Source organism: Rhipicephalus microplus, chromosome 9 (genome assembly GCF_043290135.1).
Source record: "Rhipicephalus microplus isolate Deutch F79 chromosome 9, USDA_Rmic, whole genome shotgun sequence".
In the NCBI taxonomy this organism is placed as follows: domain Eukaryota; kingdom Metazoa; phylum Arthropoda; class Arachnida; order Ixodida; family Ixodidae; genus Rhipicephalus; species Rhipicephalus microplus.
The window spans coordinates 108,769,615-108,913,793 of NC_134708.1; the positions used below are offsets into that span (position 1 = coordinate 108,769,615).

General features: G+C 45.6%; 4 protein-coding genes and 1 pseudogene across 5 annotated transcripts; 3 read left to right on the plus strand and 2 right to left on the minus strand.

The window, feature by feature from the left end:
- Positions 1 to 10,361: 10,361 nt before the first annotated feature.
- On the minus strand, positions 10,362 to 17,815 carry LOC119163090 (uncharacterized). Its single transcript, XM_037415027.2, has 3 exons — positions 17,648 to 17,815; positions 15,655 to 15,897; positions 10,362 to 11,444 (listed from the first exon to the last, which is right to left on the minus strand). The coding sequence occupies exons 1-3, from the start codon at positions 17,690 to 17,692 to the stop codon at positions 10,812 to 10,814; spliced, it is 921 nt and encodes a 306-aa protein (XP_037270924.2). The 5' UTR covers positions 17,693 to 17,815; the 3' UTR covers positions 10,362 to 10,811.
- A 757-nt stretch (positions 17,816 to 18,572) lies between these two features.
- Positions 18,573 to 37,725, plus strand: RpS7 (ribosomal protein S7). Its single transcript, XM_037415025.2, has 5 exons — positions 18,573 to 18,866; positions 19,266 to 19,340; positions 19,412 to 19,507; positions 20,685 to 21,011; positions 37,609 to 37,725. The coding sequence occupies exons 2-5, from the start codon at positions 19,266 to 19,268 to the stop codon at positions 37,684 to 37,686; spliced, it is 576 nt and encodes a 191-aa protein (XP_037270922.1). The 5' UTR covers positions 18,573 to 18,866; the 3' UTR covers positions 37,687 to 37,725.
- A 2,570-nt stretch (positions 37,726 to 40,295) lies between these two features.
- On the plus strand, positions 40,296 to 88,392 carry Pop1 (POP1 ribonuclease P/MRP subunit). 2 transcript variants are annotated; one of them, XM_037415024.2, is made up of 10 exons: positions 40,296 to 40,585; positions 41,490 to 41,580; positions 42,100 to 42,281; positions 44,467 to 44,697; positions 47,844 to 47,931; positions 49,690 to 50,622; positions 53,671 to 53,817; positions 65,211 to 65,291; positions 82,447 to 82,666; positions 87,170 to 88,392. In XM_037415024.2, exons 1-10 carry the CDS (start codon positions 40,445 to 40,447, stop codon positions 87,933 to 87,935), a joined length of 2,880 nt encoding a protein of 959 aa, XP_037270921.2. In that variant the 5' UTR covers positions 40,296 to 40,444; the 3' UTR covers positions 87,936 to 88,392. The 2 variants fall into 2 exon arrangements, with proteins under 2 accessions (XP_037270921.2, XP_075730354.1); XM_075874239.1 differs by lacking the exon at positions 53,671 to 53,817.
- On the plus strand, positions 68,466 to 70,439 carry LOC142772102 (uncharacterized; annotated as a pseudogene).
- A 9,388-nt stretch (positions 88,393 to 97,780) lies between the features above and the next one.
- On the minus strand, positions 97,781 to 123,105 carry Apt1 (Acyl-protein thioesterase 1). Its single transcript, XM_037415023.2, has 7 exons — positions 122,883 to 123,105; positions 121,313 to 121,344; positions 119,530 to 119,595; positions 118,657 to 118,775; positions 112,187 to 112,362; positions 107,025 to 107,189; positions 97,781 to 98,109 (listed from the first exon to the last, which is right to left on the minus strand). The coding sequence occupies exons 1-7, from the start codon at positions 122,952 to 122,954 to the stop codon at positions 98,053 to 98,055; spliced, it is 687 nt and encodes a 228-aa protein (XP_037270920.1). The 5' UTR covers positions 122,955 to 123,105; the 3' UTR covers positions 97,781 to 98,052.
- Between the last annotated feature and the right edge of the window lie 21,074 nt (positions 123,106 to 144,179).

Consider the following 144,179-nt stretch of genomic DNA (forward strand, 5'->3'; position numbering starts at 1 on the left):
ATGGCTCTGGCCGACTGGGCTCGCCCTACGTCATCTCCTGGCGCCAACCTCCGACGACAGTGTAGCTCTGACCGACTGGACTTGCTCTATGCCCTCCTCCTGACGCCGACAAGATCTCTCGCAAGTGGTGCCCCGTCCTCGGACCCCTGTGACCGTGTTTACATTTTTCCTATCTCTCCTATCCCCTCGATATGTTGTCGCGCTCTCTTGCTTACCACCTCATGCCTCTTTCTCTCTCTTAGAGTCTCTACCCCTTTATTCATATCCTTTTAATCCCTCCTCACCCCCATTCCTTGTGAGCTAGTGTTGAGGTGTCGCTCGCTGAAGCAGCCAGTTACGAAGCTCACTTTTCCTTTCTCTCTTAGAACCACTTTGTGTGTGTGTGTGTGTGTGTGTGTGTGTGTGTGTGTGTGTGTGCGCTCGCGCGTGTGTGTGTGCGTGTGTGTGGTTTTTACTAGCAGCAGGATGTCACATACGTCAAGCAGTACCAACCAGGCCTAAAAGAAATTGTCAAGGGTATATCATATACAAAATCTGAATAGCGAATACAACTTGGAAGATGATTTACGTGAATTTTGAAGTTTTCGCATCCGATTTAGCGCTATACACGCCTTACCTCGCCTCACTGACATCACACAAAGTGAACTGAAGCGCACCCCAATATTTTCGCGACGTCACCACTGCGACCAAGCTCCGATGTGCCCAGGTTAATCATGACGTCATAGTCGCGTCATTGCGCTATTGGCGCGCTACTATTCAGCACAGAGTTTTCTAAAATTAACTAGAGGAGACTCTGTCGCTGCAATCGTTCAACGAGCATTGGAATGGTGGTACAGTTTACTCATCATCATCAGCCTGACTACGTCCACTGCAGGACAAAGGCCTCTCCCATGTTCCACCAGTTAACCCGGTCCTGTGCTTGCTGCTGCCACTTTATACCCGCAAACTTCTTAATCTCATCCTTTCACCTATAACTTTTTGTCTCCCCCTAACCCACTTGCCTTCTCTGGGAATCCAGTTGGTTACCCTCTAGCGGTTACCCCGCGTATACCCACTCCGTGCCCGGCCCATGTCCATTTCTGTTTCTCGGTTCCAACTCGGCGGCAAGTCGCTGCTTCAAACTAAACTCTGGTCTTGGCAGGCCGATTCGGTTCACCACAGAATAGGATCGCGGCACTATCTGCTGCGAAACATTGGCGTCTGGATCAATCCATCGTGCGTGCGCCATTCTGGACGGTTGTCGGATCACTTGCAAGCAACCACCAGTGAGCAAGGGTCATCACGTGGTTCCTCCGACGGGTATACATAAAGCCCGGTTTCCTCCAAAATACGTTGAGTCAGCGGCAAGTTGCTGCTTCAAACTAAACTCTGGTTTTTAATCTTGGCAGGTCAGTGTTCTTCCATTATCCATTCACATTTATAACGATCTGTGCCGCTGACTGCAACAATGGCCTCTACATGTTCTGCATGCATGCACGGTTATTTTGGAGGGAAAGTAAAAAGTATTTACCAGCGCGAACTACACGGGGGAACTATCATATTGGAAAGAATTGCTCATTAGTTACAGAGAATGCGTACACAAATATGTCAGTTGCGAAGCGCGAGACTTGGATTTGCCCACCTTGTGAAAATAGCGACACAAGCCCGTCACAGTCGAGTATGAACCGCGGTGAACTTTCCTTTGCAAATAATTTTACTGCAGCAAAGAATAACCTGGATCAGTTGACGACAAGCGCTGCGGCACTTACTTCGAAGGTGGAAGAATTGCTGACTTTCAAGGCTACTGGAGAAAAAGTGGCTGAGAAGGTCAATAAAATTGTCTTCGATTGAATTTCTGTCTAGCAAGTGCGATGGCGTGATTTACAAAATGGAAGCTAACGAAGCGGAGCTAACACGTCCGCACACTGATGCATCATATCTTTCTTAAACTGTTGTCGAGCAAGTTGAGTTGCTAGATGAAATGAGGTTGGAGGTAAATGATTTGGAACAGTGCACTAGGAAGTGTAATATTGAAATCCATAGTCTGCCATCAATGAGTTGGCCCAGCATTTAGAAATATCTGGCTTTCGGGCGACTGCAATAACTGCAATACATCATCTTCCTAGTTGGAAAGATTCTATACCGCCTATACTCGTCCAGACTAGCGATGCTGGTTCTAAAGATATATGCCTTGGTGCAAAGAAGGGTCTCTCAAGCCTGACCCAAACTGGGTCCTTTCCGCGGTTATACTTCAATGAGAAGCTGACACGCCACAACAAGGACCTACTCAGGCTAACTCGTTTTAAAGGAAAAGAAAATGGCTTCAAGTTTGTGTGGTCAAAGAATGGGAAGATTTACGCCAAGAAATGTGAAGGTTCATCCCTCATTCGTGTAGAAAGGGAGTGCGATTTAGAAAAGATTTGCTGAAATGGATACTAGTTCACTAACTAGTAACAGTTTTTCAGAAGTTTCGAAGTTTTTCTATAAATATAAAGGTGATTATCTTCGTGCCACACATGTTAACATACGAAGCCTTCGAAAAAACTGGGACAAATTTTGTGTGATCGCGTAATCTACTCACCCTGCTACTGATGTGTTTGTACTGATAGAAATTAATGTTAATCCGAGGCGCTTTTCACTACCAGGCTACAACTTATACACGCGTAAAGGGTTGCAGCAGTTTTCGTTAAAGATAACTTGGTCGTAACAGAGATAAATGTCAACTTTTTCCAGGCTGAAGGTGTTGCCCTCCGATTATACGCCCACCTTGTCGTTGCTTTTGTTTGCCGCTTATCGGCCACGTCATCACAATGAACGCTTGTTCTTAGCCGAACTAGATCAAGCGCTCTTAGCTCAGTCACATGAAGATTGCGTTTGCTTGATAGGCGACTATCGACATACTTCGTCCTGCAGTTGCTCCAGGTGACATATTGAAAGAATTATTGAAGTATTACAGGAGCTTAAGAAGGCGGCCACACGAATTATCCTCGTCAAACAGCGTAACAAAGAATGTAAGTGTATGACATCAGAAATTTTCGCTGCTTTAGAAGAGAAAGACCTTCCTTGGACTCTAACTAAACGTTATCCAGGTTCTTGAGCGATGTGGTGTGAATTCACACCGCAAACAGAACCAATGCGATGATTCGCTCCGCAAAGCGTAAACACTTATGGGATGAATTTAAAAATGTTCGGACAGATTCCGGGAAAACGTGGTCTTCAATCAACAATATTAAAAGGAGTAAAAAACGGGGTAATCATGCATGTGATTACAGTTCTTTTGGGGTTGAGGATACCCTCATAACGACTTTAATACCCTCACTAACGACTTTAATACTGTATTCTCCCGAGTGTCAGGTAATTTGTCGCCACTCCAACCGACGTGCACTTTGCAGAATAGTACATTAAAGTCTGCTCATTTACCTTTTCTTAGTGAACTGAACTCGGATCGCTTATTTTCAGCTTAAAGCGTAATAGATCACTTGGTATAGATGGCATTCGTGTAAACGACCTGCGGGCCATTTTTCATGTTATCGATACGTTCTACTGTCGCTACACAACAATATCATTTCCACTGGCACAATCCGTGTGAATATGAAAACTGCTGTATTAACTTCCTCTTTTTAAGGGAGGGGTGCATAACAGTACTGACAACTACCCCCTTATATCTGTGCTGCTTATCTCAGGTGTTAGAAAAGCATTTACTTGTGACTATGACAAGCTTTTTTAATGAGGTAGCAGCTATATGGACCCACTCGGTTAGATTTTGCCGCTGGCGTCACCGTCACTCATGCTATATGTATACGTATCTGTATATATAAAAACGCAAGAGAGGAAAAAATCCACAAAAAGACTCCGGCACGCAGAATCGAACGTGGGACCTCCGCGTCGTGAGTGCGAGGCGTTAACTACTGCGCCCCCGAGGGGCACCCTTTTAAACGTGCAAACGGCAAGCTATTTATATCTCCCACTTACCGCTGTTGGCGGGCATCTCGGGGTAGGGAGGTGGGACTATCGTGTTTTCGGCATTGTCAGCAAGATGGCGCAATGGGCGTGCGGCGGTCTCATTTCTCATGCGTACTTTGGCCCGTGGAGAGGAGGGGAGTGGACGATCTCTCGCGCGCCCTTATCTCTCGGTGGGGAGGATCATATGTCTTGACTGGCGTTGGGCTTGCACTGGAACGATTTTAAGTGCGAATGGACTTTATAAGCGACCCTGATTCCGCCATCCGCGGTGCACCTCCTCCTCTCCCCAAGCAACGGCGAGAGGAGCGGAGGGAGCGTATGTAACAACGCAGCGACGTCACACACCACGTGATTGCGCGCGCTCCACCCTCCGCTCGGTGGCTGCGCGCGCAGCCATGACTTGCTCGAGATCGGCAAGCCGTCATAGGTATGGATCCATGGCAGGCATAAACCTCGACTGCGATACCTCCAACAACGAGTACAACGCAATCGAATGCGAGCATTGCACGCGTCGTTGCAGATGTCGCGCCGGTTGAAGACAAGGCAGCGCGTTGAAGGGCCCGTGATGCCGAGCGCAAGCGGGAGAAGCAGGCCGCGGACATAAACATCATTATAGTGCGAATTTACTGTCACATATACGCGTAAACTCACCAAGATCTCCCGAGAGGGTCTAATGGTTCCTGGGAATCGCAATGTGATCACACGGGGAAGTTTACGTTAGCTCACTGGCGAATGCCAACGGATTTCAACTTAACTCCCCCTCATAGCATCACCACGTGCATTCGCACTTAACCACGTTCACCCTCGGGAAAAAGCTTGGTAGTTTTTTTTTTTGTTGTACTTACGGGGCACACAAAGGTCACTGCAATCGTTGCACAGCCTCCGTTTGCGAAGAGGGCGCACTTTTCAGAGACAGCGAAGTAACAACTGAGACGCTTATTCGCGTTCATGTGTACCTGTGAGTCCGTTTCGTGCGTCATGTGTGCGTGAGAAACGCGAGGCACGTTTCGATCTGCTTGCCATTCTGCACGTGACCTTCCAGTTTGTTGCTATCGCGTTCATTGCTTCACCTTTGCGGCAAAGCTGCGACTTTTTTTTTTTTGACAAGTATGGCATACTATCTCCTCCCCAGTAAAGGTTTATTCCCGGAAAAGGTACACAAGCGGTTCTCGAAGATTTATCTGACGTGTTGAACTTATCGTTCTAACGAAAATCAGTGTGTATGCGCGATCTTTCTCAACGTGAGCAAAGCATTCGATAGCGTGAGCCACGGCATTTTGTTAACCATGCAAGCTCTTTTCGTGGCGCATTTTTGCAGCTCCTGTAAAATTCAGTGCATGACCGACGTCAGTCAGTTTCACTTAGGCAGGCCAAGAGCGATTTCTTATTAATAAAATCCGGCGTCCCGCAAGGCTTCATCCTTAGCCCATGGTTATATAACATTTTTGTGAATGACCTGGTTAATGTGGTCCCAGTTGGTTTATATCAATACGCTGATGACACTGTCTATATAGCTCAGTGTAGTACGGTACGGCATAACAATACATGGCCATTGTGCGGAACGCTGGTAAATAAGGGTTAACTCTATTATTCGTCATGCATTAAAAAAAAAACATGACCTCAACCTCAATGCCAAAAATGATGTTTTGAAAACTGTACGGTTGCCGGACTTTACTCGCTTACTAATAGAAGGTGTAGTAATTATGTACTTTTGGAACAACAGTTTCAAAACAAAGTATGTTCCTCCACGTTGTTCACGACGCAAGGACCCATTTGTAGCACCGAGGCGTAACACAAGCTACGGAAAACAGAATTCGAGACTGCTATGTTCCTCTGCGCTTCAATAGGTTGCTTCCTGGTGTACTGTGCATCCGGACTAAACATACAGTAAAACAGGTTCTCAGGCTAAGGATGTAATTATCGTCGTAAGTGAAGTGGTTGTTCTCTTTCTCTCGTGCCGTTTATATTTTATTTCATTTTCTCATATAAGCAAATGTTTAACTTCAATGATTGCTGGTTTCCGCTGCTGCCAGGCACTGCCACTCAAGCCCTATGTGGATTTGGCAGGCCTGATATGCGTACTACTTTTTCATGAAATGAGCGATAATTAAAGATTATTGTTATTATTATGATCAACTTTATGATGTCCTCAACTTCAGTTTGTTCCCTGATCCACTCTGTTCTCTTCTTGTCTCTTAAGGTTGCACCCATATCGCTCGCTGCGTCGTCCTCAATTTAAGCTGAACCCTCTTTGTAAGCTTCCAGGTTTCTGCTCCGTAGGTAAGTACTGACAAGGTGCAGCTGTTATGTACCTAATATCCGTGCCACACGGGCAGAGAAAATGGCATTTACCCCCGAATGCCTTCAGATTTATTGCCATTCACGCGGTGCCACACGGGCGAACGAAATGGCATTCGTCCGAATGCCATTCGCCACCAAATGCCTTCGCGAGAACTCAGTTGACTGAGAAATGCCTACTCTCGACGACACAGCTCGCGAAGTGCGATTTACCTTGAAGTAAATAAAACAAATCATATTCAGCTAAAAATAAAACTTCCCGTCTTTTATTTGCACTAAACTTTTAAAAACAGTGCTTTGACCGTTATACGAAGGTCAGTTTGAAATGGTTTAAAATTAATTCAAGTTCAATGTACTGAAGCTGACGCATACTAACTCGTCTTTGCTCCAGAATTATTCGCTCTTGAGTGCGATGCTTTACACGGAAACACACAAGTGCTGTCGTGAAAAAATGAACTCTGCGAACATCTTCTGAGAGATGCGACAGGCGCCATTTTCTAATTACGCTGTGGATCTGACTAGTGTTGGCTTACGTTGCTACGGTCGGCGGCAACGTCGTAAAACAAAGCAAAAAACTACAACTTAGGGCAGCGTAATATGCTTATTTCTATTTTTAATGATTATATGATGTGTATGAAGCTTGTAAACGCTTGTTTATTTTTTTATTGCTATTCCCCCAATGCTCACTTGGAAGGTGCTGCGATCGACATCATCAAGTCAAATGTCATTCGCTTTGGACGTGTAGCAGCGCCGGCGAAACAAATGTCATTCGGGAACTGAAGGCCTTCGCCACCAAATGTCATTTTCTATGCCTGTGTGGCACGGGTATTAGTTATATGTGGGGCAAGCGAAAAATGGCCAGTCGACATATGGTGCCCCACGAAGAGGAGGGATAATGAAAAGCGGCTGCGCAGACTTGTCACTAAGCAGTTCGCCCTTGCACGCGCCTTTGTTGGCAAACCCCGTAAGCTTTTGTTCTCCGCACCTTGCGCTCGCTGGTGAGTCACCCGCACGGCGGCAGCGTACTCGCGGCGAAAAAATGGTCTAGGAAAAATGGTCCTTGTCGCGCACTCCTCCGTGTTGTCGCAACAACCCTCTCGACAGGATAATGTGGCGGAGCGCTGTCACAGTAAGTGTGGACATGCGGCAGTATCTTGTATACTAATTCCAGACAGCCAACCGTCTGTCTAGCTAGGCTTGTTGTTGCGCGAAAGTGATTTCAAACTGTACGTTGACGAAATGACGGTGTTCTTTAGCTCATTTCTTGAAGAGTGAGGACAGCAAAGTTTGGGAACGCAAAGGTGGAAACACGTCTCTGAAGAAAGGACAGTTGTTTGGTGCATTGGTGGAGTATCAAGAAAGGGTTCGTCCCACGAGGCGGTCTCAGATGAGACGGGGGGTATTTAATGAAGAGGGGAGCTTGGTGCTCGAGGACGAGATAGAGAAGCGTGGACAGAGGTCGCGCTTGGCGCCGACTCTGATCCAGGGTACGTTTGATACTACATCGAGAAGTTTGTGTCGGTGTGTATTGTGTGCAGTATACTAAGGGCTCGGCAAGTATCGCCGACACTAATACAGCCCAGTGCTTACTGTGCGTTCGGTTTAGTGGGCGTCACTGCCTTTCATTGTGATTAAGTGTCAGTGTGTAAATAAAGTGAAATTTGCCGGGAACTGAGCAACCGGTCCTGTCCAGTCCTTCAACGTGTCGTCGAGGTAATCTGAACCATCAGGATTACCTCCATCATCTTAATCTTTACTACTTTCCTATCGAGGGACAGTGGCAATCTACCAGTCATGATTTGAGAGTGCTTGCCGAATGTGCTCCACCACAGTTTTATTCTTCTAGTTTCTTCAATCTCGTGGTTTGCCTTCGCGGTTATTACCTGTCCTAAGTAGACGTAGTCTTTTACGCTCAAAAGAGCGGATAGATGTATTGATATGCAGGGTTTAACGTCCCAAAACCACCATATTATTAGTCTCTAAAGAACAGAGGAAGCGTCAAAGCAGTGAAGAGAATACTAGGGATAAGCAAAAACCAGATGTATCAACTAATGGACAAGCAAGGCAAAGTAACTATCAATATAAATGGGATAGTTAAAATAGCAAAGAAGTTTTTACAGAGATCTGCACAGTAGCCGGGACAACCTAGACGATAATGTAAGAACCAGCAGTAACCCAGATTACATCCTACCAGTAATGACAGAAGTTAGAAAAGCCTTGGAGGGAATGCAAAGAGGCAAAGCTGCTGGTGAGAATTGGGTAATATAAGATCTGCTGAAAGACGGAGGACAGATTGTGTTAGAAAAACTAGCCACCCTGTTTACGGAGTGTCTCCTGACAAGGACGGTGTACTACTCATAATTGCCACGCTCGCTGAAGCGGCGTGCATTGCAGCTGTCCTAGACGCAAGCGCCAGAGTTCCCTCTATTGTATACTCTATGCTATTCAGCAGCTGCTTCTCGCCAGTCCGTGCTCGCTGCGAACGGGTGGAAGCCCCGCGAAAGTCTTTGGCACCAGGTCACAATGACGCAACGACCATGCCGCGTACGAGAGACCACGTATAGGCAGCGCGGAAGTGCATTACTTTTGTGTGCCGTTTCACGAAGCGTTAGTTGCACAAGGCGGCTTGTCGTTCTAGTAGCTCTCCAAAATGAGACAGCTCGGTAACACACACATTATCATTAGTTAGCTGTTGCACGATGCAGCGATTGATCGACATGCCGTGCTTCCAGCATATATTTCAGCCAAGAAAAAAAAATGTCTCAGCACCCCTTTGAATGGCCTTACCTGCAAAAATTAAGCGGATTAGTTTCTGCTGGCTATACATATATATACCAGATTTCGCACATGTAGTAATTTGTACTACAACACACCGCTGTAGAAGATATCGCGGAAGAAATATAAAACACATAGGAAAACATGACACGCAGCAAGTCCAACGTGAAATATCAGTGACGAACAAATGGACTCAATAAAATTTTGAAAACTAACAGAGAGTGTAGCGGAAAGACAGGATGGGAGGCTTTGAAGTAATACAGAATTCAAGGGCGCCTTGTGTTTGCGGCCGATATAACAGCCAGTACGCCGTGACCTATATTTTCTTTGGTGAAGCACTTTGTGCTGGTAGCAGCCGAAGTATAACCATTGGCGACGTGGCATGAGGAAGTGATTCGGACTTGGGAGTGGGGGCATTCGTTGTACAGTATCACGGCAGAATCTCGCTTTCTGGTAGTAACTTGCGGCCAGGATTCTCAGGATGAGTAACAACGCGCCTCGCGATAAGCTTTTGCAGACAGCTTTTTTACCATAAACGTTGGACAGACGAAACTGGCACACTGGCCTGTTACATGGTTGCGGTGCCCTAGTTCCCCCATTCGAAAAGTTCATTTCTCCTCCTTTTAATGAACCCTTCTTCTATGACAGTTGATTAGCTGTTGCAAAATTATGCTCTGATATATATCTAATTTAGCTCTTAATTTGAACCACTTATTTACATTTGATGTCGTTTTTATTCATGTGCTATAAACCGTACTATCAAATTTTCTTGGAAGACAAAGTGTATAGTTTACAGAGAAAATATTGGTGAGAACAATGATACCAAGGAAAGTATAGATGTTACAACAGAGAGGGAGTTACTGTAATGTAAAGGAAGAAAGAAAAGTGCACGAAGATCTAGATAAGCTGCCGACGCAAGGGACCGAACGTGCATGCGACCTTCAAATAACGCGTCCGATGCTCTACTAGCCGAGCTGCAACGACGGTAATCTCCCCGTCTACTTTATGAGGCTATAAAGGTGGGGTTAAACCTGGGAGTGTTGTCACTGCTTTTTTTTTTACTTTCTAGCCTGTGCGAAATGACCATGCTCTCACATACACAATATACAGTCGAAGCCTAAAACATTCGCAGATCTCGTTGCAAAAGCAAATTCTAAATGACTTTTCTTTAGAAGATAGCTAAAAAGAAGTTCACTTAGAATAGTGGAAACAGATCACAAGTACTAACTTGTTCATCCATCTGTGTGAACAAATCGAGTCGGTGCTCGACGAAGAACAATGTTTGTTGTGCTGCTTTGTGCTCATGCGCCTTACCTTCCGACCGTTTTGAAGGAATAGTGTTGTGCTATCAATGGAACACAAAGGGAGACCAGCACCCTTTGGCTTTTATTCATAAATTATATATATATCTCTTGTCAAAAATGTCTTTGTACAAGCATATATACACAATGAACAGTGCTGCCTCAGCCACCTGGGCTACTTGCAGCGGGAGCATATCGACATTTCCTTGAGCAGGAAGGGAACACTTCATCGCCTTCGCCGTGCCTCGCGTCGAGGCTCGATTATGTACGTGCCAGAATTTCGCGGGCTAGTTTGGCACGCTTGTGTGTATTCAACTCCAGGTTTTGTGGTCTGGAGAAGGCCCTGAGGGTCTGCCGTCTCTCGTGCAATCGCCTTCATTGGCACCTTGCGTGCTCGTCACAAGCTGGGCAGCCCGTCTCTTTCGAAAACCTAACACGACAAGTCAATGTTCTGCGATGAATCCCACACCGCAACGGGAGTTAAACAACACGGGCTCAAACGGACCGCACCGGTGGCCACAGTGCCACGCGCCTGCTGCTTCCGTGTCGCTTGACGTGCTTGGCCAAGTGATCGCTGCGCATGAAGCGCCGATCGCACAGCTGGCAGCAGAAGCGCTTCTCGCCCGTGTGAGTGCGCCGATGGCGCGACAGCTCGTCGGAGCGCGAGAATCGCCGGCCGCACCCCGCCCACTGGCAGCCGAACGGCCGCTCGCCCGTGTGCGTGCGCACGTGGGCCTTCAGGTGGGAGCTCTTGAAGTACGTCTTGCCGCAGCCCGCGTAATTGCACACGTACGAGCGCCTGCGCTCTTCGGGCACCGGGGCGGCGTTGACGAGCAACGCGGCTTGAACGGGCCGGGCAACGAGGAGCTGCACGGCCCCCACCGGAACGAGCGCCGTCTGGACGAGGGCTTCGTCGGCGCGCATCATGGGGAGAATCGCCGGGGCGGGAGGCTTTGGCGCGATGGCCACCACGGGCCTTGCCGGCTCTTGACGTATCACAGCGGGCGTTGCCATCACCGGCGGCGGGCTGGTGCGCGGAGGAGCTCGGACGATCACTGAAACGGGAGTGCAGGTACGATGGCTGGCCGCTGTTGGCGTTGGAGCGACTGGGTTGTCTGAGAGAAGCAGCTGTTGGTAGGGGAAAAGAAAAAGGGACACACTGAACTCTCACAGCACAGATACGGCAGACAGGCACACGCACAAAAACGATGACATGAAATGAATGACGCTAGGGTACACCAGGTGTGTGAGGTCGGGGGTAAAGGTAATAAAGCCTTGGCGTGGCCCGGGGGTGGCACAGTGGGCCAGCGCCCCCTCGATATATTTTCGCCATGACAGACAGCGTACAAAATGACGGTCGACCACTCCAGACTAATAACTTGCCCAAACGTGCAGCCGGGAGGGGCCTAGACTTCCCTGACATTCCGGTAGAGGGGGTTTGACCGAGGACGAATAAAGGTAGGCGTTTTTCAAAGCCTTCAACAAGTGCCCCCCCCCCCCCCCCCCCCCGAAAAACGTTTCGCCTACGCTCCTCCACACACCATGAGCATGATTTCATATATGAGGAAGTGGGTGAGGGTCAAGTTGCACACCCCCCCCCCCCCCCCCCCCGCGGACGCCCATGGAGAACACTGCTGCAGCCTGTCTTACATTTTAGATAATGCGCGTTTTATTCACGTCTGTATTATTTGTTTGTGCTCTTAAGAGTTTGCAATCATCTGCTTGAAAGTTTTAAAACTAGAGATTATCCGCGAGTGCTCGCTTTTTCTGTTTGACCCTTTTCCCCAATTTTGAATAGGGGGAAAGACGGGAAACCGGCAGCGTATCACTGCTTGGCTCCAACACTGACCTCCACCTCTTAAGACGGGCATAATTTGGACCTAACGCACAAATAAATTTATAAAAACGCAATTCGTTTAGCGGCTGCAACTATGTTTGCAATGCTACACTGTGGTATTCCTTCTCCCCAGTTCAGGACCATTAAGGAAATGACATACAATGTGCTGAAGATTTTACTAATAGGATGCCTCAATTTTGGAGAAAGAGGGGTTTACACAGTCAGAGTGAACTACCTTTTTATCTTTGCTTTTTAACTAAGGTTTCCTTTAATACACTTCACGCTTTTCCAAAGCCAAGAAGCACATTTTTCTTGACATTAGCTCTCACAGACGCAACAAGTGCCGAAACGAGGCTGTGCTCAGCATTTAAACACTTCACGGCACACCGCCAGAATCTTTGCATTTAGGAAGATATTTGTGTACCACAATGCAAGCGATCCTCAGTGGTAGCACTTCTGGATTACTGTGCTTTCCACACAATGTACTTGAGACATACTTCAAACTAATGTGTGCAGGCCTATTGGGTATTGAGCATTTCCGTCAGTAGTTTTTGAGTGAATGCACCTTGGTGGCACCAAAGCATGTACCAAGTTCTAATGCTGATGCAGGCACTGAATACTGCAGACGAAGTTTCGAGCTGTTGCCAGCGTGTCGCTTATGCGAGTTTTGTCTAAATTTTTTGTTTTCACCACGAACAACACCTACATATTTCTAGAATGAAAATTACTTTCAGTTCCCTCACGGTACTGTTTTCAAAGCATTAGAAATCGAAAAACAGAAAAGTCAAGAATAGTATTCATCCCTCAAAAATATAGGTCATTACTCAAATGTCACAGTGACAGATACATATGCAGGTAGTTAGGTTCAAAGAAATGACTACTACTCTAAAAGCAAACAACTGCTGATGAAATTGTAGGCCCATGTGCTCAGATTTGAATGCACGTTAAAGAACCCCAGGTGGTCAAAATTTCCGGAGCCCTCCACTACGGCGTCTCTCATAATCATATGGTGGTTTTGGGACGTTAAACACCACATATAAATCAATCATCAATGATGAAATTGTAATGTGCTATGAAGTTATGCCCATTTAAGACAAATGTAATCCACATCTGTTACCAGGTGCCTGTCAGCTCACCGCATCTGTCTTTAGCACACTGGTGAACTGAACTCAATTACACCAATAGTTGCATGGGGTAGTCAGATATTCTGAAGTAATATGTTGCATAAAATATTTCACACCACTTTTCTTTCCTGCCACTTTCTAATAGTTCCTAACCATGACACCTCATGAGTGAACTGTGCATTTTTAATGTGATTCAGTGAACAGACGGAAAACCCTGCTTGCGTCGGAATGAGGTTCAACACTTCTGCTAATGTAGATACAGCAGCTGAATGTGCATTCCATCAGGTACACACATGCACTGCTATAAACTGAATAAGTTGCTGAAAACCGATGCTCCAAGGCTTTCCACCATCAAAAGTGCAATGGAACATAATTTGCTGTTGGACTGTAGCAGCCTCAACCTTTAGACCACTTCAAAGGTGCATGAGGTGCCGTAGATACAGGTGGCAAGTGTCGCATATGCTTTCTCACATTGTGTTATTTTGGCAGCTGGCTCATCAAAGCAAGAAACAAACTGCACTTGGGTCCAATTTTTTACCTTTGGCACCAAAATACAGTCACCCTACTCATTTTTAAGAACCGTAGCTCCCACTTCACAGCATGTCATTTCTCTATGAGGGGTGGGGACTGAATGATACCTACGAGTGTGGGTTTATTGTAAACAGCTTTATGTACTCTTAATGCTAAGAGGGCAGGTTTTTTTTTTCACATCAATTTAATAAAATAAGTCGCTTGTAAATTTCAGTGAGCAATAGGTTATCTGCGTTCAGATATGAAAGAGTTAGCAGCCAGAGTTTATAATTGATTTTGTGTAAAACCCCACATTCACTATTTCTTCTGTTTTTCTTTTAGGCTTTGCTGATGCCACGAGTGTGTCAGGAATTGCATTTTCATGTAAAAGGAAATGAATAAGTGGGATTTCTTCAGTTAAAAAGTGCACAGTTATATATACTAGCCCAGTTTTACACTACAGGTCACAGATGACAATATTATATGCTGTATTAAAAGAGGTATAACGCCTAACCACTAATGATGTTTATGAAGTCGTATGTTATTTATAAACAAGCAACAGTGTTCCACATGTGTTCACGCATAACTCGACTACTAGGCTAATTATAGTACATTTTGCACTTAATCAGGACACACCTGGATTGTTGTAAGATCATCCAGTTGCGAGGGCTGAGAGATAAGCAAGGGATGTAATACAGTAAAAGCCTCAGATTATATCAGTTCTGCACACTTACAGAGCAAAAAAATTACACATATATATCTTAGGACTTGCTGGAAGACCATTTTATGTCTTTAAGCTAAGCCTGCTTGGAGACAGGCATTTAGCAGTGCAGCGCATTTTTTATCAGCCCGCCTAACCCAATTTAGCTACAATGCCCACTGCAGTGTAAAAAGAGGCTACTGTGTATGAGCAACATGTGCACTCAGTGCCAGCTTATCACAGTGCCCCCCCAAAAAACTAAAATGACAGTGAGAATTACTCGTATACTAACTAAAGCTAATTTTACTATTACACTATTACCTCCGAAATCTTTTATGTGTAATAAATTTATCTCGAAGAGACTATGTGCCCAACCTAGTTTGCCACGTCAGTTCTGTGCTACACACAAGCATGCTCATAAAAGTTTGCATCAAAAAGAGCAAATGACACGTTACCGTACATTTAACTTATATGTATGACTCAAAAACTCTCATGTCTGAATAGCAGCCCATTGTGCGAAAACAATTCAGTACTGAGACGCTGTAGCTGCCTCGAGTGCTTCAGAAGACAATCAGGATTGTGTGGTAATGGAAAAATAACACTATTGTTTGCCGCAGTTGGCGTTTCTTCAGGCTATACAGCTGCTATGCGACAATGAACTACAGTGAATGTCATGAAATAAGAGAAAGAGCTAATGTGGGATTTCCCCGCAGCCCAGACTCATTTTTCGAAAGTTACAGAGCATACAGTATTGTTAAAAGTAGTGGTGTGTCAATGTTGTTTTCAGCTCTTTCTATTAACCTCAGCTGCTACCCCGTCTTAAAGCGTGTTGCCTACACTTGGCAAGTCGTGCCAAAAATGGACGCTAAAGGACAAGACCCCACAAATTCAGACGTTCAGTTGAGTGTCGAAATTTTCAGTTTTGCCTCTTGCGTCCACGTTTGGACTCCTTAGCTTTTACGATGAATCTTTACTTACTAGCTTGTATTTGTCGCTTGCTACTAATAGCTATCTTTGTGTGGCTATACATGGAACTGGCGGGCCAAAGTACTCAAGTAGGTGTTTTGTGACGGATGAGTGCGTCTGCAAACACAGTGTGGTACGGGGTAATGCTGCCGCAGCCAAATGGTGCATCTGATGAAGAGGATGATGTGGTGTGTGGCGTACCCTGGCCAGCTCCGATGAGCCGGGCATGGTTTGCTGGCGATGAACAGGTGTCGTCTCTTCCTGCTCATCTTCGGAGTTTGGCGGAGTGAGGTCGCTAGCTGGTGGTGGAGGAGGCATGATCCCGGAAGCCTCCTTGCTTCGACCGCTCATGGAGAGCAGTGTCTCCACTGCAAAATAGTCTGCGCGTGCCAGGTGCGCGACGACGTTGACGCCGCCGCAGCTGCTGTAGGCTGTGCTGTCCATCTGAAAGACACCCATGGTCGCTCACTGTCTGAGCACCATGTCGTACCTGGAATGCCCACGCGCGGATGCACACACAACAGGACACACTCCAAGTCATTTGGATCATTTTTTCAGTTTTTTTGTGGCATTGTCTTTAATAAAGAGGCCTGCCCAATGCCAGAGCAAAGGTGTGACATCACTCGTGCTTCAAGAGATGAAACCACAAGGCTTAATAACTATTAACAATAGTAATGTGAAAGAAAAAACAAATACTAGTGTTGTTTCATGCATCGCAGTCAAGCACTTTCATCCAAAAGTCAGCACTGGCTTCACCTAAATACACCTTATCCACAGTGAGCTAGGAGCTATTTCTTTTCTTTCTTAGAAGACATGCCACATAGCAGATATTTTAATTGCATGTTTACTTGATCACAACAATGCAGTAAAAACACCGTAGAAAACATTTAGGAACTATGCAGAAGTATAGTAATCAAACAGAGGTTCTAAACATTTCAAACCTAGCGAAGGAAATCTCGAAAGGGTCTATGACGCAATATTAGGCTTGCTGCAAAAGAAAGGAATGCTTGCAAGGCCCTCACGAAGAAACTCTAATTACAATCTTTCCTTTATTCACACACTGGGAAAATGTGCAAGTTCGTGATAATAACTACAATTTAGTTTACTTAGCCTTATGGGATTCCTACAGAGTAAACTGTATCAACTTTATTAAAACTGCAGTCTAACCGCAACCAGCATTCACAAATGCAACCTTCCCGTGTATACTTTTTTGAGATATAAATGAACACTGCACTTCAGCAGGCAGAAAATAATGGTTCGTTTGCTTTCCACAGCGAACAGCTATGCTGACTATTCACACGTGATGGCGTTTTTTTTTTTTTGTACCAAACAGATTTTCTTAATACTTCACAACGTTATAGCTTGCTTAGATGTATATACACTAAAACTACGACCTTCTGAACACTTTTTCTTTGAGCAAGGTACGTGCGTTGACCACTAGGCGGATATAACATCGCTTTGTGGCGGCCAGCTTATCTCGGCCCTTATCTGAACTTTGGGCGCGTAGTGCGCCTGCTATCACACCGACGTTGTCTGCGAAAAAGAAAAAAAAAAGTGTCGTCTGCTTCGACGCAGCATGGCAGCTCCCGCTGAAAGGCAAACACGAGAGCGCTCTTATCGCAAAAGGGAGGATGCTCTTGGCTTCAGTTATCACCCCGGCGGCCCAAACGAGGCAGTCGGCTAACAAAAACACTTCGGCAATGAAATGGCACACACACACACAATGCGCACACCAGCGGTATCTAATATGAGGGCGGCAGGCAACGCGGAAGTGGTTTCCTGGCAGTGGCATTTCCGGGACTCTGATCGTCAGCTGACTGGCTCGGTCGGTGGCGATGATGGCCTCTTACCTTTGGGGCGCTCCGAATAACACTGGGGACAAGACGGACACGGAACAAGCAAGAAGACGTATATAAAACGCCAGAGGGGATGGAAGACACGCCGACAGCCAGTGTTTCACGAGATTTGCGCGCCCCAACGTAACGGGGCGGCTTTTTATTTGCACCAGTCAGCGCGCGCGCAAGTATTCCGCTCGTTTTCCAAAGATCCCGCAAGAGTGAGGTAAAAAAAAAAGAAGCTTATGCCACCGAAGAAACAGAAAGAGCACAAGTTCGGGTGTGCGCAGGACAGATAACAGCCCCAAAAAAAATAACGGGACGGCTGGCAGTCGCCGTGGGTTGCAGTCTGTACTTACAGAGTCTTCTTCGTGCGGCGGAGGCGTTTGCAAGAAACGTGTCATGGAAAGCGGCTTCTTCCCAGTCACCACAACAGTACGAAAATGTTCCAACACAGCAACGCACTAGAGCCAGTTTTGGAACGTCTCGCACGTAGGGGGTTCTGTGAAGTGAAAAAGCGGCCGGCGCGTCGAGAAGCCCTTTTCTAAGGTCGAGCTTGGGGGGCCGCGCCCTAGGCCGTCCAATCGGCGTCTGAGGGCTCGACGGAACCGTCCAATGGCGCGCCGCTTTGCACGTGATTGCGGCGTGCTCGGGGAGTATTTGAGCACGTGCGCAGCGGCTGCTGAACTGCGTGCTCCCCGGCTGACCGTGCTGAGGGGAGGCTCCTTGGAATAAACAACGGCCCTTGTGGTCTCTCGCTGTTGCTGGGGGCGCGTTTTTGGGCAGCCCGCCGCAGAATGCGCGTGGAAATCTCCCAGTTTTCGCGCCTCGTTGGCGTGTTACAAACGCTACGCAAAGTACTAGGCATTTACGCTGCAATATTTGCCTGTAGTGCGTCACTTGACATTTTTGTTACACCTTTTGTGTGAAACAATCGCAAATATGGAGGCATCGTCGAGCATATTTTCGTCCTCCAATATTATATGCGTTCTAGCATAACGTGGGACACTTCGAATGAAATTGAAATTTTGCTGCGAGCTTTCGCCGTTGAATAAAATCATTTTATTTCAACTAATTCATGCAGGTTCACTGAGCGGCGTTGTATGTGCATGCGAAATTCGATGTTCGGTGGGCCACAGCCGCCGAAAAAAACGCACTTGTGTTTTCGTGGTTGCGTGTCCTTCCATTTTATTTGTTATGGTCACCATCGCTGTGCGCAGCTAGCGCAGCCAAACAAGAATCGAAGGAAACTTTCCGTGAAACGCCCCCGATTGCGTGCCAGACAAAGAGCGTGTTTACTCACTCATACGCCGCCACAAATTTACGGCAACCATGACGTCATGCAATCACGTGAACGGCGCACCCCTTGATGTCGTCACTCGTCAGAAAGTCTGTTGAAGTGTAGTAATCGTTCAAAACCTTACGCTTGAATTGGTGTGTCAGCTAGCGGCGTGCTGCGTCCAGTCTAAAATAAGTAGTCAATTACCAGCGCTATCTGTTTTGCGCTCTTTTAGCTACGTTGGTGTTCAGCCTAGGAGTCGTATCTCTCAACTTCCTTTTCCGGCGTAAGCGCCCAAGGTAGAGTGTGAATTGATGTTTCTAATGTTTTAAACTCTTTAAAATTTGGGTAGTTAGTGGTAAGATCGCGTAAATTTTGATTTCTTTAGGCAGTGTAGGAGTGGTTTTGTTGTAGCTACAACGGAAAGGTTGTGCGGGCGCTGTACTTTCTTTGATGACTGTAGATTAAACGTCGAGGTGCGTGCATTGGCATAGCGCGCCGTGTCGACGGGTCGGGTCAAACAATGTATTTGTGATTGTTTAAACGCCGCCGGTTGCAATTTTCTGAACTGTGTCAGTGAACAGCCTGCCGGTGTCATTGGCAGTCTGATTTATCTGCGACATTTAGTTGACCTGACACGGCTTTCGAGTCACGCTGGTTCCGCGATCGCTGAAACCATTCGTTTGCTTTGCCTGCAGATGTATTCGCAAAACGTCAAGATCATAAAGCCTCAGGGCGAAAAAGTTGACCCGTTCGAGGCGGGCATCTCGCAGGTAAGATACTGGCCGTCTCCCTGAACTGGTGCCGTTTGATTATAGTGGTCCCGTCAAACTGTTCTGCGCAGACCCTCCTCGAGCTGGAAATGAACAGCGACCTGAAGGCTCAACTCCGAGAACTGCACATTGTTGAGGCCAAGCTTGTCGAAGTCAACGGGAAGAAGGTAAACCTATAACCGACACGATTCATGAACGTTGTGCTCTATTTTACTCGCTGTGATCGGTAGACGGGGCTCGGCCATGTTCACGCCGAATCGGGACACCCTGCTATGTCGGCTGCAGCCTAGTGATGAAACACGTGTCCAGTGATGCAGCGCTGATCGTGAAACACGTTAATGCACTCTAATTTTTTTCTGAAGGCTGCGACGGATATACGGTGTGTCGCTTCGCTTGAATACTCGCTTTGCGTGGCATGGAGGAGACTTGATGTCGGGTCGCACCACTTAGCATCGCCGATATTTGTATGCCGAAGTGACGTAGAGATTACTTGGCATGAATTGCTAGGAAATTTGCTGCATGTGTCTAGATGCGGACTTGAATGCAGACAACCCGCCCAAGATTGTTCGCTTGAGTAGTTCGTGCGTCTGTCATTGTTAGAGCTGCTATAGGCCCGCTATCTTGTAACCACACTTTGATTGTCAATTAGCCAGAGCCCGCTGACCTGAAAATATACATGTAAAACGTGTTAGTGAAACACTAATATTTGTAAGCATTGATAGCCACCTCCCACACAGCATTTGATTTCATTACTACCAGGCCACTACTGTGCAGCTGAAAGGTACAAACGAATTAGCTGTCTTGGAAGTTCCATATTTCAGTACACTTCGTGCTACTCCTGGTGGTTCATTTATGGTGCATCCCACTGTTGCTTCTTGGCGCATGGACGGAATCAAGAGACAATGGCAGCCATGTTCATCAGAAAGAATATGAACCCCCAGTGTTGCTTTGCAGTGTTAGACTGAACAGGTGCTTGAGCAGGATTCCAGTTTCTTGTCTCGTCTTGCACACAGCAATTTATATTGTACATTTTCTCATTTTTTACATTAACGTAAAATTAAGAACAAGTAACATGAAAAATCTGTTACAGTAAAAAATGCAAAGAGTGTTGTTTTTGAGGTAATTGCAAAGATGTCACGTGTGACTGAACAGATTTCATTTTTTTAAAGCATATTCAGTCTCGTTCCTACTAGCTTCGTGAATATACAATGTCATTTTTATGCTAAACATGAGTCGGCTTTTCTCACATCTTTTCTGACAACCGGAGTGCATTTGCATGCTTGCACTGAAATTGCGAAGTCTCTCGGTCGATGATGATGGCCCCTCCCTCGTGTGACAATGCAGGCCATCCTCATCTACGTGCCCGTGCCCCAGCTGAAGGCCTACCAGCGCATTCAGGCGCGACTCGTTCGCGAGCTGGAGAAGAAGTACAGCGGCCAGTACGTGGTCTTCCTGGCCAAGCGCAACATCCTGCCTAAGCCGACGCGTAAGACGCGCCAGCGCCAGAAGCGGCCACGCTCGCGCACCCTCACGGCCGTGCACGACGCTCTGCTCGAGGACCTGGTCTTCCCCGCGGAGATCGTCGGCAAGCGGGTGCGGGTGCGCCTCGACGGCAGCCGGCTCATCAAAGTGCACCTCGAACGCAGCCAGCAGACAAACATTGAACACAAGGTGTGTATCTACTGTGTGCTCGACTCAAAGTTCGTCAATCGCACCATTTGCAAAACTGTTTCAAAACCTGGACCTGCCGGTGGATGAAACTGCAGAGCGGTCGCAAACGGCCACGTAGGTTGGGACGGAGGGGGAGGGGGAGCCACTTAGCCACATTTGCAGCAGTCCTTGCAGTTACTTTCATAAGTTGCTGCTTCAAAGGGCCAGTAAACAACCCCAAGGTTAAAAAATTCTTCTAAAGAGAAATATGTGCAGTTTTATTTCGTGAACACGCTGCCGCAAGTAGCTTGCGAATACAGGCTATATTAGGGAAGTTACAGGCGCTAGAACATAGCGTTCAGCCGGTTTAAAATTTTTGCATGGTCTCGCCACCCTTCTTCAGAGAGAGCGGAAGGCTTGGCCCGTCGTCGTGACTCCGCCCACTTCGGCAATGTGACAAGACGTCAGCGAATGACCTCATCGGCGAACTCGGTCGCAACGCACTTCCGCTTGCTGCGATGCCTGGTTGTATTGCGTTTACCCGGTGCCGATGCTTTTCCACAGCCCAGTCGCTCGATTTGCAGCCGACGATTTGTAGCAAAACTGCATTGCGAAACCTGGACATGAAGTTGGCCAGATTTTTCTGGAGTTCAATTTTTTGGGAGCAGACTGCTGCGCCATCTGGGAGCAGCAACACAAAACACATATAATGTGCTTAATAGTGGGTGCACCTATTAACAGGTTGCGCGACAATCTGCTCACTCCTAAATTCTTGGTCAGTGAAGCGTCCTGATTTCGATGCATGGAGCCTATGGGGAGTTTCGCATCTCGTGTGATTGAATAGCTTTGTTGTAACTGTGGGTGGGAACAGGAACTGTCGTTGACTTCACTACTGTTTGTTGAGACCTAGTTTAGACCAATTGACAAGCTGTGTGCTGCGACACGTCGCCTAGTTGTCGCGACTGCGCGTGCAAGGACATTGGTCAGGCGTAGGAAAAGAGTGCGAGAATTGTTTTTCGAAATGGAGGCTGTCTGCATTGTGCAGTCCTGTAATATCCAGAAAACGTGATTGCTGCTGTCTACTCTACAAATTACCGAGCTTGTGGGGGGGGGGGGGATGACTAAAAAAAAAAAAGGTCGGAGCCTATTAACTGGCCCTTTAAAAATGAATAGAAATGCTTTCAGAAAAGTTTGACAAGTTCAACAGATGCATGCCTCAAGTGTAAAAAGACCTCGCTTCATCAATGTGGCATCCGTTGCTAGCTTGAGCAATGGAACGCTTTGAAATGCCATTCATCATGGTTTGAAATGATGAATCACCAACTCGTTCAATCAACCATTTTGACAAGCCATTTGTTAGCTCGTTTTCATGCTTACGGAGAGCACCACACTTAGGGGGCCTCCTTAATTTTGGCCGCATGTCAGGATTTGGACACATGAAGACTGCAGATAGTTTTGCAGCTCATGTGATTGAAGAAGTGTGTGTTCAAATGCATTTGGTAGTGTATCAACTTACCCGCCACAATGGGCTAAGTAGTTCCTCACTTTTAATAATTAAAGTAGGGTCTGGAGCAACTGTCAAGAAAATGATTGTATAAGTTACTACGATACTCGGCTAAAAAATGATACGGCTGCAAGAGCAAAGCTCCTTCAAAACCTTGATAAGTGAATGTCATGTACACTGCATAAATTGTACAATTAGTGTTTACCCACCTGTGCAGCATAACCAAGGGATGAAAGGACGAAACTGCTATCACACAGTGACCTTTTTAAAGGGGCCCCTAAACCCCCTCCGATATTTTCCCAAAGATTTCAAGTAAACTAGCGCATCGCGTGCAGAATGCCGTCGCGATCAACGATGCCACACGCCGCAGCACTACAGGTAGTGGTCCCACCTCAATTTCGAAAAATCATTAGCTTCTCCTCTGGTCTGTGCCGCTGGCATGTGTGACATCACCAGTGAAATTCTGAATTCACCAGTTTCGATGCTTGCGATTGGCCGAACGACAACCGAAGACTTCCGGTCACTCTGCAAACAGCTGTGCGCGCGCACCTTGCTGTTCTTGGTCGTGTTGTCGCTAGCGAATCGACATCTGTGGCCTGTAACACGACCGCCAAGTCGCTAGCGTAGGGGCACGGGCCGGCACGACAGCTACAGCGGTTAGTCAACGATCAGTGCACCCAGATGACACACACAACACAGTTGACGGCGAGCTGGGACGTCGGAGTGGCGGATTGCGGCAACCAAAAGTAGACGCTGTCTCAAACAGCACGTCAGCAGTGACGTATGCCACGTGAGGTGAGGAGGGGCCAAGCGGTTTTGGAAGAGGGTAGCATTGGAAAGAGGGAAAGAAGCGATCATCAAACGCGTGTAACACCGCTATTACGGCACCGTTTTAAAAAATGCTCATGGCTACGTGTTCGTTGTAAACTCGAGCACAACTTCCTCACCTCAACTAAATTTTGAGCGCTGGGTGGTTTAAAGGCTCTTTAAGGAGGGTACACTGTACTTGAGACGAAATGTCAGATATTTTTATGCGTTTATAAAGAAAATTCATTGTGATTGAGTTTTTGATGCTGATTTCAAAAATACAATTACCATTCCTCCAAATCAAGTAGTTTTTGTGATATACTAAAATTAATTACCTATTGTTTGCTAGTATAATGCGACAGGAAATCTGTATTGCAGAGCTACTATTGACACATGCATATATACTTATGAACATAAGCTACACAACGGTAGGAGTGCTTTTTTTTTATTTGATAATTTTAGCAAGGTTTGTCGCACCTTGCACTTAGTGTTGCAGACACGCCCACTTTGTGCTCCAATTTTTGGCAAAAAATTTAATTTTTTGAAGATCTTAAAAATTCACACCTATCATTGTGTAAACTAAAGATACAGCTACACTTCCCAACAAAAATGACTGTCGTAGCTGCTCTGGAGACAGAGATACCTTTTAGACAAGTTTGCAGCTGCAGCAAAATTTGAATCCTGAGAAATCATGCAAAAACAAAAGTCCATTTTGGGCAGACAGGGGCATAGAAAAGCTGTTTGTTTACAATGATTTGCAAATTTAGCTTTCTCTGTAGGGACCAGGCATGTAGTCCTGTTTTGCGTCACCTAAATGGCGTTTTTACAATGCCCGCTGCATATTTTCCGCAGAGGCACACTTGCGAGGTGATGTGGTCGCCTTGGGCTCGTCTGCCGACTAGGCCGCTTACCAGTTCAGTGACGCCTATGTGCGACGAATGTGCGCACGTAATCCGCGATCCGTCCCATTATAAAGCGATTTTCCGGCTTGTCCAGAATGAGTTGTTGATGTCGCAGACCAAACTCGTTCACTCGCTCATAAATTTCAAGGCTCCAAGGTGTTAGTTTCCTTTTCACGTAAGATTGCCACATTTTCGAGTGGAGGCCGCAGCGCAATATGTTCATCGTTGCGGACGTGTCGTTACAAGCCCTCTACCTATTGCCAGTATCCTTCATCGCGATAGCCTTATTGCTGAACGCGGCATCGGCGCGTTTAGCAATAAGACTGTGCTTCCGTTCCATCGTTGCAAAGATTACTATTTCTTGTAGCTTCACTTCTGCTTTTTTTATTTGCCGTCCTGTAACTGTTGAAGCTCTAAAACTGTTGAAGCTCCAGCGCTTTCAGCGTTGTTGACAATTGACGGGCTCGTATGTAAGTTAGGCCTACACCAGCGACTCAGCGCCCCGCCGCGGTGGTCTAGTGGCTAAGGTACTCGGCTGCTGACCCGCAGGGCGCGGGTTCGAATCCCGGCTGCGGCGGCTGCATTTCCGATGGAGGCGGAAATGTTGTAGGCCCGTGTGCTCAGATTTGGGTGCACGTTAAAGAACCCCAGGTGGTCTAAATTTCCGGAGCCCTCCACTACGGCGTCTCTCATAATCATATAGTGGTTTTGGGACGTTAAACCCCACATATCAATCAATCAATCAATCACCAGCGACTCAGCGACCGCCGTTGAATTCCACGAGTTTGCTATCCTTTCTGTCCTGAGTGTTAGCGGGGCTCTTTCTGAAGTTCACAGCGAACAAACGATCGCCAAACTCGTTTCATAAATTAGTGCTGCGAGGAACTTCTTTACTGCGGCAGGCAGTCTACAGCACCATGACAAAATGGCACATGTCCATGCGCGTCACGATGAAAAAGCAGACGCTGGACACGCCACTTGGCCAATCAGGTGCGTAGGTTTTGTCACGTGCCCCAAGCAACTAATAGAATCGCGCGGTGGTTCTTCTCGATGACGCGTTTTTGTTGAAAAACCAATGAGCAAGGCAAACCACTGGTAACGGGAAATTGAAGATGAAGACCGACCCTTCCAAACGAGACCAAGATGACCACAATAGCTCGTGTGTAACAGCAACAGTTCGGCTTGGAAAAAGCGCAACTTTAGCGTCTATTTGTTCTCAGATTCATTTTACTGTGGGCGTCTCTCATATAATCATATGGTGGTTTTGGGACGTTAAACCCCACAAATCAATCAACGATTTTCCTGTGCCACACCTTGAAACTGAGTCCACATACAGCGAACATTTTTCAATGCCTCCTACTTTTACAATGAACACTTCCGACTGTGTCGCAGTAAAAATATGCGTACGAATAAAAAAAAGTGTTGAAACGGGCATTTTAAAGCATGAGAGAGGATTTGCTGGCGTGTGCCCCTCTGCTGTTTACTTGCGGCAAAGATATCGTAGACCATGGTGAGCACTGCACGCAGACTTCAGATGTTGCAAGCTAGGTACCTCACTTTCATGACGTTTTTTCACCGGCAAAATATAAGTGAGGAAAAAAGTCGCACATTCGCCACAAGGGTGAAGCAATGAATACGACAGAACCAAATAAACTTACAATGTCACGCTGAGAACAGCAAGCAGATAGAAACGTTCCGCGCTGCTCACGCACAAATGACGCATGAAAACAGCACACACAAAACAAGAACAAACTAACGTTTACCGTTCGACACGTAACGCACTGTTTAAAAACAAAAATTGCAGATCCCACGTACAGTGGGAATCTATATGTGAAGCACGAATGAGAAATGTTGATATGTCACCTTAAAATGAGCACACGTTACGAGGTAGAGGTAAATGATGCTGTACATGACTTTCGTGTCATGATTATCACGTTTGCATGTGTCGTTTACCTTCGCCATATATTCACGTCACGTGATGCCAAATTTAGTATATGTGAAGCTAGCGAAACGGCCGCGAGCACGCTATGAATGTAGTATGCTTCATGTTCTTACATGACATGCATGTCAGGATTATAATGTTTGCACCAGTCATATATTTCATCATTCGTTGACGTCACGTAACACCAAATTTGGTATGTGGAGCTAGCAAAACGGTTGTGCGCGCATTATGAAGGGCCCAATAAACTCCAGTGTAGCGTTGTCGCGTGCACTCTATATAGTCTGACGCCAGGCGCGACCAGCCTCCGTCGGAGCGGTTTGACGGCAACCTGTGCCGAATGCGACATGCTGCATTTCGTGTCGATGTGTTACCTAGACAACACTGCGTCTCCCTCTTTTTATGATTGAGGGACGCTAGAAGCGCAGAAACGCGCATGCGCCAAAGCAAGGCAATATGGCGCGCCTGCGAGTATATGGCAAGACCGGCGCCTGGCATGGCAATGCCGGTGTGATGCGACGAAATGAGCGCCGGCCAGCATGTGCACCGCGTCACGTCGAAATGTATTGGCACCTTGACTGTGGCATGTGGTCATGTTCTCACATGACACGCATCTCATGATTATCATGTTTGCACTAGTCCCGTACCTTGTCACCCATTCACGTCTCGTAATACCAAATATGTTATAAGTGAAGCTAGCGAAACGACCGCCAGTACATCATGAGCATGGCATACGGTCATGTTACATGACATGCATTTCATAATTATCATCATTGCATCAGCCACATACCTTCGTCATCCATTCACCCACCATAACTTTTGCATATGTGACGCTAGCGAAATGGCCGTGAACGCATGAGTGTGGCATATAGTCATGCTGTTACATGACACGCATGTCATAATTTTGATGTTAGGGTCTATCGCTTCTGTTCGCCATGCAGTCATGCCATACCATACCAGTTTTGCAACATGCTATGTGAACGAAACCACCTCAAGAGCGGCAGGACTATGAATTGTAAAGCATGACATACATTTCATGATTTTCATGTTCTGACTAGTCAAATATGTTCTTCATACAGTCATGTTATGTCATACCAAGTTTGGTACCGATACTGTTATCGAAACAGCCAGGAGAGCTAAGTGTCGTAGGCGGCTAGCTAGATAGATACGCTCAAAGTCCCCGAAGGTCGCTAAGGAATGCTTCGCATTTAAAATGACGCACATAATCACAGGTACAGATGAGTGAAAACTAAGAAGTGTCCTTCGCTCTTTTCACAAATGGGGCCATTGCAGAGACTGAAGTGACCTTCGTTGGCCCTGCAACTAACGCAATCGCTCCAGTGAAAAGCAAAGGCACATGATTTCCCCACCAAAGAATGGGTGCGTGCGCACAAGCTTCTAACCCCCCCCCCCCCCCCATCTGTGAGGCAAAGTATGCGTGAGAGATAAAAGTGTGTCGGCGAGCTGGGCATCAAGCGCGGCGGCTTTCTTTTTCTTTGAGTGTTCATATACAATTGAACCCAGCTACAATGAAACTGAAGGGGCATGAAAAAAATTTCGTTGTAGGGAAATCGAAAAAATATAGCCAATCTGAACTAGCAAAACGAAACCATTATTCACGAAATTCAAAAAGTGTCCTCTTGTTTTTATTCTATCCCAGCAGCATCACGACGCGATTCTCACCCATGCATATCGAAGTCATGGGGAAAAGGATGCTGAAACAGTGACTAACCGCTTTCGTGAATGAACCAAACAGTTGCATTAACACGTTAACGCCAGCAGGTGTTCGCTGTCAAAACACCATGATGGCAGCAGGGTATCGTGAAGCGGTGACTTTTGCCTTATTTTATGCCATTCCTATCATCCATCACTCGTAGCTAGCAGATTTTGTTGATAATGCGAACAGCTGCTCTGATTAGTTACCACACTCGCCAACCGTGAACAAAATGGTAAGCATTGGAATCAGGAAAAGGCATCGTTCCGCAGATGCACCTAGCAGCTGCGCGAAGGAAACCATGAACTAAGCAACTGAGCTTCAGCTTCGAATTGTCTGCGGCTATACAGTAAACTCAATTTTTAACATTTAACACATCAAAGTGTTAAATATTGGGTTTACTGTATACAATAAATATCTGAGCCTAGGATCGCATTGTGAAATTTCGTTGAAGCGAGATGGCAGAAGAAAAAGTGTTTGTTGTGGCGAGAATATTTGCATTGACTCCTACGGACTGCTGACGGGGAACCGTGAATTTTTCGTTGTAGTGAGAATTTTGTTAAAGCAGCGTTCGTTGTAGCGGGGTTCAGCTGCGTATAGATACGTATACATATATTGTGAATGACGGCAGCGGCAAAAAACCAGCAGAGACTGTTCATATAACTGCTGTCGCAATAATAAAAAAAAAAAAATGGGAGGCAGCGTGAAGATTTGTGATGGGCTTTCGCGCGGCAAGTTTTTACGACACCGTCCTCGACATCTACGACTGCCGACGATGAACCAACAATGCCTTCGAACGCAAGAAGCCATAAATGCATGAAGTGATAACTCTCACTGCGACCCTCAACTCTCCAACAACCGCAAACAGCCGAGATGGCCAGTTAGTGTGCACGGTTGTGTCGTGCCTTAGCAGACAAGCACCAGAAAAGAGCGATGGCGACGTTGCCGGTGGCAATGAGTGTGCCATTTTGGCTCGTAGCTGCTCGGCGGTGTGGCGGTGCAAGTGCGTCATGCTGCCGTTCGTCAGAGCTGCTCCGTGCGAGGTCGCTTGCGCTGCTTGTTTGCAAAATTCTTCGTGTGTGTGTTTGTTAAACGAACAGGCTACTTGCTGCACCTGAGTGTGATCCTGAGTGAAGCATGCGCAAAGAAAGCACAAACGCCCGCATACATTGGACTGCAAGCGAATTGGCATGCGGCAGTGAGAGCCGAGTAAGCAACGTACTGCACGCAATGAGCCAGGGATGATTGGTTTGACGTGGTGGTACCACGCTTCAGTGGAACAGCGCGAGTTCATTGTGAACGTGGCTGAATTCACTCGGGAGCAAACATGCGTCATTTAACACGTAAAAAGTACGGAGCGGAGGAGTGTTTTCACTTTTGAATAAACATACACAGAAAAAAATAACGGTTTGGCAACTATGTGGACGTTTTTATGGGCGGCTCCATATACTACAATGAACTACTAATAGAACGACCATTCATCATGCCACTTTCGAGTTCGTTATAATAAACAAGTTCGACTGTATTGTGTTTTTGCATGATTTTTCAGGATTCAAATTTTGATGTAGTTGCAAACTTGCCTAACCCCCGAATGCAGAGATGTTACTTGGCTCGCGACTTCAACTTAACTTGAGCAAGTCGGCGCGAAGCAAGCAGCGGACTTCAAAACGCCCAAGTCAGCCTTCGCGTTTCATAGATGCTCAGGCTGTCTTGCTTGGTCAAGTCAAGAACGTGCTTGAAAGCAGAAACACGCTGCTTGCCTGCTAACGAGGGTATTAATGAAGTTGTTCGCGTAAGGCATGCATTACACTAAAAAAAAGACCATACGTTTTAAAATAACTATAAAAACGAAGGGCCACAAGCATATTCTTGCCATTTTACGGCTAACGAGCGGCACGTGGTGCCTGCCACCACAGCGATGCGCAGTGTTGCTTCTGTAAAGCGTTCGTTGTCTGCTGGTTTTAGTGGCCACCCAAATGCGGTGCGTTTCTCCATGGTTGCTTGTTTGGAGGCGAAACAAGCATCGCGTTGGGTTCTTTCGTCGTTTTTTTTTTTCTTCAATCGAACGCCATGGCATGTATTTGTGCTGACCTGGCTCACGAGGTGACATGATTTTCACGGTATTTGCCTTTCTGTTCGCCTGTGTGCACGCCTGTAATGGGCTAGGTCGCAGTTAATATAAAAAAAAAACAAGTTTTGGGAACAAATGTGATTTGTATCTTTTTGTTGAGCTTGGTAAACAAGAGAAAAAGCGGCGGTCAGGACATTGCCCTCAGCAGAATTCTGTCTCGCGGGGTGCAGCAATGTATCGCTGCATGATGGTGATGCAGATAAAAAAAACCCGTGATAGGAAAACCACTTTTTTATGTATTTGTAACTTTACGTAGCATTGTGCTACAAGCAATGCCTTTCTGAGCGAGAAACAGCACCCTAGACGGGACGAAAGGATAGACGAGGCACACGGACACAGCACCGAGTCATTTTTTTTTTTTTTTTTACCGAAAGAGACGGAAAATGTCGTCGTGTTATAGAAAAACAGAAATAGCCTTTGCGGTTACGGAACACTTCGGCGTTGTCGACACCGGGGCTATTAATACGCACGTGTGGGTAGTCGACACAACCTGTAACGCAAGGGAACTCAGCCACTTCATAACAGTCCGCCGGCTGCGGAAAGCGCACCAGCATCGCGTACAGCTGCTTTGCGATGAGTAGCGTAACTTTTCCGACTGCGCGGCACACTGTCGACTACGGAATGCGGACGAAATTTCCGGTGACTGGTTGGAATGTGCCAGCGCTGTAAAACCTGAGAGCCATCAGTAGCTGTAACACTGGATGCACGGGCTGTCTGGTCACGTAAAGCGGTTCCAAGAATCTTCGGCAGCAGTGCGCCTCAAAAAATGCTACGCTTATGGCGAGGCGAGCAATCTCAAAAGCGGCCACCTTTCACGCGACGTCCATTCGAGAGGTGGCCATGTTGGAATAACGCGTCAAGTCGCTTTCAAGCTAGCCCCGCAGCTGACTTGAAACTTGTCCTGACTTCGACTGAGCTAAGTCGCCTTCAAGTCATCCGCAAGTTCGAGAACGATTTATGGTGACCGGCAAGACTGTCTTGAGTCAAGAACGAGTCAAGCACGAGTCAAGTAACATCTCTGCATTCGGGGGTAAGGGTATCTCTGCTTCAAGAGCAATTAGGACTGCCATTTTTGTTGTGACATCTAACTGTATCTTTAGTGTACACAATGGTAGGCATGAGTTTCCAAATCTCATATTCAAAACTTTTTAATTTTTCTGGAAAGCGGAGCAAAGAGTGGGTGGCTCTGCAACACTAAAAATAAAGGTTCTACAAATCTAGCAAAAAGTCATCATATCAAAAAAAGCACTCACGATTGTGTGGCTTATGTTCAATAATATTCAGGCATGGACTAATAGTAGCTCTCTAATACAAATTTTTTGTTATACTGGCAAACAATAGGTCATGAATTTTTGGATATCTCAAAAACTATTTGGCTTTGGGGAAAGGTATCTACATTTTTGAAGTCAGCATCAAAAACTCAATCTAATTTTTTTAAATGCATGAAAATATCTGGAATTTCCTCTCAAGTACAGTGTTTCTCCTGAAAGAGCGCCAAGTGGTCAAAATTTACCAAGCGTCCACTACTGCTGCTTGCAGCCATGTCATGGCTTATGATTTTTAGCCTGATCATGTGCATTGCTATAATAAAAGCCCTGCTATGCCACCAGCAACCTAATGATGAAACATGTGTTGAGTGAAGTTGCGCTGATCGTCAAACACTTTTATGCACTCTAATTTTTTTCTGAAGGTTGTAGTGGAATGCAGGGTGCATTAGCAGTAATGCGATAGCTGCACCAATTGCAACAAACTGCATCAAAACGGGAAACCTTCTACATCCTGCGACATTTCTTCCTTTCTGTGCCAAAACTGCGCTTCATTACAAGATAGTTAAACCTGCTTATAACGAACCTCCATAGGAGCACATGTATTTGCGACCTCTATCTGACAAAGCAACTGCGGGAGACAACCTTGATATAACGAATTTTCGCCATGGACAATCTTGGAATTTTGCTCCGCATTTCGGCATTTTGGTACGAGCATGCATCTTCCGGCACTGCCCCGCCGAAGAGGATGCGAGGAGCACGGGAGCCGCGTCCGGGGGAGGCTGGCCTACACCTCCTTTCTCGCCACCGCGGTCGCATGCGCATGTGTGCCGCCCCCCCTCCAAACCAAAATAATAAAAAAACTACTTTTCCGCGTTCACAGTGCCACGCGTTTAGTTAGCGTCATATATGTGGGACCGCGCTGCATATTGAGGGCGCTTTACCGAATAATTTCCGCGGTATCAGTGTCCGTGTCGTTCGCTCTTCGTTTTTGACGCCGTCCGCACGTGCATAGTTTCACTGCGCGCGCCCATGGTGTGTCACCCGACGACGTTCAGCTTTACTTTCTTTTTATTGCGATAGCAATTATGTATGTGGGCAGTTTCGGCTATGTTTTTGCCGCCGCCGCCTTTATTCACCGTATATGTATAGTGCATGGATACGTACCTATATGTGTGTGTGTGTGTATATATATATATATATATATATATATATATATATATATATATATATATATATATATATATGTGTGTGTGTGTGTGTGTGTGTGTGTGTGTGTTTATGGAAACTCAAGAGGGAAAAAAAGCCGCCCGCGCTCGGCTCTCAGCTTGTCACGATGTGCCGACAGGCGCTTATCTCAGAGTACTTTGCCCCGCGAATGCGGAGGGGGGAGAGGGGGGTTAGATGCTTGTGCGCGTGCACTTATCCTTCGGCTGGGAAAATCGCGCACCTTCGACTTTGACCAGAACGATTGCGTTTGCTCTCTTCACACAGTCCCTTCGCGTTGAAACCGCACTGATACTCATTGAGATAGCAAGCGCGCCAGTGATCGCGACCGCCTTTAAAATCCAAGTTCATTATTGCTACTCGAGCGAGCCTCCGCCCCCCGTCCCGAGGTTGTTTCATGCTCGTTTAAAACAGGTGGTTTACTTTCTGTTTGAGCATTCGATGGCAGTTCTAACACGCGGGAGATGTTATGCACTTGCCAGGCGATAGCGATGGGCCGACTCATGTGATTTCTGCTTCAGCAGTGCTCGCCCGCTTTTACCCACTTGTGAAAGTTGCAGTGTGCGGTGCACGTTGGCACTTTGGTGTTGCGGAACATGGCGGCGACAGCAAGAACCCGCCGAGAGTATCCATACAATTGCTATCACAATAATGCAGTTTTTTACTGTAAAATGAGTGTTGAGATTAGCTCTGCCTTCAAACACCCTTTCGTTTAATTTGGGCGTTTAATTTTTCCGAATTTTCGTACCGAACCTGCATATAACGGAAACCTCTTTATAACAAAATTTTCCGGGACTTTATCAATTTGGTTATATTTAGGTTTAACTGTACTATCGAAAAAACGGGCGCAACGCACGGTTAGGGGCCTGTGGCGTTCCAATGCTGCCACATGGGAGGACAACAAGCGTTAATACGGAGGACACTAAGTGGGAGGACAATAAGGAGGGGATAATACTGCTGGACACTGATTGATGGGAATGCTCAGACCATTGTCCCCAGACTGGTGTAAATTAGCGTGACCCGGCGAAAGTGCACCATGAACGGAAGGGCTTGCTGCGAGCCGGTGTCTGAGGCTCCGAGCTAAACGTGTTAGGCAGGTGGATAGAAAACTGCAGGGCGAAACGGCTGAAAGCTAGAAGAGCAGTGAACTAGTGAACCAGTTTAAAACTTCTTTGTAACTCATTGTCACAGGTCAACTTATACTCGGCACAAATATTAGGGGGGACGCAGCTTTCTCAGAGAAATGGCAAAAAATCGATTTTTCGAAAAAAAAATTTTCACTTTCTAGAGCCCTTTTTCTGATTCCGAAATATCTACCCTAAAAGCCGCACAAAAGTGTTTAGAAAAATTCGTTTCACCTTCTTAGGTAACGAAAATATTTCTGGAAATCGCGTAAAAACAGCATTTAAAAAAAAAAATTATATCTTTGCAATGGCGCGGCCAGGAGCTGGCTTCTTGGGCTCATCAGAAAGAGTATTTCTCCGTGTTTAAATTTCCTGCCTCAGCTCCCTTTGAAAACAAGCTCACAAAAAGCAAATGTTTGAAGGTCGTCTCTGCGCCCCTGATTGGCTGCAACCGCCATGTTGCCCCAGCTCGCCTCACCATTGGCGCAATGCTTGCTCCGGCATATCGTCGTCTGCTGCTTGTGCGTCGCGAGGACATGGCTGTCGAAAATTGCTACTTCACCTAAGTTATAATTGCGACGATCATCTAAGTTATAATTATGCTTTAGCTAGGAACTGTAGGCGGATGCTCAACCAGATTACTATGAGCACACGCTCATAGTAATCTAATAATCTCATAGTAATCTACGAGCGCGGCACGTCATTGGAGTCGTGTTTAGTCTTCAGGCCTAACTTTGTTGGCCGCAAGACTAACTTTGTGGGTGATAACAACGTGCTAGCGCACTGGTGGAAACGTGCTTCTTCGCAGGCAAAAAAGCACATCACTCGCCAGCTCCTTGGAACCAAGGACGGGCATTTTACGCATCGGCAGCGGACTCAACAGTCAAGCTCATCACCCCCACCTCTACTACTCAGAACAGCAGCGAGCAGTTTCACGCGTCATTACTCGAAAAAGCGATACCAAGCGCAGTGCACACCGATTTTTTTTTTGTTTTGTCATTGTAGATACACATTTCGAGCATCATCACCGAACGGCGCCGCCAAGCGCACCCCCTTTGCGCACACCCTTGAAACTGGCACTTTCTACACTGTAGTTATGCTACCCTCGGTGTGTTCGGTCGCACAAAGCCTTTATAAGACCAACACGCTGATGTTTACGCTTGTAGGGTTGGGACCCCCCCCCCCCCTCTTTTTTAAATGCGAAGCATTTCTTAGCAAACTTCGGCCACTTTGAGCGTATCTATCTGTCTATTTATGCATATATCTAGCTGCTTACATTGGGGTGCTCTTGTGGTCAACCCCTTACCTTGGCGTGAACCAAAATTAGTATGGGAGGGTAAGATGGTTTGTCGAATATGGCGCGCTGGTCATTAATGAATAATGTCGAAATCCGCTCGCGTACGCCCTCAAACACTTCCCGCCAGACAGTGGCAGATACCCACGAGCGGGTATGTGCCACTGCTATGCGAGTATGGGCCCACGGTGATATACGCTTTGTATCTACCCAGGGACGACGAGAACACACATGGGCAATTTTAATGCGTGAGCGTTTCAAAATACTCGACATCAGTAGTGTCGACTCGACAAATTCAAAGAATATCAGGGTCCCAGCTGGAATCGAACCCAAGCATTCTGCGGGGCAATGCAGCACTTTACCACAGAGCTACTTTTCAAATAGACTCTAATCTTTGTGAAACTTCAATAGTGGTTGCAATGCTGCCTACCCAATTTCATAAACATTACATATGTACTCCTTTGATGCAGCCGTCACGTCGGGTTAACGCCCATTGTGGTTAGTTGCCATGCTCTGAAGTTGATATATGTAGCAGTGTCCAGGGCCAGCGTTCTCGCGAGCATCCACGCTTAATATCAGCTTCTTGTGTTGCTAATTCGCATGTCACAGTTGGCATCGTTGCTCAAGTGCAAACAACTGGTTATATAAACATGCAACTCTTCAACATATCTGTGTGCGTGCAACATATGTGCATATATTTAGCGTCATTTCATGACGTGTTGCTAAATAAAAAAATTGCAACACGGTCACCTTCCTTCCACATGCTTCGCATAACATTGATTTTCAGGTACGTGGGATCTGCTGGGTTTCTTCGTGATTTGTTTTGATTAAAAAGAGTGGAATATTAATTGAGGTGAATTCCCTACCCCCTTCTGCCAAAATCTCCCGGTTTCAGAATACTTGATCTTGGCAGGTATGTTTTTCAAGCTTCATCATTGGGATGAAATCTCGTGCAGTTCTCTAAAATAAGGTTGTTTTTCATATTGCCTTTTTTTTTTTGGCTCTTGGTTTACTCTGTTTAGTTCCTTCAAAAATGTATTGGTGGGGTTCTACTGCACTTAGTTTACAATTTCTGACTCCACCTCCCATCCCTAGGTATTCTGTCAGTCTAACTGACCATCAGTTATGGTAATTTGGAACCTCTGCTACCACTTACTGCTACGTAAAAATTGTGTTAGTCTCTTAATTAGCAGGATTTGAGTATCTCACATTCGGTGAGGGTTGCAGTGAACCGCACCAAAACGTAATCTGTCGCGGCCGATTTCAGCACCGCTGCTTACATTGGTAGTGCCTCCAATCATCATTTACCTGATGCTTCATTTATCACGATATTGTACCTTATGGTTCATTTGGAAATTCCTCTGAGTATTGGCCATGTTTGGCCATGCATACTCTTGGAATTCTGTCAGTGCAACCAAAAGCATCTGGATTGGGGATTCAGGCTGTGTTGCAGATATTGCACAAGGACATGCAGTTCGTTCTTGAAATGTAGAGAGAAAAGCGTTGTTCAATATGTGTAGCAGAATGGGTTGCACGTTTGCAAGTTGACACAGATTTGATGCATTTCTCGCTGTTACATTTCTTTCTTGTTGCTGCCATTTCCGTGCAGTCCATCGTTGCAGGCGTGTGCAACAACTGTGAAATTAGGGACACTTGCAGCCCTCCATAGCATTGGTGTGCAGTTCACTGAACATTCCCTCCTAAAAAGACTCTTGCTCTTTGTCGCATTAGTCTTGAATGGCAGCGCTGCCAACTTTGCTCTAAAGGTCACAAGATTGGTTTGTGATCAATACACAACTATCTTGAAAGATTTTCATGACCGAATGATGATTTCTGTGCTGGGAAAACGACTGCATGATTGATTTATGTGCTGGAGTATCGAGTGAGGGCATTCAAAAAAGTGCATTTTTGGTAGAGGCTGGCTAAATAATGAAATTGTCACCAGACGACACATACATGCATTATGGCTGGCTTCTAAAATTTGCACTCAAATACATGCACAGCCGAAAACTGCTACGGTAACAGCATACAGCTACATCAACACCAGTGATTAAATCTGCCATCTTGTGCCCATCGGAGAAAACGTCACTGCCATGCTAAAATGGGAAACCAGAGCTTAGGCATGAGCTTAGTCTTCAAAAGCATGGCAGGCGTGCTGCTAAAAGCGTGCACTCAGTCTAGAATCTTCTTTAGAGGTGCCAGGGTTGCGAGACCTTGAAACTCTTTCCCAGCAAAAAGTATTTACCCTACAGCTGTTGTACTAGCAGCCATTGTGGACTGTTATTTTATGCTTTGACACTGGGATTTCACGTACATAAAGTTCTTCTACGGACAAAGAAATGAGTAGCGGCTCATGGAGAGGGAAAAACTGAGGTGGGAATATTGTGCTAATGAGAACTATTTGACATGAATAGTGTACTTTGTCCAATCGTGAAATGGCTGGAAGCTCCAAGAAGACTTGTTGGCATTGTTTGTTTATTTTAAACACATTCATAAAGGCAGTGTTCTGCCAATCTCTGATAACTTGTGTTTTTAGGTTGTTGATGCTACTTTGGTAGAGGCCATTGTGATGAAAGTCTTTTTGGAAAATGAGTGTCTGTGATTCTTATTTCCAAGTCACTCTAATTTTTTTCTGATGGCCACGATTTTGGAAAAAAATTTGTGTTGTGATAGCAGTGCACGTAGTAATCTGCGCCTTTCTTTTTTTGCAGACTGACACCTTTGCGGCCGTGTACAAAAAGCTGACTGGCAAGGAAGTGACGTTCGAATTCCGTGAGCCCCCCTATTGAGGGCTTAGGACGTGTGAATAAAAAAGGGTGCGACAGCTTCTTGTGGTGCATTGTTTCTTTTGTGTATAAAGTTTGAATGCTGCTTTGAACTTCCTTTGTGTTGAAATCCACCTTTTTCACAATGCCATGGAGCATGCCCCTACCATTAGCACATTTTTTCACAATTTACAATCGTTAGCAAAACTGGTAAAACCACATTCCTTTATTTCTATTCTTTGAATGTAGTACTCAGCCTTTGAACCATCCCACGTAAATTTGAAGCATTTGCAGACAGTGGATATTAATTTGCGCCTGAAAGGAGCGTTTAAAAACCTTTGGCCCCCTTTAAATCCGCCAACTTCGGGGGATGTGTCATGATGTGTAAATGCATATGCTAAGCAAATGTCTTCAGTGCATTATGCACCCAGAAAATGGCATAATAGTTGCATAGTCAACGTACGAAAATTGGTTTACCTCTTAGAGCAATGTGCTAGACAAGCATCGGCTATATTACTTCTATGTGCTACAGTAATTATTAGAGAAAGTTCCCAGCTATCGCTTTGTGAATGTGCTGCTAAAGTAGTAACGCTCGAATTTGCATAAAATACTGCGTTGGGTGGGAATGGCTGCGATATAAAAGATTATAAGGCTGCTGTCAAAGAAAAAATGAAAGCAGCCAATGGGTAGCAACAAGGATACGTAATGACTAGGGGCACCAGGAATGCAGCCGCAATGAAAAATGGGGCACTGTGGAAGTGCAATAGGTATGATGTCGTGAGAGGGATTTGGAAAGGTGTCATGGTCCCGGGTTCGATGTTCGGCAATGCGGTCTTGTGCATGAAATCAGAAGTTCAAGCAGGAGTGGAAATTCAACAATGTGGCATAGGTAGACTTGCCTTGTGGGCACAAGGGAATACCCCAAATCAGGGGGTACAGGGAGGCTTGGGATGGACATCGTTTGAGTTGCAGGGAAGCTATCAGCAGGATAGAACTTGAGGAGCGATTGAGAAAAATGGGAGATGAGCGTTGGGCTAGGAAAGTTTTCAGTTACTTGTACATGAAGAATGTCGGCACTAAACGGAGGAAACGAACTCGAAAGTTTTCAAGCAAGTATTTAGACAACAGCAGGATACCATGCCAAAACGAAACATGGGTTAAGAAGTTGAAGGAAACAGAGAGGGACATGTGGAAGATGGGAGTGCTTACGAAATCATCACTGGAGACCTACCGAACTTTTAAGCAGGAAATTGCAAGGGAAAAGATTACGATATATGTCTGGGTAGTTCACTGTTCTTCGAGGCTAGAACCGGGAGTATTGCGGACCAAGACGTACCGAACAAAATACGAAGGCACAGACGGTATGCAGTGCGTGTGGAGAGGAGGAGGAAAGTGCTGAACATTTGATGTTTTGTAAAGGCTCGAAGATAATGGCGCCGAATTTTTAAAGCATTACGGTTTAGGGACAGTGAAGGCAAAATAGACTTTAAATGGGTAGAAATAACCAGGAGGAGGCTAACTGATTGGTGGCTACAATGGAGGCGCGAGTGAAATTCAATCCTTAAACACACAATGATAGTACTTAATTTTATGGTTAGGTGGCCTGAGCCACCGCCTGATCTAAAGTGCACTGCCGGATATATCCATTCATCGGTCTATAGACTGAACGCCCTAGCCCCATATAACACCGCTGCAAACTTTTTCCTTCCTCCGTGGCTGCAAATGAAAAATGAAGTTTGCTAAATTGTTTAGTTTTAGCACAGAGAGATGAGTGACAGAGGAGGTTGGTTTTATGAAACCATATCTAAATGACGTCACATTATACCTGCAATATAATCAGTTGTAAAGAAAAACAAAACCTTTTTTATCCTTGAATTCATCTTAGAGAAATGCAGTTGAGACTGCGTGTGTCTCCAGCGTTTCTCTACCAAATTTGCCGATAACCACATCAGTGCATTCAGAATGTTCTTTCATGAATTACTATTTTATTCAACCAGTATTCTGTTTATTTGATACGAAAATAATGACTGAAAAAGTTTTTTTAGAATGTTCAACAGCATGACATTATTTTTGCGTCATCAACTGAAATAGGGAGTGCTCCTTTGATATACATCATACCTGGCGTCATGAGATTTCCAAAAATCAATTTTTTCTAGATGTTCACGAGAGCCACGAAATCATTATTCATGTCCTTGAATGTAAATGCTACTTGCTTCCCGTTCAGGATGCGAAGGTAACGTCTTCCGCTCGGAATTGCTTCAGATTGGAAAATTTTGCTGCGCCAAAGTGCTCCAAAACGCAATTTTTTTCTGCTCCAAAAAGTGCTCCAAATACGCAGACTTCGGAAGCAATATGTCATTACCGTCTTGCATGGTCACAGAATGCCCTTCTGTGCCACTGATCTCTACTAGTAGAGGTCAGTGTTCTGTGCACGTAATTTACCAAACAAAAGGTGTGAAATTCTGAAATATCACCACTATGTGCGAGGCGTGCTTGATACCGAAAACCGAAATGAATCCGTCTACTGGATTGGGTTGGATACTTTCTAGCTTCCTCTTTTCGTTGAATATGGCGGCAGTGGGACAGCACGTGTTGGCTGCGCGTACTTTGCGCCAGTTAACCAAATCAGAATACGTGCCCTAGCATCCCCAGGCTGCCGGTAAACTTGTGTGGAAATCATCCGTGCTATGTGGGTCATTTAGGGAGAACCCACTTGCAGAGAGTGTGAGGCAACTTATTGAAGGAGATCGCGCTGGTCGTACTCGCACAGAACTCGTGCAAAATGCCGGCAGAAACGGAAAACCCAGCCGATTATTACAAAAACGTAGCTTTTTCGCCGACGAGCGTCAACGGTGAAGCGAAGAAGCCTGCTGGTAATACCAGGAAAAGCACGGGTGAATATACTTCTGAGAAAACCGAAAAGGTGAGATCTTGTTTACGAAGAAATAGATATTTCGTCTCGGAATCCCGTCGCCATGCCGCCCATCGGGCCAAGAGTTCATATTGATACAGTGCCTGTTGACGGGAATCTCGAGTGCAAAAAACGCACATTCCTAAGACGAAAGAACAGGACGGGTGCTACTTTTATTGCGCGCCCAATTCCCGTCAGCCATGCACCATCACGCCGAATTTCAAGTTTTGTTGAACTGTGCTTGTCGCACGGGGAAGCATTCTCTGCATCCCATAATTACGCTTATCAAGAAAGTGAGTTGTCAAATGGAACGCTCGCTTGAACTTTGCATGACTTTATCCTCCTCAGTCCCTCGGTACCCAATTGGATACGGTTGTTCTATAAGCTACGGGTCATCACATATCGACGTGTCCAAAATTATTTTGGTACAGTAAGGATGAGTTGCTTTCACGAAGCCCGGAGAAGTGGCGCCGTGTGTCTAGTCATATTCGCAGAACGAGTGAACCAAAATGAGTACTGCACGAACACTCGGATGCGTCCTCGCGATAAGTGAAAGCTTTTTTTTTTCTTAGTTGTGGCGCGAGCGACATCGTCTATAGTGCATGCCTTTAACTGTAGACACCTTGTAGATCATATTGAAAGTCATATCGTCTGATATTTTTGTTGCACTGAATCTTAGAGACTTCAAAAGATCAGGAGTACGCAAATGGACACCATTGCATTTTGAGACAACTGTTCAATATTTCGAAATCATAATTTTTCTGAGTTTGTTTTTAAGGGCAGGGAGTTAAATATTACAGTTTAGCAAAAGCTTTTTTCGTTGGTGCATTCTTAGGACTGAGGAGGTTATAGCTGTTCAAAAGTGTCAACAAAAACTTTATTGAATCTACTGATGTGGTGGCATATGCTATTTCAGCCAGCACCTGAACGTGACGAAGCTTGTGTTGAAGCCAAGAAGCCACGCCTTGAAGACTCCTCGGAGCTGGAGGATGTGAGGGTGCCCCGTGGTATGTCAGTGCTTGTCACTTCAACCATTTGTAGATGATGTTCTTATGCATAGAATTGCTTGTTTGGGCTACATTGGACCAATATTGCCCTAGTCAACAAGGCGTCGATAAGATGAATGTGTGGTCGGATTAGCCAGGATGGCTTGATCCTGTTCTCTGTAACCTGTTTAAGTTAAGCATGAGTTGATTGCAATTGAAATTTACCATTCACACAAATCCAGGCAATATAACAAACCTAACAATCATATTTGTCTATATATGTTTGGTTGTTGCATTTACATATGCAGGCTACTCCAAGCCAAACCTGATGTGCAATATATCAGACTGTTTACTTATAAAATGGGATTCTGTTCAAGTGATCGTGTAATGCATATTTGTAAAGCTACGGTACAAGGCCGGCAAACTACGGGAAATGAACTACATTGTTTTCCTCTTTCAGACATCAATACTATCAAAACTCTCCCATTCAAGTTGTGTTTTCTCACTACTATGCTGCTACGTCGTCCTGTTTGATTTCAGAGGTAGAGCTGTTTCGGTTCCTGGGGGGCCGAGCGGATGAGATTGCCTCCCTGGTGAAGGATGTGGAGCGCAAGTACCCCAAGCTCATCTCGCAGCAGGTGCCTCGGCACATGCGGAGACGCACGGTCAGCCATGACAAGCGCCGCCTGCCCAAGCGCCTGCAGCTGAAGATTGCACATGAGGCAAGTCATTGAGGCATAGTGATCTGCACTGTTAAGCCTAAAGAGGCAATGTGGTGCACCTGGAAAAACTTCTTGGGCATCTCTGGTAGAACTGTTGGGATACCGCAATTTCATGGAATTAGTGCCATGGGCATAATAATAGCAACTGCTAGGGTTTTACGTTCCAGAAAGATATGATATGAGGGTGGAACCACATAGTGGAACGATCTGACAATTTTAACTACGTGGGGTTTTTTTATGTGCACCTAAATATGAGTATCTGGACCTCTGGTATTTCGTCTCCATTGGGGGCCACCACAGCCTGGACTCCTTCTCACAGTCTTTGGGCCAGGAGTGAAGCACCACAACCAGTAATTATGCTTGGCAACAGCTCTTCCGCATGGTCAGAAGACGCTGCTGATTGGTAGTCGAGGTTCCTGAGAATGCGTGAGCCTAACATTAGAGTGCAGCATGTGGCCCGGAACTGACAATCATTTCTTAATTTCAGCTGTAAATCGTTCCCTCTTCTTTCTATAAATGATGGTATGTACCCAAACGACTGTGCCACATACCGAAATTCATGGCCATCAGCTGATTTGACCATCGTGGGCTGCATAGCTACAGCGATAGTCACGGGCCAGCGTGCTTGCTCGTGATCACACGAAAAGTGCGAGGTGCTTTTGAACAACAACAACAAAAAAAAATTGTACTCAAGGTGATAACATGCATGGGATGTAACTTCTTCACCCTGTGTCATCCTTCCTTGTTTATCCTCCAGCACACTTGTCAGGACTAGAGAAAAAAAAATTATAGCTTGCGACAAATATTTTTTACTTCGCTTGTGCTTGACGAAGTTTACAAATTTTGGTGTGGTTTGATTCGTGAGGCAAAAAACTCCTTTAATGGAGCTATTGAGTGGTTACTTGGAAAAGTGTGTGCAGGGCACCTGAAAACCAAGGCAGTGGGTGTGCAATGGATGTGACAATACTGCATGCATCTTTGACGATCATTTGAAAATTTGCAGTAATGAGAATGTTTGCATGATATTGAAAGTTGTATTAAAAAATAGATGAAGAAGAATAAGCTTGTGGAGATAGCTTTGCGAGAAGCTTACCTTACGAAGCAACCAGGAAGGGACGTGACAATCTCCGCTACCACTGTGCACAACGTCGCTAGGGCCGGGCTTGTTGACTCACAGATACAGCGCAGAAAAGGCACTAGAGGCAGCTTGTCAACAAATGGGTTTATTAACCAAGATGCAGTGCAGTGTGCAAATCACAGGCAAGTGCATGAAAACTTCGCAAGGTCAGTAAAATGTACGCATGCCAGCGGTGCTACAGCTATGACAGAAAGGGCCGCAGTCGAGCGCATGGACGAGAATCCATCACAACTTTTAGGTGTTACTCATTAAAATTGAAGTCTTGACTCGTAAGTAAGCCCTCATATGACTGGCTGACATCTAATGAATCAAATTCTGATGCGGCAGCCAAGCGGCAATTCAGACAAATTGCCGCTGGACTTTTGCAGCAGACCAACCGGCGGACACTTTCATAGCGAAAGCAAACTGTGCTGGTGAATGCACTGTAGAAAACTTTGTAGCTGTGAACACTTCCGAAATGTGAAGACAAAGGCTGAAACCTATAAGCATCTATGTTATTTCGAACATGACGGAAGCGTTTTTTGTGTGTCTCCGTAACATAGAACGCAACAGTGGCATCGTTCGTGGCTGTAACCACATACCAGGGAGAAATGAATGAGAGATTAACAAATCGGTCATCTTTAGAAAGATTCCAAACCACAAATCCATCAGTTTTGTGGGCGCAACAAAAGAGAACTGGCCGAAGAATGAAACTTAAACTAGTTGGCGCACTGCTGTAGCAAAGCATTGAAAAAAAAAAAAAAAAAAAAGAGGGATTAAGTACGAGGTAAAAATTTATCGTATTCTCAAAGTGTTGCAACAGATGTCAAACAAGAAAAATGATTGAGAAAGACGTGTTGTAAACGTGCAGTGCGTGTTTTAGACGTACATGTATATTTTTGACCCTTATGATTTATCGAAATTGGTGCTGAATTAGTTGGTACTACATATGTTGCACTTGTAGCAAGATGTAAACAGTACAGTGTCTCGGTGTTATTTAGTTTGCAGTGCTTTTTTTTCTCTGAGAAGCTTCATTTTCAGTCTTGTGATCTAATTGGCTCTCTGCAGCCTGATCCACCCAAGAGCAAACGGCCCAGCCGCAAGCACCGCCGTCGGCCACGCAATCTGCTGGCCGAGTATGCGCGGCGTCAGCGACGCCACGTCTGGCTTGAGACTCACATATGGCATGCAAAGCGGTTCAAGATGGCCGACTTGTGGGGGTACCGTGTACCCCTCCATCCAACGGACAAGGGCATCAGGGCAGCCTATCGAGGCAGTGCGAAACACGTATTGCTCCATGTAAGCATGCTACACATAGTCACTTTGATTCGTCTTTTCTAGTGTCTGCATTACAGAATACCGTATTTACTCGATTCTACCGCGCCCTCGATTGTAACGCGCACCCGATTTCCACCTCGAAAAAAAAAAAAAAAACGTAAGACATCGATTGCAACGCGCACCCATTTTTTTTTGCTGGCCCGCACGATCACACCACTCGAAAAAACGATTCCTTTCGGGATTGTCTTCCATTTAAATATGAGGTACGGGCAAAGCTAGTGCCCATCTGACGTGTAACAGAGCATTGCCGTCACTGTAGTTTTACCGTGGACCAATGTCAGCACGCGAACTTGCTTCGCCCCCTTCTTCTCGACAGTTGTGGTGCCAGGCATGTCGAAGTAAAGAGGCGTCTGATCGGCATTCCAGATTTGCCCAAGCAGGTAGCCGTTGTTGCGCCGCAAGTTTAGAACGAACCTCTGAAAACTGTAAAGCTTTTCATCGTACTTCTCCGCAAAAGTTTTCGCATATGCATGTTCCCCTTCGGAGGGAAGAGCCTTTTCTCTTCATATAGTTAATTAACCAGCACCTCGCTTTAAACTGGCTCCGCATTAGACTTTTTTCTAAGACTAATTGCATAGCCCGCACTTGGAGCAGTTCTGTCGTCACGGGCCGCTGTGCCGCTCGCTCCTCAAGCACATACTCGCGGAGCAGCTCTTTAATTTGCGGAAACCGACCCTGCTGTGGTTCACTGAAGCCTTTGCGTGAAGCTTTGCTGTCGACAATCTTCTGCTTTTGTTTCCGCCTGTCCCGCACGCACGTTTCGGGAACGACCGCGATGCGGCCCGATTTCCGTCCGTTTCGGCTCACGCGATGACTTTTCTTTGAAAAGCGGCATCGTGGTGCACTCGAGTTTTTGGAGTCGGCCCTTCCACGTCGTCAATGCTAATGCACTACTAGATGACGAACTTCTCAGCACACGTACGAAGTGCCGCACATGGTAAACACGTAGGCAGAAATAGCCGACGCACCATGCCGACGCACGTAGGGGGCGGCCATTTTGAATTTGCGATGGCAATAGATTGACCGTAATTTTTTTGTTCGTACTCGATTCTAACGCGCATGCGATTTATGAACTCGCTTAACCGGAAACAAGGTGCGCGTTAGATTCGAGTAATTACGGTAGTTAGGGTTGCAATATGGACACTGCAAGGGGCAGAGAAAGAGGTAGAGCTTTTTTACAGCGATGCTCTTAAGCTTTTTGTGTGCCAGCTAGAGTGAACAGAAATTATCATCATTGTGAACTGACACATGCTTGCTTCATTTTCTTCATCCTCTGTTTCTCTTGCTCAGCACATGCACTGATTTGTCTAATGGAGAATGCAGCAGTTATGATGAGTGAGATCAGACTAATTAACCTAAACCATGCTAATTCAAGACTTACTAAGAGATAGCTAATTGTATGACAATTAATTAAGCCAGGCCTGGCTAAGTCAAGACCATTTGAGCCAATCCTAATTGAGTCATGACCACTTGAACTGGCAAATTAAGCCAACTGTAGTTAAATATTCCCAAGTATGCCAATCCCAATTATGCCTAGATTAGTGAAAACCAAGGTTAATTAAGCCAAGTGTAGCTAAGCTACCACTAATTATTTTAAGACAAGTTTAGCCCAGACCCAGCATAACATAGGGAAGCCTAGAAAAATTGGAATATGCTAGGCTAATCGGAAGTTCTGCGGTTGACCCCAGCCTTGCACTACTAGTGCATGGTGCCCTCATGTTTATTTCTTCTCTTTTTGACAAATCATTGAATTAACAGTATCAAGGCTCAAAAACCGAAGTCTTGGCCATCAACCATGATCTCTTTATGTAATTTATGCAAGAACAGTGAAGCAGTTAGCATCTATTGATTTGATTTGTGGGGTTCAACGTCCCAAAATCACCATATGATTAGGAGAGACGCCGTAGTGGAGGGATCCGGAAATTTTGACCACCTGGGGTTCTTTAACGTGCACCCAAATCTGAGTACACGGGCCTACAACATTTCCGTCTCCATCGGAAATGCAGCCGCCACAGCAGCAGTTACCATCTAATCATTAAACAGCATTGTTAATATATACTGTGAAACTGAGAATATGTAATTGAAACTGAAAATATTGGGCAGCTATTGTCACCTAGGAAATACAGTATTGCATCAGCTGCTAGCCACACCAGTAGCCAGTTGGAGTACAGGAGCAGAAGCAATGTCACGAGAAATTCGGCTGTCAGATGTGTGCTGGTCAAATGCCATTCCGGGTATGATGCGGCACTTGGCGATATAGAACTTGTCACGTAACACAAGTGATGTGTACCATGCACATACGTTGTCTTTATACAACAATTTCAGAGTCGTAAGATTTGACAACATGTATGAATATTGTTTACTAGCATCTTTGAAAACTGAAATTCACAAAGGCAGTATCCATCTTATCTCCATAGCATGCTTAGAGCGCAGCACCTTGTCTCGACCTACTAGACAGAGTGATTATTGGAAGGTTCCTCGATGTCGAACAAACTATGGTCTACAAGTTCTGAAACATTCACTCCCCCACATACTAAATAAGTTCAATTTTTCATTGGAGCAATTGCGCCTTCTTTCGCGACAGGATATGTCGAATATTTTTTTACCTTCATGATGCAAGAGAGATTTAGGCAGTTCCAAAGATTTGTTTTTTATGTTCTGCTTATTTCTATTTTTTCGTATTTCCTCAAAGAGTGCGATCCTATCAACATTTCTTAAAATTTTATGTATGCAATTTTTTTTATTGGTGCCACTTTAAACTATGTATTTGTGTTTGTTTAGTTGTTTCGAGGCCTTTATGAATGCTGTCACTTTTTATGCCTTGTATTGATGGGATGTGGACCTAGTCAAGCTGCGTTTTTTATCGCAGCTTTTTTCCCATATTCCACACCACACATTGTATGGTGTAACACTCTGGTGAAATAAACTTCAAACTTCAGATGCGTCTGCCAGCCCCTTATTCTACATATTCTGTCATTTGAGTTTTAGAACTGCTGTTCTTGCATTGCATTTTTGCAATCCCTCACTTCCGCATGCTTTAGTTCCTTGTTTGTAAACTGCTGAAGTCTACTGCGCAAGAACTCTTTTCTTTTTCTTCATTTGTGCAGGACTTGTCTTATTACAACTGTATCGAGTTGATCGGCAATGAAGAAACACTCATCTCTAGGCTCGCACTCTTGACGAACGCAGATGCAGGTTAGTGTTTGTGGTTTGCTTCTGAGGTGTGAAGCTGCGATTACCAGTGACTACATTGATCACCATGTTGAGCCAAGCTACGAGGCAAATTTTTTTACTGAACCCATCGTGCTAAAATATAATAATAATAAAGCCAAGCGAAAACAACACAGATGGCAACACGAGTTGTGCTTAGATATTTTGGAACGGACAACGCCGTACTTCACTGCTTACGTTTGGTCGTTAATCTAACCATGTCCAATTCTGATTTGGCCGAGTGGAACACTGGGCATTTCGGGTATGATGCGGCACTTGGCGATATAGAACTTGCCACGTAACACAAGTGATGTGTACCATGAAGCAACCGCAAACAATGTGCGTTTGGTGCTGCGGGCCGCTTACTACTCTAGATAGCAATTTTTTTTTTTTTCTGTATTTCTCGGAACAACCAATGAGGTACAGTGGCTTCGCAGTGACCTTTTTCTGGCTGAGATTGCCGTAAAAGAGAAAAAAAGGACCCCGCAGTTTAACCTGAAACATGCTAAATTGTTCGAAAGCCTCACTCATTCAAGCACCAGCCTGTACACTTTGAGCCATCGGCACGCTCCATAAAGGAGGAAAGCACTGGTTGTCAGTTCAGTCCTCCTCGCCCGATAGAACGATCTATACATGCCATTGCTGCTGCCTTCGTAGCATGAGAATTGATTCCATTTGGCCCGTTTCCTGAGCATGCAAGTTTACACCTGTACAAACGTTGTTTCAAGAGATGCCAGCAGAAACAACATGAGTGGACGCACCGGCAGCGGCAATGACAGATTCAGCTGGCAGTGCGAGTGCGAGGCCTGTTAGGGCATGCAGACTCGCTGCTGCTGAACGTGTCCTTGTGAAGACTGAGCATTGTCGGGCTGCGTGGGTAGTTTGCGATTGCGCTGATGTGAGCCACCGCCGCCGCCTTTACCGCTATTTTGAATTTGTGGCCTGTTTTTTGTGTAACATGTTTGAGTGCTAGTGCAGCCAATGTAGCTAAAAGGAGTGATGTAAAGAGGCGATTTGCATTCGCGTGAGGAAAAATTGGTCTCGGAGCAGTCTGTTTTTTTTTTTTTTTTTTGCGTCAGCCTCGCGGCGTGGTTTTCTGCCCACTTAGGTGGCAAAGCGAGGGAGATTCCCATCAGTTTTGCTGCGGTCACATTCTTCGAAGCCAAATGTGAACGAGCTCTTCTCCCATGGACAAGCCGCGTTGCACCGTTTGTGTGCAGTGGTCAATCGCGTGTTCGTATCATCAGCGGTGGCTGGGGAAACCATTCGTATAACACCAAATCATGTCGTATTTTATATAATGTAGCCCATCTGTAGCAACCTTAAAATTCGTATCATAGTGAAACTTGCATCAACCGTAGTGGTATCATTGAGATTCTACTGTGGTATTATTTCATGTTGGAGTGCTTTGAATACTTTGATGCTCTTTTGAATATTCAAAACGTTTAAATGTTCGTTGATAGCTATGTAATACATTGAAGAGAGAGGAAGAGAAGTCTGACTTTGTTAAAAGTCATTACTGTGTTCTGTCAAGAACTGAATGAAGTGATAAGACTTCTGAAATGCCAACTTTCTGGGCCCCTTTTTTATTCTGTCGTTACAGTTTTAAATGCAGTACTTTCAAAGAAATTCATGTGGGCCTCCATTGTAGCTTTGTACTGCCCTCAGTTGCATCACAGTTTTATCTTCCGTGCGAGTTTCCTCAGTCAATGTTGTTGTTATTTAAACTTTCTCCTGCTGCAGGTCTCACATGCGGAGCCAAGTCCTATCTTCCTGGAACTCGTGAAGGCACGGTGGTGTTGTACCACCGCAATTGCTACCCATTCGGTGCCATTGGACCAGCCAAATTTCTGTGGCGTGCCTGCGTTAGTCATAACAATGACAACAATAACGATCGCCAGCTCTGGCTTTGGGTACACCCTACCATTCATGGTGAGGTGACCGAAGAGCTGGTGTCAGTGTTTGAGCTTCAAAGGGTGAAAGCATGCACTGGGGGAACTGCAGATTCGAAGGTGCGAGACTCAGATGTGAGCATTCAAATGCCCACTTCAGCTTGCGATTCGAAGCATGTGAAGTTTGAAGAGTTGACACCCAAGTTGAAGGCAAAAGAAACCAATAGTTTGAACGAAATAACCAAACCTGTCCAACCATCGGCACAGCTAGCAGTTTCTGCAGGTGAGGCGAAGTCTGAAACGGAAAGGCAGACAAGCGAAACCCAAAAAGGACTGAAACGGACATCGAGAAAGAAACTTGCGGAGGCATCGAAAAGAAGAAAATTGGAAGAAAGGAAGGCATCTTCCAGGGTTGTCGAAGACAAAATGGATATGGATAAAATCATCTCGATGGCTGAGGTGGTGCAGCTGCCAGTGTACACGAACGGTTCGGTGACCATGGTGCAGCTCAAGGAACAGATAGTGAGGTTCTCATTGACAGGTCCACTGGCAACGGGAGTTGTCCTCAACGCGCTCGTGCCTTCCAGGGAGGCCTCGTTGCCAGAGACAGAGACATGGTGGACCAAGCGAGCCGCGGAGAAGCAGGCACAAGAGGCAGGCTGGGAGTTGTTGCAGGCGGAAGACGCCGAGTGCGAGCAAGCGCTGCTGCCTCGTGTCCTGGGTCGGACCGTCAGGGACCCGCGGATCCTGCTGCCAGCCTGCAAGACCAAGGTGACTGGCCACTGTGAGCACCCGATGAACTCTGGCTTATGATTATTTGCTAGGCGATAGTGCATTAGCCAGAATGAAACTGGAAGTTGGGACAGGTTATGTCAGTCTGCATTAGTTCTGCAGCAGGTTTATTCGATTTGCTCTTACCACCTAAACCAGTTGATTAGGAGCTGAACCTCGTTGTTCGTTACGGCGATGCAGGAGCTTTGTTCCTGCACCATGGAAATTGTTTAGGTCAGTACAGCACTGGTTCACAATTTTAAACAGTACTATAAACTCTCAGCAAACATAAATCACATGGAACTTTAAATGGAACAAGTGCTCCTCGCAAGATTAGTTTGATTCTTATATTCTGCACCCTTGTTCGTCCCTCAGTAAATGGAACTCCTATTAAATGGAACATATTTCTTAGACTCTTCAGGTTCTGTGTAATGAGGGTCTACTGTACTAATTGCAACAACAATAATACATTGGTGTGTGTACTTGACTGCATGAGCGTGGAATGTCACCGACACCAAATTTTTTGGCCGAGATAGCTTGCCGGATTGTTTCTGTGAACATGTGAAATGTTGTGAAATGAACATGTGTTTCTGTGAACATCATATACGAAATGCCAGTAGCAAATATAGCTTGGAAGGTACTTAAAAGTTAATTTTTAAGTTTGCATGAGCGGTCAAATCCCATCCTCTGTTATCACTATTAAAAGTGACCATTGGTGACCCCCTTACTTTTCTCATGTGACCATGTTGCAACAAGTTAAGATGACGTCACAGCCACCATTCTTATTTTGCCACGTTTGCAGCAGCAGAAAGACTCAGTTGCTGCTTGAGGGTCTGCGGCCATGGCACAAGCATTAAATGTTTTGCGTTCGGTATCATTGCATTCCCATTTCCTGTTTGAAAGGACTTCTCGATGCGGACTGTGTGGAAGTGCGTCACAGTTCTGTGTGCTGACATGTGGTTGGAAATTACACACTCTGGGAGTTTATAGTTGCACTTGGAGGCTTGTCATCTTTTGGAGCTCTCTCAAATCAAAATCGAGACAGGGTAATAATGAGTAGCCTGTATTTAACTATCTGTCGCACGCTGCAGTAAACGATGTGTTGTTAACTAACAGGCCATCAGCAACTGATTGCAGCAAAAAAGAAACACTCGTGAAGCTGCAATTTTTGTGTCAGTGCCCTTTTCAGCTAAAGTAAGAAGTTTCGTGTGTAAAGCATGACCTCAAGGCTTTTCTTCTGATGCCTCTAGTTCTCTACAGTTTCTTTCTTTTTTTGAATTCTTTTCATCCAATTTACATTTTTCTCTAAGTTCCTCGAATGTAGATCACATGGGCTACTCATGGCTTGAAGGCCTGATTTATTTGATGTACAAAGGCATGATCAGTAGCATTCTGATAATATGATTCCAGTGAAGCCGATTGCACACATGACACGAACGGCATCTTTGGCTACCTTCAATTATAGCAGTGGTTTTCAGCCATGGATGTGTCGGGGACCCCTTGGGGACTGGTGGAAGTGATGGGAGACCCCTTGGAGCAGAGGGGAAGGAGGGGGTAACATAGGGGAATTAACGCAACCAGAATTTGAAACAGGTGCCTTTTATTGTTATGAAAAACATTAAACAAACGGGCCTCATCAATTTATTTTGGGCAGTTCATCAATGCGTGTCACAAAAAAAAAAGTGGGTGAGGGTTTCGCGGATCATAGAAACAGCTTTGCGGACCCTAGGGGGTATGCAAACCCCCATTTGAGAACCACTGAATTATAGGATGAGCTGTAGTTCGAAAGAGGTTTGGCTTAGCTCATGGAACTAAAAACCGGGCCAACCATGACATTGTTGCTGTGGTTCCAGTGTGAAAGAAAGTGCTTGTGAAGAGCTGTTTCTGGCAACTCTTGCAGAATTGAAAGGATCTATATCGAGATCTATATTTATTTTGTGCCTGTGATTGCTGTTATCTTGTTCTGCGATTTTAATTTGCATTGTATTCACTGCATGTACCGTATTTACTCGCACAATCATTGCACTCTTTTTTTTTGCAGAACATGTATGAAAAGTTGGCGGGTGCGAGAATTTCGGGGGGAAAATTACCCGCAGTAAACGCACAGAGCGAAAAAGAAAACGAAGTGGCCGCGAATGGGGATTCTCACGCAGGCAACTAACTGCAAGTGCAAGAAGTGCTGATAAAGCCTTACCTTTACACAAAACTACAGGCTCAACACATGGCCAGATTTATTTGAGAGACAAAAGCTGCAAAACAAATAGTACAGAAGTGCTGTAGCCAAAGTTTTCGGGCGTTGCGTGCATAGCGTTAGCATTCGTCACTCAACAATAGCCCGCAAAAAATTAGCGTATGACGTCAACCATGAGCTGATGGCCTATTTAACACGAAATCACCCGCAGTTGCCTTCTAATGAAGTTAAGTTTTACCATCCGTCCCAGTCTTACGCACACGGAAAGGCCAACACATCTTTGTGGCTTTTAGGTGCTCACACTGCCGTTGCCAGTAGCAAACACAAAACTCGTCGACTACGAAGTGCCTACCGGCGGTCCTGTTGCAGTTGTTTAGTGCATGATCAATCACTTTTAACTTGAGAGCAGCGGTGTGACTGCCGTATTGCCCCCATAGAATAACCACAGAATGGCCATAACATACGCGAACATGCCACAACACGCACTTGCCACTTTGGCTTGGCTTGAATTAGATTTGGGCTTGCGCGTTGATAATGCCTATGATGTTTAAGAGATGGCGCCAGGCTGTCGGGCGCTACTATTATCATCAGTGGTTAGAAGAAGCAGACTACATTACTGCAGCAATTTTCGGAGATGCGATAATTACTCGCACCAATAAAAATATCTTACTTGTGCTGGGCACTGTAAGAAATATGCGTGTGCAAAGATTACGCGTGTAAATACGGTGTATCTGTCATGCACCTTTGAGTGGTTAGTGAAACATGACTTGTTGGACTTGGCCATGTTTCGTTATTGAGTCAACTTGCATGATACATTTTTACACAGTTTAGTGGTAGTTGTAATAATAATAAATCAGCTTGATTATGCAGCCCCACCAGACAAACACACCGAGCTGCCCCTGGTTCCTCAGGCAAGTGACTCTGCCCTGTGGGACCCACTACTGCGCGATGCGGTGTCGTCCCAGAAGGTGTCGGAGGGCGAACTGAACAGACAGAGATCGCAGAACCCCAAGCCAGGTAGACATAGACTTGATAAGCCGCATCTCAATTACTGAAATGAGAAAGGAGCATTATGCACAGCATGCATGGATTCAAATGGGCCATCAGATGTGCAATTGCAGTGGATAAACACATCATGTTGCAATGAATCTGGTCTCTAAAGATAACATTGGCTCTGATCTATGCATATGAGATGAAATTTACACTAAATGGGATCGGAGCTGTATATAGTAGAAATGAAAGCAGTCCATTCTGGCTAAGTTATTTGAAGATGCTATAAGCACTTAGTAAAAAGCCTTTGTACAATGATGTTTTGCAATTTCTATTATTTGAAGCAACTATTGGTACTGAGGTTTGTTGAACTTTCATATTTCTGAACCAAACTTAATTCTTATTGTCTATGTGTTTGTCGTAGTTTGTTGCATATTTTATTCATATTTCAGTGTTCTAGATTTCAATTTCAGTGTATTTCAGTTTGTTACATTGGTTTGTTGTATCTGTACAAAGAAAAAGGGCTGTATTTATTTTAAGTCCCTTCTATTATGAAAGTTGTGTTTATGTGAACGATATGCTCACATTCTATGGTCTAGACATGAGATTGGCAGTATTGCAAATAAGTAAATAAATAAACTGAAAAAGGGTTTATTGGCGACTGTTCCGACGGTGGTTCTACGATGAAACACGATCGGGAAATAGCAACGGTCAAGCAGATGCCGGCGAAGATCAGCACGAGCCGAGCCAGCGAAGCCCAGGACCCAGTGCCCAAGCGGAGGCGATGTTGCTTGCCAACGAAGCGTTTTCTTCTTCACAGTTTTCCCCCGCCGAAAAAGAGCCATCCTGGCGACCTAAGAGTCTGGAGGCAGAGGGCTATAATATGGCTTAAGGCGGGCGACGTGGACGATGTCATGCCCACGCCTGCGCATGTCGTCAGATGGGGAAAGTGGCTCAATGAGAAAATTCACCGGTGAGGTTTGCTCCAAAACGCGGTAAGGACCCTCGTACTTCAAGACTAGTTTTGAGGAAAGGCCGGCGGTTTGGTAAGGAACAGCCAGCCATACAAATGATCCCGGGGAATAGCTGTGGCTTCGTGAAGAGCCGGCGTTGTTTTCTTTCTGGCGCTGCTGTTATTGTGACGTAGAGGTGCGTGCGAGTTCCCGGCACTCTTCCGCTTTTCGGGCAGCTTCGGACACAGATGGGCATTCGGATGCGTCAGGACGGTATGGAAGGAGAGTGTCGATGGTGTGGGATAGTTCGCGTCCATAAAGGAGAAAGAAAGGTGAAAATCCAGTGGTGGACTGTGCCGCGGTGTTGTATGCGAACGTGATGAATGGAAGAATGCGATCCCAGTTAGTATGACCAGATGTCACATAGATCGTGAGCATATCGCCGAGTGTGCGGTTAAATCTCTCCGTGAGCCCGTTAGTCTGCGGATGGTATGCCGTGGTCTTGCGATGAACAACATGGCATTCAGAAAGCAGAGCCGTGACGACTTCTGATAGGAAGGCTCGTCCTCGGTCACTTAGTAGTTCTCGAGGAGCACCATGTCGTAGTATGAATTGATGGAGGACGAAGGACGCTACGTCCCGCGCAGTGGCACTTGGAAGGGCGGCGGTCTCAGCGTAGCGTGTTAAATAATCCACAGCAACTATGATCCGCCGATTTTCATCTGATGTTGTCGGTACAGGGCCATATTGATCAATTCCGAAAGGACGATGAACTCGACAACGTACATAGAGCCTTGGATGAATATGCGGGCCGTACAGGTGCCGAGAGGTCGAACTGGTTGTGCGCTAGCTGTACGAAGCGATAGTCCAGAGAGCGGCGTGGTCACTTTGCGTAGGGAGCGGCAGAGCTGGGCGGCTATAACAGAAACGGCAGCACCTGTGTCGACGAGGGCAAAGGTAGAAATACCATCGACAGATATGGCGACGACGTTAGCTGGTGAAGTACGAGGACTTGAGCATTTCGACGACGGCGCAGTTCTTGCCTCTGGAACTGCGGGGTTCAGTTTTCCCGGTTGGAGGAAGCGGGTCTAGGACGCATTGGGGACAGTGATCGCCTGCGAGGAGATGGGGAGCGGGGAGAGTGAGTCTGAGGTGAGGGCTGGGGTGACCGAGACTCAGGAAGGTTAGTGTATCCATACTGCGGTGAGGGATAGGGAGCAGGTATGTGCATGGGCTGTGGGTCATACGGTAACGGCCGAGTAGCATCGTGGAGTGGTTGAAAGCGACGGCGACAACAATAATGCAAGAAAGTACAATGAACAAACCACGATACAACAATAATACAAAAAAAAACACTGTTTCAGTTTGTTAACGCGCATGAAACGGCTTGAGGCGTGCGACATGGACGACGTCAGGTCGCGATCGGCGTCGTTGAGAGTTCGTGATGCCGTCGGGGACAACCTCGTAATCAAGTGGGCCGAGACATCGAACCACCCTGTACGGTCCGAAGTACCGTCGCAGAAGCTTTTCACTTAGTCCACGTCGGCGTATCGGCGTCCACACCCAAACACGTTCACCGGGCTGGTATTCCACGAAGCGTCGTCGAAGGTTGTAACGGTGGCTGTCGGTCGTCTGTTGATTCTTGATACGGAGCCGCGCAAGTTGTCGGGCTTCTTCGGCGCGATGAAGGTACTCGCTCACATCGAGGTTTTCTTCGTCGGTGACGTTGGGTAACATGGCATCGAGCGTCGTTGCCGGGCTCCTTCCGTAGACCAATTTGTATGGAGATATCTGCGTCGTCTCCTGCACCGCCGTGTTGTATGCGAAGGTCACATACGGAAGAATGGCATCCCACGTCTTGTGTTCGACATCGACGTACATTGACAGCATGTCGGCGATCGTCTTGTTAAGCCGCTCGGTGAGGCCGTTGGTCTGTGGGTGGTACGCTGTCGTCCGGCGGTGGTTTGTTTGGCTGTATGCCAAGATCGCTTGAGTTAAGTCGGCAGTGAATGCCGTTCCTCTGTCAGTGATAAGGACCTCCGGGGCGCCGTGACGTAGGACGATATTTTCGACGAAGAACTTAGCTACCTCGGATGCACTGCCTTTTGGCAGGGCTTTTGTCTCGGCGTAGCGGGTGAGGTAGTCGGTGGCTACCACGATCCACTTGTTTCCGAAAGCCGACGTCGGGAACGGCCCCAATAAGTCCATACCAATCTGCTGGAAAGGTCGGCAAGGTGGATCAATTGGCTGCAGAAGTCCCGCTGGCCTTGTCGGCGGTGTCTTGCGTCGCTGACAGTCCCGGCATGTCCTCACATAACGAGTGACGTCGGTTGTAAGACGCGGCCAGTAGTACCTTTCTTGTATCCTCGCGAGCGTGCGAGAAACACCGAGGTGCCCTGCCGTCGGATCGTCGTGCAGGGCCTGCAGGAGTTCTGGTCGCAGAGCTGAAGGCACCACAAGGAGGTACTTGGCTCGAAGCGGTGAAAAGTTTTTCTTTTGTAGAAGACCGTTTCGTAGAAAAAACGACGCAAGTGCGCGCTTGAATACCTTCGGGACTTCGGCGGTCCTGCCTTCGAGGTATTCTATTAGGGCCTTAAGTTCCGGGTCGGCCCGCTGTCGTTCAGCGAAGTCGTCGGTAGTTATCGTTCCCAAGAAGTAGTCGTCATCCGGGTCGTCGGGTGGTGGTTGGTCGACAGGCGCACGAGAGAGACAGTCGGCGTCGGAGTGTTTTTTGCCGGACTTGTAAATGACAGTAATGTCATATTCTTGAAGTCTCAGGCTCCATCGTGCGAGGCGACCTGAAGGGTCCTTCAAAGTGGCTAGCCAACACAAGGCGTGGTGGTCGCTCACAACTTTGAAGGGCCTGCCGTAGAGGTATGGGCGAAATTTCGACGTAGCCCAGATGATGGCGAGGCACTCCTTTTCTGTTGTGGAATAATTTGCTTCTGCTTTGGATAGCGATCGGCTGGCGTAACTAATAACCCTTTCAAGTCCGTCAGCCCTCTGCACAAGAACGGCGCCAAGACCTACGCTGCTTGCATCAGTATGTATTTCTGTCTCGGCGAATTCGTCGAAATGGGCAAGTAACGGAGGCGTCTGGAGGCGATGTTTAAGCTCCTGGAAAGCGTGTTCCTGTGGCGTTTCCCACTTGAACTCCACGTCGGCCTTGGTAAGGTTAGTGAGAGGATCGGCGATGCGGGCGAAGTTTTTCACGAACCGCCTATAATAGGCGCACAGGCCCAGAAATCGGCGCACGGCTTTCTTGTCAGTGGGCGGCGGGAATTCGGCGATGGCGGCTGTTTTCCGTGGATCAGGACGAACTCCAGACTTGCTGATAACGTGCCCCAGAAACAAGAGCTCCTTATACGCGAATCTGCACTTTTCTGGCAGATTCGCGTATAAGGAGCTCTTGTTTAAGGAGCTCTTGTCACGACCCCGTGACATTTGGTGGAGGTGCTGCTTCGTTCATGTACCGGACGCCCCCGTCAAGCCGTGTACCCAGCACCTCCACCAAATGTCACGGGGTCGTGACGTGGCCGAAGACAGGAGACTTCTTGTTGGAATTTAACTGTTTATTTGGGCGAACCTGTGCCCGGTAAACAGAAAGTCCAATTACAGCAGCAGTCTCGCACAGATAGCAGTCTCAAACTGATAGCGGCGAACGGAGCGTCGGCCTTCGATCAACAACTGACAAGTGGCGAAGCGCGTCGGCATTTATACTCCCGCCGTCGAATGTTCTAGTGCTATCGCTGGCGGCGGCGTGCGTTCCAGAACAATCTGTACCATTCGCACAGTGGGCGTGATCTTATCGAAATGATCTACTACAGTCCGGAACCCTCTAGAAAACTGCAGGCGCGGTTTGCGCTGAGAATCGTGTGGTGTTTTGGGACGATAACAAAAACTTGGGAAATGGAACGTGGCAATATCGTGCCACGTGTCCTGGAGTACCGCAGGCGTAGCAGATCGGTCGATTGTCAGGAGTGCGCCAGGAATTGCTGACTCGTGGTGCGGCCCAAGGTGTTGAAAAAGGGGCGGAGTGGGGAGCAACTGAAGACATGGGTGGCAAATGCTGCTGGCGGGGTCTGCTGCGTACCACCTGGGCATACGTAATAGGCGCGGCCACGGGCTGCATAGCCGGCGCATGGGCAACAGGCATGGCCACAGGCTGCTGCTGGTGGGCAGCGACGGGAACAGCCTGAGCTACCTCTTCGGCAATAACGTCGCGGAGTGGTGAGGGCAGACGAGAGGACGGCGGCTGCTGCGTGAAGGGAATCAAAGACAGTTGCCGAGCTACTTCTTCACGCACAAAGTCTAATCTCTTGCAGGTTTGGTGAGTGGTCGGGAACGGAAGTGAGACTGGAGAGCGAGTCGGCGTGTGAGGAAAATGGCCGAGTCAGGGCGCGCTGCTTGCTCAACTCGTCGAAACTTTGACACAAAGTGAGAAGTTCCGCAACGGTGGCAGGATTACGGGCAAGGAGCAGCTTATATGCATCGTCATTTATCCCTTTGAGGATGTGTTGAATCTTCTCCGACTCGGGCATGGTGGTGTTCACACGGTTGCAAAGACCAATAATGTCTTCGATGTAGCTGGTGAAAGATTCCGTTGCCTTTTGTGCGCGAGTCCGCAAGCGTTGTTCAGCTGTGGACTTGCGGACAGCGGGTCGGTCAAAAACGTCAGCAAACAACGTTTTAAAGATGGACCACGTCGTAATGTCGTTTTTGTGGTTGTTATACCACATTTCGGCCACGTCAGTGAGGTAAAAGATGACGTTAGTCAATTTGTCCGCATCATCCCACTTGTTGTTTGCGCTCACGAGTTCGTAGTTAGCGAACCAGTCTTCCACGTCGGTCTCATCAGCTCCGCTAAAGACCTTGGGCTCTCGCAAACGAAGAACGCCGGGGTTGCTGGGGGATGGAGTGCAAGAGCCAGGTTGCGCGTTGTTGGTAGCCATGATGGAAGGTAGCGTTCGGTTGCGCAGCTCCAGGTTTAGGCGACGACGAATGGCAGCACCCAGGTTCAGGCGACGGGGAATGTCAGCACCCTCCACCAATTGAAAAAGGGTTTATTGGCGACTGTTCCGACGGTGGTTCTACGATGAAACACGATCGGGAAAGAGCAAGGGTCAAGCAGATGCCGGCGATGATCAGCACGAGCCGAGCGAGCGAAGCCCAGGACCCAGTACCCAAGCGGAGGCGATGTTGCTTGCCAACGATGCGTTTTCTTCTTCACAAAACAAATAAAAATGTGTGTTGCGTAACCCTTAATTGTCCTCTTCTAACCTGTGTGTACTGTGCTCCACATCTTAACCACAGCGAGACATGAAAAGCAGGTTCACTTGGTACCACTTCTTTCGATTGATTGTCTGTGACTTGTGTGTACGTGTGTGTGTGTGTTTTTGCTGTGTGCAGGCCTATTTCTGCACTGGTTTTGTTATTCTACATGTACTTTATGCAGTGTAGCATTCATGGTCTTTGTGCAAGTGCACTGAAAAGCCTGGTAAAGAATATATAGTTGTATGGCATTGCTCTAGGTTTAAGGGGAGATGCTACCCGAAAAACGATTTTCTTTAATAGGAGTCTGAATTTAACACAAATTGGCATGCTAATAGAGTTTTTTCTCCTCTTTTCAAATATGTCATTTATTTTCATGTAGATTGCTTGGTTTTCTTTCTGCAGGTCAGATACTGCAAAATTATGGCCATTGTTATGCAACAATTCTGACCTATAAAAATTTGAGATAAAGCATGCAGATATAGCTGACTATGATCCTTTGGAACTGTAGAGTGCAAAAAACTATATAAATTTTGGGTGTAAAAAGGTGAAATACAATAATAAAATAGAAAAATTTACTATGGCTCTAGTTGCCAAGGGCTTTCAATGTTATGTAACTTTTGAAAAACATAATCAAGCAGCACTGACAATCTGAATAGATACTTGCACTCTATGGGCCTTCATCATGCTATGTGCAAAATTTCATAGAGGTATGACAATTCTAAGTATACGAACTAGCGTGTATAAGAAGCACAGATCACACAAAACTGCAAAAGGAGAAAAACGCATTTGAAAGTTTGAAACCTTTTTTTTTATCACAGAGTTGTTAGAAATGCATAATCTTTGGCCATAATGTTCAACAGAACTTAGAAAATCACTGCAAGTTACTAGAACTGTCCTGCAGCATAGGTTGTGCCCTCACGGTCCTAGCGAGCACTCTCTTCTAGCCGTGCCCTTTTCACTCCACGACAACGGTGGGCCCTTGCTTCTGCTGTCAGACGCTCGGACATTCTCTTGATGCGCCTCGCATCGTGGGAATCACTGAAAGTAACTAGATCTCTAGATGGCAGTATGTTGAGCTCTTCCAGGATGTGCTCGAAAGTAGCATCACCCTTGTTGAACCACAGGATTGCCATAGCTGCGGCAGTCTCGACAACCGTTCGGGAGACAAACTTAGTCTTGGGGCAAAGTAGCCAAATTTTGCTGTTCAGGGATTCCGATGCGTTCTGGGTTTTCCCTTTGATGCATCGAGCAAGGAACTTCTCATCCACTAGCCGCTTATAAATGGGCAAAACAGCCAATCCCTGTGCTTTTGTCAGGAGAGGTGTGTGGCGTGGTGCAGGTTCACCAAGTGCTTCAGCGCGTTGATGTTTGCACCACGACTCTGTTCCTGCAGGGCAAAACTTGTGGCTGCCAGCATTGCCAGTAGAGCATGAGTGGAAGAACGAAGCCCATACTGCAGTGTACATATCCCGTACACTCCCCCTGTTGCTTGTTATGGCAATCTGATAGTATGTTTGGAGCTTCTGAATGGCTGGCTCTTTCATTTTCTGCCCTCGTGGTAATGGCACATGCAGCTTCCGTAGCGCGGTGCCAAGTCTCTTGGCCACATGATTAGTGCAGTTTTCTTTTTCTATATTGACAGCACCATAGACTTTTTAGATGTGGAAGCATCTTATACTCGCGCCTTGTAGTGCGCCGTCCGCACCGCTTCTCAAACATTCGACAGCTGACGCGCGCGCATGCGCCGTCGCGCCGTCGCCCACTCTTCCACCATCTGTGCATCCCTTCCTCCTCTACACACCGCGCGCGCTTCACTCCTCCACCATCTGTGCACCCTTCCTCCTCTACACACCGCGTTCGACATCTACAATTCTCCTGATTCTCCAGTGGACGCGCATGTGGCGTCGCGCTTCGAGAACATTCAACAGCTGACAGTGCATGCGCCGTCGTGCTGTATATATACTCAAGGTCGGCGCTCGCTCGCTCAGTTGCCGCTCGTCGGTTGGTTTGTACGGCGCGTCGACGTCCAAGGTCGCGGTGAAATGAATTCCAACGAATCCACAAACACAATGATCGACGTCCCTTCGACCAGCGCCGCCCTTTCGCATACGTGTGTACGTGTTCACTCATTTAACACCCCCTCCTACAACCACATTAACCAATTTAGCCATCGACCCAAGTAAGTCGCAATTTAACACCCCATTTCACAACCACGTTAACCAATTTAGCCATCAACCCAAGTAAGTCGCACTTTAACACCCCGTTAACCAATTATATGGTCCGCATCCTCCTCAGTGTTCCCCCGAGGGAAGCTGCGGGCAATTTTTGACTCTGCAACTGCACTATATGCTTTGCTGTCACCGTCACTCAAGAATGACATGAAATGCAGTGGGGTGTCATAAGTCAATGTTCTCTGCCAAATGCGCATTGCAGCCTCCGTTTCCATGGCATGGGAGGAACAGTCTGCATTTTTTTCACAGACTGGCCCATGGAATGCCTGCCACACTTCCTCGTCTGGGCCAATATCCTTGTGCCTACTGCATGTCAGGCAGTAATTTGATATGACCTCGAAGTCTAGCAGAGGCCAGTATCTAAGGAGATAACTGCGCCAATCCCGTTGTGGCTTTTGTAGCCCCTCTTCTGCCAAGTGCCGTCGAACATAACAGCCACACCAGTTTCGCCTGCTACTTCTTTTGTCAACTCTCTGGATCGGCGCAAGTTTTCACTCACAGCTGCCATGGCAGCGGTGTGCACCTTCTTTGCTATCGAAAAAAATCCTCAGTGGTGCATTGGCTTTGGGAGTCCAATAATGGAGCAAAATTTCGACAATTGTTCATGCCCAATGCCGACAGCGCGTGTAGCCACCACCGCCTTCACATTTACAGCGAAACTATCTCGGGAGCTCCCACTGTCGTACCGTTGGCTCACTCGGCTGCTGCCGTCCGCCGTAACACGCAGTGACGTATAGGAGCATGAAAGAACAGTCGCTGAGCATTCGCTGTTTTCGCAATGAAGTTCGAGGAGCGACGAAAGTCCCTTGCGCTTTTCTGCCGGCTCCCGAACGGCAAGTTTTTGAATACCGCAAGCAGGGCATGCCGCACCTGCCACAAGTGCCGTCAGCAAGAGGGTGTCGCACAAAACTGTCATTGCACAAACCTCATCGCGCCGTCTTTCGTCTTTTTCGAAGAAGCCGAGCTTCTTTTCCGAAGCACTGACGAAAAAAAGCGCAGCGTCAATTCCTTCATCGCAGCCACTGTCGCTCGCGCACTCGTCGATGCCGCCGTCAGGCCTAGCACACGTAGGCGCGTTCCCGTTCGTTGCCGCCGTTCGGGGCGCTTTACGCCGCCTTCCCTTGAACTTGTGCTTCGTTCGAAACTTCTGCGGTCTCACGTTGCACTTTTTCGGGCTTGTCATCGCGGAAATATGCATAGACGCGCAGAAAAGCAGACGGACCAAATGCCGATGGCCGCCACCAACACAGCTGACAATGACTCGGTAGCCAATGGCGATGCGGCTTAGGGTGCCGCGCGTTTCAAACCGCTCAAACCATTAGATAAAAAGGCCTTGTTTTTTATTTTTTTTTTGCCCACGTACGAAACTGGCGGTCGTCGGAGCTGTAAGAAGGCCGGACGCGACTTTCCCAACCGATCGCGATGGAGGGCGGCACTGCGACGGGGAGCAGCGCGCAGTCAAAGATGGCCAATATCGGCGCAAATTCACGAAATTTTGAGCCACCGCGATGCCTTCATACACATTTTTTTGCATTTTGCGGTTCGAATTTAGTTTTGAAATTTTCACTGATGAAAGAAGAAGGTTTGAAGATTAGAATGCAATAAAAATCAGAAATACGAGAAATTTCGCTAAAAACACAATTTTTCGACTCGCATCTCCCCTTAAGAGTAACTTCTGAGGGGCTGCAATATTTAAACTAAGCACATGGTCTTGATGTAGATCTTAATGCCATCATATTTATTGTATATCGTCATATTTGTTATGGTCTTATATTATTGTCATATATAATGTAGTCAATATATTATTTATGTTTGTTTGCCTGTTGCTTTAATGTGGATGTTGTAGCTGTTGACGTGATGCTGTCTCTAGCTTCGGGATGGCCGGCCCTTACTCCTCTGGCGGTCATCCCCACATGGGCAGCTAAAGCAAACCTGTGTTATTCAACCATCTCGGTCCTTGTCTACGTGAACCGGGGAGGTCAAGCGCACAGGAACAGAGGGGATCTCGATAAAATGGGAAACGGCTCTGAAAATTTGTGTGTGGTAGTGGGCAGGGATGAGTGTGCAATCCTGATATTTTATAGAAAAAAGATCTTGCATTCGTCGCTGGACTGTTGTGCTCTAGCTTTGCAGAAATATTGCATATTATTGTCCAAATAACCTAAAACAACAGTGCTGTGTAGCACAAAATCTTTTTTGTCCCCAAGATTATAAGTGAAATGGGCGTGTCCATGTATGTACAATCAAACCAGCTTTTATCGATAGTCGAGTGCTGTGAAAACTCCATTGTTAAAGACTCGTGGCACCTTATATTTTGCTAAGGATTTTTATACCCTAATGAGTAGATCTGTGTCTATTAATCTTGACACTGCATTGTAAATTGCCTAATGTTATGTAGTTACAAGCACTAATTATAAACAGTCTTGACCTCGCTTGAAAACACCCACTGAATATCGGAAACTAGCACCCCACTGTGATTGTGTGCCTCTATATCATGTCCACTCAGCCTGGTGTCGAGAGTGCATTTTTCAAATTGGGGCCCAATGTGCAAGAAGGGATGAAATGTTGCGGTTTTAGGTACTAGGCATGTTCTTTTTTCAAAATTTGTTTACAGTAGCCCAGTCACCATCAAACGACGAGAACTCGCAGTGCAATCGCCTTCGTGGTCAACAGAGTGCCACCCCCACAACCCCCTCCCCCTAAAAAACAAACAAATATTCCTTGCTACATGACTTGAAAACGCCACTGGCATTTTTAACCAGCATTGAATTGAACACAGGGAGCTGAACTGCTTGAGTGTGCCCTGAAAACTCACTCAGACATGCTGTGCTACTAAAAAGCAATGCAATACCGAATTTATTTCACTACTTTTTCAATGTTAGCTGACACTGGGCTGTTTCAATGTGTTCTAAGTGAATGAAATTTTTCGAGTTGTTTAGCAGCTAAAATTGTGATTTTGCAGGTACCCTACTCGATCTGGGAGACGCTGAATCTCGCATTCCCATCGTGGCCATTCGGAAGGACGGCTCTCGAACAAACTTAGGTTTGTCACTTGAATAGTCCTCTCTCTTGATCCGATCAGGTTAAATTTATACACTCCTTCCGTAGCATTTCAATGGAGGGAAAAAAATTCCACTTTCATAAGGTCACACTTTTTTTCCCATTCATCATTAGGTACTACAAATCTGTTTATCACAGAAGAACCCCTGCAATGTTTTTTACAAGGCTGTGTAAAGAAAAAAAAACAAAACAAAGACATGCAGTAGGCAGGAAACTTGTAATAGAACATGCAATTAAAAATTGGGAAAAGTGCTGCTAAATATTCACGCAAACACTTCGCCCATAGCTCTGCCTCAGAAAAATTCATTTAATCAGTTTAAGGCCCCAAGGAATCCTTGGTGAATGTCCAGCATTTATTTTGTGCATCTACCAGAACCAGACCCTCCCTTAGCATTTGGAAGGCCTTGTGGTAGTCAACAGAACTACTGTAAAAAGCTGCATGTACCGTAAGAAATGGAATAATATAAGTCGGACTGGAATGTAGGTCAAACCCCCAAACATTGAATCTCTGAAAAAGAAATTTTTAAAAATTGCAAATTATCGTGGCGCACCCTTACCTTGGTAAATATGTACGCTACACAACCAGCTGCATTGTGGTGACATTTTTTTTTATTTGGACACCAATCCTATGTAGTTGAACGCCAGAAGGCCACAAAGTGCTGTTACTCAGACTCGACCGAACGTGAGCCTGACAACGTCTATTTTTCACTAGTAATGTCCCAGAGTGCATCGTCCTTCATTTCATCCAATACGTTACTGATGCAGCATTTGCGAAAACACGGAAGTACGCCGCCTCAGCGCAAAGCCCTTCTGCTTCCTAAATCGGTGCTCCCACGATGGCGATCGGTTGAGTTGCACCCTCGTGAGCTCAAAGTCGCGCGCTATCTCGTTGCAAATACACTCCGTTGTTACGGGTAGTGACCTTGCACACAGCTCCCGGATGAATTCGGCGAGTAGGGTTTCCAGTTTGGGGTGCACTGCAGTCCGTCCTTAAGGAGAGACGCGGCTTTGGGATCGCGAGAAATGGCAAAAAAATTGATTTATTGAAACTCAAGTTTTCAGTTTCTGGAACCCTTTTTCTATCTGGTTCCAAAATATCTACACTGAAAACCGTGCAGAAGTGCTTCGGAAAATTCGTTTCACCCACCTAGGTAGCAAAAATTTTTCTGGAAATGGCGAGAAAACAGCGATTAAAAAAAAATTATAGCTTCGCGATGCTTGGGTCGGCAGCCGGCTTCTTGGGCTCATCGGAAAGAGCATTTCTTCGTGTTTAACTTTCCCGCCTCAGATAGCTCCTCCCTTTAACAACAAGCGCACAAAAAGCAAATGTTTGAAGGTAGTTTTGAGGCCCTTGATTGGCTGTGGCCGCCATGTTGCCTGAGCTCGCCTCGCCATTGGCCCGATGCTCGCTCCGGGAGATCGTCGTCTGCTGCTTGTGCGTCGCGAGGACATGGCTCTCGAAAATCGCTACTTCGTGACGTGTTCATGGCTCGATTATCACTTAAGATATAATTACGCTTTAGTTGCGAGCAGTAAACAGATGCGCGATCAGGTTACTGTGAATGGGCGCGCAGTCTACGAGCGCGGCGCGGCATCGGAGTCGTCTGTAGCCCTAACTCCGCTGACAGCTAGTTTCGCGCGACGTCACTTACGAATGCGATGCCAAGCGCAGTGCGCGCCGATTTTTTGTCATCCTAGTGACACATTTCCCGCATCGTCACCGAACGTCGCCGCCAAGTGCATCACGCGCCGGCTGCACTGTCCGTGCGGCCACGCACTCCACGGTCATATGGAGTGCTGTCAATAAGTTTTTGTGGTGCGATTTAGACGTGCTTGGAGCAGTGCTTGATATCGCACGAATGTCTATGAATGTTCCGAGGCAATGAAAGCCTCTTAGATTAGAGTTTCCGCGACGGGCTGTATCATGATGTGTTTCACGGCTAGAGCGGCAAAACAGCATGTATGAATCAGGGGCATGAATTTTTATATGCTCGTTTCGCGTCACTAATTATACTGCTAAAAATTCTTGTGCCGCCAGTCTTATGCCCATAACTTTGTTATTTGGAAAGAAGGCATAGGCCGTCATGGTGTGATCCATTTTTCCGATGCAATAAACCTCTCTCCAAATGAAGAAATGTTCAGTGATTATTTGTAATCAAGTACTTAATTACAACTTCAGCTCAAAAAATATGTGTAATCATTTCAGTATATGGTCTTATTCAATTACAATCTTTTCTGTCGTACCTATCGCACCATTCCTTCATACAAAGAGCTTGGTTTGAAATCTATACTTGTTCTTTGTAAATTATGAAAAGGAGTAAATCATGAAAAGAAATCAAATACAGTCGAATCCACATATAACGGCCCCACTTAAGGGGGGACGCGGCCTTTGAAAACCGAAAAATCGCGAAAAAGTTGATTTTTGGCAAACCACATATTCGGGCAGTATGTGTCATAAACTACCTTTTCTGTAAATATCAACGTCTAATTCGTCGCGAAACCATTTGAAATAAAGTTTAGAACATGCCGCGGCGGCCCTCGAGCGGCGCGCGAGCGCTCAAAATACCCCAACTTGGCGTGATCGCAGTTTCTCGACCGCTCGACGGAGCGCCGCCATTTTGGTGTTGTTTTGTTTGTGAATTCTTGCTCTTTCTTTCCCCGCCACCTGTGTCGCCGGCGGCAGCGCAGGAGAGGAGCAAGCCGCTCATGATTGGAGGGCTCGCGAGAGCTTTCAAGTTTCCCGCGGCTGAGGCGCGCAGCTGGGATTGGGCGAAGCGCGCGCTCCCCAAGGACGCGGGGGAGCCCGCGACTGCCATTGGCTGCTGCGCGCGATGACGTAGCGCTCTTGCGCATAATGCGGCCGATGCGGCCGCTCGTCTGCTGCTCCTCCGTCTGGCGTCTTTGTGTTCCGCTCGCTTCCGTGTATCGTTGCAGCCGTTCGCATACTCTCCACGTTTCAACTGTCTTCGAAAAGATTTTCAACCGTCTTTACGAGACGATTTTCAACCGTCTATACGAGACCGTTGTTGTGTTCGCTCACGATGTGCCCAACGAAAAAGAAGACGCTACAATCGTTCGGTGCAAGGAAGCGAGCTATGAAGCTTGTCCGCGCGGCGAGGCTCTCCGCTCACACGTGCGCCGACGGTGATCGCGCCGACGGTACCTGTGGGGAGCTTCTGCTTCATCTACGCAAGAGAGTGGTCGCATCGACGCGCCTAGCAACGGGACTCCTGCTCCACCGGTGCAAGAATTTGTCGTTACAAGTGCGCCTGGTGTCTCGTGCTCATCGACAGTGGCTTCCGCATCTTCTCTTTCATCGGCCTCGAGTGCGATCGCGTCGTCAACTGTGCATTTGCGAACAAGTTTCCTGACGTGCGAGGAGAAAGAGGCGGCGGATCAGCAACGCGCTGCTGTGCAAAGAGAACTTGGCACTATGCCAGTGACGGAGCGGAAATTTCAGGCAATGGAGCGCGATCATGAAGCTGCCACCGCTACAAGTGAAGGCGAAAAATTTTTCCTTGTGCAAATGGATGCCCTAGACGACCTGCTATCTCGGACCCCGTGCCACCGGTGCACCGCGATTGGGATGAAGGTACGAGGAGGCACCCAACTTGGACTTGCTGCAAAGCCTGAACTAGTATGCTTGCATTGTGGAGTAGTTTCAAGCTCATGGAGTTCATCTCGTCAGGATGACACAAAGGCCTTTGATGTGAATGTAAGAGCCATTATGGCAACAAAACAAATAGGCAAGGGACAAACAGCTCTCAACGACTTTTGGGCAGCGATAAACGTGTCCCATCGTGGCCTCCATCACAAGACCTTTCAGAAGCACCTGAAGAAATTCAGGGAACCGCAGACACAATGCATAGAAAATTTCTATGCAGAATCTGCTTCTGCTGTAAAAGCCACTTACAAAGAAATGGATCAATATTTCACCAGGGATATAACAGTTTGTTATGATGGAACATGGCACAAGCGTGGGCACACATCCCATATTGGAGTCGGGGCAATTATCGAATACCATACGGGCCTTATCTTGGACGCCGTTGTTCTGTCTAATCAGTGCCTTGGTTGCCAAGTAGGGCCAAAGCCTGGAGACGCAGACTATGCATGCTGGCTGGAGAATCATGTGTGCCAGAAAAACACCGACTCTAAATCGGGGAGAATGGAGGTTGAGGCAGCTATCATCCTCTTTTCACGCTCACTGTCGAAGCACAACCTCCGTTACACAACGCTCGTGTCTGATGGAGATAGTGCCACCTTCTCTGCCCTTGTACAAGAAAATGTTTATGGACTGGTCCCCATTTCAAAAGAGGAATGCCTGAACCACGTTCAGAAGAGGATGGGGACTGCACTTCGCAACCTTGTGTAGGAAAGTGACAAGGCTTTGGGAGGGAAGGGCAGGCTGACAAAGGCCCTCATCGACAAGTTGACAGATTATTATGGCTGGGCCCTACGGAACAATTCCGATGATGTGGCTGCAATGCGGCGGGCAGTGATGGCATCGTACCACCATGTGACGTCGACGGATGAGGAGCCGCACCACGACTTGTGCCCAGAGGGTGCAGACTCCTGGTGTCGTCACAATGCCAGCAAGATTACCGGTGTTCCACCTCCGAAGCATTCGCACAAGCTGCCACGCTATGTTGCAGATGCACTTCTACCCATTTATGAGAGGCTCTCACAGGCTTCTCTTCTGCAACGCTGCCTGGGAGCAAAGACGCAGAATGCATCAGAGTCCTTTCACTCTGTGCTATGGTCCCTCATGCCCAAAGAGCAGCATGCGTCACTGATTGCTGTGGAGACAGCACTGCATGATGCAGTGCTAAGATACAATGCTGGCTGCTACAGGGCCATCCAAGAGCTAGCTTCATCAGTGGGGCTAACACCTGGCCACCTGGCCATTCAACGGGCAGCCGAGAAAGATTCTCTGCGCTTGAAAAGGGCTAAGAAGCGATCCCTAGAGAAGATGGAAAGGCGGCAAAGAAAGAGAGTGCCAAAGGACACCTCCAGTTATGCTGCAGGTTCATTTTAGAACTGCCTATGTGCTCAAAACTTTCAAACGTCGTTTTCTCAAAATGACTTTTTTGGCTAGTGAGGCTGCTTATTGCAGCCATATCTCTGGAACCACTCATTGGATTTCCATAAGTGTTTTTTTATTATGTACATGAATAAATTTCTGAGGGGGTGACAAGCCCATTTTTTCAATATATTGTGTGTGTTATTTATTATATTTAATCGAAATTTGATTGATAATATCCTAATCATGAACACAAAGTTTGATGGTCTGCTAAAACTTTTCAGCAAGGAAATTCAAAAAAAGGGCTCTGTTACCCCCTGGAGTATCAATCTGGGAATCATCATAGTTAATTTCACAGTTCCAGCACCTTTTGAAAGTTCTCCAGGCCTGAAATAAGAGAACCATGTGCACTACCCTGATGTTCTGCTGTAACTTGAAAACCAGTGAACATAACTTGATGAAATTTTGTAGTTCTTCTAATGCTTTTGCTATAAATCTATCCTGAAAATTTCATTAAGATATCTCAATAAACAAAAAAGTTGGTATCCGATGGTAGCCTCCCCCCTTAGGGGGAGACACGGGTCTTTTAGAGCAAGAAATTGCCAAAAAATCAATTTGTCAAAATATTTTTTTTTTCGAAATCTCGACGTTCAAAAGAATCTATTGCTGGAAAATTAACGCGTTCCGATTAGTATTTATTTTGTTATTGCATTCTAAAGAGATCTTCATGATCACTCTCGCTCGAAAACGCCCCCTCAAAACGGGGTAATTTAAATGCCGTCGTCTGCGGTAACTGTTAGCCACAGCGCGGCCATTTTGGAATCATTCGAAAGCTGAATTCTTCAGCAATCCGGTTTTAGCGAAACAACTCTAAGTCTGGCGACTATGGAGCTACAGACCACTGAAAAGGAGGGAATACTCGCACGGCATTGGCGCGTTTGTACCACGTGGGGCAAATCCTGCTCTCCGATTGGACAACCGAAAATTTCGTCAGCTCGACTGTGTGCAACAATGCGCGACCCCTTGTCACAAATTGTTCGGACGCGACGATGACTGGCGGGCGACGCAAATTCGCGACAGCTCATGCCTACAGCAAAAAACGCAAGCATTGGTCTTGGATGCCTTAAGCAGCGTCGAGTGAATCGACGGCGACGAGCTCCGCGACATGCGCCAGTGAGTGTACGATATCCACCGAAGCTGCAGCCACGCAAGTGATGCCTGTGGCCGACCACACGAGGACAATGCTTGTCGATACACATTTTGTGACAGAAGCGGAAAAAGTGGCAATTGAGCATCGCGCGGAAGAGCAATGACAGAAGCTGTCTTCGTTATCAGCTACCGGAGCTTATCGGAGATTCCCCGGAAGCAGCGGTGTCTGGCACCGAGTTCACGCTGATAAGCCTACCGCTGCTGAACCAACTGCTTCGGTGCGCGAAATGCGAATTCTGCTCTGGGCCATTGAACGTTTCACGGGGCGACCGTGAGTATGGATTGGCAGTGAGAATAGTGGTGAACTGTGCAGTCTGCGGAGATGTCAGCGCCGGATGGAGCTCGCCGAGAGCAGGGGGGAATGCGACCTGCAACCCTTTCGAAGTAAATAATGTGCTTGCGGCTCATGCAGTTATGAGCACGGGCAATGGGCAGACCGTGTTAAACGACATTTTTTCGACCCTGAATGTGTCTCGTCGTGGAATGCACAACAAAACGTACCAAGGTTACGTCAAAACCAAGATGAACCCTGCTGCGATGAATGCATCCGCGGGTATTATGAGTGAGTGCGCAACAGCTGTGAAGGCCATCTATTCTGGACTGAATTTCGGGAACCCCGGCAATATCGCAGTTTCCTTTGACGCGACTTGGCTTGCTCGGGGCCACTTGTCGCACATTTGTGTGGGAACTGCAATAGAACTGTTTTCGGGCTATGTGTTGGACTTCTGTTTGGGTTGTGAGATTGGCCCCAAGGACGATGACCCTCGATACAGTGAGTGGCAAGCTCGGCAAAAGTGCCAAAAAAATTCTTCGAGCAAGCCTGGCCAGATGGAGGTGGAGGTTGCCAAAATTCTGTTTCGCCGGTCCCTCGAAAAGCATGGATTCCGCTACACAACGATGTTGTGCGATGGCGTTAGCCACGCTTTTAACAGCCTTCAGGAGGAGCAAGTGTATGGCTTCGTGGCTATCGAAAAGAAAGATTGCATAAATCATATGCATAAAAGGATTTGTGCTGCACTGAGACACCTCCTGCAGAAGAGCAAGGGGGAAGGTCGGCCAAGCCTCGGTGGCAAAGGAAAGCTCACTGCTGAGCTTGTAACGAAGCTTACAAATTATTATGGTTGGGCACTCAAGGCACACCAGGGAAACATTGATGAGATGGAGAATGCTGTCCTTGCCACTTACTATCATGTGACTTCTACTGATGCAAAGCCACAACATTCACGGTGCCCAAAGGGAGAAGACTCATGGTGTGCCCACAACAAGGCAGTGGCAAGGCAGCAGGCTCCTCCTAAGCATCGGAATCTCCCGGAATATGTTGCAGAAGCGTTCCTTCCAGTGTACACTCGCCTCTCAGATCAAAAGCTGTTGGAGCGCTGCCAAAGAGGCAAAACTCAAAACTCAAATGAGAGCCTCCATTCAGTGATCTGGTCGCTTGTACCGAAAACCAAGCACGCCTCGTTCTTCACAGTCGAAACTGCTGTTGCGGAAGCGGTTGCTCGGTTCAATGCTGGAAAGAAATGTGCTTCTGAGGCCATTTTGAAGGAGCTGCACTTGAACCAAAACAACACAAATGTTGAAAGATGTCTGGAAAAGGACCAGCAGCAGCTAGCGGCATGTGACAAAAAGCATACCAGAGCAGAAGACAAGAATGCCATGAAGAAGAGGCGTGTGAAAGAGAGTGATGGTGATTATGAGCCTCGTGGCTGCTAGAGCATAAAAGGACTCCCATCTGTTGCTTTTTTGGCAAGAATTAAACCTAGATATAGTCTTCAAACTTCTTTTTGTGTTTTCCCAAAATCAGTTTTTTGCCTATGTGCTATATTGTTGCCCACAGAATCTTTTGATCTAGTGATCAGATTTCAACAATTCTTGTTGCAATTGACAGCTTACGAGTTCCTATACACAATAAGACTACTAAAATTTATATTTAGCCAAGAGAAAATTTTTTATGTGCTGAGAAATCTCATGAAGGTTCTCATGTTTCCAACCATTATATTACATATGGCAATAACTTTTATAAAAATAGAGCTAAAATTACAGGGATAGTATAGTTGTGATCCTTGATTATTCTAGACTATGTCCATATAAAGTGTTCAAGGATATTTAATGATTAAATTGCAGAATAATTGGGCAATCCAACTACTTATTGTTTATTCAATATCTCTAAAACTACTTGAGGTAAAAAAAATGGATTGCATATATCTTCATAGCAGGTTAAAAGATACATTGCCTGAAAATTTCATTTGAATATGATAATAAACAAAAAATTTTTTTAGAACACCAGTCTCTCCCCAGCAGCAAGGGGGTGCACTTTTGCCAATTACGAAAATTGGCAGCTTCTCAGAGCTGGTCATGTTTGCACAAAGTAGCGCAGTGATCCGCAGCTTACTTTGCCACCATGGCACGGCTCGCCTTTGAGGGCTAATGTCTTGTGCGGCAACATCTTGAAAAAGAGAGCAGTTTCGTCCGCGTTAAAAATATCCTCCGCGCTGTATTTTTCTAGCAGCCGCACGATGTTTTCTTTTGCCCACTTGGTAGCCTCTGCTCCGTCGACAGATTGTGATTCGCCGCAGACCGCTCTACCAACAATGTCGTGGCTCTCCTTGAAGCGTTGGAGCCAACCCGAACTTGCTACGAAGTTGTCATAGCCCATGATGCAGGCAAAGTCTCTCGCTTTTCTTTGCAGCAAGGCGCCGCTCACCGGCAGATTCACGGCCCGCATGTCCAAGAACCATTTAAGAACAGCCCTTTCGACCACCTAAAAGGCAGGTGCCCTCATCCTCTTAGCGCTTCCTTTCATGCCACGTGCAACAGCGTCGATGATGGACTCCTGCTTGCTCAAGATGGTTGACAGTGTGCTCGCCGATACGCCTAAGTCTCTTGCCACGTTGCCTTTCTTGGTCCCCGATTCGACGGCTCTTATCATAACCGCCTTCTGATCTAGCGTTATGCGCTTTCGCTTCCCGCCTGGCGCATTCGTGTTGCTGGAATCACGAGCGCAGCACGATAAAAGATAAGGCGGAAGCGGTCGAAAAAGAGAAGAAACACGCACGCAAAAGCAACGCGGCTCACGTCGGCGAGCGACAACACTTGCAGAGAAAGTGACTGTGAAGAGGAAGGGGAAGAAGGGGCGCTCTTTTGCGCTGCCCTCTAGGAACCAGTTACTCAAGGGGAAGGGGGTATGTAAGAATAGGAAGCGCGCCTCAGTGCCATGAGAAAGGGGAGAGGGAGAATATAAAGAAGACACACACACAAAAAAGAAAAGGGCGAGACGTTCGCGGAGCTGCCGAGCGCTCCGTTGTCGGTGGTAGCCAAGCGGCGCACGTGCAGCGACCTCTCCTCCGGAAACAGCGCGTGCCGTCTGTACTGCGCGCGTTGCTGGAGGGCGCGTGGCGGGAGTTTTGAACTGCTAAATACAGTTCTCGCGTTGCGCGCCGTCTCAAGTTCGCATTGTGCACTGTCGTGACATCGGCTCAAAACTTTACTTCCTAAAAAAATTTGTTCGTTATATCCCATAACAGGCAAATTTTGCCTCGTTAAAACGAGGTTTTGAATACATTGGTTTGTATGGGGACTTTCAAGGGGAATTAGGATTTGCTCGTTATATCCAATATTTCGTTATAGCCCGTCTCGTTATAACGAGGTTTAACGGTAGCTTCACAATAGTCAGCCTAACATTCACAAGATGGGCCAAGCAGTTGTCAGCAATAAATAATATTTTCTTTCCTGCTCGCCTCATTTTGTTGTCCACCTTCATTGGCCACTCAGAGAAAAGCTCTTGCATCATCCGTGCGCGTGAATTAGCCCGATAATTGCACGGCAATGACACAACGTTCTTCATGCACTGAGGCTTGTTATATTTACCAATAACCAACGGTATCAGCTCTTTTGTGCCTGTGGAACTGCAGCAGAACAACACCGAAATATGGACTTTGGATTGCTTGCCACCTTTACAGCTGCTCCCCTTGAAATGCATCGTTTTATCGGGAAGCATCTGATAGAGGAACGCTGTTTCGTCCGCATTGAAGGTATCGACTTCAGTGTAAGAAGCGATAATTTCACGGAACTTTTCGTCTCTCCATGCACCAGCGCTCGCTGCGTCTGCCGAATTTTGTTCACCTGACACCACTTGCCAGGTGATTCCGTTCCTCTCACGGAAACGATGGAGCCACACCGCGCTTGCTTCGAAGCCCGTGATATCTAGAGCAAAAGCCAATTGCCGGGCTTTTTCCTGCAGCATGGGTCCCGACACAAGCACATTTTGAGAATGTGCGTCTTGGAACCACGTGAGCACTCAAGCACCTACATCCTGAAAGTTCCCTAGTTGGAGCCGTTTTCTTGACGGTGCGACTTGGGACCCTTGGTGCATCTCGACTAACTCCTGTCGATCCTTCAGGATGGTCCTGACAGTTGATGGTGCGACCTCCATCTCGTTCGCAATGTGGATTTGCTGTTTACCGGCGCCTATTCGTGAAATGATGTCCACTTTTTCTTGCAGAGAACTGCCTCCGCTTTTTTCTCATGCTGCTCCCGATGCTCATCACGAATGGCGAACGTAGAAACGAATGTCTAAACTAGGCGCTTACACTAGTCAATAACACTAATCGTTAAATAACAATCGAACAGCATTGACAGTCACCTGAATAAAGGCTGCCAGGCTAAGCCAGCGGGCGAGGCTCAACTTGGCTGAATTGCTGAACGGGGATGCAAAAAAATGATAGAAGGCGCTGCAATAGGATAGGGCAACGTATGAAGAAATGATCTGAAAGCTTTGATGATGATAATAGTGCCACATAGTATGGAGCTGGGCATTTGCCATATTTACTCCCGTAATTCTCGCACTCGCATGATTCTTGCACCCTCCCTCCCCAAATCGGCCAACGAAAATACGATATTTTTCTGTGAGTACTGATTATAGCACTCGTGCAGTGATATTTACTATTAACCACTGATGGTAACGCACAGCCTGGTGCCATCTCTTAAAAACTGTCCATACTACCAACGCACGGAGCCCCAATCCAACCCAAGCCAAAGTGGCAAGCACCCGTTGCGGAAGTCCGTGCAGCGTGTGGTAACGCAATGTGTTGATACGGAAGCTACATGGTGCTTTTAGGTTGAAAGCAATTGACCATGCAGAAAACGATGATAGGGTTGCCGGCAGGCACTTCGTAGTTGGCAAGTTTTGTGTTCGCTACTGGCGATGGCAGCACGAGAAGCTGGAGGCCACCAACACGCGTTGGATGTTCCGTGGGCCTGAGTGCAAAATATCCCCAGCTTGAGGTGGAACTTCTTTATTATATCAAGGGTCTCCACACGAAGGCTCTTGAAACAGTGGACAATAACTTTAGTGTCTGCAAATAAATCGCTTCGTGTTGAACCTGTGGTTTTTTTGTTAAGGTAAGTCTCAATCAGTACTTAAGGGAAGATGCGGGTCTAAAAACTGCAATTTTTTTTGAAAAAGTCGGTTTTGTGTCTTATTTGTTGTTTTGTATTTTATGCCTCCAAGCGTTCTCCTTAATACTATATTAAAATATCAAAGCTGAGAATCAACTAGAAGTTATTGAAAATTAACGAGAGAAGGCACCCCAAACGCAAGCAGTGAGTGCCGGCGAGAGGTTCGTCTGCTGCTAGGCCTAGCCGCGGCAGCGGCGGCACACCCGATTTGGATTGTTCGAGTTTCATTCCTAGCGTCGATGACTTCGTCAGTGCTGTTTGATGACAAAAGCAAGTGTCGGGACAAACGCGGAAGCACATTTATTTGTGAGACCGATGCAATGCAGAACCTCATCAGCAGTGGAGTATGCTCCAACTGCAAGCGGTGCGAGCTGTGCATTCGAGTAATGGCAAGTAGACGATAAGGACTGGCATCGTTTTCAGAACTTAAGCGCCGAAATGACGCACGTGCTGCAACTGCTGTTTCGTCTACGTACGTGTCAAGCCGCGTATATCCCTCATGCAATGGAAGCGAGGAGACGTCCGCTAGCGGCAGTGCGGCGGACAGCTTCGCTGTGAGCGTGAAGTCGGTGGTCGCACCGCGTGCAATCAGGGCGCGGTGCGATCAGCGTCGGGCATGAGCAGCTTGTGCGGTTTTGTGCAATCACTGGTATTCAAAAAGCAGTGCGTCACAAGAACTGCCATTGGCAAAAAAAAAAAAAAAGTGGCATACCGCCGCCAAAAACCTCGCACGAGCCTGAGAGCAACGGCCGATCACCGCAGTACTGAGAAAAAAAAAGAAAAGAAAAAAAGTCAGTTGGGAGGAGGCAGCTTGCAGAGACTGTAAGGGTCCAATATATTGTGCTGGATTATTCTGGAACTGTCAATTTTTTCAAGATAGCTTTGCTGACATTCTATGTGAATTTCATGGAGATTGGTTGAAGAGTATAGTTTTAAACATTTTTTCGAACTTTCAAACCTCTTTTTCTCAATTCCTCATTTTTCGGCATTTTTAGAGCTTGTGCAATATAGTTTGTACACTTTACATAGTAGGGTTGAAATGAAACTTTGCTCACTTAAAGTTTAACATGTCCTGAATTCAAACAAACAACTTTCATAGGTCTTCAAAGCATATTCAGCCAGATAATTTCAGAAGCTTGTTTCTTGAGTATGGTTAAACTCAAAATTAGCATTAGAATTTTTTTTAGGCCAGCACACAAATATTACACAATGTTTCATTGCTACATTGAATTCTGCAATTCATTAGAAGCAAAATTTGCTATTTTTTTAGAGCTTTCTTGTGCTTAATACTGTTGCCTAAACTTGCACAATATTGCATTGTTTTTACAAATGCATGGTCTGCAAAAAATTAACTAAATGAGCCATAAAAAAATAGAAGCAGATTTAAAAAGAGGAGCTCGAACTGTATAACTGGTGAAAGTTTCATTGAGCTGTCACAAATATCTCAAGAAAAATTTTTCAAGGAGCATCTCCCTTAAAAGTTTGTGTTTGCTGGCATGAGAATCCCGATCTGCGACCACTTCGTTTTCTTTTTCGCTCTGTACGATTTCGCAGAAAACTTTCGCCACGTAATTATTGCACCCCTCTAACTTTTCATCGGCTTTTCCTGATGAAAGTGTGAAGATCATGCAAGTAAATATGTTAGATTGCCGGTAGTAATTCGTTATTTTGAAGTGCTATTAAGATTGCCGGGCGATCGAATTCCATTTGTTATTCTGAAACATTCGTTGCTCTGAGATTCGTAGTAATGAAATACTTTAACATTGAATCAATGAACACTGGGAAGGGGGTTTTTCGATATATTCGTTAATCTGAAAAAAAAATTAATCTGAGGTTCATTATAACCGTATTTCACTGTGTGGATTATAACAGTTTGTGGCGATGTATGCTCAGATGGGCGCACACCTATAAGCACGCCAAGAAGAAAACTGCCTCTCAGCCCAATGTATCGCTACACGGTCATGCGTGCCATGGAAAATAAACTCGGTTGAATCTCATCAATTCGAACATTTGGGTAATTTGAACTCATACTGAGGTCCCATCAAAGCTATGTGTATTTCAATGAGCGAAAACTCTCTGTAATTCGAACGCGCAAGCACTTGCGACGGTTAATTCGAACATGCCGGGCTCCGAAAATGCTCTCAGCACCATGCCCAATCCCTGGGTAGCACCTCTCAACGCTGCGTGCGAAGAAGGAAAAGAAGAAAAGGAAAGAAAAGACAGTGGCAGATTGTTTGCTCTCTCTCAAATGCCGATCTGCGGCGCGCCTATGCCACACTTCTCCCTTTTTTGTCTCTGCACGTAGAGACCCTTCTCCTTTCATGGCCGCGTGCTGAGAAAAAAAAAAAAAAAAGCTGTCGTGGAGAGTCCTTCTTTCTCGATGCAGAGGGTAGGAGCCATGGTAGCAGCGGAGATGCAGTCGTTGCTGTCGTGAGAGGGAAATTTCTTTGCGCCGCGGCGCGCTTCTCTGTCATGTGACCCGCTGAGCGCTTCCTCAATCCTCTCCGCTGGCTGTGTGAGGAGGACGGCTTTCTCGGCCGTGTGGGGCGTGGTTGTAAGGTTGGCGTGGGAGTTTTGAAAGAGCGGCGCCGAACGAGCATCAAATTCTGCAGAAAACGACATACTTAACACACTACGGTCGGTATTTTTTTATAGACTAATTTAGTTCGTTATATCCATTTATCGGTCAATTTTACTTTGTTACAACGAGTTTCAATGGTGCTTTCAAGGGGAATTTCATTTACTTTGTCATATACATTATTTTGCTATATCCCGTTACATTATAACAAGGTTTGAGTGTACTTAAAAGCCTCTTCATTCAAACTTTATCATTGGTTATTCATACTTTTTGCAGGTGCATACCAGAAAATATCTGCTGCTTTCCCACTACTATTTGAAAATTTGTGTGCTTATATAATCCTAACATTCTGAAAATGAAAAATAAGCAGGTGAGGCCTTCAAGGAAAAAGGCTTTGCTAGTACAAAAATGTTAATAATGAAGTATGCATATGGTAAACCGTGATGCTTCTCCATTGGTATAGAGAGCTTTGTGCTGAAGGCCCATATATCAATGAATCAGTTGGCAATTCAGGATTGCTTTAAATATCTGATCCGCAGTAAGTGGCCAATAAACTTGTGGGCTTTACACCTCTGCTTCCTATTCACTGTGTGTAGTAAAGGCTTTCTTAAAAACACTAAGAAGTTTTTAAATGGGATAAAATCCATGCCTAATCTAAACGTGTGGCGTCACCTCACCCAGAGTCATCTATCTGAGAACTTCTGATAATTCAAGTTTCTTGATAACTTAAACAAATTTCGGAGGTCCCTTCGAGTTTGAAGTGACGAGAGTTGACTGTATATTTCGGTTTTTACGGTAGTCTGGACCGGCATGTAGTCCGAGGTGTATTTTAGAAATAGCAAATGCAAGAAAAAAAATCTTTTAGCCCTAATGTAGCCTAAGTAGAGCAGAAACTCAAAGCATTTACTCACGCACTCATTCATCCTTGCTTTTCCTTACATTACCTAGTCAGAATCGTCCTCCCACAGCACCTCATCTTCAGTGCCACATGGTCTTTTGAAATCGAGCGCTTCTTGAAGGCACAAAGGCACACGTAGATGCATGCTTGCGAAAGACCAACTGGCATTGTGCGAAATTCGTTGTGTACTTTTTGCTGTAAGACTTTTCAAAAAGTGTGTTTGCCCACCTATAGGGAGACACGATGACGCAGTGAAAAATGCACGCGCATAGTGAAGTGAATGGCTAGCCCTTTTTTGATCGTGACATTGTGCCAGAGATAGCAATCTGTGCAGGGAACATATCAATTTAATGTAGTTTGCCAACAGTGCTAAGATCAGACCACGGAGTTCCAGGCCACTGCTTCATGACGAGCAGCCACAAATTCCAATATTTGGCCCACGTGCAGCGGCAACTGAACAGGCAGGGTAGAATGGCCCCACTGCGAGACTCTTGGCAGCTGTTTGACGGCGTGCACTTGCACACTACCACGCAATTGCTTGTTTATCAATTATGATCACGACTACATTCTATGCCTATTGTCTTCTCACTACCTTTGCGAGTTGAGAAAATTTCGGAGAAAACGGCATATGTTTTCATCTAACAGAAGACTCTCTAAAGTACTTGCTACGTGTTTTGTGTGGCCATATTTGATGGCCTAGGTCGAATCGATCTGCCAGCGTTGTGCCACAGACAATTGCTGCCACGGCCTTGTGCTGGTGATGCCTTGCTTTATGGGCATTGCTTTGGCCTGGACAGCTAAAGAATAAACTGAGAAAAGCCTGTGTTATTCAACCCTTTTGGCACAACTGTATTTGCTGTGAGGGTCAAGCACGCAGGCATATTCAGCAATTGTCGAACTTCTTTTGTCGCTTCTACCACAATAGCTGTCGTAAAGACAACTGTGGTCGAGCCTGCATTTGTTGTACTCAAAAGGGATCATGAAATATACTGAGATAATATACATTATTTTAATGAAACAAGATTTTATGACATGAATTAGATGCATAATTGAAATCCTCATTGAAATTTGCATACACTCAGACCTCAATATAACAAATGTGGATATAATGAAATATTGGTTATTACGAAGTAAATGAAAAATAGTCTCACAATAGATATGCTGTCAGGTATATACATATGTAACGAATTTTTGGATATAACGAATCTATTTTCTTGTATGATGCAAGTTTGTTAAACACTTAAATCCCATTATAACAAAATTGTATCTTACACTAAAATAAGTTCACTATATCAGAAAATTTGTTATAAAGGTTTATTCCTAAGACTATATATTGTAAAACTTTTTTTATTCGCTTCGTTATAACCAATACTTTGTTATATCCAGTTTTGTTACATCAAGGTTCGAGTGTAATGAGGTTGAAGTGTAGTGGCAAGATTATCTAAAACCTTGTTTTAGTATAGTAAAATTGACCTGTCTTTAGACATTATCAAATAAATTTATCAAAACAAAAATCTGCACGCTCTTGCATTGACTCTATTGCTTTCTGTTGTGATCCACAGCTTTTCATGAAAAGCGAGATGCTGCAAAACTCCTGCGTCCTAGCAGCTGTGCACAAGCAGGGGCTCACTGCCTCACTCAGGTGCTATTTTATTCTAGTGAAGCTGAAATGGAAGAATGTATACGGTTTGGAATGCTGCCATCAAATTCATAATTATTTCAACTTTTTTGTTGCCTATAATTTTGCTGCTGTAAGGGCGTTAAGGTGACTTGATGGATTGCTTCTCTTTTTCCTTAGAGCATGCAATACGACCAGAGCTATCACTTTTCACATCAGTTTGTCTAATGTTGTCAATAACATGCTGTTTATTACGTTGTTACAGAGTAGCTCATCTAACTTAGGCCTTGCATCTGATAGCTATAAAGATCCAACCAATACCAATCCCTGGCCCTCTTTCGCTTGTTGAATAACCCAGGTTTTGGCAGTGGCTGGGATTTGATCTTGCCAGCCGGCTGGGGTCGTCCGTTTTGGATTGCCCTGGTTTATCGGGGTGCCCGGGCGTGTGGCCTGCGGGAACTGCGAAGCCTCTCGCTCGAGATGGGCCTGCCCTGCTTTCCCTTCGATCACCCAGACACGGCCGCCACTCGGCTGTCTGAGGAGGAGAACCGCCGAGAGCTGATGACGAAGCATCTGCGGTAAGCTCTGCCTATAGGTGTGTGCTGGTGTGCTCAGTTAGATCGCAAAGATCCACGGAAGTAGTGCGTGTTGACATAATAGTGTGTGTCGACATAATGCAGAACTTAGCACTAGCAAACTACTGGGAAAGCTAAAGAACTCGAGCCGGTTTACGAAGAAACGTAAGCGATGTTTAGGGGACTGTATCTACAAGTTCTCTATTGTGTAAAACTTTGTTGGAGCTGGAATAGAACTTATGCCTTCATTGTGATTCCGGTAATGAGTTTTCGAAAACAAGCATCAATTTGAAGTATTTTATTCATGGAGTTAACCAACAAAGAAATATTGAAACAGGAAAGTTTTCTGATGAGCACTTTGTTGATGGTATTGGTGCACATACTGCTCTAACAACAGCCAGACAAAGGTCTGCATACGTTGCTAATTTTGTAACTCCTGCCTTTATCTTTGTTGTTTTTTCCCCCCCCCCCCCCCCTATTTCGATGCAGCTGTCATATGCGAGAATGTTTGGTACTGAATGGTGATACTTTTGATACGTACTAGGATATAAAGGTGGTACTTGGCAGTGGGGAACGTATTACTTGATCAAGTTTGGTGTTTTTGCGCGATGTTAATCTTCTTTTTTATAAATTACTGCAGTGCTCAGTGTATAAATCGCTGCACAAATCATTTTTTTTTAGTGTAAAAGTTGGCGAATTCCTCCGAGGGGCTCATGGTTTGTACAATCATTTATAGGAATATATAATGTAAAAGGATGAACAGCGATGGCACTCTCCACTTTTGTGTGCTTTCTATGGTGAAATGAGCTGCTTATTATGATACTCTAATGTTGCGATGTTGGATATAGCTATTGAATCTGGCTACAGCATGCATGAAAAATGGCTCCCTACGGCTACCACGCCCCATGGTGCAAAACTGTTTCAGACACGCGGGTTTTGTTCGACGACGTGTCCTGTTTGACGACGTGCCCGAACTGCCCTGCGGCATCGACCCTAGTGCTACGTGATCAGTGTGATACATTCCACAAATACCACCCTAAGTGACGATACGCTAGTGAAATTGACGTCGACGCCCCGCCACAGTGGTCTAGTGGCTGAAGTACTCGGCTGCTGACCCGTAGGTCGCGGGATCGAATCCCGGCGGTGGCGGCTGCATTTCCGATGGAGGTGGAAATGTTGTAGGCCCGTGTGCTCAGATTTGAGTGCACGTTAAAGAACCCCAGGTGGTCTAAATTTCCGGAGCCCTCCACTACGGCGTCTTTCATAATCATATGGTCGTTTTGGGACGTTAAACCCCACAAATCAATCAATCAAATTGACGTCGACGATCTGAGTATGTTTGGAGCCGGCACCCGGCCATGCCCTCACTGATGGCTCTCCCTGTTGTGTTCAAGCATGCGTGCAATTCATTGTGTCGCATCAACTGATTTGACATGTGCTCCACAGCATGAGTACGATCATTTAGGGTGAGAACACGTGCCAGAATGTCGGGAAACCGCTGCGCAGTGAGAACCTGCAGGTCGAGGCGCGGCAAAAGCGGAAATTGCAAGGCGTTTCATGCCTTAATTTTTCCAAGCCACAAACCTCAACGCAGCCAGTGGGTTGCCTTCGTACATGCCAATGGACAGAGAGATCGACTGGATGCCTAAAGAGAACAGCCGCATTTGCTCGTTTTTTTTTGCACCGAGCTGCTACAGGGTAAATCTTTTGTTGGCAAATGAGTTGGATTTCACTTGCAGTATGAGGCCGCTTATCGAGGCTGGGGCTAAAGGGAGAGGAGAAAACCGAGTTGGCGCTACTTAACCTAGCCGGCGAAAAACGCATGGAGGGGCTTTTGTCGACATCATCAGGGACAAAGCTAGACTAGCCACGTTAACACAGCTGGACTGACCACACGTGCGCTCCTAGTAGACGAAGTGCCAGTGTGCGTGACGTCACCATTTTTTTTAAAGCAGCATCAGCAGTGCAGCGGCCTCGACATAGCCGTGAGGTAGCGCTGACACCACTACAATTTGACAGGCTTTCGACCCATTTTGAACCACGTTTGATAGCAGATATATTAATCAATATTAGACATATTCATTCCATTCTTACCTCAGATGCGTTTTAGGTGGCGAATCGCTACTAGGGGGTCAATAGCTACTCGTTGGCGCAAAAATCTTGACATGAGTAAATTTGATGTCTGTGCTCCTTTAAAGTCCGGCAGTTTTCACCGGGCAAGGTGGGGGAAGAGGAGATTAACTCCTGTACCTTCCCACTTTCTGTCGATTATGATGGCAATGGCCCAGGTGACCGCTCGAAGTCTTTGGACACGGGCGTCATCTTCAGCTTGCCAGACGGCCCAAAGCTGGTCGGCCAGCTTGTCCCTGGTGAGTGTTGCCTCCCAGTGGAAATGCAGCTGGCGCCGCCGATTGACAACAGTGACCGCAGCCGCGGCGGAGGTCGGCCCCTGCCTAACATGCGTCGCGAAGGTAGCGGCGGCAGTGACGTTAACTTTTCCAGCACACTCCCAAAGCATGTGCCGCAGTGTGGCCCTTTTCCCACACGCTTTACATGCGCCCATCGGGTACAGATGAGGATAACACGAGCGTATCCTGTTAAACGGAACACATTTCCCCGGTTCCTACAGGTTCCGTTTAATAAGAGTCAATGTAGTAAGTGGCTCACATTGCACAAAAATGCCTGAAGCACCCAATGACCAAAGTTTTTAGGCCAACTTGGTCTCACGGAAGTTACATTGTATCTGTATGAGGCTGGGTTAGTTACTGTGCAACTGTGGTGTGAAAATGGTGCAAAAGCTATACAAAAACAACATAAAAATGGTGGCGCAACAGGTGCCATGCCTGTTCCTTGGCTCGCTTGTTTTGTATTCTATGCATGCACACTGGAGCTTACCTCTTGGCGGGTAATGCTGGAAGGGCTTCTCCGGTGGTGATCTTGTTTTCCGAATGCCAAGCTAGCCCGGACAGCTAAAGAAACTGGATGTGGTCTGTGTTATTCAACCCTTTTGGCATCTGCACTCATGCTCTGAGGGTCAAGCGCACAGATACAGAAAACCCTTTTTTGGCACTTAGTCTGGACGGGGACAGTTGGAGATTGACTGTTGAAGCATGCCCATTTATTTCTTTTTTTTAAAAGAATTCCTCAAGTTTATTGTATCATTACACCGCTTGCCATAAGCGTACTCTTTTATATGTAATAAACGGCACTTCAGCTATCAGTATAATGAAATTTTGTACATAAATTGTGTTTAGGTTTTTATAACGTCGTGTCTAGAACACCATTTATTCTTAACCACAATACACACGTTTATTTGCAGTTTTGATATATGACAATGGTTCACTGCTACCGCATTGGTAGACTGATGCAATGAGTCGAAGCTGATGCTGAGGTTAAATGTACAGTGTTTTATTTAAACGTGGTTTTTGTGAGTGCATTTCTGTAGTCACACACTATGAAATTTGAAAAATCATGTAGTGGGTGAATACGAAGCTAGGATTTCACCCATGACTGTTTGCCATAACATTGGTTCTTGTGGTCTGGAACATACAATTATTTATTCCAGACAGATTTATTTTATATTGTTGTGCTATGCTGATTTGTTTCCTTATTAACTCTCTCATGTCCAGAGGAATTTCGCTCTCGAAAGCAGACATGAAACGTACGATATTTTGCAAGTTATTTATAGTGCTTAGAAGCTAATAGCAACACACCAGATAAATATTTGAGGGTGCAGCAAGTGTCACGAAGGTTTTTTAAAGTGCATAGATCTACGTTTTGCATGACAACCAAGTTTTAGAAATTGGTTCTAAATATATGTTCTTTGTTATGAGATTCAGAAAATATTTGTGTAACTCTTTCATTGAGTCCTATGTGACACTGCATCATTTTCCACAATGTTGTGTGGATGCTTCTATATTTTTACTAGAATTCCGCCTACATAATAAGCAGTCAACCTTCTGAATCTAGAAGATTGTAGGTAGGGTAAAGCGAAAGGTAAGAGCAAGCTCTGTGTCGGGTAAAGTAGGGCATGTCTGCTGCCACAAGGGGGATTTTTAAAAAATTGCTTACCAATGCTAGACCTGTGTGGCACGCACTGAGTTAAAGCACAGTGCACAAACCAAACCGCTCAGGAGAGTTGACGAAGAGACTGGCCATCGTGTAGTTAGGCGGTAGGAGACTACATTTGTTGCAGATGCTGCTTCTACTTTTACCTGTGGCAAGTTATCAGTTCTTCCTGCTTCATTTACATCATTCTATATTAAAGCATAGAACAGTCTGTTTATTTCATATGTTATCTAAATTCATCATCTGCTTACTTTTGTAAGGCTCTTTATTCTGCTCACACTTCAGAATGACAATTTTTTTAAATATGGACAGTACAGCTTACCTGGTGTTCTCCTATGTGGTGAACACCAAACTAACAGACAGAGCATACAGAGCATGGAACACTTGTGCATTGTTTAGACATTGCCATGGTTTAATGGTTCCCCCATCTCAATGCAGGTACCCTCCGGACAAGCGGCCATCGTTCCAGAAGCTGCGCATCTCGTGCCCTTTCTTCTTCCCGTGGTCACAACTGGTCCACGAGTGGCGCACCTTGGACCAGTTCAGTGCCGACAACGTCGGACACGACGATGGTTCCACCTTCTACGTCCTCAGAAGCCGTAAAGTGCTCAGGAGGCTGGCGGCCATCTTCACAGATGCCAACAAGAAGCGGAAAAAGGTCATGCTGTCAGCAACGACTGCGTCCAAGCAGCTGGACGACATTCGCGTCACAGCCAAGGCAGCGAAGCTGGATCTCTCGCACGCACTCGTCTGCGTAGAACTCACCAGCTGTTCGAGAGGAGTTCCAAAGCGTTTCGACTCCATCTCCATGCCTAGTGCGGAAGACGTCCTGGTGCTTAAGAACAGTGGTTCTGCCGACTCGGCGAAAGCACCTTGCGAGAGCCTCAGGAGGTTGAAGAAACTGAAGGACCCCAAAGCGAAGAAGAGGAAAGTGCCCAGGCCTTCGGTTGAAGAATTGTTGGCTAGGCCGACCGTGAGCAGTGTGGTGAAGAGTTGCTCAAGACTTATTTTCGGGGGTGTGGTGAGCGGAGACTATTGTTTCTCGTCAGCGTGTGGTAGGGGACTTGGTTACTGTACATTCGAAGGACTTGTGCGTCTCATTGAGACCTCTGCTTCGGCCGATGTTAGGCCACGCGTGTTGTTCAGGCATCAGCATTCAGTTCAGTACAGGTATGCAGCTTTACGTGTGCTAGAAGAGTGCTAAGGCTTGACTTGGCATAACTTGAGGTCGCACAATCATTGAACTTTTATGTAAATAGGAAGCACTTTCTCATTTGGGAATCGCTGATTTCATTGCGTGTCTTTTCATCTGATGCTGACTTGGCTGTCAGATTAATGCATCACTTTTTGTATTGTAACACATCAAAGCGTGGGACCCTGAAATATAGTTTGTTGGTTGAGCTTCCGGATATCATGGTTTTGTCTTGCATAAGAAAAGTGTACAACTGTCATAAGGACTTACTTGTGCAGTTGTTCTTCCTGGAACTAAACTGAAGTTGTAACATCTCAATGGACATCTTGTGAAATTGTTTCTCTATGCTTTGTTGTTGCAATCATTTAAAAAGGTATGTGTTAGTGTATGACCAATTTGTGATTTTTCGACAGGAACTCTACGATGCACTTGCTGAGCGTATTTGAATAACTTTATTTTTGTGACTTAAGTTGACAAAGCTTCTCACGAAATAAAAGTGGCACTGCTTTTTTTGTTTAGTTTTGCACTGCAATGGTCGTATTGCATTGTGTGTAACATTGAGACATGTGTACCATCACTGTAAAATGAAAGGTGAACAGGAATAACTGCTCAGAATGCCTGTTCTGCAATTTGTAGGGTGGTATGTCATGTTGTGGTCAATTTGTAAGCACAGAATGGTGAGATGTACTGAACAGCAAACAAGTGACAGCAGATACTACAAGTGCTCTTGTCCTGTGTTCTGTTTCTCGCTGCACCACAGCTCATCTGTAGAAACCAGCCCAGGCTGTAATCATTGTAGCATAGAAATTGTGGACTATAAATTGAGTCTTCATCCCAAATTCAGGTGAACCTGGAGATAGAACAAAACATTAAAGTATGTAGTGTCAGAGTAAGCATTTGAATTTCGCTGATTTATGCTAAAGTTGGGGAAGCTAAAAAAAATGCCAGGCCTCTGCGGAAGGCACAGCACAGTCACAGCAAAAGCGAGAAGAGCGGCCTTTCAGAGCCTTTTCAAAACACTCATTGGGCAACTACTGCTAGCACACTTGCTTGATACCCACTAGGGCATCAATAATAAACTTTTGGGTGGTAGGCCAGCATTCGCTATACTATTTTTCATCATTATTTTGAGAAGCGTGGTATCCACTAAACACTTGCAAGGAATTTTGTGCCAATTGTTCATGCAGTGGCTGACGACGATAAAGAATTATGGCTGAAATGGGTATGCACCACAGTTAATAAAGGAACAAGGACAAGCTTTTGTAATGGGTTGGAGCATTGGACGGCCGACTCGTTACGCTATTCGCATTGTGCAACGACTGATTGTTCTTTCGCTGTTGCAAAAGACTTTATAAGTTGTGTTAACGCGCCCCGCCGCGGTGGTCTAGTGGCTAAGGTACTCGGCTGCTGACCCGCAGGTCGCGGGTTCAAATCCCGGCTGCGGCGGCTGCATTTCCGATGGAGGCGGAAATGGTGTAGGCCTGTGTGCTCAGATTTGGGCGCACGTTAAAGAACCCCAGGTGGTCAAAATTTCCGGAGCCCTCCACTACGGCGTCTTTCATAATCATATGGTCGTTTTGGGACGTTAAACCCCACAAATCAATCAATCAAATTGACGTCGACGATCTGAGTATGTTTGGAGCCGGCACCCGGCCATGCCCTCACTGATGGCTCTCCCTGTTGTGTTCAAGCATGCGTGCAATTCATTGTGTCGCATCAACTGATTTGACATGTGCTCCACAGCATGAGTACGATCATTTAGGGTGAGAACACGTGCCAGAATGTCGGGAAACAGCTGCGCAGTGAGAACCTGCAGGTCGAGGCAAGATAATGCCGCTTGGCGGTTATGGGTCGTCAAGAAAAATGAAAGCTGCCCGAAAAATAACTTTTTAGAGTGATCTCTAAAATTCTATTGAGCCAGTCTCTCACACTATCGCACCTGTGCAGGGCCGCTAGGCAGTGAAACTAGGGCACGGGTGAATATCCAAGCGTTTTCAATATTTCAACAAAGATTACAATATTGAAATTCACTTCTACTCGAAATTTTATAATTCATAATTTTGAAGTAGTGACTGAATCGATGTATACTTTTAACTGTATATAATGGTCCTGTAACTGTTGTTTCACTGCAGCATGCGGTTATGTGCACTGAACCCACCTGTCCAAGAGAAAGCGTACTGCAGCAAAGCCACACTTCAGGATTAAGTGTGTACATGTTACATTGACGATTAATTGTTTTTAATGGCCAGTAAAGAGGCTCCGATTTTTTTTTTACACACCCGCAAACAAGCTTGCCAATTCGTACGGTATACCATCGCGATAACATTTTTCGAGAGATTGCAGCACTGCAAGCCGCGCAGACCTTTCATTTCAAAAAATCATTCCCGCGCCTCTTTCCTTCTGACCAACCCCCTCGTACATGCAGTGATGCAAGCCTGCCCATGGGCAACTTGATTTGCCAATAAGCTCGTCCATTGGTCATTTGCACTAAAGAACGGTGCCCTAGCCCTGTGATGGCGGAGTTTCGGCCACGCTGTCCGCATTTTCATTTTTCTGTGCTGTCCTCTGCCGTTTTGTGTAGGCTGAGACTACTGGGAGGAGCGGTGTGGCCAGAAGGAAAGCTTCCGAAATATATAGAGGTGTCTCGCTACTTCTCTGCTAGTGGAAGCGCGCTTCTCGAATCGCATTTCTTTTCTGCGCTGCTATGCTCATGCCGGGGATGCTCTGCTCAGTCACTGGCTGCACGCCGATGACGTATCACTGATGTCGTGTCACGTTGCTGAAAGTGGGCAGAGTCACAATGACACGCTACGCCTTCTCCCTTGCTATGGCAGAGAAGAGTGTTGAGGTTGCACGAAAAATTTAAAACCAGCTGAAATGGATGTGCTTACCCCTGTAACATCTTTATTGTAGCATATATTAGCAAAACTCTTGCATCTGCATTTCACATAGTAAAAGTACCCATATTTCTCTTCATAACGATTTCGGGCTTGTTCACTGGCCCTCTAAGACTGTGTTATAAGTAGAGTAAATAAGAACATAATGTTCCGCTTGTTAATGGCACTGTAGTGCTATTCAAATCTTGCTGCTGTTCAACATTACTTCCATTTAATTTCACACCTTAATTATAATATCTGGGGTTTCACACCTCAAAACCAGAGTAAAACGCTGTAGTGGAGGACTCCAGAAATTTTCACCATGTGGTGTTCTTTAATATGCACTGACATGGCAACAGTACACGGGCCTCAATCATTTTGCCTCCACCAAAATGTAACCAAAATGCAAATGATCTTTCGGTCAGCGGCCGAGCACCCTAGCCACTGATCCATCGTCTTAAAGTCAAGTGCCTGGTTCAAATTCTTAAAACTACTTCGCAAGTTACTTGGGTCATGATAGAAATGCTCATTTTTTTTGTATATGATGTACTATATATATATGATTTGAAATTATTCAATGAAATCACTCTGCTTGAAATTTACTTCAAACATCGATGTTTACAATTTGCTTATCCCTAAGTGTGGCACATTTCGTAGGCACGGCATTTCCTACGATGAGTGTTACGCATGGATATCAATATCCTCCCAAGCCCCCTCACCTGCCTGCTCTCAACCCGTCGAAGAACGCGTGATAGCTTAATGCATGTCTGCCATTTATAGGTGTTAGGCATTTGACTCACGGCAGTTAAGGGGCAGGTTGTTAACATATCGATCAACATTGCCAACACTGTGCAGTGCTGGCTGCGTGTCCTTCTTGTCTCATTGTCGTCGTTCTGTTCTCACGCTATAACTATCGCCACCTTCAAGGTTGACATCATGCACAGGATCGTTAACAAGCCTTCCTGCAGAAATGGTCTCGCCAAAAAACGCCGGGTGCACCTCCGAGCAAGCTCCTCTAATATCATTCACTTTGTGGAATGGCGGGTATTTTAGGTGCGAAGCTCCTTAAAGCGGCACCCGTTCGTCTCTCTTAGTAATAGTAGTAGTCGTAGTGTGTAACCAGTCTTAGATTTTGACCTCAAAGGTGGTGCCAATGAGAGATTCCTTCTGTGCGTTGTTGAACAATAAAAAAAAAATCGCAGGGTGCGCGTTAACTAAAAGCCGAATTCTCCTGTCTCTCATCCCCCCTTAGCAGCCATTGGCATGTACATTGAGCACTATCTGACAAGAAAGGGTTGCTACCTTATACTCGCTGGGTGTAACCTCCTTGGTTTTAAAAAGGTTTAGCGAGCGTTGGGCTGCAGTGCCATGAATACAGTGAATTAGTATATACCATGAACTCAAGGTGGTTAAAGGTGGGAAGTAGACACGAAGCGCAAGCCGTAAGAAAGTGTGTGTGTGCCACTTCTCGTTCAGTCCTTCGAATGTCCGCTGGATGGCGGTGCTTCTATATGAGGAATAGATGATGAAAAGATGCGAGATGGTGGTACTTAGAGTGTTGAATAGGTGGACGAACGGACACACAGACAGATGCATAGACGGACGCACGGATGGCTGCACGGACGGATGGACGGTAGCAGGAGCGGATACATGGACGAACGCAGGGACAGACGCACAGATGGACTTGCGGTCGCATGAACGGACGGGCGGATGGATGCACGGGCAGCCACACAGACGCACGCATACACAGACGGAAGCAAGAACGAATGGACGGACGGATGCTTCACCCCACTCTTCATCATTCACTCCGTGGTATGCTGCCATTTTTTTTCCATGATATTAGGAGGAATGCATTTCTTTTCTTATACCATTCATTTATTACTAGCTGAACTCGATTGACTTATCCAGGCTCTGTTGGATGCACTCACTGGAATTCTGCATGACTGGACTTGCATGTTTTCGCTAGCATTTATATACTCAGCCAAGCTCACTCGAGATTCAAATAAAAGTCCTATTTATTTTGATTCACTCAGACTCACAAAAATCAAACATATGCTGGAGTTACTGCAATTACTCACTTTCACTGAAGCAGCTAGAAGTTATACTCATTCAGGCTCATTTCGAATTGAGCTTGCATTTGACATTAAAAGCACTGACACAAAAATCTTGCACTTTGTTTTTTATTTGTTGCAATAAGTAGCTCATCGCCCACTCATCATGGCTGGAAACCTCGTTTGCATGAGTGTGCAATGGTTACTTATATGCGTACTTAGAACCCCCAGTTTCGGTTTTAAAGAGCACCAGCTAGGCTGGAGTGGTCCGCTGGCAAGGTAAACAAGTCTTCAGAAATGAGGGAAGTGGCGTATTTACTCAGTCTCCATAATTACGCTTTTCATAGCAACAGGCATATTATGATGATACAACAATATTTATTGGACCAGCTACAAAGTTGAAATAATTCACTTCTTGACTAAAGGAGAAATGCTTTCATGGCAAATGAAAGAATTGCAGTACTTCTAGTGAAGAACCCTTTGCTGCATTGGGCTTTCCCAAAAGTGGTCTCTGGTGAGTACGGAACTTCATCAAGTTTGCCTGCAAAACTGAAACAGTAGTGGCGGTGATGCAGCTCTAAACAGACTACCAGAACAATATAAATGTTGTTTCAGGCAACAATTGGAGTGGTGTTAATCCTGCATCTGTTTATCTATGCGAGTGCCAACTGTTCCATAATTGCAAGCGCAGCCCGCACGCGCGTGGAATGCAGTGAATCTATGGTTGATATGACGCTTGTTTGCACTGAACATCTCGGGGGGGGGGGGGGGGGGGGGTGCTATTTTGGATACTGTCGAATTCTGCCATGTTGTCAGATTCCATCATTGATCAATGCTAATTGGCCAAGTGAGCTGCTACGACCTCTCCGATTGGATTAAAATGACCGCCATTACAAAATTTGACGATATGGCGGAATCAGACTGTGTCCAGAATAGCCATGCGGAAGTACAATCCCAGGTTTCTTCATTCCAGCTTTGCTGGCAAAATTGGCGAAATTTCTTCTTTATGACTTCAAAGTTCAAGTTGCTTTTTGTAGAAATGCGTGCCAACTGGAGCTAGTTTTTAGAAAAACAACAAAAAATATACAACTACAACATGTCACACTAAAAAAAAATTAAAATATCAACATTTCCAGCTGTGATTCGAATCTGGGCCTTCTGAATGGAAAGCAGGCGTTTTACTTCTGCACCACTTTGATAAAGCGGGGCACAATTCTTAAAACGACGACAGATTGCAGGCTACAAAATCACAGTGCCACAAGTGGATGGGCTCGAACTTGAGACCGGTGGTGCCAAGTTTTAGTATAACCTCCTTGGTTGGTGCATGGCCTCCGAGATGGCGGGCACATGGCTTGTTTACGTGCCGCGCGTCCGCTATCTCGGAGGCTGTCGTTGCTTCTGCAACTGTTCCGAGCGCTCTCCTGTTCTGGTGCCCTCTACCTCCGGACCTCCTGTATTTCCTCCTTTGAAATTTTAATCCTAGTTTAGTGCATTTGATTTTGGCATATTCATCACACACACTCAAAAAAAAAAGAGAGAGAGAGAGAGAGAAGAATGGACTTTGGAAATTTTGATTTTTTTTTGGGCCTTTTACGTTTCATTGAACTCTCAAATGTTAATTGTGTAATAGCTGTGCATATGTAGATTTTTTTGTTTTTGAAGATTTTCTGTCATTAAAATAAATCTGATTGCAGGTGAAATTGTTGCCAAGAAGACAAATTTATAGAGATAAAAAATCTAGTACTTTACAATTTTCATAGTGTGATAAAATTTCAATAAATATAATTGTGGATAGATTTTGACAAAAAAAGCAAGCATATGACCTTTGTAAATATTACATTTATTTTTTAATGCTTTGACCCACTGTAAGAAATTTGATTGTGGGGGTGTTTCTCACCAAAATGGTGAGCCTTTGTATTGTATGTATGTTTGTAAATATTATATCTTTAGATTTTTGAAACTTTCATTTAATTTTACTGAACTTCATCACTAAGAAAGCAAGCTCGTTGCTCTTAAAACTTGAATGTAGCTACTTTTAAAATGTCATTCAATTTCAATTACTTTGTGAGTGTATTTTCACCAAAAAGGCAAGCCCAACTGGTAACTCAACCTTTAAACCTGGGTTCCACGGACCTTCTAATGAGAACTACAGTAAAGCCCAACTAATTTCATTCAAAATTCAATTTTCTGGCTATGTAACGCTCAAGCATAGCAGGTCAGCAAACATGAGAGGTTCACTGAAACTTTTAATAGATAAGCCACATTGCCAATAACAAACCTACCACTACTGTGTAATGTCAGTCCTGAAACCAAAGAAAAGGCTTTCAGCCAATGCAGCCATTCGCTCTGCCAAAAGCCAGAACTACCTTCACTCCATAAAAGTACCCTGAAATTGCAATGATGAGGATGCTCCTTGTTCAGGCATGTATGGCAATAGAGAGATGTGCGATTGATTCGTTAAAAGTGCTGGACAAATATAGTGAAGACTCATGGCTGCAGGGATGAAAAAGGTGTTGGGAAGCAGCCGAATGTTAGGGCTTACGCTTAGATGTACCATGTTTTCTGGATCGTCGTTCCGTGCTATTTACACGATCGATTTGAGCAATGGTTGCGGCACTGGTGTCTAGTTTTGTGTGATGAAGGCGCCTAGCCAGAATTAGCATGTGAATTCCTGAACACCATGCAGATAATGGTTGTGATATAAAGTCTGTTAAAATAAGATGGCAGATTGAAACGTCAGCGAGTTTTATTCTTATTTTGCATAATGCCATGCTTCGCATAGTGCGCAAAAGTAGTAGTGATTTCCACACACACTATGCAAAACATGGCATTTTTACACATGCAAGGTTGTTTAGGGATGCCTACCAACCTGGAAAACCGGAAAAACCTAGTAAAGTCGGGCAATTTTGAACCCTTCTAGAAAAGTCAGGGAATTTCTGTATAACTTGGCCAGATCGTGGAAACTGACGGCAGTCTGTGCAACTGTCACGAAATTAAGCACTACCATTGATCAAAGCCGCAACTACACTGAACAGTTAGAAGAGACGAGGAAAAACAAAAAAAAGGCAGTGCATAACTGTTGCTTGCTGCGTGTAAACGCAAAAGGATACACCGACCAAAAGAACACAAAGTTTACCGACATTTCGGCACATGACAAGGGAGCCTTATTCACAATAAAAGCCATAAGAAAGACACAACGTATTTATTTACGCCTAGGTATGTGGCGCAAGTACATTGTCAGAAGCGCCCCATCACTCCTGTTCAGCATGTGTGCATTTGTCTGAATGTGGAGGGATTCCAGGAGCAGGCATGATGCAAGCGTCTTTTCTTTGGCCAGAACACGTGCGCTTGACCAGTCAATTTGGTGGCCTGCAGATTCCTTATGTTCATCGAGGGCATTCAAGGCTCTGCGTCATTTCGTGATGTCATATTCATGCTGGTCAACCTTTTTCTTAAAATCACCCGTCTTATCTATGTACTGGTTGTCTCAATAGTGGCAGCTTGTCCTCATGCTATCTTAAGCATTCCCTAGCTTCCATGTTGGTACATGCACTATTTCATTTTGATGTCTGTTGTTTCTACACATCACAAAGCATACCTTACTTTCCAAGCATAGCATTACTCATGTCAGTAAATTTGTGCATATTTGTCTTGGCCCCGTTTTCAACTTGACCTGAGGCCTTTTGGTAAGGTGGTTAAACTAGAATGGCTGTCAGTAGAGGCTTACCGGCTATGTCATGGCTTTTATTATTATTATTACTATCATTATATTGGCGGTGCAATGGCAAACGTCCTCAGCTATGCGCTTATTGATGGTAGCTCCCGTTTCAGAGGTAGCACTGGGTAAACTCAGCTAAATTCTTCTTTTCAGTTTTTTAAGGTGGTGTTATTGAATGTGATTATTTTTTGGCGTCACATCCAGAGAAGAGTACGTAAACGAAGGTAACATGCTGGCATCTGTGATTCATCTATAGAATTGAGGAAGCTGTTGTGGCCTAACAGATTCCTTCTTGCCACCACATAGTCAAATGTCAGGACTTAGATGCTACACCCAGCTTTCATTGCAGGTATCTGAGGACTTTTTTTTTTTTGCATTACAAATGTCAAAGGCTAAAGAAAAAAAACACCAACACGCTTGTGCCCGTTGTGTTAAAAAAGAAAAGAGAAGAAGAAAGAAACGACATTTCTCAGCACGGCTCTGCTCTCGCAACGTTGCCATTAGTTGTAGTCAAGGCAAGGTCTACAGAATACACAAGTAGTAGTTATTCTTTTTTTGCTGAAAATTACATTCTAGAGGTGTGCAAATTAAGTGAAGATGCAAGTCGATCGCACATACAGCAGTCTATATCGATCTAACCCACTCCAATTCTAAGTGGCTTGGGCAGGTAGCCGTCACAGTGAACACTCCAGAGGGGGAACTGACCAAGCTCCCGCGTCCTCTTATTACACCATTCTACATTTTCTAGGAGCTTTGGCTGCCTTGTTGGACTCTCACGGGCTCCTTCAAACTTGCAGCCACAACTCATTTTAACTCGTGTGTTTGCTTCCTAATTCCTCTTCCAAACAGTAAACAGCCAACTTGCTCACTGCCTGGGTCAGAGGTTTTATTTTGGCGAGATAAACACATTTTTTCATATTTACTGCCCACGCTCAGAATTTTATGTATACTTATTTTATACGAGTGCCTGATATTTGTTTTAACACTCGAGGATTAGTTTTCAGTGCACAGAGTTTTCCAAGCAGGCGTGGCGGTCATGGAATTTGCTTTTAATCATCCCGGAAAACCTTGAAAAGTCAGAGAATTCGGAGAAATCAAATTGGTATACACCCTGAAGTAGTTACTAAGCAGTGCTAGCATTGCTAGGGCAAGATTGTCAACAACTCATAAAAATTAGTGTTTGAAGAAGATGAATCATCACACAAGCGGCCATCACAGTGCACTTTTTTACTCTTCCTCTCGCCAAAGCCTACTTGGCAAAAAAAAACTAGGTGCGGTGAACGCCCGTGGCACAATCTATACTTCTTTTCTTCTTTCTCAAAGCACTCGTACGGGAAGAGAGACGACTTGGAATGAAGAGAACTTATGAACAGAAAAAAAAAAGCTGTGCTCAGACAAGAGGCAGATGCTGCGATGCAAGCCGGAAGCAAGTCTCTGCCTGCTGTGCAGACGCACTCTTCACTCGGTGCTTTCGAACTTGGCCGCTATTCCGGCCTGGGTGGCAGCCGTGACTGTAAGTAGGCGGCAATGTCTTGCGTTTCCTGCACCAAAAACAAATGCAAAAAACGTGTCAAGAAAACATGTTAAAAAAATGCGCATAAATTTCTCAACTGCCTTCCCTGAATGTGAGAACTTTACATCCGAAAAGCACAATAGGATTACAAGAAATGCTGCAGCAGGGCCTCTGGAAGTTCCGACCATCTGAGGTTCTTTAGAGTCTTAAATACAAGTACGCCAGGCCTTCTAGTGCTTCGCTTCTACCGAAATGTGGCTGCCGCAAATAGGATTCGATCCCGCAACCTTCGGTTGCTTGTGAACCGACAATGTGCTACAATTTATTCCAAAAAGAGCACATCATCTTGCCTGCAGCAAACATTTTATGGAAACGCGAATGCAAGTAAGTGGCCATCACTTGCCACGTTGCAAGTGATGGCCCCGCTATGGAAACATGTGGAGTGCCAGTGAAGACATTAGAAAAACCGAATCATTGGATATAAATAGGCTTGTGCGAATATTAAAATGCTTCGAAGATTTGAACAAATATCACAGTATTAGAATTCACTTCAATTTGACTTATTGAAAATTTCAGAAGCATTCGAAATGAATGCATCAATATGCGTGTAACCCCTGTAAAGGTTGTTTCACTGCAGTGGGAGAATGCTAAGCTGCGAAAGCACCTACTTATTGGAAATCTGCATAGCTGCAAAGCCCCAGTTCAAGGTTAAATGTACATATCACCCTCACATTGATTTATCATTTTTCACAATTAAAAGCTTGTTGAACCAGTTTATATTCTATAAGTATAGTAAACAATAAAACGAAATATTTTAGAGGTTATCGCACGCATTCTACCAAGAGTCAATTCCTCCTACTATTTAAAGTTGTTTCCACTTCTTTTGAGCCTGTGGGAATTGAGGCTGGCCCGCTGCCTTTGCGCGGGCTTTCCCGCCTTTTCTGCCATTCCCATGTCCCGACATGTCTGCCCTCCTTTGCTGTCTGCCGTGGTGGGAGAGCGGAGTGACGTTTAACTCCCTCACCCGGTAGCGGATGTTGACGGTGGCGCCGCGCGCGGGGGACCCCCGAGAGGTTTTCGCGCGCTGCGTCGGGAGCGGTGAGTACAGTCCGGGACTTCAAACGGTGAGCCACGCATTCTCTTCCGTCCGTCGAGTCCCGTCGCTCGGGGCTCGTCGGACTTCGCTGACGGCGCCTCGCGCCCGATGCGAACGCTCACCTTTTGTTGCCCCGCTGCGTACTCACGGCCGAAGGGCAGTACGGTGTCCTAGTGCGTGGCCTAGCTACGCCGACCCGTCTCCCTTCGAAGCCAACGCGAGCGCCTTTGCCCTCGCTCGAGCAACCGGGCCCTTTGTCCCGGTGTCTCCGTGGATCACCTTTACCGCGGAGACGTGCTCGTGGCACCCTGTGTAGTACTTTGTGCCCGTGGCGTGGATAAGCCTATTTGCTTTCCCGCCGCGCCTTTTTGCAACGGGCTGTACTGCGTTTGGTGTTGCCACAATAAAGTGTTGCGACTTGAGCAGTATCGTGTTTCCCGCCACGGCGACGGTTAACGCGTGCCCTGCGGCTCGCTAAGACCGGACCCACGCTGGTGGCCGTACTCCTTCGGGATACGTGTACACCACACTGGCGCCCAACGCGGTATCGAAAGCTCTAGCTTTTGACTGCTCTTAGCGAGTCAGTTCGCCTGCGCGATTCGGGCTCGTCGCAACATGGCTGCCTCGCGGGACTTTTGTCCGCTGTCCCTTTTAGCGGATGCCGCGTTGCACACGGAGGCCATTGCCTCTATTGACGGGAACCCTTCTGCACCCGTCTGTGTCGGCACCCCCTATTGCGGTGACGACACGAGGCGCCTAGCCGCTCCCTTTGGAGATGGCGCGTCGCTTCGGAATGGGCCTCTTGCCCTACCCGAACGTTACGCACAAGCGCCTCCGACGCCCGTCCGTGTCGGCACCCCCTATTGCGGTGACGACACGAGGCGCCTAGCCGCTCCCTTTGGAGATGGCGCGTCGCTTCGGAATGGGCCTCTTGCCCTACCCGAACGTTATGTCTGCTTTGTGGCATGCCGCGTTGCACCAAGAGGCCACCGCCTCTATCGACGGGCGCCCTTCGGCGCTGGCCTGTGTCGTCACCCCTTTTTGTGGTGAATACACTCCTACGTGGTAGCTGACGCGCTATCTCGTGCCCCTTGTTGTCTGCCGAGAACCTGGATTTCGGTGCGACGGCCGCTCGCGGTGCCTTAGCACATGCAAGCGTCGGGGGCGAAACAGCAGCTTCGCCGCCATTCGGCGAGGAGGGTGAGTCCCCATGCGAACAAACCTTGGCTGCTAACCAGGGAAGCGGCGCACCGCGAAGCGGCCGAGCGGGGGAGCTTTCCGAAGGCCACAAGGCCGAGAGTGAACCCGTAACGCCGACTCACGCGGCGGTTGCTGCGGTCCTGAGTGGGCGCGATACCAGGCTGCCCCATTTGGGAGAATGGGAATTGCTTTCGGCAGCGAAGAGCTACTGAAGGCTCAGCAGAGGGATCCGTTTCGAGTCTCGGAGGGACGGAGCGCCGTATACGCTGCTTGCTTTGCGGCGGGTGCCGTTAAACCGTCTTGACGAGGCGCGGAGCGCCGTTACGCTGCTTGCTCTGCGGCGGGCGCGATTAGGGGGCTGAAACAGCGTGTGTCGCTGAGTCCCCGGCGGATTCATTTTGCTGGACCATGACGGGCTCCTGCTGAAATATATAGCCACTGACGACGAGTCCATAGACCTGTTTAAGGTGGTTATGCCCAAAAGTCTGAGAGCCGCACTGTTGCGATCCTCTCATGACGATTCCATGGCCGGTCACCTGAGTGGCTCGAAAGTTTTTGCAAACTGAGCGATGTTGTGACCTGGCCCGGCACGAAGCGTGGCTTTTATCGCTATTCCGTGCCTGCCACGTCTGACAAACGGTTGAGCCAAGGGTTGGAAAGCCGCCCGGTTTTATGAACCGATTGTCAGTGAGCGTCCGTGGCGCGTACTAGCTGAAAGATCCCCTTTGGGAAAACTCAGCCGTGCCCACATCGTAGACCTGAAACCCTTTGTATCACGGTCTGACGAGCTCGCGCCAGAGCCCTGCGGCACTGCGCGCCAGCAACGGGGCACACCCGGAGCGGCGGACCGCATTCGGACCCCGCGCCGGTATAATCTGAGGAATCGGTCACCTTTGTGATTTCGCGCCGGACGGCGGACTTCTCCGCAACCGAAGGCCCTCAGTTTACTGTCTAGCCTCGGTATAGGTTAGCTTCTTTACGGCCTTTTCTCGTAAAGGAGTTGACCCCGCCCTGTCTGCTGCCAGTGTTTTTTTTTTTTGAAGTGTTCATGTGTATTTTATGTTTATTTTTGTCTAATATTAAGTGTTATTTGTGTTTTATGTTTTTCGCCAGATGTTGAGTGTCGTTTTGCTCTGTTTTCACTTTTTTTTTCCGTGTTCGTTTCGTCTACCGCGAAGGGAGCTGTGTGTGACCTTGCGTGTCGGTGCTTGCCGGGAGAGAGAGAGACGAAGGACGCTTTGCGCCTACGCTCGCGCAGCTGTCGGTGGTGTGTGTGCGTGCTTCCGTGCGTGTGTAAGTGCGTGACGCTTCAGTGCGAGCCCGCGAAGAGTGCTTGATGGCTTCCCCCATCGATGCGGACGCTGGAGGTGCTGGGGGGTCATTGACCCACTGACGTCAGACCGTCTGGCTGTGCTCCGCTCTCGGCCGTCGCCGAAGAAGCCGCGCTGCCTTTCCCACCATGGCTCCTGCGCGAGGCCAGCTGAAAGCAGCTATATGCTGCCGGCCAACGCCAGGGCGCCTTGCAGCCAATTTTGGTTCGGCCTCCCTGACCACCGGAGAGGCCCGGCTTCCCGCAACGTCCAGCTCCGTCATCGAGCCAGAAATGCGGGGCCTCTGAACAACCGAAGCGGCTTTCGTCGGACTCGCGGCTTATCAAGAGCAGCAACAAGCCATCAGTGAGCCCCCTCCCGTATCTCTGACCTCGCACTCGGGCATCGCACCCAGCGGACACTGTCACGCCCTTTTCCGCCCCTCTGCGCAGTGGACGCTATTCCCCCTTCAGCACCACGAACACTAGTGCCACGTTTCTGTGCTCCCTTCTGCAGTATTTGTATAGTGTCGTGTGTTTATTTTGTTATGTTTTTGTTTCTCCTTTGTAATCATATTTCTTTTAAGCAGCAGTAGCAGGGCTGGACTGAGGTTAGCTGTCGCTCATAGCAGTGTCATTTTAACTGCATGGGTGACGTCCGGCTGCCTTTTGCAGACCGGTAAAGGACAAATTTAGGAGAGGGGGATGTGGGAATTGAGGCTAGCCCGCTGCCTTTGCGCGGGCTTTGCCGCCTTTTCTGCCGTTCTCATGTCCCGACATGTCTGCCCTCCTTCGCTGTCTGCCGTGGTGGGAGAGCGGAGTGACGTTTAACTCCCTCACCCGGTAGCGGATGTTGACGGTGGCGCCGCGCGCGGGGGACCCCCGAGAGGTTTTCGCGCGCTGCGTCGGGAGCGGTGAGTACAGTCCGGGACTTCAAACGGTGAGCCACGCATTCTCTTCCGTCCGTCGAGTCCCGTCGCTCGGGGCTCGTCGGACTTCGCTGACGGCGCCTCGCGCCCGATGCGGACGCTCACCTTTTGTTGCCCCGCTGCGTACTCACGGCCGAAGGGCAGTACGGTGTCCTAGTGCGTGGCCTAGCTACGCCGACCCGTCTCCCTTCGAAGCCAACGCGAGCGCCTTTGCCCTCGCTCGAGCAACCGGGCCCTTTGTCCCGGTGTCTCCGTGGATCACCTTTACCGCGGAGACGTGCTCGTGGCACCCTGTGTAGTACTTTGTGCCCGTGGCGTGGATAAGCCTATTTGCTTTCCCGCCGCGCCTTTTTGCAACGGGCTGTACTGCGTTTGGTGTTGCCACAATAAAGTGTTGCGACTTGAGCAGTATCGTGTTTCCCGCCACGGCGACGGTTAACGCGTGCCCTGCGGCTCGCTAAGACCGGACCCACGCTGGTGGCCGTACTCCTTCGGGATACGTGTACACCACAAGCCAAAAAGAATGGCATTTCAACACACCTTGCTTCAATCTAAAAATAAATTATATATATTGTGCAGATTAGTTCGGTCATGACAAATATGCCTCTTTTGCATTATAACATGTTATATTTTAATTAGATTGAAAATTGTTCGACTAAAATCACTGTTAGTTTCGAAACTAACATTCACTATTCGCACAAACCCAGAAATAAACTGCACTGCCACATCCACATAAATGTGGGTATACATGCCGCTGCTTCCCATTCCACCGAGAAATCTCCTCTGTTTCTGCGCGCTTGACCTCCCCAGTCCATATAGAAAAGGACCAAGATGGTTGAATAACACAGGTTTGCTTTAGGTGCCCATGTGGGGATGACCGCCTAGGAGTAAGGGCCGGTCATCCCGAAGCTAGAGACAGCATCGCGTAAACAGCAACTACATCAGGCAAATAATAATTGTTGCAATATTAAAATCTACATCAGGACAATGTGTTTGATTAGTTGCGCTACCAGAGGTCACAGATTGCACACCCCGATTCCGACTTTTATAACTTGCAGTATCATTCGTGCGCTTACTAACTAAAAGAGTAAAAAATCAGAGAGAGATAGGCAAAACCTGTGACAAAACAAGATGTACGCTTTTCAAAAACACTTGACTCTTTATGCTTAAGTTCCTTTCCAGAGCAAACTACAAAAATTCGAGAAGTTCCCACATCCTATACTTTGAATATGTGCTCAGCAACAACTGAAAGTACGAATATTTTTTTTGAAAAATAATTCGCACTTTCCCGGTTTGGCCAATCAGACGCCTTGAAGCGACCTACGGACATTTGCTTTTTGCGCGGTTGTTTTTAAAGAAAGGGGTCAGCTGAAGCGGGGAATTCGAACAGGGAGAAACACTCTTTCCAACGAGCCCAAAGCAACGGCGCCCTGTCGTGCTGTTCCGGAACTATGATTTTTTTGAAAATCGGCGTTTCTTTTCGCAATACAGTGAAACCTCGTTAAACCGCACCCGCATAAACAGTAGTTTCGTTTTAAAAGTAGTGAAGTCAAATCCTCGACTCGGCGGCCATTGAACATGCATTTTGTATCCGCATAAGCCGTACCAGCTTATAGGGTATGTATCGGTTAATAAGTAGCTGTTCCAATTTTCGTTGTGCACTTGCCGCGGAATGTCGTCCCCCACTGGGCGTCCCGACAGAACAGCAAGCCACAGAGATCGAAACACGCCTCGTTTGTGTTGATGATGATGACGGCTGTGTTGGTGAGCGCCATCTCTTGGATTTTTCTGCAACAAGAAGCACTCGGCCGGCTAGGCTTTTGGTGTTGTCCACGCGATGGCGCTTTGCACAAACACGCAAACACGGTGTGTGCTTGTTTTGCTTTCTTTGTTCCTTTGGCGCCGTGCATAGGTGTTCTCTGGTTGATCCGTGCCGCACAACTCTCGTGGCGGCAGATTGAAGCAACGACAGTTCAAAATTACTTCAAGTGTGCTGGCTTCAATGTGTGTGCGGGCGACGCAGATGACGCCAGTGACACCATCGACCAGACTTCGGACATTGTAGACGAAGCTTGCAAAACTCTGCTAGCTGAAGTGCTGGTGCGGCAGGGCGTTACGGAAGGCATTTCCTTCCCCGACTTCAGAGACGCAGACAGCGATGTGCAGACATCTCCGGACATGTCCGACGAAGCCACTGTTGCCTCGGTTGTCGAAGTCTCGCCAAATGATAGTGATGAGGACGACATGGAAAGTGACAACACGGGTGGATCCAGGTCCGACAGTGGCCGAAGCTGCGCATTGCGTCAGCGTCAAGCAGGTATTTGCCGAGAAGAGGGGGCTGGCGGAAAAGCTGGCTCACAGCACAAGTGAGTTTGAGGCCGCTGTCGTTGCTGCTAGGCCGCCGTGTCGTCAAATGAAGATTACAGACTTTGTCACGCGAAGTTAATAAATTACTGCACGTTTTTTGTTCTTTCATCGCACTCCCTGAAGGTTTCTTTTTTTCACATGTAAGTGAGCGACCTGAGGCTATTTCGGTTAAGCAGTACTACCGTTTAGTACATACTTTTTCCGAGCTCCAGCAAACAACCGTTTAACGAGGTTTCACTGTATCAGCAATCATTCTCTCCACTTCGGCAAGTGCAACAAATTTTTAAAAGCGCTTTTAGACACATTTTAGTGGTGATACTTCAAAATCAGATAAAAGAAGGGCTAGAGAAACTGAAAATGTGATTTTCAAAAAAATCGATTTTTCGGCCATTTTTCACGATATGAAAGCCACGTCCCCCCCAGAAAAACAATGGAAAAGGTGCTCAAAGCGTGCAGCAAATGTCTGTAACTGCTAGTTTCCGGCAAATGTAAAATTTCTTGTGGAATTGATTTGTGAAGCAACGAAATTCTGATACTGAGGCCATTTGATCATTGCTTGGAAAAGTGATTCATGGCTTTTTTGTTGCAAATAATTGCGTGCACATAGCAGAAGATGTGGGTTCGTCCACTTACCTGTGTTCACAATATTATTCTCTTAAATTGAATTATACATGAATAACGCTTATTTTCTTCAAAATTCAAAGTTCATTAACTTAACTTCGAAACTGATGGAAGCTAGCAACAAAATGTCTAGGTCCATTTTGTGAAAGCATGAGATCACATAAGGGCCCTCAAATGCTAGGCTGATGCCAATGCCACGAATATGGTTCACGTTTCGTAACTTGTGCGCACTACTTGTGCGCACAGAAACCTTCGAGGAATCTTAGTTCCTTCTCGGACAGGGACACGGAAGGCTTGCTAATGCAAGGCACCTGTTTGCGTGCCATCTGCGCGGCCTCGACAATGACTCGGGTGCGCTCATCTTTGTGCTTGTACAGCGACGCTGTGTCCTTGAAAAGGGGCACACAGTTGCACTCAGTGCAGTGCTGAGCAAGAAAACCATCTTTCCCATTTCTAACTTGTTAGCGTGTTCTCTCAGCCAGACACCTTCTGGTCGTTCAGACACCTTCTGGTCGATTCGCAAGCACCGCATGAAAGGGGGGTCCTATAGACAACTTCCAGGGAGCATGCTGCATACCTGTTTTTATGTTGAACTCTGCATTCCGTTGATGACTGCGTTTTCAGGGGGTTTCTAGATTTGGTAAGGCTGATTAAGTTGAATGGTGCCGAGAACAGGACACAAACTCCAACTCGTTTTCGGATTTTCTTGAGCCTGTGTGATATCTGGTGTTTGTATGGAATAGAAACAGGTATGCGGCATGCTCCCGGGAAGTTGTCTATAGGACCTTCCTTTCATGCGGCGCTTGTTATGTCGGATCGACCGGAAGGTGTCTGAACGATCGGCTGAGAGAACACACTAACAATGTTAGAAACGGGAAAGGTGGTTTTCTTGCTCAGCACTGCACTGAGTGCAACTGTGTGCCCCTTTTCAAGGACACAGCGACGCTGTACAAGCACAAAAATGAGCGCACCCGAGACATTGTCCAGGCCGCGCAGATGACACGCGAACAGATGCCTTGCATTAGCAAGCCCTCCGTGTCCCTGTCCGCAAAGGAACTAAGGTTCCTCGAATGTTTCGGTGCGTGCAAATAGTTATATTATCTTTACTTTTCTGTTTCGTTTCTTTATACATTTTTCTTTGCCTTTTTTCTGTGCTTTTGTTTTTCTCTTACTCAAGTTCTGCTCTTTGTGCCATATGGTTTTTGTCACATGGTTACTGTCTCCTTTATATAGTTTCGCGCTCTGCGCAATAAACTCAGTTGGAAGTTAGCGCTTGTGTCCTTCTTGTCTCTGTGTCGTCTTGTTCTCGCGCTATAACCATCGTCACGTTTCGTATTCCACTGTGACAGGCAGGCCATTTGCAGACGCTTAAAAACTCATAGCGCCTATGGTTGACGGCAAAAAGAGATGAAGTCACTGACCTCCTCGCACGAAGAGTGGCCCATGCCCTTGTATTGCCGAAAGGTGACGTCCTTCACAAACGTCTTCAGCAGGTCGGCCGTCAGCTGACCCCAGCGCATGGGCACCAGGTCGTCACAATCTCCGTGGCACATCATAATGGGCGTGTCATGATTGCCAACTGCCGCCTGCACAAAGAGAGAACGAGAGGCTTTTTAAGCAAGCTAGACCTGTAAGACGATTTTGTTACCTCACCACATGATATCCTTTGTAATGTACACACCAACTGGCCCTCAGAGATGCCCCTTAGCCACACGTGCCCCTTCTAAATTTAGTTTTGCTTGTACAAATAAACTTCTGAGAAACTCATCTCATTCTAAACAAAGATAAGACCACCGAACACGGATATTCAGACACTGATGAATGTGATAGCTCCGCAACAACACCACTGGCACCAGAGTTTATGTACAAGGATGAATGAAAGTTCAGACAAGATACTGTGTTTTGGCAATCATCTGGACCTTTGTGACTTGATGCCGATTTGGCCACAAAGTTGACCATAAATATTTAGGTTTTGATACTACAATGTTTGTGTTTTGGCAATCATCTGGACCTTTGTGACTTGATGCCGATTTGGCCACAGAGTTGACCATAAATATTTAGGTTTTGATACCACAATGTTTGCATCTTTCCAAGGCTGGAAGAAATTAGAAATTTCTCCAGCAGCTGCTGGCCACGCCCCAAGCTTGAAACAAGCTATACCAAGCCGAGCCACCAAGCTATAAAAGCTACACATATGCAATTCGTACTTGGTTTCACTTTGGCAGTTCAGCATTAGTTAATTGGTTTGATAAACAGCAACGCAATGTCTCTCCAGCAGTCCGACATGTTCTTCAATGTATGTGCCTCATTAAAGAAGCGAGAGAAGTGGTCGACAACGGCTGTTACAAAGTATGCTATCACTCAGTTATCCAAGCGGAGTCCGCGCCGATGTTCACAAGGAGTGCCCTATTTGCAGCGACAGCATGACAATGTCTGAGATGTCTTTCTCTAAATTTGGTTCTGCTATTATCCTTTAAACTTATTTGAGTGATAAGGAGTATGAAATTTTGCTCCAACCACCTATAAAACACACACAAAAATAACACGCATATCCATAAAGTGAATGCTTATTATGGAAAAAAGCAGTTTGCATGTGACTGCGAATTATCTGTAGATCAGCATCAGAGTCGTGGTGTTGACTGCAGCGAGCAGTGCCTTTCATGCCCTCTTGTCCGTGGCGGCATTTTGAGTCTCCACCTCTGGTAGACAACACTTCCGGGGCTTAGCTACCACTTGCTGCACCTTCAACTCCGGGGTAGCTTGTTGTTGACGTTGCCACCTTGCTGCTTTTGTCGTGTTGTGGTCTTCAATTTTGTTCTGATTAGATGTTGTTTCTATGGTGTGGTGGCCTTTTATTTTGTTAGTTCTTGTTAAAAGCTTTTTGTTAACCTTTTTGGAGTTGGTTTGTTCACATGGACCTGCATTATATCTGATGTAGACGACAGCATTTTACGGACGGACAGTGTGAGGTATTCCTTAAAAAGATGTAAGAAAATGCACAGTGATAAAGTTATGGCCACAAACTGTTGACGCCTGCAAGCACGTGCTTGCAAAGAGCCATTGACAAACTTGAAAGCATCTGTTTACAGAACTTTTCAGTTTACACTTGCAGCTGATACAACAGCATACAGCCTAAATATACACTCAAACCTCGATATAATGAACCCAGATATAACAAAACATTGGTTATAGCAAAGTAAATAAAAAATATTCTTGCAATAGATATAGTGTTAGAAATAAAACTTTATATAACAAATTTTTGCATGTAACGAACTTATTTTTGTCTATGATGCAACTTTTTTATGATGAGATTTGAGTTTAGTTTCATCTTTCGGGGTGACTGTCGCACAACAGAGAATAAATAGTGTTCACAATCAAATGTAAAGAAATTATGCATACAAATAATTAACATTATCAACGTGCATGCTCTGTTCGTTAATAGACTTTTGTGATGCAGGTACGACATTGACAAACATTGCAATGCCCAACGCTTTTGCTCTAGCATTAACTTGCACAATGGCTGCACTCATAGCCAGTAACTGTGGAAATCAGTGTAGACCTCCTCTAAGCTTATCTGAATGTTAGTTATGCACTCAATTTGTGAGATGGTTCATCAACTCTGGCGTGTAAAGCCATGATCAGAGGTGGAACTAATGTTGTGGAGAGGGGTGTGTTAAATTATCCATTTTGGTTTGTACAGGTTTCAAAAATATTGGTTGTAGGCAATTTCGTCATAGCTGTGTGAGGTCTGACCTTATGGCCACCTTCTTGCAGCGATGCCTACTGCTGGATTCTATGCTATTTTCATCGTTGGTCAATGGTCAAGGCTGGCTAACCCCATAGATATGTGATGTCACCTTCGTGATAAAGGAAATGTGTAATAATTAGCATATTTCATACATGTAATCCTTTGACTCAAAGTGAACTGACCTTGAGGTTATGTGAATTGACCTTGTGTGTAGAACATCTGAATCTGTAGTGTCCCATCGTATGTTGCACAGTCTCGCATTTCGTGCTCTTATTGTTTATCTTACAGCATATCCTGTCTACTAAGAGAGTAGCCGGTACCACCATAATGTAACCAACCTCTCCTGTTTCATCAATTTAATAAAAAAAAAAGGCAGATGGTTACTTGCACCACAGACAGAAAACACACAAAAACCATCAATAAAAGAGGACCCTAGAGGAAAAACACACTATAAAAGAGGACCCTAGATTACACACAGGAGCTGTGCCAACAACATGTACGTTATGTGAACGACTCACAGGAAAGGACAGTAGCATTTTCCCATAAAAAAGTGACTACTTTGAACTGCAGCATAGATGCCACGATGGGGGGAACATCAACATACAATGTTGCGACTTGCATTGAAGAATTTTCGCAGCAGCACATAAACGCAGGTCAACCAGAATGTGCTAACTGGTGCAAGCAATGCTATGGTGCTGATTCTGCTATACTGGATGCGTTGCTATCAAATTGCTTGTCTTGCACTCAGTACAACAAATGGCCAAGTATGCAAAGCAAGAAGGATTATTCTTTAACTGCCAAATAATCACCATTTGTTTTGCTTGTAGCAATTTTCTTCCTGAAAACTGTGCACTTGTTACATTCCTGTCAAGGATAGTAGATCATACTGATAGTGCACTTCCAATTTGTGATCTGGAAGTACTACAAGGGCCCACAATATCAAAGCAAGGTAGAACAGTGCTATAGGCACTGAAAATTGACCCTAAAGGGTGTTTTTTGGGTAGAGCAAGGACAGCACATTAGTGTTTCCATAGACAAAGGACAACACTTCATACGTATTCTGATTGGAACATCCTTCTTAAGTTGCTCCACCTGCCGGTTGGACTTGCAACACGTCAATTCATTCATAGTTCAAACTAGTGAGCAGGGTTCAGCGTTGAGACAAGAGCACAAACGGGCAGCCTAATTGAGGAAGCCTTTAATTGGAGCAGAGGCAGAGCTCCTCACCAGCGTTTCTTCAAGCACGCTCTTCTCAATCCCCGGCTGCACAGCCATGGTGGGATGGACGACCTCTGGATCGTTCTCGCAAGTTTGAAACACATTAAGCTCCTCTTTGTCTTCCTCCTCGCACACTTGGGACCGAGAAAACTCCCCAGTTTCTTTGGTCACACTCTTCACCACTCCCTTGCAAGTTCGAGTAGGAGACAGCTCTTCAAACCTCTTGATTGAGCTGTTTGCTTCGTTCGAAGTTTGACACTGTGGCAACTTCTCAGCCCGTTTGGTCACACCCTTTTCTTCCTTCTTGCCAGCTATAGACGGGAACAACCTCCATATCATGCCGATCGCACTCTCCTCTGCTTCCTTTGAAGTTGGAGGCACAGCCGAATGCGCAGCCTGTTTGGTCTTACCCTTTTTGGGAGATGCCCCTGCCTGCGGATGTAGCAGCTCGTGCTGCTTCGAGTTCTGGCCACGGGATAGAGAACCACAGTTAACCTGAGAACGCACTGCGGAACAGGGCGGCACGGCTCTGCGATGCAATGCCTCGGCAATTGCCCCTTTCTGCATAAACCAAGGCCAGCACCATTGCCATCCAATAGGTATCTTTTTTGAGTGATTTCATTTACGTTAGTAGAATACGCTACATTTGTGGAACACTGCTACATGGTTCGAGGCACAAATATCCTCTAATGCATCGAAACTCCACTCTTTTCCCTCAAGATTACAAGAGTTGATACAACATATGACCCTGTGCTAGAACTTGGCACAGCATGTTTGGTATGTGGAAGGTAATAACAAAGGTGTGTGAGCTTACGCGCTTTTGTAACTTCTCCTAGCACAATAATTTCATATAAGCTAGTGCATCATTGGCACAGCTCAAAATATAATCCGGTATAGGGGGTGGGGGTCTTATCGCACATCTGTACCGCTTTAATGCCAAGTGTCGCAAGACACATAACCACGACAACAAGGGGCACAAGGACACTTGACAAATGTGCTCACACAGGCCATGTCTTAGAGTGGCACACTAGACAAACAACCAATGACTTTGTCCAGCTGCGATTGTTCACTGCAACACATACGGTATATTTTTTTTTGTCTGCATTGCAACGTACGATTACACTAGTTGCTCAATGCTTCTACAACCATTCATAAAGCATGAAACAAATAATGTTGCTCAAAGCAGCAGTTTCACCAAAGAAATGCTTATTTGTCCAGGCAGCAGCTGCTTTTTCTAGCAGCGCTTTAGTGTAGTTCTCTCTACCACACCTTCAGCTAGAGCCTCATTCCTTGCTCAATGGTCTCTAGTCTTCTCACTCCTCTATTCTCAACCTTTGAATATTTTTTTTCTGGTTTGGATCACAACAGCTGTCTTTTTAGAAAAGTATGCCCTAAAAGAAGATTGAAATTCGTAATAGCGTGAACAGTTATTGAGCTAACTTCTCTGATTTTGCTCTCCCCACTATACAATGTACTCTCAAAGCTTCTTTTCTTCATCTGTCATTTGCTTGCCAGCCAAATTGCTATACCAACAGCATCTGTAATCACTCTTGCTAGACTTCTGCCGATTCCTAAGTAAACACTTCACGGATGCTTGCCCCAGCAATGGGCACTGACCGCAGGAAAGTGCTTGAAGAGTGGCAGCCAGCAGCTGAGTCCCAGGATGCCAGCCAGGGGTTTGGGGTAACGCAGGCCCGAGTACAGTGCCAATGCCCCACCCATGCTGAAGCCGCCCAGGACAATGCGGTCCGAGGAAATCCCCGCTTTCTCCTCATCAGCTATGAGCCTGTGAACTGGCACACATAGAACAGCACTTGTCAGAAACTGGGGTGGCGGAAGGAAGAAGTTAGTGAGCTTTCTAAATTTAGATGCTCAAGCTGACAATTTAACCATTTGTTATTAAGTTACATTCTCTACAGACTCAATTGTTTGTTGACCTTTTCCGTTCCAATGATTCTGCGAGAATCGTACGTGACAAAGCTGCAGTATTTTCAGAAATGTGAGTGTCAACAATCCTGATTACGTAATTGCTTTGCACTATAGATTAGTGTGGCTTTGAGCTTGCACAAATGCCAATGCATCATGTTACATTCAGGTTGGGTCTCTGTGCACTACTTCATAAACACTGTTGCCTAAGCATGCGCTACAGCCTCTCTTCGGTGGCACTAATATTGTTTTCAAATAATCAATGACGTCCAGAAATCTGCTAGGCTTTTTACAGAGTGCCTCAAAGTGGGATGTCTGGAGTCCCTAATATATTATAACTTTTATTTTGGTCTTTCTGAATCCGAAATGACAAAAATGTCAGCTAATTATGGCTGACTGACAGCGACAATGCTACTGCTATGACAAGATGTAACTCTCTAATGGCAGCTATGTCCTGTCATAGCAGTAGCGTTGCCTGAATTCCTTCTGAATATGATGACACTCTCACATAAGCACTATTCCTTATACTTTATTCATACACAACCCCGCTTTGCCCGGAGGTGTTACAGCAAGAGGGTTATAAACATGAAAAAACACATCTTCATTGACACTGCAAACTTGCTCAGACAGCAGACTGTTCCACTCATTAACAGTTTTCACACACACATGCACGCACGCACGTGCGTGCACACACACACACACACAAAAAAAAGAGAAGAAAAATCGAATTCGCGTACAGGTTCGTCTTGGCCCGGCATGGCTTTGTTTTGTGTATGTGATCTATACGTTCAGATATGTACTCTGGCTGTTTGAAGTAAATGTCTCTCTTAATTCCTGTTTTATTATAAAATATCTGATGTAACAACTTCAAATGTAATTTATTACGTCGTGATGAAAGTGACACCCAGTTTAATTCCTTTTTCATTTCAATACAACTGTGATTTCTTCCATACTGACTCAAGACAAACCTGGCTGCTCTGTTTTGAATTTTTTCTAATTTATTAATCAAGCCTACTTGTAACGAGCCCCAAAGAGTACAAGCACAAGCATATTCTGAAATTGCTTGCATACAAGGGAGGTTAGCCGTGCTCCTAAGCTGAAAATCTGCACATCTCCAATTCCCTTGAATATAGTTCAATGCCACCACAGCCTTAGCCACCACATAAGCCACATCCGCATTCCAGGAACAATCGTGCGACAATAATACACCCATATATTTGTACCTATATTTTCTATCTAAAATGTTTCCCCTTATTTATTAGTTACCATTAATTATTTTTATTTGAGAAACACACATGGACGTGCTTGTTAGTGTTTAAATTCATCTGAAAATTAAGATACCATCCTGTAATTCAGCAATATCATGTTCATTTTGAATTTTTCTGTAAATACAGTAAACTCGAAGTAAACTATAATTTGTTCAATGGAACTTCTGCTTAAGTGGAACAATTTCCTCTGCTACGTTTGGTTTCGGGCGTCTATTCTGCACGCATATTCACCTCTCAGTAAACAGAACTCTTGCTAAATAGAACATATTTTTTTGGTCCCTCGAGATTCTGTTTTACGAGAGTTCTGAAATGAAATCATCTGCAAACAGCCGCATATTAGGGCCTGAGCCTACATTAATGTCATTGCTAAAAATGGTAAACAGAGGCCCCAGCACAGACCCTTACAGAACGCCAGATGTGACCTGAAGAAAATCCGATTTAATGCCATTCAAAACAACACATTAGCGGCATTGAAACACGCAATTTTCAATCCAATCAGGAATGTTTTTATTCATATTTAGCCCTTTTAATTTTCCAAAAAGCAGAGGATGGGAAACAGTTTGGAAGGCCTTGCTGTAATCGAGAAAGATACAGTCTATATGCCCACCCAAGTCTATTGCTGAAGCTAGGTTGTTAAAAACTGAAGAAGCTGCGCCGTACATGAAAAGCCTTTACGAAAACTGTGTTATTTCTTTGTTAATAAACTATGATCTAATAAATGCTTCATTATAGCCTTGTATTTTATATGCTCAATAATCTTGCACAATATCGATGTGAGCAAAAAGGCCTACAATCGGCGACGTTTTCCTTGGAACCTTCTTTGTGAATTGGGACTACGTATGCTACTTTCCAATCTTATGGCAATTGACCAGTACATGACCACTTTTTAAAGATTCGATCAAGTGAAATTGGATGAGCACACTGTTTTAAAACTAAGACTTCATTATTACAAAGTTGCACCTGAAATGAAGGCAGCTTTATTATAAGCGAAATTTTAATATAAACACGTTCGTAACAATGTATCAATAGAAAGACCACCCTCAGTTTACTTCAGTATAACTGATAATTAATTATATCCGTGTTCATTACATTGAAGTTTAACGTATACATAAACATACACATTGGCAAGCAACCGAGATTGGTTCAGCCTTAAGTTATTTTTTCTGTGAATTCTGCGAGTAACAGTGTCTGCCACAGTACAAGATAAATATTGAAGCCTTACTAATTACGCGCACTTCAAGCTCCACTTACATATCAAGCATTTGGCATTTGATCATGTTTTAAACAAAGCTTTAAACTTTCACACTGTGCTCGACTGCTGAATGGGAAGTAGACAACACGGCATGTCCGGCCAAAAATTTCAGTACATACATCTCGGAACTTCAGCAACACGTTCAGCAACACGATCACACTTATGGCAACCCCAGAAATAACTGCGCATAGCTAAGCTGGTGAAGTGCAAGCGCTGAAGGTTACAGACAGCTCGCTGACACAGCAAGTGTAAGTGTCTCAATATCTACCAGTTGATCAGCCTTTGAGGTCATTTTACCGCTGCTAAAAAGGGAGTGAGAGTGCAGCTTTAATGTGTGTTCATTACGCTAACAGTATTATGTGTCATTCTCTGCCTAGTTGCACGCATGATGTTCCAGAGAGAATTGCGTAATGACTACTATGCTGGTTTGCTCGCTGTTAAAATGTTGCGCGACTAAACAAATGAATTACTAAAATTATGCGTGTTAATTAAAACGCTGCTCAGAGACGGCAATATTTACATTAAACAGACCACTTAAGGCAAATAACAATTTCTGTGAGAGTGAAAGATCAGTGTTTGAGAATGTGCAAGACATCAATATTATACACCGCAGTGCTCTACTTATTGAGAAATTAAGGCAAATATACGACACCATATGCCCTAACGGGTGGGCCATTTTGAAATGATTCCAATGACGTCAAAGGGTCCCACCACAATTAATGAATAGTAATAAAACCAGTTGCAATTAAAAGAACCTTTCATGCATTACAACACATAATAGAATGCTGCTTCTCTGTTTATGTTTGATTAATGTAAAAAAGACCACTTGGAATTACAATGGAGAATGGCACAATTGGTTCAAAAAGTTCAGTTTTCGCCTGGTTAGGCTGCAAAGGAGGTGCGATCTGACGGAGCTTACTTGAACTAGGCAAGCACAAAATTTTTGTTGTAAAAACATTGTGCATTACACTTCTAGTGTGAATGCGTTGCAATGCCGCAATTAAAAATAAGTTGCCTTATTATTATTTTTTTTACTCAAAATGCCAGGCAAATACAAACATGTCTGACTATGGTTGCACAAAGCATAACAAGCTGTCGACACCGTTGTCCAGTAACCCTGCATTCCTATAACGTTTTGCGTATGTCAGCCGCTATGCAGTAAAGACGGGCAATGTTGGGCAAGGCAACTGCTATGACAGAGAGGCCCGTTTTCAGGTGGGTGACTTGAAGCGTGTAAACACCGTGTGAAACACTAAAATGCGATTTCCAAATAAGCATTTCCTTGGCACGAAAAAAGCACTACGAGGATCGATTTTTGGCTCGCTATGTCAGCCATTAACGACGACTTCACATATGTCTTTAGCGTCCTTTTGAGGTTCCTTCCGTGTCACAGTGAATTAAAAGCAAACGACCCAACCCAGCTTAAGTATGGTTCTGTTCATAAGAAGAGCACCTGACTCTTATATTAATTCAGCTTCTTTTACGCTGATTTGCAATGCGAACACAACAGCTCTTCTGCTACACTTCATACTACAGAAATCATTGAACACTAACAGTATTATGTGTCATTCTCTGCCTAGTTGCACGCATGATGTTCCAGAGAGAATTGCGTAATGACTACTATGCTGGTTTGCTCGCTGTTAAAATGTTGCGCGACTAAACAAATGAATTACTAAAATTATGTGTGTTAATTAAAACGCTGCTCAGAGACGGCAATATTTACATTAAACAGACCACTTAAGGCAAATAACAATTTCTGTGAGAGTGAAAGATCAGTGTTTGAGAATGTGCAAGACATCAATATTATACACCGCAGTGCTCTACTTATTGAGAAATTAAGGCAAATATACGACACCATATGCCCTAACGGGTGGGCCATTTTGAAATGATTCCAATGACGTCAAAGGGTCCCACCACAATTAATGAATAGTAATAAAACCAGTTGCAATTAAAAGAACCTTTCATGCATTACAACACATAATAGAATGCTGCTTCTCTGTTTATGTTTGATTAATGTAAAAAAGACCACTTGGAATTACAATGGAGAATGGCACAATTGGTTCAAAAAGTTCAGTTTTCGCCTGGTTAGGCTGCAAAGGAGGTGCGATCTGACGGAGCTTACTTGAACTAGGCAAGCACAAAATTTTTGTTGTAAAAACATTGTGCATTACACTTCTAGTGTGAATGCGTTGCAATGCCGCAATTAAAAATAAGTTGCCTTATTATTATTTTTTTTACTCAAAATGCCAGGCAAATACAAACATGTCTGACTATGGTTGCACAAAGCATAACAAGCTGTCGACACCGTTGTCCAGTAACCCTGCATTCCTATAACGTTTTGCGTATGTCAGCCGCTATGCAGTAAAGACGGGCAATGTTGGGCAAGGCAACTGCTATGACAGAGAGGCCCGTTTTCAGGTGGGTGACTTGAAGCGTGTAAACACCGTGTGAAACACTAAAATGCGATTTCCAAATAAGCATTTCCTTGGCACGAAAAAAGCACTACGAGGATCGATTTTTGGCTCGCTATGTCAGCCATTAACGACGACTTCACATATGTCTTTAGCGTCCTTTTGAGGTTCCTTCCGTGTCACAGTGAATTAAAAGCAAACGACCCAACCCAGCTTAAGTATGGTTCTGTTCATAAGAAGAGCACCTGACTCTTATATTAATTCAGCTTCTTTTACGCTGATTTGCTATGCGAACACAACAGCTCTTCTGCTACACTTCATACTACAGAAATCATTGAAACCACGAAACGTGTCTAGAGCAAAAAGTCCACGAACCTTGGACTATATTTCTCAGCTACTCGTTGCTACATGCAGTTTAAATGTGCAAACTTGCATAGAAATTCAGTTGTCTCATGCCATGACTGAAGTGATTCTCAGAAACAAAGCAGTACAGATAAACAGCTTATCCTTTATGTCACACTCTGCCAAGCACCATAAAGTGTGCACTTCTAATGAATAAACTCTCTCTGATAACCTATCAACTGGGAGTCCTAGTGAAACTGACGCCATACGCTGACCAAGGACATGTCCACATATGGTCGTGAGACTACTGACACTTTTCAGCACTCCGGCCAGATAGACTTTTCATGCAGTTGGATAATAGCTCACAGCATTTCACCAAGTGAAGCACTCTGAAACATTGCTTACAGAGAACTGTTATGGAGAGACGCTACTAAATAAAATGTAATTTTTTTTTTTCAAAATTCCATTTTTTCGTTTTTATTCGCCTTCACAACTTTAGATTCTCTACTTTCGTGACGAAAAATATTGCGGGTGGTAATTAGGCTTGAAGTAGATTAAAATTGCTTTGAAAGAGCACAAGGTGGCCACAAAAAGCTAGAAATGACTCATTCTCTCAAGTTCCCTGGGAACTGTCACCTGGATATTTGCCATTGCATTCCACATTCACAAAACAACCAGTATTACAAAGTTCTCATGATGAAAGACATCATTTTAAAAAGCATATCTTAGTGATATGGTATCATTTGCCATTAACAACAGCATTAACTGTGAGATTGCTGCCTGTTGCTCAATGAGCCATTGTCAACGCATGGATTTAGAAACCGACCACAAAATGTAGTTAAAAGGTAATGTTCTGCACGGTCGAAGCAGACTACAGTTGACACCTACTTCCTTCCGCAGCCGCTTTGATGCCCGACTCATCTTCTCGGCCGTTTGGGTCCAGCGAGCAGAGGTCGAACCATGCAGTCATTCGCATGCCCCCATTGAGAGTCACAGGGATCACTGGCCTGGAAAATGACGGGCCGTCTTTCAAAGTGCTACGTCAATGCACCTAACTACACTCACTAAAGCACTCTGAAAACCCAATATGGTTAGGCACTTGCAACTACTGTACACCTACATGCAACGTAGTTTCTACAAAAGGGCTATTGACACACAAAAACTCTAATGTTAAGGTGTCTCCACATTACAAATGCATGTAGTGACATTGATATTTCTTGAGTACCATGCTGACCTGCTCAATGACAACTCTCAAGAACAAGGCAATGTGATGTGCCCATAGGTTGGCAAACTCACTCAAACTCGGATCGAGTTGGGTGTCCAAGTGAGAGTGAGTCCGCATAAGTTTCGTGTTTGTGACATGACTGAATCCAGTTGAGAAAAATTATAGTAAGTCTCAGTAGGTGTGAGTCTGCCTGAGGCAAATTTTGGTGAGATTGAGGCCCAGTGGGCCGCAAGGGCGCGATATGCTGCATGAGTGAGCCCGAGTGCGCTCCACAGTTTTTGGCAACCTATAGATGCGTCCTCTGCATAAGACTTTGAACTATCAGGAAAAGTAGCCAGTGGCCGTGTTTAAAACCTACAGACTTATTACAGTTCGTATGTTTCAAGCTTTGGGCTCAGCCATCATAAGTAATAATTTTGAGTAAACTAAATAGCTTGAGGCCTTTCAGCAATGTGGTGGCACTTAATTGGGTACATGTGCCAGTAATTCTTTAATGAGCAAGACCTGAACAAGAAGGTAATGGTGCAGAGACTCACGCTGTAGGGCATATGTACTTGATGTGTGGCTGACGTATTGCTTCGAAGACGGACGACCAGCCCAACCTGGAACACCGAGAAGCACATAAATTGAGGTAATCATGTAAACCACCGTGTCCACGTTGTCTCTGCTAGACCATCAATGTCTTATTAAGCAAGGGCCATAGAAAAAAGTCCTCCCATTTACTTACGTTCATTTGTGAATCGATTTAAACTCTAACACAAGCACATAATATAGCAAGCTTGACCATACACTTACATAAGATATAGCACGCTTTGACACATCGTCCTCAATTGGAGACATAACTTACTATTACCATTTCTGTGCACTAAATGCAAGAAAAAGGCTACAAACACTATGCTAATGATAAATTAAGCATTCCTAATGCCTGAAATCTATTTATACTACTTTTAAGTAAGATATTTTTCTTCACATGATCATTTTGGCACGATTATTCTTCTACATTGGTGAGAATCTTCTCTCCCCTTTCGTTTCGTCAAATGAAAGGCCAAGCCCTGAAGAGCTTAGAAAAGGTACCGTTAAGCGTGAGCGGACATTGTAAAAGTAAATATGGTACATTATTAAAAGCTGATGTCGGTCCCTACTGTACGCCCACATCACAACATGATATGAACAGCATCTTGGCATGCACTCTCACAACATATCGTTATGATTTCCACAGCTGCCCTGCACTACGGTGATGCACAAGCTACCATTTTGAATGTTTTGGTCATGCGCAAGCAGCGGTTTTGGGAGTTTGGGTGACCAACATCATCACAACTAGCCAGGCTGCTAAGTGAAGTCAACAGAATTAGTACTGAAGCCTCACGTCAAGCTAGTGTCAATGTCAATAGATGGACCATGTGAAATCAACTTTAATATCAAAATAAAGTATTTTATTAGGATTTGCTTAGCTTCATACTATAAAGATGTTTCCGTATAGAGAAGATTGGTACATCAGAGCAAACCCACCATTGAAAAGTGGTGTCAGTATGGATGGAGATCATTCCAGCAGGAATCAAAAATTTTTTTTAAATTTTTTTAGCAATGCTCGCTGCCAGCAGGTAACTATCGCATGTAATAATGGGTTGTCAAATTCGACTCTCGAAGAAATTTAACATGACTGACAGCACAATAATTAGATAGCCATTTATACTGCACTTAGCGGTAAATGCTGCAACAACTAGCCAGAAACAAACAAATATGCTGATGAGTTAGGAGCAGTGGAACTAATTGTAGGCTAATGCAACAGTGATTATGCAAAAAAAAAAAAAACTCAGCCACTTTGCACTATAAATAAAGGAATGGGTGATAACTCTGAGGAGAGGAGGGGGGGTGTGACAAGCCAAATATAGTAGTCACAATTGCCTCTATATGGCACAGTCTTCAGGTCAGCATTAGGGTTTTTTAACAAACGCCAGAACATCTATCAATATCGTATTTACTCAATTGTAACGTGACCCCAATCGTAATGCCAGGGTAACGTTTCATTGCCTACAGAAAAAAAAAGTTGTATTTTGATATTAAATTTTAACATGAGGGTCGAACTTATGTCGTAAGAATCCGAAAAAAAAAAAAAAACATCTTACATTCAAGTAAAATACGATACTTTTGAGCGGTATGTAAATGTATTCGTCACATGGCTCAGTTATGGTATTCTAGTAGAAGACAGTACATGATGGTACATCAAGTTTAACAAAAAATGGAACTGGCTGTGTGATATATAACTTTTGTAACCCCATTTGCAAAAAAAAAAGGAGAGAGTGTTAAACATTGCCTCACCCTGTATCTCCCAGGCCATGCAGGAAGATGACCTGAAAGGACACGAGCACGTGCAGTGTTTCACAGAAAACTTCAGGCTTTTGTCAAGAGCACCTTAAGAAAATATCTAGGCACAGGATGTTCCACAAATATTGTTTTCAAGAAAGACTTATTTCCCGTAATTCTGAATTCTAATTCAGTGCACTAATGCGAGCAGGTGGTTGAACCCATTGTTCAAATTTGTATTTATTGGGTCGGCATTGCTATCACACTCCTGTATGCATACGCCACGCCACATAAACCATTTAGATCAAGATGTAATATGAATAAAATAAGACAGTGTTGTTTAAATTTGTATTTTTTTGGGGGGGTCGGCATTGCCGTCACACTCCCATATGCATTGCCACGCTACATAAGCCATTTAGATCAAGATGTAATATAAATAAAATAAGACAAGTTATGAATGAGTTATATTGTCCTTTCCTTGCATTCCTTGACCTTTTTTTCCAACTGAAAGAGAAAAAAAGGGGGTGGGGAGGCTCCCCTTCCTGTTTTCAAGTCCTTTCAGTTTTCTGTAGCTGGCTCTATGCGATTTTCACAGCTTCAAGATGTCTACCTCACGACAACTCGAACAGGGTAATATGTACTTCTTTGCAGCCTGGTAGGTTCATACTGAAACCTAGGCTTGCTGCAGAAGAACGAAAAGGGGCAATAGGATAGAGTGCAGACTTGAGCGTTGTTTGATGCGTTTGCGAGGGTCATCGCAGAGCATTGCAGCAATAAAAATGACAAAAGGAAAATAACAATAAACACTTTATGACTAAAAAAACTACCCAGTATGCACTTCGTGATAACATAAGAAAACTATTGTTGCGTGTGTTATACATGTGCATTTTTTAAGAATCCGTGGCGATTATATGAAATACCGATAAATAAAGTGTTGGCCTTGCACGCATTTCGATGGTGCTGTGGTATGCATTCTGGCTTACCGGTTTTCAATATAAAAGTTGGTAGTGCACGCTCTAAGCCGTCCCGCCTTTTCCTTCATTCTGCTAGCGCAGCAAGTCTAGATTTAAGAGAGCGCAGTCAGAACTAAATTTGAGGTCAGAATGCCCCGGTTAAACTAGATCGCGGCGCTGGCTTCCGGCCCGGCTCGCAATACCGGAACAGTCGGCATGAATTAGAAACGCGCCTCCCAGCTGCACGCAAGCGCGCTCCCCCACGCTATCGATTTTGCACAGCCTTCTATTTCAGAACACGACCTTTCCGTTACACTTCAAGGCGCACCACGTAATGTGCCAAACCGGCGATGGTTATGCGACCGATCGCCGGTTACATCTACACCGGAATTACCGCTTCCAGCGATCAATCAATTCCAACGCAGTTGGTTTCGGCGTGCACCGTGTGGGTACTTTAATCCGTAGTTCGGCCGTGATTTGCGATCGCGGCGGGCAAAACGAACAACCCGTTTGGTTTTCGCACTTCCGCGGCAGCGGCGGACGATACGAGTGATGGGGGCAGTGGAGAAAACAGGCATGACAGGATCGATACAAGTCGCGAGGTCTTTTTGATGGGAATAAGCCTAACTCACAGTGGCCGTGTGCTTGGCGGTGGCGGCTACGATCACGGGTGATGGCATGGCGGACGCCGTGTTTCCTCCCATAAACAGGAGAAACCCTCCGATGGTGAAGACCCGGGCGCGCCGCTCAGTCAGTCGAGGTTCGGCGAAACCGGCAAACACATGTACGGCTTGCGGCAGGACACATACAGCCGACACACAGCTTCCTCTCAACCTTGACAACGCCACCAACGCTGTTGCCCGTTTCCCCCGTTTTTGCGCTCGCAGCGCTCCTAGCAGAGAGCGCGATATTAGAATGAATCGTTCTACAAAAATATTGCGTGTTCAATGTACGTGCGCCTCCCCCACGAGGTGGCAAGAGAAAAAACAAACACAAAAACAAACACACACACACCCACACAAACTCGTGACTGACCCCCGAAAAAGCCAAGTTCAGACTGGCATGGTGGATGGATGTGTTTTTTTCAGCGCTCCCGATCGACTGTGCAGATGAAAGGTTTTGCATATTTCGAGCTTGCCTTTATAATTAGTAAGGCAGCAGTTAAAACCTTTGTAGTACTTATTACATTGTACGGCTTTTTCGGGGGTCAGTCACCAGGTATTTACTAGTTTGTGTGTGTGTGTGTGTGTGTTTGTTTCTTGGTGTTTTTTTCTCTTGCCAACCCGTGGGGGAGGTGCACGTACATTGAACTCACAAATTTTTGTAGTAGAGCTTAGACTTTCTCTTTTTCGTAGGGCAGGGATCATCGTACGCCGTGTTTTGTAATTATAAAGTGGGACAATTCATAAGGACAAATGGTGTAAGAAAGACATGGTTAAAAAGGCTATAAAGTGTTCAGGATGCAGGGTAGCTTTGAAAATGAACCCAAGTGCAGAAGCGAATGGAGTGTAGACAATGTGAGATCGAGGAAAAAATGGAGAAAATAATAATGATTGAACTGCTGATGAGAATCACCGAGCTGGAGACTGCGTTGGCGACAGTGCAAGAGAAAACGAGGGCTATGGGTGAAAGACTAAGTCCGCCGAGGAGGCACTAGTGAAAGTGAACAAAGGAGCGGCCAACGGAGAGAATAGTCAGGCACCGGCAACCAGAACAGCGGAGAAGAAAGAGCAAGCAAGCTTGGAAAAAACAGGTTCAGCCGGTTCATTTGTCGCAAGGCCCAGCTTCAGCGAAGTAATGGTGGGGCTGGGAGGGGACAAAGTAGCCGGCGTCACAGGTGCTAATAACCCCCAGGTGCAGAACGCTCCAGCTGAAAAGTCACAGCATGTGATAATCGCCGGAGACTCAAAATTGAATCGATGCACAGAAGCCATCAAAGAGAGGGTAAGAGGTGACAAGAAGGTTGCAGTAGGGGCGTTCGATGGAAGCAGTTGTGGTATAAGGCGTCGCTACCGACTACAGCGCTGTGCGGTGGCACGCGCTCGGTGGCCGCCACGGGGAAGAAGGAAGAAGAGGAAATAAACAAGATGTCTCCGTTTATGCTGTGCTATTCATTATGCACGATGTAACATATTTTGGCGACGAGGATTCACCAGCCCATGTGCTACCGGCCTGAACCTCATCTGTGCCCTCGTTTATTGCCTACCATCTTCTACGATGAGTATTTCGGGGCTACAGCCGCCACCTCCGTTCCTGTCGTCACCTGGACACCCGGACATTCCATGGGAGCAATGGATCCAGGCTTTCAAGAATTACATGGTTGCTTCGGGCGCCTTCGACCTACCTGCCATTCGTCGGAAGGCGATCCTGCTCAACTGCTTGGGCTTGGAAGGACAACGTATCTTCCAGACTCTGACGACTACTGACGACCCGTGCCTCGTGCCTGCGAGCGCTGCGGCAGGTACACTGACGTCCCCTAGTCCTGATGTGTTCGACCGCGCCATCGCGACGCTGGAAGGTCACTTCAAAACCACGTTGAACGTCACTGCAGCGCGTCACCGTTTCCGTCAACGTACGCAGGCCCCAGGTGAGACTGCGGCTGATTACGTCACCGCGCTGAGAAGTCTTGTAGGAGCATGCAATTTCGGTGATCTAACGGACGACATGATACGCGACCAGCTCATAGAGAAAACCACAAGTGGATACTTACGTGAACGCCTTCTGCTGGAAGAGTCTCTCACGCTGTCTAAGGCTCTTACCATTGCCAAACAGCATGATCAAGCGACTAATGAAGCAAGAGAACTTGCACAAAATGACTTGCAAGTTCATCGTGTAAAAGATACTTCAAATCACAGAGAACGGCATTGTAGCACATGTACTTGCTATAACATGCACGGTCAAAGTCGCATATCTCCGAAAGAGCAAGTATGTTATCGTTGTGGTTCTACGGCACACCTTGCAAATAGCTCTCTGTGCAAGGCCAAAGCACATAGGTGTCGACAATGTGAGAAAATTGGCCATCTTGAAAAGGTGTGCAAGTCATTGCGGAAGTTTGAGAAGAATGTTCAGCATGTAGCGGAAGGTAACGATACAGCTGATCCAGACGACCATTTAAGTGTTTGTCAGATCTGGAGCCGTAAGAAGGGAATTTACGCAGCGTTGGAAATAGAAGGAATTTCTGTACCATTTTTGATCGATACAGGATCATCGGTTTCGATCCTGGCCGAAGAACTTTACCAACGCTATTTTTCTAAAGCGTATCCACTGAAGTCTACATCCGTCCAGCTTCTCGATTATTCAAAGGCAGCAATTCCTATACAAGGATGCTTCATTGCTACGGCCTCATTTCACGGCCGATGCACTTCTGTTCTACTATACGTTGTGCCTGGGGGAACGACCATTCTGGGATTAGACGGCATCGCTGCTCTGGATATGAAGATCCAAGGGTCACCGCTCAGGTGTCTTCTAATGACGCAAGAAACTCCGGTGCTACCTCCAGAATTACGTTCTGAGTTTGAGCACCTATTTGCAAAAGAGCTGGGAACTGTGAGAGGTTTCACTCACAAGGTCAGAGTTCGCGCGTCTGTACAACCGGTGGCCAGCAAACTGAGACGACTGCCACTTGTCATTCGCGAGCAAGTCTCGGCAGAAGTTCAGAAATTAGAAGCTCAGGGCATCATTGAGCGTGTCGACTCTTCTGAGTGGGTCTCCCCTATTGTCGTAGCCAGAAAAAAAGACGGCTCGATTCGCATGTGTGTTGACTTACGGGAGCCAAACAAAGCTGTGGTAGTAGACAGTTTTCCTTTGCCACAAACTGAGGAGCTCCTGAACAGCCTGGCTGGGGCACAGCGTTTCTCGAAGCTAGACTTAGCTTCTGCATATCACCAGTTACCGCTCAGTTTAGAGAGCCGTGACCTTACCACGTTCATCACTCACGATGGACTATTTCGCTTCAAGAGGGTTTGCTTCGGACTGGCGTCGGCGCCATCAGCGTTCCAGAAAATGATGCACATGATCTTGAAAGGGTGCAAATGTGTCCTATTTTACATTGATGACATCATCGTGTATGGGCGATCCCGAGAGGACCATTTGGGAAACTTGCGCGCTGTATTGCAACGTCTTTCTGATGCTGGCCTCCGGCTCAACAACAAGTGTGTCTTTGACGTGGCAGAGTTGACTTTTCTAGGTCACGTTGTGAGCGCCAAAGGATTATTTCCGTTGATGTCATCCATTGAGGCGATAACAAAGGCACCATCACCTACAAATATTAACGAACTCCGCTCGCTACTGGGGCTTGCAGGCTTCTATTCCAAGTTCATTCCTCATTTTTCGGATGTTGTCGAGCCAATGCGCGCCTTGCTACGAGGACAAGCCTCTTTCGTTTGGAGTGCGGCAGCACAGAGCAGTTTGGAGCGCCTGAAATCTCTGCTCACATCTTGCGAAGTGCTTCATCTTTTCGATCCTCACTTGCCTGTGTTCGTTACAACTGATGCTTCAGGATATGGATTAGGTGCAGTACTTCAGCAAGACAACGGGACCTCACTGCAAACTGTCGCATTCGCCTCCCGCACACTTCAACCGCATGAGCGGAAATACTCAGTCGGCGAACGTGAGGCCCTTGCCTGTGTTTGGGCTTGCGAACACTGGCACGTTTATCTATGGGGACGACCTTTCATCTTACGAACGGATCACGCAGCGCTGGTTACGCTTCTTTCGACGAAAGGCACCGGTCACCGACCATTAAGGATTGCGCGCTGGTCCTCACGGTTGCTCTGCTACAACTATACCGTCGAATACAGGAAAGGTAGCGAAAACGTCGTGGCTGACGCTCTCTCCAGGCTACCCGTCCAGAGTTTAATCCGCGATGCACCAGAAGAGGAATTTATCTGTTTGTTGTCTCCCGTAGTTACCATGCCAGAACTTCAAGAAGCAAGTGCCAATGATCAGATTATCTGTGAAGTTAAGCACTTCACGACTACTTCTTGGCCTGACAAGAAATCACTGTCAAAAGAATTGCTACCTTACTTTTACGTGAAGGCTGAACTCTCTGTTGTAAGTGATATCCTATGCCGGGGTGACAGGATTGTCGTGCCTGCAACGTTGACACGCCGCCTTATGGATCTGGCCCACGAGTCACATCCAGGCATTAGTCGTACCAAAGCTCGCCTGAGAGAGTCCTATTGGTGGCCATGCATGGATAGTCACATTGAAGAACTGGTGCGCACATGCGTGATTTGCCAGTCTTGTGACAAGTCCGCACGTACCTTTCCAGCGCCACTGCAACCTGTTCCTCTTCCTGACGCGGCGTGGGAAAAAATTGCCATCGACATTGTGGGACCTTTCACGCAAGCTTCGGCCGACTGCCGTTTTGCGATTACTGTTATTGACTATTATAGCAAGTGGCCTGAAGTGGCGTTCGTGCGAGATGCGACCACGTCTACAGTGAAGAAGTTTTTACTTGAACTTTTTGCGCGAGAAGGCTACCCACGTAGTATTGTATCCGATCATGGACCACAGTTCTCTTCAGCAAGCTTTGACGAGTTTCTCACGGAGCGTGGAATAACGCACTACAACTCTTCCGTGTATTACCCACAAGCTAACGGCTTGGTGGAGAGATTCAATAGGGTGCTGAAGTCGTACATTCAACTAGCCCTGCTTGAACGTCGTGACGTACGAACAGCCATGCTTGATTACCTGCAAGTATATCGCTGTACGCCTCACGCGACTACTGGTGCGACACCCGCTGTTCTTCTTCATCGACGCCAACCTCGCACCAGACTTGACATATTGGGATTGCCCGACAGATGCTTCAGCACGGACCCGTCAAGGGCGATTGAACAGCTACGAGAGCATGTCAAAAAGAAGCAAATGATCTCGAAGAGCTACACCGATGAAAAACGTGGAGCCAAGGAACCCAGTTTCGTCGTTGGTGATTACGTGCGCGTTAAGACAACTGCAGCTCACGGTAAGCTGTCTTCACAATTTTCCGCGCCCAAGAAGATCATTGGAAAACGGGGACCGGCCTCGTACCTTTTGGACGATGGGCGTGTGTGGAACGCATCTAAGTTAATCGCAGTTCACTCCGGAGCGGTCAACAAAATGAAATCGGGCACCCCTGCTGTTATGAACTGGACACCTGCATTTAATCGGTCTTCTCATGCATTACAGCCTGAAACCGCTGCCCTTATGAACTGGTCCCCTGCATCTGATCGGTCATCTAGTGCGCCCCAATGGGACACATCAAGAGCGGATGGTCATGAAAGGGCAGACCCCGTATCATCTCCACCAGACGGCACGCAAGCTTTGACCAGTCCAGGATTTAATGCGCCTGCAAGGAAAAGCAAGCGTAAAAAGAAGACCCCAAAGAAATTGAAGGACTTCGTTAGGAAGTAGACAAAAACAGTTTTGTGTGTTTCTACCATTTATTTTTATTTTATTTTTTTTTGCAAGAGGGGATATGTGGTATAAGGCGTCGCTACCGACTACAGCGCTGTAGTCGGTAGCGACGCCTTATACCACATATCCCCTCTTGCAAAATGCACGATGTAACAGCAGTCATGAGGCAAGCGAGCGCAAAACTCAAAAATACAGCTGATAGACGAAGCTTCGTGATAATTTCAGGTGGTTTAAACGAGTTCTTAAATAAAGATACAGCAGGACTTGCAACCACACTGGCAAAAGGCGTCGATGACATGCGCGCCACTTCTCCTCAGGTACAGGTAGTGATATGCACGATACGGGAGGTACCGGTGCGTGATAGCAACCTGCAAAGAGCGGTTGTCAACGCAAATCAAGAGATAGGGCGGATGAGTCGAGAGAAAGGCTTTGAGGTGAGGGACATAAACAGAGAGGTGCATAGGTGGGGTGGTTTTCTACGAGACAGAATTCACTTCGATGGGCGGATAGGTTATGAGGTGGGTTGGCGACTTGCAGGACGCGCAGTAGCTTTTTTGGGGGCCACGCGGGCGCTTCGGGGTGCAGGATAGCTAGTAACGAGGAAAACAACCACGTAGACTCTTTGACAGGTGGTATGGACAGATACCATTCCAAAGTGGCACCAATATCTAAGACAGGTAGAGTCCGGGGCAAAAAGAGACGTAGCCACGAGAGCCGAGCCAATTCAGACGTAGGGTATATTAGCATGCAGGGTGGCAAGAACAGGAGGAAGAAGACGAAGTGGCTCTGTTCGGTCGCTGTTTTTGTGCAGTGTTTTATTTGTGCTTTTTTCTTGGACTATTACGCTGACACCCATTTCTCCCCGGTGAGCCAACAAGACGTCGGGTGAAGACTTCGAGGGCTCGGCACCTTACAGGTACGAGATTCCTTTATCAAAGACTTGGCTATTACGTGACCACTACGGTGGGTGGTAGCCATCGCCCCGAGCCTTATGTTTGTCCAAGTGCGTCAACCCACATGAGTGACACTGCTGGACACAATGAAAAGCCTGGGGGCTTACAGGCGCACCAAAACATCATAAAGCCGGCAAGTTTGCTCTTTCACAACCGCGAAATGGCTCACGCGAGCACAGCAGCAATGGAAGATGATGAAGCTGAGAGCAAGAAGCTTCGCTTAGAAGAGAATATTTTCGACGATAAAACGTCAAACTATTACCTAAGTGATGAAGAAGACATGGGTGAAGATGAACCATTTACGTTGGTTGCGTATAAGAAGAAACGAGCAGAGGGCATCCCAGTCGTCTTTCGTCCAACAGCTGAAGGTGCTAGTTTCTGGAGAGTGAACCCCAATCGAGTGTCAGCCGAAGTAGTGTCCACTGCTAAAGAAAAAGTGCAGTCGTTCAGAACGACCAGAGATGGAAGCTTCAGTGTCAGCGTTGCTTCCTTAGCTCCAGCCAAGCGTCTTCTGATGCTTTCGAATGTAGGCGGCCTGGAAGTTAAGCCTCTCATCCCAGAGTCACACTCGGAGCGTTGGGAAAATTAAGCATGTTACTCTTCAGTATTCAGACGAACAACTTCTAGAGTACTTGAGAGATGCAGGGGTTATATCGGCGCGACGGCAAATGAAGTATTACCGCCAGGAAGATGGAGCAGTAACGTCGCGTCCACTTCACTCAGTGATTCTGACTTTTCGAGATGACCACCCGATTCCAGGAAGTATCTACTTATGATTCACCGGTCACCAAGTGGAATATCTTGGTCCAGCACTTCGGTGCTATAACTGCCAGCGATTCGGACACATGGCGTAAAGTTGCCGTAACACACGCCGGTGTAAGATCTGCTCAGAAGAACACCAATATAAGGAGCGCAAGTCAGTTCTTCAGCCTAAGTGTGCAAACTGTGCAGGTAATCACGCTGCCTCATATTCAGGCTGCCCGCAAAGTAAAGCTGCTGCAAAAATGCGTCGGCATGAGCTCATCCATGGAAGAAAACCGCGACCCAATGAACCCTCTCCAAACCTTGAGATTGTTCATCCTGTACGTGATCTACCTCAGCGCACACCACAACAACAGCCGACAAACACGCCAAGAGAACCGCCAAGAGCACACCCGAGAGACCACTCACGAGAAGTACATTCATGTAACCCAACCTACGCGTCAAAGCTGCGAACGCCCACGCGACCTCAGCCGGAAGGTAGCAGAACCGACAGCGCCATTGTTCGCCCCAGCTACAACATCGAAACGTCACGTCGTTCTCAACAGGCCTCAGAAACTGAACCATTCAATGGGGACCGTGCCTCTGCATCAGTCATGCAATTGATTCTACCAATGCTTTTCGCAGCACTTAAGGCAATCCTGTCTGCTCTACCGGAAGCGAACAACCTGCCAGAAATAAAAGCCCTGCTGCCTCTGGAAGCGCTATTGTGTCAAAACCTGTGACAAGTAACATATGAATAAGCGCTATAATAATGTCTCCATATACCAGTGGAATGTCAATGGTCTTCGAAGGAAGTGTGCTGACTTCCGTAAACTCCTTTTGCAGTATAACTTTCCAGTACTTCGCATCCAAGAGGCAGGAATGAATGATGATTTCCGCCTCTCTAACTACGTTATATATAAGTCATCTCGTCTAAGTGGTCCTAGCAGAGTGCATTTGTGCGTCAGAAAGGATCTACCTTCTCACGAAGCTCACTCAAGTGATTCGGACTTCCCGGAATTCGTCGCTTGCAAAGTATCCTTTAGTGAGCAGTGCTTAACAGTGATCAATTTTTACCTACAACCTTCAAGCCGCATTTTGGTGGAAGAGCTAACAAATATCTTCAACATTTCTAATTCATATACGTTTATATGCGGAGACTTTAATGCGCACAACACAATCTGGGGTAGTGATCGATGTGATGCACGTGGGAATATTGTTGAGTGTGCCGCAGACAAATGCAATTTGACAATTTTAAATGACGGCTCCCCAACTTTTCTGCGAGGGCATAATTACTCGAGTTGCATCGATGTAACCATGTGTTCCCAAGGTCTAGTGAACGGTGTGGGATGAACAACGGATGTAGAAACACGTGGGAGTGACCATTTCCATTTCTTATAAATCACCCCTACTTGCGAAATGACGACATCAGGCGCTGCAGCAAACTGATGAACTGGAAAGTTTTTCGGTACCGCATAACAAACCAAAATAGTGAACTAACGACAGTTGAAAGCTTAACTGAATTTTTGCAAGATAATGCGAATAAACGTACAAAGTAAGTCCCGATTCTAAAAGACTATGCTGCAGTCGACGGAAAGTATGAACATCTAAGAGCCATCAGACGACGTTCAGAAAGGGCATATCGACGTAGCGGAAGCTTAGAAGCATACAAAGGTGCACAGAAAATCCACAGTGCAAAGCGCATACGACTAAGAAAAGTTAGGTAAACGACGCTGGCGTGATTTTTGTGGCACGCTCTCTCCCCACACACCTGCTCCAAGAATTCGGCTTGTAATTCGAGCATTTAGTGGCCCTGTATTACAGAGCTTTCCATTTCGTGCTCTTGCTGTAGCCTTGGACAAACGGGAAGTTGTGGTAGCTGATGAATTTTGTTAATCTATCAGTAGGCCTGCCACATTACAATGTGCCTTATTTGACAATATGTCGCGTTAGCCAGCCAAAAAATTAATGCTTGCTTTTGGGCCCAGCATCCTCAACTAGACCCTGTATTTACATTAGGGGAGCTGCATTATGCTATAGCATCATGTCAAAAATCGGCCTCTGGACTGGACGGCATTACGTACAGTATGCTAAAGAACCTTGGGCCCACAGGCACAACTATTCTCTTAGATGTTTACAATAATCTATGGATGCAAGAAATTGTACCCGAGTTTTGGAAGTCTGCTCGCATCATTCCGATCTCAAAACTGGCTAAGACGCCCTTGAACCTTGAATCCTTCTATCCAATCAGTCTGACAAGCTGTCTATGTAAGGTAATGGAAAAAATGATTGATGCGCGAATTCAATGGTGGTGCAACAGAACTGGTGTATTCTCCAACTACTTAACAGGTTTCAGGAAACAGAGATGCACAATGGATGCAATACTGGAATAGTAACGTATGTGGAGCCTGAACGCGCCTGTGGTAGTTTGATGGTCGCAGTGTTCTTGGAAATCAAAAGGGCATTTGACACAGTCAGTCACACTCATGTTCTGCTGAGTATGTTGGAACTCGGACTGTCCGGCAGGTCTTTGCGGTGGATATCTAAATCTTTATCAGGTCGCAAAATATTCATTCAGACGAGCGAAGGAAAGATTGCGGAACATGACGTCAGACAAGGAGTGGCACAAAGAAGCGTACTCAGCCCTTTTCTTTTCAACTGCGTTATGGCATATTTAGCAAAAAGACTGCTTTCTAGGTTGAAATACTCTTTATATGCAGATGATGTGTGCATTTGGGCATCTGGCACAGACATACGGTTAATTTAGATTGCATTGCAAGAGGGCATAAATATTATCAATAACTTTTTAAAAGAAAGAGGAATGATTCTATCGCACACAAAGACAGCTGTATTGCCCTTCACCCGTAAGAAGTTAAAGAACTTCAATCTCATTTTAGAAGGAGAACCATTAATGATTGTAACACAGCATCGGTTTCTCGGAGTAATACTTGATAGGCAGCTATCATGGGCACCTCACATAAACAAACTCGAAAACGAGGTGAATATGCTAGGGAATATACTCCGCAGAATCACTGGGGCATCATGGGGCGGATCTGTGTCATCCATGCTCGCTGCTCACAATGCTTTAATACGACAAAAAGTTGCATATTCTGCAACAGTCTTACACGGCCTTTCCCGCACTTCAGAGGAGTGCCTTCAAAGACTATTAGCTAGGGGACTGCGCGTCTGCATAGGTGTTCCACGAGTGACTTCCAGCAGCCTTGTCATAGCAGAGACTCGACACCACCCTTTCCAGTAATGAAAACAATCGAAACATGCCGCCATCTTTTTCGCTTACAGACGCAACACAGGGACCACCCATTGGCACTAGAGATTTTACGAAGGGATAAAAGCAATGCTCATAAAGAAATACATAGTAATGTACATATATTACCAAGAAATGAATTTTGGAGCTCTGAAATGGACTATTCTCCATGGATGCTTGCAATACCAAGCATTAAATTCTCAGTGGGTGGCATCATCAGAAAGAGAGACATGTTCATCCAAGCTGCTCAACAATTAGCGCTTTATCAGATACACATGCTGTATCCAGGGTACATACACAATTACACAGATGGCTCAAGTATTACGTCTTCAACATCGGCATTTATTACACCACAGCTGAATTCAGGAATCATTTAAATTATGTCGCATGACGTCCTCTACTACAGTTGAGCTCTTCGCTATTCTGTATGCTATAAAGTTTATAAATGCGGCAGCAGACGCGAGAAAATGGGTAATTTTCAGTGACTCAGGCCACATAAAGATCACTCTCCAGTACAAACACGACAGCAATAAGTGACTGTATGACGTACGAAACGCTCAAAGAGCTCACCAAAGCACACAAGGCACAACATGAGATCAAACTCCAGTGGATACCTGGCCATTGCAACATTCCTGAAAACACAGCTGCCGATGAAGCAGCACGACGAGCACATCGTAAAGACGTTACTGTTTCTTTACCAATTTCGAAAAATGAATTGCGTAGTATTATAAAGAATACAACTTTCAGAATGAGCAAAACTACTTGGTTTTTCCAAAGTACCAAGAGCTGCGATTTATTGATCCATTGATCCATTTATTGAATTCAAAACTACGCTGGCATTAGATAGAAGTATGGAAACTCTAATTCACCGATTGAGGCTAGGCACCGCATACACAAAACATTTTTTGCACAGAATTGGCAGAACTGAAACTCCCGAATGGGAATTTGAATTTATAGATGAAGACGTATGTCACCTTATCATGGACTGTCCACATCATGACACGCCGAGACGCCGTCTTAAATCGGAACTGTTGGCATTAAACCGCAGACCGTTTAGCACGAAGAAACTTCTGGGCCCGTGGACAACTGGAGTTTTACAGTCACACGCTTTAAAATCATTAACACGTTTTTTACAAGACAGCAGAATTGCTGACAAGTACTAAGAAATAACGAACTTTCATTTGTATAACACATGTACTTATTATGCGCAGTGTCATGTGACACCCATCATGTGTGTGTAGTGAAGTGAATGACGTGTCGACTATTATGTACACACGAGCGAATACATCTTCGTAAGGACCAGTCGTGTGCTCTGCTGTTTTGTGCTGGTTGGACCCAATATTAACGAGGGATATTATCAGAGACTTCATTCGTTGACTTTCAAACATTTCCTTATCATTTTGTTGTGATATATGCGTATAAGTGTGTCTTTGCATATCTGTGCCCGAGTGTTCTATTTTCCATGCACTGCTTTGTGCGTTTTACTTCAAGATACGTGTTCAACTTTCACTCAAGGGCTAAGGAGAAGCCAGCGCCATAATTGTGCGCCAACAACTCCTTATATGTCATATCAATAAAAAAAAAGCTGAAGTGGGAAGGGATAGAAGAACAGCTAAGGGAGGAGAGGCCGATGGAATACGGTTTTGTAGAAACACATCTTAGGGACATGGAACAACCTCCTAACCATCCGACCTACGCGTGGGAATATTGTAATCGAATAGAAGGCAGCAGAAAGGGGGTTGTATTGGGGCATTCATTCATAAAAGTAAAGACTGGCAAAGGGTCAAGCAGGATTGCAAGGAACATTTATGGCTAAAAGGGAAAGTGGCAGGGCAAATGACACTCCTTGGTTCCGTGTACTTGTGGACAGGAGCAAAGGCCAGAGAGGAAAACCAAGCAATGGTAGAGTGTATATCATAGGAAATTCAGGAGTTAGGAGGAGAGGGCGAGATAATTATACTAGGAGATATGAATGCGCTCATAAAAGATATAGATGGGTATACCAACCAAACAGGCAAAATTGTCATGGATATGTGTGAAAGGCATGATTTGATTATTTGCAACAGTACCGAGTAGTGTGAAAGGCAAATTACATGGGAGGTAGGAAGGCTTCAGTCGACGATAGATTACACACTGATGTCACATAGGATGTATGATAGGCTCAGGGGAATGCACATAGATGAAGGTGGCTCCAGAAGTCTGGGTAGTGATCACAAATGTATCAAGCTATGTTTTGGAAGAGCACTGAAAGTGGGAAGGATACAAGATGAGCGGCCACAGGAAAATTTTTATTCAGAAATGCAAATTGAAATAGCTACTAAACAAATTGAGAAAGTAATAATTCAGAATAATAAAACAGGGGGGGGGATACACGAACCTAATTAGAGTGTTTGAGCTAGAGCTTGCTAAGGCACGTGACAAGTCACCCCGGAAAAGAAGACACAAACCCAAATGCTGGTGAAATAAGGAACTTAAGAGAGCCATAGCAAAACGTCAGGAAGCCTCTAGGGAACACAGACATGCTAAGCAGCGGAGTGAACCGACAGATGATGTTGAAAGAAAATGGGAAATCTTTCTAAGCTGTAGAAGGGATGCATCCCTTCTGATCAACGAAAAGATTAGAAAAAATGTAGCTCAGTGGCTGGCAGAAGTACATAAAAAAGCTAGAAAGGCAGATGCGAAATTTTGGAACCATCTAAACTCCCTAAGAAATTATACGAGCTTATAGCAGAGGTTTATAACTGAAGCTCAAGGTGCTAGACTAGAAGGGGACGAAGCTATTGAACATATAAAAACAAGGGTGACAGAAAATTTTCAACAAAAAAGTGCCTTATGCACCACAATAAACAAGGATGAATCAAGGGGCGCAACGGCTCCATTTTCACAACGAGAGTGGGAAAGGGCCGAGAAGATGGTTCCTAGTAGTACATCAACAGGCCCACATGGCATTCCAATTATGCTGATAAAGACATTGGGTCCGAAGTCTAAGCAGACTTTGAGAGAGGCAGTGAGCAAAATAATAATCGATGGTGAAGTCCCCGATGGATGGAAACTTAGCAGGATGAGCATGATCTATGAAGGAAAGGGGGACAAAGCTGACATAAACAACTACCGTCCTATAACAGTGACATCAGTGGTCTACAGGCTGGCGATGCAGATTATAAAGGAAAGACTGCAGGCATGGATAGAGGATTAGGGAGTGCTAAGAGAACTTCAGAATGGGTTTCAGAAACACAGAAGGTTGGAAGACTATCTGTTCTCACTGACGCAGTGCATCGAAATAGCAGAAAAGGAACACAGGCCCCTGCGTCTAGCATTTTTGGATTTCAAAGGAGCATAAGATAGCGTGGCACAAAAAGACTTGTGGGGAACGCTGGAACACTGGTGGAGTCACTAATCTCCTAAATGATATCTATAAAGGTAACAAGGTAGTTATAAAGCGAGAGAAACAGGTATCCAAGCCCACAGAAGTAAAACAGGGGCTTAGGCAGGGGTGTCCTCTGTCACCCTTGTTATTCGTGATGTACCAACAAGGATTAGAGGCCAAATTTGAGGGAAGTGGATTTGGCTTCAACCTCTCTTTCGTCAAACAAGGAAAACTTATTGAACAGGCACTACCAGCAATAATGTAAACAGATGATACAGTGCTAATGGCCGACAACAAGGAGGATTTGCAGAGATTGATGGACATATGCTTTAAACAAGGCGTTAGGTTCGATTTCAAATTCAGTAAGGAAAAATCAGCAGCCATGATTTTCAATGACAACGAAAGTAGTGAGCTTAGAATACAGGAGGTCACGCTAGAGATAACAGATAAATACAAATATCTGGGCGTATTGATAAGCAATGGGACCGAGTACCTGAGGGAACACGAAATATACGTGACGACTAAAGGTAACAGGAATGCAGCAGTGATGAAAAATAGGGCACTGTGGAATTACAATAGGTATGATGTTGTGAGAGGAATGTGGAAAGGGGTCATGGTTCCTGGGCTGACGTTCGGCAACGCGGTCTTGTACATGAGATCAGAAGTTCAAGCAAGATTAGAAATTAAGCAACGTGGAATAGGTAGGCTTGCTTTAGGAGCTCACGGGAATACACCAAATCAGGGACTACAAGGTGACATGGGATGGACATCCTTTGAGGGCAGGGAAGCTAGCAGCAAGATAAAATTTGAGAAGCAATTGAGAGAAATGGGGGAGCAACGTTGGGCTTGGAAGGTTTTCAACTACTTGTACATGAAGAGTGTCGACAGAAAATGGAGGAAGCGAACCAGAAAATTGACGGGTAAATATTTTGAAAACAGCAGTGGGCAAGACCAAAGAGAACTATCGGTTAAAAAGAAGGTGAGGGAAACGGAGACCGTCATGTGGAGAATTGGCATGATTAAGAAATCTGCACTAGAGATTTATCGAACTTTTAAGCAGGAAATTGCCAAGGAAAGAATCTATGATAATACTCGGGGTAGTTCTCTACTGTTTCAGGCCAGGACGGAAGTATTGCGATTCAAGACATATCGGGCAAAATATGAAGTGGTAGACACGGTATGCAGTGCATGTGGAGAGGAAGAAGAAACTGCCGAACACTTGGTAATGTTCTGTAAAGGGCTTCACCCTATAGTTCAAGATGATGGCACATGGTTTTCAAAGCACTGGAGTTTAGGGAGGAGGGAAAGCAAAATAGACTTCAAGCGGGTAGAAATAACTAGAAGAAGGTTAACTGATTGGTGGTTAAAGTCAAGGCACGAGTGAAAATTAAACCCTTCACTGCAAAGTACCAGTCCTCAACCTCATTATATAAATGAAACAAAAAAGATAAATCAAGTTTTTGGTTCACTAAGTATTACGGCTTGGTGGCGTTAGCCATCGCCCGATCTAAAGGGTACATTCACATCCATCCATCCATCCATCCATCCATCCATCCATCCATCCATCCATCCATCCATCCATCCGTCCATCCGTCCATCCGTCCATCCGTCCGTCCATCCGTTCATCCATCCTTCCATCCATCCATCCATCCATCCATCCATCCATCCATCCATCCATCCATCCATCCATCCATCCATCCATCCATCCATCCATCCATCCATCCATCCATCCATCCATCCATCCATCCATCCATCTATCCATCCATCCAGCCAGCCAGCCAGCCAGCCAGCCAGCCAGCCAGCCAGCCAGCCAGCCAGCCAGTTAGCCAGCCCCCAGCCAGCCAGCCAGCCAGCGAGCCAGCGAGCCAGCCAGCCAGCCAGCTTCTAATACTTGTTGGTACATCATGAATAACAAGGGTGACAGAGGACACCCCTGCCTAAGCCCATCCATCCCGGTGCCTCATAGCATTGCAATTAGATCTTTCTCGCGTATAACATACTTGGGGTACAATTAGTTTGGGCAACGTTTATGCAACGCTTTGAAGCTCAGTGGGCCAGTATTTTTTCAGTTGTATCAAACACATATATATGCAGTCGAACTATCGAACTCAAGAGAAATTTAAAATTAGTTCAATGTATCGAGTAATTTGCATGAAACTTAACAATGTTTCAAATTTTAGCGCACAAGTTGGGTTCACGGCACTGCTTTGCGATAATGCAAAGAAGGCTGATTCATTGAAAAACGCGGGGACATTATTTTCAGTTGCCATTTCTCCCCGTAAGTATAGTTTATCGTTCTCGTTATATGCCGGGGCAGCTTATGCGCGAAAACAATACGGTATCTATGTAAACAACATCTCAACAGGCTCATACGCACATGCATTGGCCCTATGTAGGCCTTGTTCTTCAATATCGTACTCTGCGTGCTTCTTGGGAAGCCGTACGCAGCGGCGATGTCAAATTTATCCATATTCGCGACTGTTTTGACTGTCGCAAGCTTTGCGAAGAACAGAAGGTTTCCCGCTCCACAGTAGCCAGAAATGGCGACGAACGGTTACCGCGCGCGACGCGAAACACGTGTTGGCAAGTAATAGTTCCTACCACGGTTTCCGTTCGCTCTTATTCACAACACCCACTCTGTGCCAAATACATGCGGGGAAGACGCCTTCTGTGAAGAAAAACCAGCTTCTTGTGACGGAAAGCCTACTTCTTGGGGCATCCACAATGAACGATGCACATATCAGTTTTATTGAAAGTTTTATTGAAATCGGTGAATATTGAAAAAAAAAAGGAAGATATCTCACGTACAGCGGGAATCGATGATATGCGAACTACGAATGAGGAATGTTGATATCCCAACGCAAAATAAGAAGGCAGACGTAAATTATAAAGTAACTGACTTCTTATGCCATGATTATCATGTTTGGACGTGTCGTTTACCTTCGTCGTCTATTCACGTCACGTGATGCCAAATTGGCATGTATTTAGTTAGCGGAACTACCACGAGCATATTGTGAGCGTAATAATTAGTCATATTTTACATGACACGCATGCCAAGATTATCATGTTTGGATACGTCATTTACCTTCGTCGTCCAATGACGTCACGTAATACCACATTTGGTATATGTACATAAGCGAAACGGCGGCGAGTGCATCATGAGCGTGGTTTGACGTTAGGTTACACCGAAATTCGTATATGTGAAGCTAGCGCAACGACCGCGAGCATACTATGACCGTAGCATGTAGTCATGTTTTACATGACATGCATGCCATGATTATCATGTTTGGACATGTCATATACCTTCGCCGTCTATTCACGTCATGTATAATACCAAATTTGGTATATGCTGAGCTAGCGAAACGGCCGCTAGCACACTATGAGCGTAACATATAGTCATGTCTTACATGACACGCATGCCAAGATTATCATGTTTGAATATGTCATTTACCGTCGTCTTGCAATGACGTCACGTAATACCAAATTTGGTATATGTGGAACTAGCGAAACGGTGGCGAGCGCATCATGAGCGTGGTATGTTGTCATGTTCTTACATCACACGCATCTCATGATTATCATGTTTGCACCAGTCATATATATGACTGGTGCAAACCTTATATATAGTTGTTTAGCACTGTTGTTCTTAAATGTGTTTTCATCTGTTTTTTTTGTACTTTTATCCTATAAAAATGTGTATTTTTATTAGTGGGCATGACGTTGCGCATGAAGGCCATGGACACAAGAAAAGACGACGTAGCACACAAGGTCCATGTCCTTAACAGAACCGACAACTGCCTAGAATATGATATGAGATGACTCCACTGGTGAAAAGATTGTCCGTTAATTCGACTGAAACCAACCCTGTTTTTTTTTCATGAGAGGTGGATTTATATTTTATTTCTACATTGAAAATGGCGAATAATGACCTTTGGCGCCTCTGGTGGCAAAATCATGGTCGATTCAATACACCTGGCAACGTGATGTTGATTGTTGTAAACAGCCTACGGTTTTTTTGTTGTTAGTGTTGAAATATCGTTCATTTCGTAGCATTGATATATGACACAAGCAGAAACACCAGTGAAAGAAGAGAAGGTAGAGTGTTCTCTACAGGTCAGGTTGCTTTGCTGGTAGGCTTGACCGGCTCCGTTTAGGTCTTCGCAGAGATACGCTGATCATGATTTACCGCATGTACGTTCGTCCGATTCTTGAATTCAGATGTGTACTATTCTCTGGTGGACCAGCACACAAAATAAACTTCTTGATTTTCTTAGAGCGTACGTGAAGCTCTTCGAAGTTGTTTAGGTGTGACAAAATTCACAGCTAACAATGATTTGTATCAAGAAGCTCAGATACCCACTCTTGCTTGCAGATTCCGTATTTTAAGAGTTCAAACATATTTAAAATTTTCTGAATCCACTTTAAGAAGGCGACAGTTCGTATTCTTTGCCGAGCCCCGTATCTTTTTCAATGAGCATTGGTCCCGTGTATATAAACCCCAAGTGTTTTTTGTTCAAACCCTTCTTGATGCTTCAAATGCTAATATATTCGAGATCATACCATCTGACAAACCAATTGGCCAAGTCCAAATAGAATTTGACGATATCTTCTCAACGAATGCTAAACACTTGCCCTCTAAATATTTGATTTACTTATTTGATTTACTTATTAAAAGAACGCCTGTCTCAATTAAGTACAAATACAGTAATTGCAACGGATGCATCTATGAGTGGCGAGAAAGAAGGTCAGGGTATTTTCTCTCTCTCATTATTCTGGTTCTTTCCATTACGCCTCACAGATTATACACCAATATTTGAAGCAGAATTAATGGCCGTTATATTAGCTATTCGTAAACTTCCTGCGACTCATTCGACAGCTGTGATAAAGACTGACTCGTATTCCGTATGTTCTTTTTTATCACCGTCGTCGGCATCAGCAGTACTAGAAACTTTTAAATCATTGATCCCAGCAAACATTCGTCTCGTACAAATGATATGGGTGCCAGACCATCATAGTATACTTATAAATGAGATGGCTCATTTACTCGCGCGAGCATCCCTTGATCTTCCGATTGTGCCAATCATGCCTCTTACAGCTTATGTAACAGTAGCGAGGTTCAGAAAGCTTTCCCTTCTTGAAGACTCATAAAAAATACGATACCGAATGCAGATTTCTCGCACCTGCACTTCGTCTGGAATAATAAATGGTGTGCCACGCGTAAATTGGAAGTCTCCATAATAAAATTACGTTGCCATGTTCCACCTATTAATTTCTACTTAAACAGGTCTGGTCTGGTGTCATCCCCTCAGTGCTCAAGCTGTAATGAAACCGAAAATATTGACCCTTTTCTTCTCACATGCCACCGTTTTAAAAATCAAAGAGAAAACTGTTTGGAAACTTTACTAAAAAACTAGGAATATCACCTACTACTCCTACTACTTCGACTTTGGGGCTGCTTCATTAGGACTCAGCGACAAGAACATCTGCGGGGCTCTCTGCGAATTCCTATGTAACACAAGAAGATTACCTTGCTGAGCCATTGATCAGCTCTCGATTTTTACTAGCCAATCTAACATTTAATATTTAACTACTACACTGTAATGACTTAACCTGCAGAAGAATTTCAAATAACGATTACACCTCAGCTTTGAATAAATTCTACTATTTCATTTCTTTCACTTTTTTCACAATGTGCCAAAATAATCCCGCTAAGTAAACAAAATAGCAGCATATCCATGGGGTGAATGATGGAGAGTGGGGCGAAGCGTCCGTCCGTCCATTCGTTCTTGCTTCCGTCCGTCCATTCGTTCGTTTTTGTGATCGTCCGTGCGTCCATCCGCCCGGCCGTGCGTGCGTCTGTTCGTGCATTCGCACGTCCATCCGTGCGTCTGTCCCTGCGTTCGTCCATGAATCCGCCCCTGCGTTCGTCCATGCATCCGCCCCTGCGTCCGTCCATGCGTCCATCCGTCCATGCAGCCATCTGTGCGTCCGTCCATGCATCTGTCTGTGTGTCCGTTCCTCCATCTAGTCAACACTCCAAGTATCACCATTTCACATCTTTTCATCATATATTCCGCATATAGAAGCACCGCCATCCAGCGGACATTCCAAGGACTAAACGAGAGGTGGCACACGCACACTTTCTTACGGCTTGAGCTTCCTGTCTGCTTCCCACCTTTAACCACCTCGAGTTCAAGGTACATACTAGGTCACTGTATTCATGGCACTGCGGCCAAACGCTCGCTAAACCTTTCTAAAACCAAGAAGGTTACGCTCAGCGAATATAATGCAGCAGCCCTTTCTTGTCAGATAGTGCTCAATGTACATGCCAATGGCTGCTAATGGGGGTACTCTGGTTGTCAGGTAAATTTTTTTCCGTAAACGCAATAACGATACCTACGAAGCGGGAATAAATTGAAAGCTTGCCCATATCATCTCTAGTGTCAACACAAGAACAAGTGTCAACAAGTGCGGACGCTGAGAACACAGGTTACACTAGGTCCATCACACTTTCCTATTGTTCATAGGAACATATCGACTGCAAGCTGTTCTTAAACCCACTAGTCGTTATATTCATCACTACATATAGCATAATCAACGCCTTCATCATAAATTAAACCCGTTCGTCATTGCTGTCATCATTATCATATCTGCCTACTTACTGTGCAAGATTATTTGAACATGTGATGATTGGAAGCTAAAGTCACCTCTTTGGAAAACCTCAAGAAAAAGAAATTCTCCGCCATTTCTATTGATATGTTCTGTAGATCTCTCGAAGAGAAAAATTCAGAATCTATTGAAAGAAAATTGCCCGGAACTCAATTCTTGGGCGATCCCCCATAGTGGGTATGAACTGCAGGAGATTCCTTACGTGATTCCTTACCCGAAATAAAGCCTGCATAGGGTCAGTTTGCAACGGAGTTACAAGCACCAGCGTAGCTCAGCCATAGACTAATGGGCTAACATGCAAAGGGCCAGATATTGATTCCCATTTTGTCCTCTATAGTCTAATCAGTTGTCCTCATTTCGCGTGGCGGTGGCGGCGGACAACTATGGCGTCAGAGTTTGCCCTTGTTGTTCATTCATCATGCGTTTTATGTAAATATAAGATTGGGAATCTTCCGGCATCTTCATTCGAACCGAATTTTGTCATAGCATGCTAGGTTGCCGCACTTTTTCTAAGTAGGGGGTTCTGTTGCAATACCTAAGC

Coding starts and splice junctions, on each gene's coding strand:
- Pop1 (XM_037415024.2), top strand. CDS start 40,445: ATGCCGGCAGAAACGGAAAACCCAGCCGATTATTACAAAAACGTAGCT. Junction 41,581..42,099: donor GGATGTGAGGGTGCCCCGTG/GTATGTCAGTGC, acceptor GTTTGATTTCAG/AGGTAGAGCTGTTTCGGTTC. Junction 42,282..44,466: donor AGCTGAAGATTGCACATGAG/GCAAGTCATTGA, acceptor GGCTCTCTGCAG/CCTGATCCACCCAAGAGCAA.
- RpS7 (XM_037415025.2), top strand. CDS start 19,266: ATGTATTCGCAAAACGTCAAGATCATAAAGCCTCAGGGCGAAAAAGTT. Junction 19,508..20,684: donor TCGAAGTCAACGGGAAGAAG/GTAAACCTATAA, acceptor GTGACAATGCAG/GCCATCCTCATCTACGTGCC. Junction 21,012..37,608: donor AGACAAACATTGAACACAAG/GTGTGTATCTAC, acceptor CTTTTTTTGCAG/ACTGACACCTTTGCGGCCGT.
- Apt1 (XM_037415023.2), bottom strand. CDS start 122,954: ATGGGAGGAAACACGGCGTCCGCCATGCCATCACCCGTGATCGTAGCC. Junction 118,776..119,529: donor AAGTACATATGCCCTACAGC/GTGAGTCTCTGC, acceptor GTCATTTTCCAG/GCCAGTGATCCCTGTGACTC. Junction 107,190..112,186: donor TCTTCAAGCACTTTCCTGCG/GTCAGTGCCCAT, acceptor CTCTTTGTGCAG/GCGGCAGTTGGCAATCATGA.
- LOC119163090 (XM_037415027.2), bottom strand. CDS start 17,692: ATGACACGTTTCTTGCAAACGCCTCCGCCGCACGAAGAAGACTCT. Junction 15,898..17,647: donor CGCCGCACGAAGAAGACTCT/GTAAGTACAGAC, acceptor GGTGTCTTTCAG/ATGGACAGCACAGCCTACAG. Junction 11,445..15,654: donor GCTCATCGGAGCTGGCCAGG/GTACGCCACACA, acceptor CCCTACCAACAG/CTGCTTCTCTCAGACAACCC.